This window comes from Lepisma saccharinum, chromosome 8 (assembly GCF_977018435.1).
Source record: "Lepisma saccharinum chromosome 8, izLepSacc3.1, whole genome shotgun sequence".
Lineage (NCBI taxonomy): Eukaryota > Metazoa > Arthropoda > Insecta > Zygentoma > Lepismatidae > Lepisma > Lepisma saccharinum.
Window position 1 is genome coordinate 70148353 of NC_139236.1, and position 143646 is coordinate 70291998.

Genomic DNA, 143646 nt, shown 5'->3' on the forward strand with positions numbered 1-143646 from the left:
CCTCAGGATCGTCGGGGAACAGCCGTCTGCGAAAATCGAAACCTTCGGGAGGAACCACAGGGAAACAAGGATGACCTTCTAAGTTACTTAACAATGGACGATCACACCCAGAACACCACACGGAATTTCTGTCTGCCAACAAAGAAAGCCACTCTTTCACTCTCTTCTTCAAAGCTTCGCCCAACTCTCTCTTCCTGCGACGTAGTTCGCAGATACACTCGTGACTCGGAAATCCTGTTCTCTCGTCACCTCTTCTTTTCCTCTCTTCTATCTCCTTCAAAGTCTCGCAGCGACGGTGAATTCTTTTTCCTGAGCCCTTGACCACGTGACATCCACACCAGGGAGATTCAGGTATCGCTAGATACATAAACGGGAAATAACTCAGCAACCTATCCAGGGTCGTTCGATCGCTGTCCAGATCGCCGCAAGACCGAACAAGTTCCCAGAACTCTTCGTAGCTGATCTCGTAGAAATTCACACCATTATCAGACAAACGTATACCGCTTACATCCATCCTCACATGATACTATTATCCTCTATCCTTTCTATTTATACCCTTTTCCCTCCTACGTCACCATTTCCGTTAAACAGACTTCAAACTACAAGGCTACGCCCAAAACATGTTCGGGCATGTTCACACAGAACCGATACACCACCCAGAAATTGCAAATTCATCCAAACCTACGCCCAAAACATGTTCGGACATGTTCTATTCAGACAGAAAACCGTTACACCCATTTCCAGGAATCTCAGACTCATCAACAGTCTCAAACGGGAAACGCCTTCAAAAATAGCCACCTATCTCATCAACACCGGAAACCCTTATCAAGTCCTCATTAACAACAGGAAACACTTCCCGCAATCTCAAACTTATCAAAGCCCCCAAACCGAAAACGCCCCCTTCAACTCCAGACCGGAAACACTTACCAAGCTCCTCATTAACAACAGAAAGTCCATATAATTATGCCCCGCCCCTTTTTCCCAACAACCAATCAAAACGCTCAAAACCCACACCCTTGCATGCCAACGCTGCTTGGTCATCAATTGATCTTTGATCGATCTTTTCCAATCAATTGATTTATCGGACTCAACGCGGGTGCATAACTACTGTATCGAAGGTGAAATACCCTAAGGTAAGTAAAAATGTAGTACCGTGGCTGACACTAGGAATAAATGGTCCTGAATTAGATCTGAAAGAGATGGTCGGACATTCCGACCGACCTTCAAGTCACGATAATCTTAAACGAAAATATTTGTTTCTTTCCAGCATCGGCAAAATGGGAGAGCAGTTCAGCAACAGAAACCTGCATCGTGAATTCCCGTATATCATAGAGGAGACCGCTACGTTGGAAGCAGAAAACGATACAACTTAAAGATGTGAAAATGAAAAATATTACCTATGCCAGTAGTGGTTTATTTTGAAATCGAGAACAAACACGCCACACTCCTTCCCGTCCTTTTCACTTAACGACCGACAAAATCACAATTCCAAGCAACCAACCGTCGCCGAATTTCCTCCCTCTCCCCACCACAATTTCATCAACGCCTATTTCCATCCTATCTCCCTAATTAAACGCACATTCTTATCTTATTCACCCCTCCCAATTCTCAGCATTTCAAAATCATCAACGCCACACACAACGGGCTCAAACCTAAAACTTCCCAATGTCCGCAGACTCAAAGAGGAAGTTGTGGTTGGATATCTCTGGCATGCTAAATCAGCAAAGAAGTTGCATCCGTTCCGCTAATGACCAAACCCTACACAGAACTGATATGTATGTGTTGTGGCCATCACTGCAGATTTTTTATTCTTGCATAACGTCTTTACTGGTACAGTGTTGTATTGATGAAGGGAGATAATTTTGTACGTATATTACATCTATTTATTTCGATACAATAATGACATTTACTTGTATTTACAAACTGTTTTATTACTTCAACTCATAGTACAGTTTTTAGATATTTATTTACACATTAACCATCTCCTGCCAAAATTTCAGACTTATCAACATCATCTCTCCCCAAACACAGGAAACACATATCACAATTCCAAGAAAGACAACCGCAACCGAATTTACCCCACCTCCTGTCATAATTTCAAACAACGCCCGGAAACACGTACTCCAATTCCGAGAAAACAAACCGTCATCCATACAAAATAAACCAAACCCTTTTTATGACGTCATCACGCAAAAACCCACACTTGCTTGCCCACACACCTACATCATCTATTGATCTTTGATCGATTTTTTCCAATCAATTGATTTATCGACTTCAACGGGGGTACATAACTACTTCGTGGAAGTGTTTTTCCCATCGCTTAATTGATATCGCCGGTAAATCATGTATTTTAGAAGATTAATGTCTCTGCGATGCACGAGAGCTGTTGCCTCTATGTCCTTCTACTACATGTCATGTTATGTCATGCTACACGTGGATTGGCAACTTTCGGGAGCATGCTGTCTGTCTACACAATTCTCCACAATTGCCTGTTTGAAGATGAACCTTGTGCTCGCATTTTAGTTTTCAAATGTAGTTCTGACATTCTATAGTCATTTTACTATTATTTTTATTTGTTCTTATTTTGCTTTGCTTTTATCACTTTTATAATTAATCGAAACTATGAAGATTGATGATAATGAGATTAAATTGATGAAGACACACTTAAAAATGAGATTGCCAGACCAGGACTCGAGGCCGGAACCTAAAGCGGATAGGGTGGGGAAGACCGTCAATAACTCCCGGCCATGAACTGGATTATAAAATTTGTAACTGCTCAGGAGTATTTTTTGTTCTGTTCATGACTAATACCTGCTTTAAATGACACACTTCGTTCGGTAGGGGGGGGGGGACAAGCCACGTATTGTTTGAGAGGAGGGACACATCTCGTTCATATACTAGATACAATCATGGACTATACTGAAATGTGACGTGCTAAACAATACGTTCGGAGATCAGTTGGACATAGCAATTTTGATATACAAGTTGCATTTTCTCTACTTATTCATGATGCCTAATAGATAATCTCGCAACAACGCAAAATGTTTTAATTCACTCGAATTCACAATGACTAATATATACTGAACCTAGCTACATATTTTAAATGCAAAATCTAGGTGACGAAAATATGCCTCAACACGAAATGAAAATGCAATATTCATTCAATACACTAAAAAAGCTAACCAAAGCAGACTTTTAACAACACTACCCACGTAACGTTTCCATCCTCTAAAAGGGTTTGTTTGGAGTAAGATTCACATGGCGTAATAGGATTATCATTCTCTACAAAGCAATAGCTATAAATATTAGATAAACCAGAAATGAGGGGTTAGTGTTTACCATAAGAGAGTTGCAGCAGGTAAAACAAAACACATATGTAAGGAAGAGGTGTGTAAGTGTAAGTTTCTATGTGAAAATTGACTGAGTGGTAGCACTAGAAGATTTTACGTCACGGATCCTAGGTTCGAATACCGGTCTGGGCATTGGTGTTGTTTCTGAATGTTCTTTTTATTTTATCTTCACTCAACCTCGTCGTCGCGATTGCCCAAAAGTGGAAGAAAAGCAACGCTAAATAAAAATATATGTGAAAGTTAGAAGGTTAATTAAGAGCTGATAGGTAAAATATACTCCATGAGCGATGTTCGATAGAAGTTCTGTTAAGATGTCAAACCTGTAAGAAGCAAATAGCGAAGTTGTGTGAAGGATTGAAGATAAGCTTCGATGGTCACCTGGATTGTCTCGAGCTGAACCAGTAAATGGGCGATGTTTAATCCCCAAGGCCATTCTGCAAAACGAATGCAAAAGAGGTTCGTGTGTGGATTTGGTCAGCATGAAATTGTTGGGTGATGTATTTTTTCTGTTTTCGTTGTTTTACGTTGCTTTTCTACCTCTGGATCTTGAATGACGAATAAATTCATTTGGTGAACTGACAAACACAAAAAAGCCAACCCCGTAGCTAATTGGTTAGCGCACGCGCTTCGATGTAAGATGAGGATGTGTCATTGTCTGCATCCCACTTCCATCTATCACATCTTCAACCTTCATCATTGCGATTATCCGAGAGTCGTAGAACAGTGACGTGAAATAACAAAAATATCATCACCCTCGGTGTCGATTTCAAAGTTTGAAGTATTGCTGTTTCTGCATTCAATAGCGACTCTAGATTGTGACAGTGATGTGAAATGCTTTTTATTTAAAAGAAATGGTAAAACAAGAAGAGCGATAGATATTCCTCTATTTTCAATTTTCTCTGAAACTATTTTCCCCGACTGTGGTGATAATGAATTATTCTATGTAGTATGAGAAATATACTTTAAATTAATTTATACTAATTTATGTATATGCAACTGATTAAAGAGAGCCTCCACGATGGCGCAAGGAAATCGTCACCGCATTGTAATCAAGGAGTTCTCGGTTCGATGCCCGGTGGAGGCACATAGTGATTCGGATTCTAGTTTAAACTGTAGATCTCGTCCCGGTTTGCCTATCTGTGCATAAAACTCTGACTCAGAATGATTAAGGATTGTTCGAAATATTCTGTATGTATCGGAATGGTAACATTCTTCAGAACGAAAATGAATTCGTAAAGCAAGAATACGCACAGCACCTCTAATTACCACTGCCATTCAACACGCTACTATTCGTCAATTCAGAATTATTATTTTAGGATTCAAATCCTGGCATCTGAAAGAGGGACACTTGGCCCCAAAAGTTTCAGGTTTTTTAACATTTACTAGTTAAGGATATTTTTGTTAAGTTCCTGGGACCTGAGGAACAAAAATATATGTATTTTAAAATGATTCCTCAAATCAAATGTAGAAATTATGCAGCACACTAGCCCAGGGGCGCTATAGCTTATTCATGGGATGGAAAAATTGTCATTTCCGCCCCCCCCCCTCGCCAAGCTGTATATTCGATTGAGTTAGATTCCGTGTGTTAATATTGGTTATGATTATTGGTAAGGTGATAAGGGGTTACATCATTCATTGAAACTTACGTAACTATGCTTTTGGTTATACAGTATAAACAAGAATAATGACAATTATCGTGCCTAGCACTCTGATTACTCTACTGGGAAGATAATTTACACCTGTAATTTTTCCAAAACAAATGCACATTTCACCTCGTATGACAAGAATCAGCGATGAAATTTCGTAAGTAGAAATTCAGTAGCATTAATTTACCTTAACTTTCGCAACATATGAAAAATTCCGTTTTTGAATTGTTGGATCGTAATGTCGTGACCATTCGTGATATTTTCCTTGCATATCAACGATATTTGTTTTTGAAAATAGGGTTAGCAACCTCCCTCACCCTCCGAGATCGCAGTAGCCCTCACCCTCCACCACCCTCACCCTCCCAAGTCTTCCGGAGGGTGAGGTCTGCCCTCACGAGGGTGAACACCTCTGGTTGAAAGAATCACAACGATGAGGATGAGTCATGATATGATAAAAGCACACACAAAAAACAATAACCAGGCCGGTATTTTTTTTGGAAAAAGGAATATACACCTATTCGGTAGTATCCCCCGTCATTCACACATTTCTTAAACTTTCACACATGTCAATTTTTAATCTAATTGTTTCTGGGATATGAAGGAGATGTGCCTCCCCAAACGCCCCGTCAAACAAAAAGCGGATTTTCCCGGACGAACACATTTTGGATCTAATACCACTCATAAATTGTGTCCAGAAACAGATATTAGGCATACGATAAAATAAATACTCCTTAGCAATTACAAATAATTATAAGCTAACTCGTGGCCGAGAGTTAGAACGACGTGACTAAACTTCCCCGCTCTTGCTTCCGAGTTCGAGGCCCGGTCTCGGCATGGAGTTCTATCTCTGCAGTGTTTCCTTATCAATGTAATGTAATTATCATCCATCCTCATAGTTGCGACAAATTATAAATGTGTCATGGTAAAAACAAAGCAAGATAAGAAAAAATATTGTAACATTACTGCAATGTCAGAACTACGTTTGCAAAAAAAAGTGAACACCAGATCATTTTCAAACAGGCATTTGAAGAGAACTGTGCAGAGGTAGACAGACAACATGCTCCTGAAAGTTGCCAATCGACATGACCTTCGGTACTGAAGTTGTGCGTTTAGAAAACTTTGCTTGAGGCTCCTCAAGCGTCTTATCACAAATGCCTCGGTGTTCGCAGCATTGCCAACTCATTTTTCGTCGACAAAATCTTTTTTCTCCTAATTCATTTGCTGTTGATTGTACAGTTAGCTCGTAACTGGAACTCTGGTGGCGATTATCTTTACTGGTACTTCTTCTTGCAGTTACCAGCCTAACTGGAAGTTACGAAGCAACATCGATGCCTCGTGCAGCTATCGAAGTTCCACACTCGCAACTTCACTGTCAGATTAAACAAGATATGATTCATAAACCTTTTAAATTCGTACAGAAAAAGACTTATTTTGTTTGGCAGAGCTTACCAACGTCCATTCAAATATGGAAATTAAGCAGCGTAGTTGCTAGAATTCGCTTGGCAAGGTTGTGATATCCGGTCTACCAGGCGGGACAATCTCCAAACAGTAAGGTGGTGTAGTGCTTAGCGGCACCACCTTTCGGATCGTGTTGTGTTTTGTAATACGAGTTCGAGTCCTGGTCACGGGTATTTTTTTTTCTTGTCAATTACTTATTAACAGTTGGGCTGAAAAGTTCGTAGGCTAACATAGTAAAAAATATTTTTTTGACAAAATTCGATTTTATTATTCAATATAGTTGCCTTCGAGGGCGATACAACGATTATAGCGGTCATACAATTTTTCGATGCCATTTTTATAGTACGATTTCTCTTTAGCCTCAAAATAGGCCTCACTTTCGGCGATTACCTCTTCATCAGTGCTAAATTTCTTTCCAGCGAGCATTCTTTTAAGGTCTGCAAACAGGAAAAAGTCACTGGGGGCCAGATCTGGAGAATATGGTGGATGGGGAAGCAATTTTATTACGGTTGAATATCGCTAAACATTGCTCCGAATCATCAAAACGTTGTTGCTTTTGATCGATTGTGAGCACGCGCGGCACCCATTTTGCACACAGCTTTCGCATGTTCAAATATTCATGCACAATATGTCCAACACGTTCCTTTGATATTTTTAAAGTCTCAGCTATCTCGATCAACTTCACTTTACGATTATTTAAAATTATTTTGTGGACTTTTTTGATGTTTTCGTCGGTAACAGCCTCTTTGGGGCGTCCACTGCGTGCATCGTCTTCGATGCTCATTTCGCCTCGTTTAAATTTAGCAAACCACTTCTCAACGGTTGATTTTCCTGGTGCAGAGTCCGAATAATGTTTATCAAGCCAAGCCTTGGCTTCAACAGTATTTTTTTCGCCAAAAAGCAATGCTTTATTAACACACGAAATTCTTTTTTTATCCATTTTTTCACAATAACAAAAGCTGCTTCACTCACAATGCTATATCTCACGAACTAATTATCCGGCATCTGTGAAATTTATACACGTATCTTTTGAAGGTTAGTACTAAGTAAAAATCACATGGATTTAATTCTAGTAACGCCATCTATGAGTCAGCCTACGAACTTTTCAGCCCAACTGTTACGTGTGTTGCATTCAATTCACGCTTTATTGTTGAATGATCTTCTCGGATAAATATTACTGTAAATTTTAAAATTATTTTTACTCGTACCTTCATATTTTTAGAAGTTTAGAAAGCTTGCTTACTATTAACATGTTGTTTTTTCGCTCAACAACATTCATAGAGAGGTACAAAGCATGCAGTCAAATGTACAATATTTACATGTTAATAATAATAATAGTGTTTATATCAACAAACAGGTATTATTAATGTCTCGACTTTCGAGTTCTTCACGCTTCTTCTACAAGAAAGTATCTGCACTTGCGCCTCATAACATCATTTCCCCCACGTGGAATTGGCCTTTATTAGAAGAAAACCAAATTTGTAGTGCTGTCTTTCGTTAATTTATTTCGTAAGCATACAAAATGGATACGCAGCCATTGTTCCTATAGTTTCACATGCAATAACGTGCTTTCGAGCGCGGCGTGCTTGTAGTTCTACATTCAAACGCCAGGCTGTGTGCCAGCCGACGCGGTTTGAATCTATACTAACAGATGGCGCGCAGATCGATTTCCTGTAATTTCCGTGCTTCAGAATTGCCAACACATTGTTTCGGAGAACGAACCATGCTTTAGTTAACTGGCAGTTACTTTCATATTGAAAAACCCGGTGTTGGTTAAGGGCCAGTTTTTCAATGTCCTGTTAATTTTTCTGTTAACTAACTGCCAGTTGGAGATAACAGCCAGTCTTAACCAGCACCGGGTTTTTCAATGTGAAAGTAACTACCAGTTAACTAAACCATGGTTCGTTCTCCGAAACAGTGTGTTGGCAATTCTGAAGCACGGAAATTACATCAAATCGATCTGCGCGCCATCTGTTAGTATAGTTTCAAACCGCGTCGACTGGCACACAGCCTGGCGTTTAAATATAGAACTACAAGCGCGCCGCGCTCGAAAGCACGTTATTGCATTTTGAAACGATAGGAACAATGGCTGCGCATCCATTTTGTATGCTTACGAAATAAATTAACGAAATACAGCACTACAAATTTGGTTTTCTTCTAATAAAGGCCAATTCCACGTGGGAGAAATGATGTTATGAGGCGCAAGCGGAGATACTTTCTTGCAGAAGAAGCGTGAAGAACTCGAAAGTCGAGACATTAATAATACCTTTTTGTTGATATAAACACTATTATTATTATTAATATGTAAATATTGTACATTTCACTGCATGCTTTGTACCTCTCTATGCATGTTGTTGAGCGAAAGAACATGTTAATAGTAAGCATGCTTTGTAAACTTCTAAAAATATGAAGGTACGAGTAAAAATAAAATTTAAAATTTACGGTAATATTTATACGAGATCATTCAACAATAAAGCGTGAATTGAATGCATCACACGTAATAAATAATTGACAAGAAAAAAAAATACCCGTGACCAGGACTCGAACTCGTATTACAAAACGCAAAACGCTCCGGAAGGTGGTGCTGTTAACCACTGCACCAAATTACTGTTTCTAGATTGTACCGCCTGGTAGACCAGATATCCTGGCCACAAATTCTCCAACACAACCTTGCCAAGCGAATTCTAGCAACTACGCTGCTTAATTTCCATATTTGCATGGACTTTGGTAAGCTCTGCCAAACAAAATAAGTCTTTTTCTGTACGAATTTAAAAGTTTTATGAATCATATCTTGTTTAATCTGACAGTGAAGTTGCGAGTGTGGAACTTCGATAGCTGCACGAGGCATCCATGTTGCTTCGCAACTCAGTAGCGGCTCGTGCCTAAAATAACAGGTGAAGAAGTATATTTATAGGCAATGAAAACAAATAGTAAGTGCCAGTGCCCCCCCCAATTTAAAACGTCTTTTTTGTCTTCATCCGTCCATCTGGAAAATGGTGTCTGCAACAAATTACACACTAAGTCATTTACTGGGTTCATTGTAGAAACCACAGCTCAACACATGAACACAACACACGATAGGAAACGCGAAACACACACGCGGAACAAGATCTCGCGAGAACGCGAAGATTTTGCCACAAGCACTGGATGCGATGTTTTCTCCGACGAGAGAACTGCTTCATCTAGAAGGCGACACCCGTTCAAGGCCAACGCTAGGTGACGTCACCGTTGCCATGACAACCGGCTAAGTTTTCCGCAACCTAGCGGTGTTTGCTCTTGGGTTGGGACGAACTCAATACGTGCGTAGCGCCGAGCGGCGTGTTATTTGAGTATTATCGTGTGCGTTCTGCTGGGAAATAGTTTAATTTAACAAGCAAATGAAAAATGTCAATATTAATTTGAAAATTAGGTGAAAACATCTGCACTTGTTGCACTTGGCCAGCCGCCACTGTCGCAACTCCCAGTTAGGCTGGTAACTGCAAGAAGAAGTACCAGTAAAGATAATCGCCACCAGAGTTCCAGTTAAGAGCTAACTGTACATTGAAAAACCGAAATTTTCGCTAACTTCCAGTTACGTGCTAACATGAACCTTAACTGAACATTGAAAAACCGGCCCTTAGACTGGCTGTTATCTCCAACTGGCAGTTAGTTAACAGAGAGATTAACAGGACATTGAAAAACTGGCCCTTATTCTAACTCGTTGACAAACTCCATTGCAGGAGCGATGTAGTCTCTGGTACTTATTCTAACTCGTTGGAGCTTGTGCTCGCAGCGCATCACCCATTTCAGTTGTTTTAACCTAACCCCAAATGGGTCTTCCTTGTCGCACAACAACTTTGCTACCTTGTGTTCTTTCTTCTGACGTCAGTCCAGAAATGCGTACGAGGTTAGGTTATGTTCCATTAGCATAAATACAATGGAGAATTATTATTTAGGCTAAGAGAACTAAACGTAGCTAGCCCAACCTGACAATGTAGGCATCTAGCCTTTAATTAAAACCTTTTTCTAGTGACGTCAGAACACAAGTTTGCTAAAGTGTTGTGCGATAAGTGAGATCCGTCCCCAAATCGGCTGCACTGCAATAAACTCCTGAGCTAGGGGACGAGGAACGCCTGAACAAATCTTCAAATCTAACGTCAAACAATTACGGATAACGTTTGTGTCAATACAACGAAAGAGAAAGTCAAAAGGTTGTGCACAATACATGAAAATTAATCAGTGTTCATTCATGGGATTCAAATGTACAACTGTCGTGAACAAGTAAGTTGTATTTTTATGGATAGTGTTGCGTTCTGAATAACTAACAAAACCTAAATATGACTGGACTTGTGAACGTAGTGAAAATGTTTTTGATTAAAATTGCGGAACATTTCTTTAGGTGAAATAATGAATTTCTAACGAAAATAATGTATATTTCTTACATCAACGAGTACTTACTGTTGTCCAAAAATTCACGATAGCCCCACGAACCATCACGGGGACGAGGTATGCCTACTAGGTTAGGTCTGTTAGGTTAGGTTCCATTAGCACTCCTTTCGTTCAATTTAGCATATACGGACAATACCAGAGCGTATTGTGCTCTCATGCAGAAAGCAAATGGAGGCAGCAGCAATAGCGCGTCGGAAATAGATTTTCGTAGAAAACCACATGCATTCACATTAAAATGTACCAAAACTACATTCCCGAACATCAACAACGCTACAGAAAATGATTTGCGTAAGTACTTTCTCCTATAAATTTGAAGAAATCCGTCTCCGGTATAGTAAAGTGTTACCGTTGGAGAGCTAGCTTCTTTTTTTCCTTAGCAAAATAAATTTGAATTGCAAACGCGTTATTGTACATGTTATTTATACTCTAAAAGCGTTGAAAACAATTATCGTGCATTTGTAGGTTTCTCCGGAAATTACAGTTTGTTTTAATTATAAGCTGGCCACAGACCTATCGACACCCTAATCATCAGTAAAAAAATTGTGGTATGACTTCTACAGCTAGTTGCAATGACATTCCCGAACAGACCAAATGTCTGTAAATGTTAATTTAATGACTACAATTCATTGCATTAGCATTAGTGTCAGGATGGTGCAAGGAAATTACGTTCAACCAACTAGACTGAAAGTGGTGTTCAAGTTCACAAGATTCAAAAAAATGCCTGTCTGTTGCTTTAAACGGTCATTCGATTAGTTAGCATACACCACAAGTACACCAGTCTGGAAGGATGTGCAGACAGTGCTGACACCAAATTCACTACTTGACTCCAAATCAACGAACCAGACGACTCTGTGCTGCACCATGCAAACAACTAGACGCTTCGGTGCAAAGCGAGTCAAAAAGTGCAGCGAATTAGATGGGGCTAGTATTATACCATAATGTAATAATGATGGGTAAATATGCGATAACGCCCGGACACCTTTCACTCATTTATTTCCTTAATTTTACCACTGGTACTTACCTATTTTGCCTTGCGGAACATTCTTTAAGGTGAAGTTATGCTTTTTTCCATAAAATATTGTCAACTTTTCATATTACGATTGATTATTTGTCTTACTTGTTCCACTCCTGTAATAGACAATATGGTGTGCACTCGTAATGGATCATGGCACGTCATGATGCGCCAGCTTGTGTTTTGTCGATTTTCAGTGTGCAAGCAGTGTTTCAAACCTTCATGACTGAAAATTACGTACTGTTTCGATTTTTTTTCATGTTTACCTCCACAAACCATGCACATTAGCCCCAAAAACCATCCACGGGTAGCCCCACAAACCATTGACGTTAGCCCCAAAATCCATCCATGGGTAGCCCCACAAAGCATTGACGTTAGCCCCAAAAACCATCCATGGCTAGCCCCATAAACCATTCACACAAGGTTAGGTTAGGTTCCATTAGCACTCATTTTACCCCTAAATTCATCAAAAAAAGAAAGCGCGGCGAAAATAGAAATTTTCGTAAAAAGAAGGCACGTTTGGAAACACTGCAGAGATCGCGTGACTTTCAACGCTCTCGCCATCTGCACACACAATGGAAACAACGGCATAATGTGGCAGGAATGCCAATTTCTTACGTAAAAAGTGATTAATTCTTGTTCGGCAGCATTAAACTACGAAGTTTTTACTTTCTGTGAAAGAAAATACCTCCAAGAACGTCCAGAATGCTAAAGAAACTCATTTCAGTAAGTACTTTCTCCTGTAAATTTGAAGAAATCTGTCCGGGCGATATCGCATATTTACCCAATTGTAGTATGATGACTATTTTTTCTATGAATTTAGGGGTGAAATGAGTGCTAATGGAACCTAACTTAACAGGCCCAACCTAACCTCGTGTGAATGGTTCGTGAGGATACCCGTGGATGGTTTTTGGGGCTAACGTCAATGGTTTGTGAGGCTACCCGTGGATGGTTTGTGGGGCTACCCATGGATGGTTTTCGGGGCTAATGTCAATGGTTTGTGGTGCTACCCGTGGATGGTTTTTGGCGCTAACGAACAATTTTTCATCAAAATGTACAATTTCCAGACGTGACCTCCGGTTTTTCACAACAGATTCGTGATTAGGAGGCCAAAATTAGTTAGTATACCGAAAATTAACGAAATTGGAGACTTTCTCTATATTGTAAATTCTTACCCTTTTTCGTTTCGTCAATTTTTGACATTCGTACTTACGTATCTGCTTCGCGGAACATTCCTGAAGGTGTAGAACATCTAGAAATAGCAAAATAAGCTAAAATAAGGCGTTAGTTTTCGGAATGGAAACTGTCGATTTTCGCAATTTTTTTTGTTTCACAACCAAATAGGCCTATACACTATCTGGCCATTCGTCACCGGACACCTGGAACGAGTAGTTTAATCCGGTTTCAGGCGTCCGTCAGTATCGTGTGGGGCCACCTTTCGCAGCAAGTACAGCCGCAACCCTCTGAGGAAGACTGTCCACCAAATTGCGATAGGTTTCGACGGGAATCCTGCTCCATTCCTCTTGCAAAGCGGCGAACAACTCTTTAGTGTTTTTTGGGCGGTGTGGCCTGGCTCTCAACCGGCACTCCAACTCGTCCCAAAGATGCTCAATCGGGTTGATATCACACTTTGGGTGGGCCAATCAAGTTTTTGCACACCCATATCCTCGAACCACGTGTTGATCACACCTGTCGTATGACATGGGGCATTGTCGTGCTGCAACAGATAAGGACCACTACCGAATTGTGCCCACAATGTCGGTAGCGCAGAATTGTCCAGGATCGTTTGGTATGCATCTGCATTCATGTTTCCACGCACTAACACAAGAGGACCAAGACCATACCAGGAGAAGCACGACCACACCATGATGCCACCTGATGGGGTGTCCGGTGACGAATGGCCAGATAGTGTATATATTCCTGATACTACCACGACACCAAATTTTAACTATGTTTGCCTAACCTAACCACGTGCCAATGGTTCGCAATTATTTCCAATTTCTAGATCCTGATACTAACATGACACCAAATTTTAACTATGTTTGCCTAACCTAACCAAACTAACCTAACCACGTGCCAATGGAGAATTAATTTTCAACGAACAACATGAATTTCAGCTATGAAACATTCCCACATCACACAAAACACCTTCCCGATGTTCGACAATGCTACAGGAACTTATTACGGTAAGTAGTTTCTTCTGTAAAAATAAATAAATGTGTCCGAAGGATAGTAAACTAGTACCAACATGTTTTCCACCTTTATGCAAGATGCCATTTTCTCACATGCAAATCAACGCTATCACTTATTGCACAATACTTGAGCAACGTTGGTAGCAAGATCGTTGTGCGAAAAGGAAGACTTCTTCATATCGTTTCCATGTTAGTGTATGGAGAACCATAGCGGTAATTGACAAGGTTATTTTGCAATTTCTAGACGTGACCACCAAATTTTCACTGCAGATTCGTGATTACGAGGCCAAAATTAGTGAGTATGCCGAATTTGAAAGTAATCAGAGATACTTCCGGTATTGTCAATTTATACCGATCGATATGTCATATGTTTTAAGCAATTTCATTTGAGGAAGTATATTTAAATTTATGGTAAATATGCGATATCGCCCAGATGGATTTCTTCAAATTTACAGGAGAAAGTACTTACTGAAATGAGTTTCTTTAGCATTCTGGACTTTCTTGGAGGTATTTTCTTTCACGGAAAGTAAAAACTTTGTAGTTTAATGCTGCCGAACATGAACTAATCACTTTTTACGTAAGAAATTGGCATTGCCTGCCACATTATGCCGTTGTTTCATTGTGTGCGTGCAGATGGCGAGAGCGCTGAAAGTCATGCGATCTCTGCAGTGTTTCCAAACGTGCTTCTTTTTACGAAAATTTCTATTTTTAACTATGTTCGCGGCGCTTTCTTTTTTCGATGAATTTAGGGGTGAAATGAGTGCTAATGGAACCTAACCTAACAGGCCTAACCTAACCTTGTGTGAATGGTTTGTGGGGCTAGCCATGGATGGTTTTTGGGGCAAACGTCAATGGTTTGTGGGGCTACCCGTGGATGGATTTTGGGGCTAACGTCAATGGTTTGTGGGGTTAACGTGCATGGTTTGTGGAGGTAAACATGAAAAAAAAAAACTCGAAATAGTACGTAATTTGCCGTCATGACGGTTTGAAACACTGCTTGTGTGCTGAAAATCGTCAAAACACAAGCTGGCATGCCATGATCCATTACGCGTGCACGCCATATTGTCTATTATAGAAGCGGAACAAGTAAGACAAATAATCAATCGTAATATGAAAAGTTGACACTATTTTATTGAAAAAGGCATAACTTCACCTTAAAGAAAGTTCCACAAGGCAAAATAGGTAAGTACCATTGGTAAAATTAAGGAAATAAATGAGTGAAAGGTGTCCGGGTATTATCACATATTTACCTAATGATGAATTAACACTAACCATGGTCCAACTTCCAATTGCTGCACACTAATATCGCTATTATGGACAGGACAGGAGTAATCATGGCGGTTTTGTATTTTTGTTGAAGTTTCGGCCTCATTTGATGCCCTGGGTAACACTTCCGGGCAGTAGTGGCCGGCGGCAAGTATGATGGGTAGTGCCAACGTGATCAAGAAATCGAAAAAGAAAACCTCCACAATGCCCCCCGCTCCCTTCTTGAGGTTGCCCCGCTGGCCAAAATGTTTATCCTCGTTTGGTAACGTGGAAAACAGTGTGAGTTTAAGTATTAAAACACTAATACGATTCATCTTCACCCACTAACCTATCTGTATACACTACAGGACACTTCACTAAAAACACAATTACAAGAGCAAGGGAAAACAAATTTTCTCAGCTTCTCCTCCCCCATATACACGTATTCCAACTGGATGTTGAAAATATTCTAGACATTTGATGTAAAAAGAAATTGTCAAAATGCCAAAGAAAACTCGCATCGCCATAGGATTTTTTACTTTTATATTTTTAAAAATCTGGATGGCCCTCTAGGTGCATCTATCTATTATCAAAATGTTCATTTAACTTTGGAAAAATACTAGGTTTGTTTCTCCAAAAGTTGGCAGAAAAGTAGATAGTACCTTTTTCAAGAATTACTTCCCCAACGGGTCTTACAAATCCATCGTATTTAGCGACTTATCTCTGAAGATGGCAACTGTGTCAACACTGCGAAAGTTCCATCGCTGTGCCAAAGCGAAAATGGGCACAGGTGGTGTCTTACGGGCTAACACCACCCCCTGCCACCTTCTTCCTGGCTCATGGTGGAAATGTTACTCGCAGAGACTTCTCACGTGTTTCAACTTGGTTAGGCCAGCTCTTAAGTGGCGCAGAACACTGCCTCGCCGAGGATACGAAACAGCTGGTGATGCAGTGAGGAGGTTGGGGCGGTTCATATCTAGTCTGTGGTTGGGGCGGTCGTCACGTCAGCTTGACCGATTGCAAGATTCGAATTTCCTTGTCTGTAAACTTTCAATGTATTAATTTAACAATACTTGGGCTATGTACGCATTTCTTCTGAGGGTAGTGCCATGGCATAGCGGCTCTCCCCCTTGAGCCACCGCTGCTTCCGGATAAAAGTTCGGTATATCGGAGACACATTTCTTCATTTTTACACAACTACTTACGGAAATGAGTTTATCTAAGGTTTATAACGTTCATCGAGGTAATGCCAATGATTTGTGGGGCTAACATGAATGGTTTATTGGGCTAACATCAATGGTTCGTGGGGCTAACATCGATGGTTTGTGGGGCAAACGAGGTATTAGCATAATTTCAAATCCGGCCACGAAATTAGGTATTTTTCAGTGAAGAAGGTTGGAAACACTGCATACAGGCTCCAAATCGACAAAACACTGCCACAACGTGTGATGAACCAGTACGCTGTCGCCACATTGTGTGTTACAGAACCGGAAAGAGAAAAAAAAATTAAAAATATACATTATTTTCATTAGAAATTCATTATTACACCTAAAGAAATGTTCTGCAATGTAGAATTGTACGTTAGCAAAGTGGCCGCGGTGGCTCAGTCGGTAACGCGTCTGACTACCATGCTCAAGGTCCCGGGTTCGATCCCCGGCCAGTTCAAATCCGGGAACTTTTCTAATGGTGGAAGCGGCCCCGGCGCCCACCCAGCGTCGAATAACATGGGTACCTGGGGGAAACCCTGGGGGGTAAAGGCGGTCAGGGGCGTGATGCTGATCACATCACCCCCACTCACGACCAGATCAAGAAAGTGTGGGGCGTTACCCCCACACCCCCTATACGCCTTCATGGCGTGGTGCTATGCACAGAGGAACACTTTACCTTTTTTACCAATGTAAAAAAGAGTGAAAGAAATGATTTCTAGGTGTTTCCACTATACGAATGTAGTACCATGCCCTGCCTTCTAGTTTTGTTATTTGTGGCCCCTTTTCCCTGTCTTGGTTTGCTTTGTGGATGAACCTGTTGTACATCATATTAATTTGCCAAACTTGTTTAACATGAATTTGCCATTCGTCAATGGTTGCTTAGGTATCAGATTAGTGTTTTTTTTTAATGTTATTTGCCTATGGGAATTTTTAAATAAATAATAGTTTTAAAGAAATGTCTCGGTATCCTGGAAAATGTTCTCGGGACAACCATTTGTCCCGTATTTAGCTAAAGAAATAACTAATTCAAATTTCAAAATCATTTTATACATCATATTTTATATGCTGACTGTTCAGTGGACAGTGGACCAAAGAATGAAATCGGCTGTACTTAACGACAGTGGAAAGCATATTGCAAGTTCTAAAGTGAATGAGAATAAGTCATGTTCTGAATTTTATGGTAATGCATTGGAAAAATATGTCCTTTTAAAAGATGCCAAGAGTTCACTCAAATATTAATATATTTTGCCAAAATGTTAAACATTAGGGATTAACAATGCTTTAAACAGCAATTGATTTTGTAATGTTTAAAAATGTTGTAAAAAATAAATTTAACTATATCCATGTCTATATAATTTGTATATCCCATTTTTTTTTTTTTATTTTAGAAATCTGGCAACCCTATTTACAGGCTAACATTATTTTTCAATGGGCAATGGATGTATTCTGCTATCACTGAAAAAAAAATAGCTACTTTCTTAATTTGATAGTAACTATAAGGATTTGAGCTAACTTTGAGCCCATTTAGAATACCTGTTCTGACCATGTGGTACAAGATGAGGACTTTTGTTTACTATTCATAATATTTAGTGTGCTTGTAAATAGTTTTTGTTGCATGTAACTTAAAAGATTTATTTTTTCTTTCCTTTTTTGGCCCAAGTTCCGTTTGTTTTATTGCGATTTCATCATGCTACGACTGCAATTTTAACATGGTTCGATTTCAATTTACTTCTGTCTACACATACTACAAAGTTTTTGTGATTACTTAAGATTTTGTTCAATATATGCCTTCATAGTTAGGTTAGGCAGGTCAGGTTTGGTTCTCTTAGCATTAAAATAAAGTCCCTAAATGGGTAATTCCATGTCAAATCAACCAAAAAAATAATTTTTTGGAATTTGATGTCATGGATTTGACTAATTTTTTGTATACACGTTTCTTATCATTTGGACTATAGAAAATATTATTTATTTTTCATGTTGCCATCTTTTTAGTTATTGAATTTTGAAAATTGACAAAATTCCCCGAAAACTGCTCACCGCTGAAACTTTAAATACAATTTGCAAGAGCACTGTTTCAACTACAGGGCTGGGAATGGTTTCATTTTAAAGCTTGAGAAGAGTGCTTTCATTTGATATACAACATGCTTGGTTTTTTGTGAGAAACAAATTTTGAAAGGTCTTTCACATTTTTATTTTACAGTTTCCAAAAAATGAAATTTTCAAAAGTTTTACACATATCAGTACCCATTTACTGAAGGTTGTCAAAATTTCTAGGTGGTAGCTATCTCTTTAGTATCATATGAAAAGTGAATTGCAAGACCATGCAATTATTTAAGTTAACATATTTTACATACTAACCACATTATAAATACAGAAGCATACATACCAAGAAACTGCTTGGTGATACAGAAAGTCTTTCTTTGATAAAATGTATGATACTTGTGTCATCTCCTCTTGCTTCAGCTGGTATGTTCTACCGGTGGCTGTTACAGGGTCCACTTTGCAAGGGACTGCATGTCTTGGGATTTTATGAACATCTGGTTACTTTGGATAACTAAATTACTGTGCTGCACCACAAGGATGCAAGAGAGACACCTACACTTCATGTTCTACATCATCTTTCGAAAGTACACATCCCACCCACCAATTGGCATCATACGCACATGCTACAAAACCTGTGATGTGTTCAAAGGGTACATTTTCAACATCTGCGTTAACTTTAACACAGTGTACTAAAGTTTCGTCAGATGCAGAAAACATTTTAGTCTCCACTTTTTCTGTGCTTACTGGTATGAATGCATGAAACCTCTGTGTCCCTGTTACAGCTACAGCTTCACCAAACTGTGTGTGTAAAAGTCTCTCTTCTTCCAAATATTCGTCATTTGTCACATAAAAGAAAGTTATTGATGGAATGTTCTCCTTTCCCCACTCAAATAGCTGGAGTAGTGTCATGATTTGGTTTGAAAGAGCATTCTGGAGACTAGCTTTGGCTGCCAGCCTCTTTACTGTCCCTCCAACACCATCACACACTCCCTTACCATGTGCTGTTGCATAAAAATGCCACTTAGCCGCAATGCCATCGAAATCTCTATGATGGTTGCACAAATTTGCAAAGTATTTGCGGTTCTTGTATTTTGCTGCTGAACCATCAGAGAAGTAATATACTTTCTGTGAGTTTGGCAGACAATCAATTTTCAAGAAATCTAAAAGCTTTCTTTGGAAAACGTGGACAAGAACTATGTTGTGAATCAAGTAGTCTGAAATGAAGACATAACTCTTTATGTTTTAGGATATCTTCATTGTCCTTAAAATATACTACAAATGGATGAATTGTTGCCATTGAGTTGTTCCAGTGGAACCTTTGTACTTCATCCTGCAAAATAAATGAGTAATTCTTAGCAAAATAACATGTCACCACAGCTTCATCATGGACATGGACCAGTAGTCCGGCGTTGAGCACTACACTAATTTCCATTTTAATATATGTACCTACGTACATCTTGTGTAATATTTTGTGCAATAAACATAGGTTTTGCTATTAAAATGCATTTTCGTTAATCTGGCAGTCCACTGGTCTAATATCTGCCGGATACTGTAATTGTCTCAAAAAAAAAACAGCGATCTACTGCTTGCAGGTTATATTTTCAATCGTCTCTTCCTCAAGGCTGCCTTGAAATTGCTGGGACAGGAATCACACTCATCTAGAAAACACTTATGTTGTGGTACACTACAAATTATTTTTGAGAGACAGTCTTGGTATGTTTTTAATAGATTTTCATGACCTGGGAGAGTTATTTTATTTAAGTGAGCTCCAGCTATCATGATTTTAACATTTTGATGAGTGGTACAAACACATACAGTGTGGGTACCGCTGGCTCCTGCTATTATGCAACTTTTTGGTCTTATTTCTACAAATTTGGAAACCCAACCTTAAATGGATCAAAAACTATTTGACGTAGAGAGCTCAAATTGGTGTCATTTTCTTCAGCTTTTAATGAGCTTTAATTTGAACATGACTGTTGTGGCGTGAATATTGCTTCTGTATTTAAGATATGTTAAATTAAATAATCTTGAAAGGAATTCACTTTTCATATGATACCAAAGAGATTCCAACTTGAAATTGTGACTGAACCTCAGTAGATGTGTACCAATATGTGTAAAATTTTGAAAACACTTTCAAATTATTTTTTTCGTAAATAACCAAGCATGTTGTATATCAAATGAAAGCCTTCTTCAAAAGCTTTAAAATGAGACCATGCCCAGCCCTGTAGTTGAAACAGGTTTCTTGTAAATTGTATTTAAAGTTCCAGCAGTGAGCAAATTTTAATAACTCAAAAAGTGGCAACATGAAAAATTAAAAAATAAAAAATGTTTTCTATATTTCAGATGATAAGAAACATGTATACCAAAATTTAGCCAAATCCATTACATCAAAGGTTTATGCACTGGTTGATTTAACTTGGATTTACCCAAATGCATTCTACTAAGGTGCCAGTTTACTTCTATATTAATTCCCACTAGTCTACGATACTTACAGTCGCATGTCAACGGAAAAATACATTGTCCATGGGAAGCATGCATGCTTGTGTAAGGTAATTTTTAAGTTGTTTTTTTTCGACATAAATAACTTTTTTCGAAATCCAAGCAGTCCTCATTACTTTATTTAAGGTTCAAATTTCGTGTGACAATGATTGCCAAAATTCTACGATAATTAGTCTTCCTGCTAGGAGAATTTGAAAAACATAAAACAATCGGAATCCTTTTTTTTAATGTGAAGAATCTCCTGCATTACATTGTTTTGTATTTCTTTCAGAACGTTACTGCATAGTTCTTAAACAATTTTTGAGAAGATTGAAGTAGCAAACCATAGGTTTCATTCCAGGCAGCCCAGATGTTGGATAAAATGAACCACCCTGGTAAGTACAACGTATGTTTTTTCTTTCTTTCAAAGTTTCAAAATAGCATAAGCATCTTATTTTGCTGAGGAATAGATTTACTGGCCCTTCCTTTTGTTTTATTGTGATTTCATCATGCTACAAATGCAATTTTAACATGGTTCGATTTACTTCTGTTAACACAGTGCGGAGTTTTAGCGATTACTTAAGATTTTGTTCAATATATGCTTTTGTAGTTAGGTTAGGCAGGTCAGATTTGGTTCTCTTAGTAATAAAGTCCCTAAATGCATTCTACTAAGGTTCCAATTTACTTCTATATTAATTCCCATTAGTCTGCGATACTTACAGTTTCTTGTCAACGGAACATACATTGTCCATGGGTAGCGTGCATGCTTGAGTAGGTGTTTTTTTTTTCAACATAAATAACTTTCTTTCAAAATCGAAACGTTGCTCATTATTTTAATGAAGGTTCAAATTTCGTGTGACAATGATTGCCAAAATTCTATTATAATTAGTCTCCTAGGAGAATTTGAAAACAATCAGAACTGTTACGGATTTACTTTAGTCAGGGCGGCAGTTATGGGTGTGCGATGCATGGCACTGCACTTCGACAATATTTATGTAATACAGGGTGTCCGGCTTAAAAGTATAATAAAAGAAAAATTAATAACTTGAGAAGTAATTGAGATATTTATTGGCGGTTTGCTTCTACAAGTATGTTAACTCAAAATGTTTTTTTACGTATGCTTGCGGCAGTTGGTACCGCGTGCGCATGCGCGTAACTGCACGTAACTGCTTTGTTCACGTAAACGCGCGCGTCAGTAGCCATGTGGACTCCACAGCAGAAGGTGTTCTGTGTGCTTTCTCTCGCGGAACTAAAGTCTGTTACACTGGTACAACGTCGTTTTCGGCGTGAATATGGACTGCGACCAACCGACGATGTTCCCAGTTCCATTTCAATCAAGAAGTGGGACAAGCAGCTTCGGGAAAGTGGAAGTTTGCTTTCGATGTCGGGCCGCCATGCCAAGCACCCAGTTCCAGAGGCTACTGTTGAATTAATCCGATCGTCCTTCCAGCAGAGCCCTCGTAAGTCAATCCGACAAGCAAGTAGGCAGTTACAGTTACCTCGTTCGACAGTACACAATGTCGTCCATAAAGGTTGCGCCTACGGGCGTACAAAAGGCAGCTTCGTCACAAAATCAAGCCCGAGGACAGGCCACGACGGAAGAACTTCGCGGAGACAATTCTGGCAAAAATTGATGAAAACGAGGCATTCCTCGATTTCATCTGTTTCTCGGACGAGGCTACATTTCACACTTCCGGCAAAGTAAACACGCACAATTGCCGCATATGGGGAAGTGAACCCCCCCCCCCCCCCACGTAGTGATGGAGTGGGAACGTGACTTTCCGAAAGTGACTGTGTGGAGTGGATTGTTGAAGGACAGGGTTATAGGCCCATTCTTCTTCGCGGAGCCTACAGTTAATGCAAGAACATACATCGACATGTTGAAGCTGTATGTTGTGCCACAACTTCCTCGTGAAGTGATCTTTCAACAAGATGGCGCACCATGCCATTTTGCAAACATTGTGAGGGATTTCTTGGATCATGAGTTCCCAGATAGCTGGATTGGGAGAGGTAGTCCATGGATTGCTTGGCCCCCTAGAAGCCCAGACATTACGCCACTTGATTTTTTTTCTGTGGGGGTTTATCAAGAATCAAGTTTACCAGACACCAGTTCGTGATCTACCAGATCTACACCATCGCATTCGTGCAGCTATCGCTAATGTTACGCCTGCAATGCTGCAAAACAGTTGGAGAGAAGTGGAATACAGATTAGATGTCTGTCGCGCCACTAATGGTGCACATATCGAGGTGTATTAGGTATGTAAAAAAACATTTTGAGTTAACATACTTGTAGAAGCAAACCGCCAATAAATATCTTAATTACTAGTCAAGTTATTAATTTTTCTTTTATTATACTTTTAAGCCGGACACCCTGTATTATTGAATCTTTTATTGGAATTGGTACTTTTCACCCTCTGTACCCCCTCTAGAAAATGAAGATCATGTGATTTATGAACTTTTTCAGTTGTTTTTAGCTCATAGAAATGTGTTTCTCAAGTAAAGTATGTCTGTTACCGTAGCATGTAACCTTCCCATGAAGCAGAACAGCCAAAAGGCTTTATGAAAATGAACATAGCACTGAACATGATGTTGCACAACAACAGCTATAAGTTTATGTCCTTAGGTTATGGGCTGATAGCAATTTACAACATGTTCTTTCGCTCTGCGAGTGTGCATTCAAACTTTTTTTTTCACTAATAAAATGCAGCGGAAGTACTCCAAATTGGTAGGTTTTTAGTTATGCGGACCATACTCTGTTATTTATGTTTTCCACATGCTGGAACCAAATTTATATGATATATAAAACACATATCAAATAAAAAAAATTCAACGTAATTCTCACGGGGGTACAGTGGGTGAATGGCCCCTTTGAATTTATTTCTTGGGCAAATGTGTTCATGTTAAAGGTCTTTTCCACTCTTATGGCAGCTGGTCCTAGTTCTGGCAAGGGAAGTGGGGATTATGCCGCAGACCAACCAGACAACAGCAGTGGCGCCGAGAGACATGATGCGGCGAAGAAAAGTACCACGTGAAGCTCATTCTACTGGCTGCTGCGTTTCTAATTGCGCTGGATTGGTTGCTTCCCAGCTCCCCACTTCCCTTGCCAGCTTATAGGGCGCCCGCCTTAACACTGGAAAAGAGCTATAGTATGGATAAAAGAAATTAGAGTAGTGATAGAGCTTGATATATAATAACCTTATGTACTATGGAAAAAGGTAACAGAATTTCCAAACAGGGACTGCAAGGTGTAAGCCTGCTATGTCTGACAGAATGCAGTTTTTGTGACCACAATCTTCAACCAATTTCCTGCTATAAACTATTGTCAAAGAGAGTATGGGCACCGTAAGGTGATTCTTGGTGTTGAAGCTGAGACACTAAATTTGAGGGTGCACATGTTTGGATTCCCGTGCTTGGATTTTACGATGTAACTAAATTGGGAAAAGATGAAAAGATGCAGATAGACCAGGGCAGGGGTAGATATTCCCTTCTGTGTGAAATCGAAAAAATTCTGGAGATACTTTTTATTTTTATTGCTCGAAACTCCTCCTAGAGAAGGCACATTTACAGATTTTACCACTATACATACTATTGGGCCAACAGGTTTCAAGTCAAGTCCTCATTATTGTTTGAAGCAGTAATGCATGCAGCCTCCATCGAAGTATTACATTTGCAGTTCACATTAGAAAATCAGTTAACCCTGCTGATAACAGTAGCGAGTGGTGAAAGGAGTAATGGTTCCGATTGTTTTATGATTTACTCCTGGCAGGAAGACTAATTATCGTAGACTTTTGGCAATCATTGTCACACGAATTGAATTGAATTGAATTTTATTTTCTTCCGTTGACCCTTGATTAAAAGGGCATGGAAAACGTCAAGATACATAATGAAATAATAATTAGTTAAGTACATCATAACAAAAAAGAAGAAACATTGTGTAGTACATTACATCACTACACCAAAGTAAAAATTAAAAAATACACTTCATTACACTACAATAAAAATTAAAACACATTATCATTGTTGCATGATTGAAATAAGAATACAATTATAATACATATTTTTTAGTACATTGGCCTTGTATTGTCTTGTTCCATGAATTCTCTGATACTGTAGAGAGCTCTCTCTGTCAAATATTTTTTTATTGTTTGTATTTGTTTATCTTTTGGAGATATCAGTTTTATGTCATGAGGCAGCTGGTTGTAGAATATTTTTCCGGCATTCGTTGGTGATTGTTTTGAGATATTGAGTCTGTGTTGGTTCTGGTAATAATTATCTTTCCCCCTTGTATTGTGGTTGTGTAATTGGTTATTTTTAGTCATGCTTCCAGTATTTAAAACAAACGTTATAGCCTTATAGATGTATAGGGAGTATATTGTCATTATTTGTTTTTCCCTGAATAACTCTTTGCAAGATTCCCTACAGCCTAGTTTGTACATTATTCTAAGTGCTCTCTTTTGAAGTCTCAGTATTCTGACAGTATTATTATAAAATGATCCACCCCAAGCTATTATGCCATATTCAACATAGGGGTAAATTAGTCCATAATATATGCATTTGTTAATTTCTGTTAAATTATATTCAGCCATTTGTTTTAGCAGGTATAGATTAGATGATAGTTTACTGCAGATGTTGTTAATTTGTTCTTCCCACGTTAATTTTTGATCTAGTGTTATTCCCAAAAACTTTACTGAAGATACAGTTTCTATGAGCACATTGTCTATGCATAGTGTTTGTGACTCAAAATCCATGTTTCGGATTGTATTGAATATCATAAATTTTGTTTTATTGTTGTTTATTATTAATCCATGTGAAGTTAAGTATTGTGCCAGTTGGTTTATGGTGATAAAAGTGTTTATTTCAAGCTTCCTAGGGTCGATACCTCTGGCAAGAACAGTTGTGTCATCTGCATAGGTGACAATTTTTGTGTTTGGGTATTCTGGTACGTTGTTTATGTACAAAATAAAGAGCAGGGGCCCCAGGATTGATCCTTGAGGTACCCCCATTAACACTTTCCTACTTTGTGATTTAAAGTTAGTGACTATACCATGCATGTTGGAGCTTATTTGAGTAATTTGCATTCTGTCCTGTAGATAAGATTGTATAAGTTCATAAGCTATCCCTCTTATACCTATATTGCTTAGTTTGACCATAAGCAGGTCATGTTTTACCCTATCAAATGCCTTGGAAAGATCTAGATATATAGTGTTTGCAGCTTCGTGTTTCTCTAATGTTTCGGTTACATATTCGATTAACTGTGCTAGAGCTGTGTTTATTGATTTCCCTTTCTGGAATCCATGCTGGTTTCTGTTTATTATGTTATATTTGAACCATCCTTAAAGTAATGAGCACTGTTTGTATTTTGAAAAAAGTTATTTGTGTTGAGGAGAAAATAACTTAAAAATTACCTTACGCAAGCATGCACACTTCCCATGGACACTGTATTTTCTATTGACAAGCGAAAATAAGTATCGTAGACTAGTGGGAAATAATGTAGAAGTAAATCATAACCGTAGTAGAATGCATTTAGGGACTTCTAAGAGAACCAAACCTGGCCTGCCTAACCTAACTACGAAAGCATATGTTGAACAAAATCTTAAGTAATCGCTAAAACTTCGCAGTATGTGTTAACAGAAGTAAATCAAAATCAAGTCATGTTAAAATTGCATTCATAGCATAATGAAATCTCAATAAAACAAAAGGAACTTGGGCTGCGAAAGGAGCTTGTTGTTTACAATCAATCAAAAGGTATTTCAGAACCAACATGTTATTAATAATAATAACATTTTTTAAATAAAAAAACAACCACAGTTGTCAAATTATCACGTGGTGTCAAAATTTGACGAAATTGAAGATTTTCGTACACAAAAGGCGAGAGATTGTAAGTATGAAAGGTAAATGGACAGTTTTTCTATTTACTGTATTCTATGTTTTCTACGATACTTATCAAAACCATACAAAATTTTTCTCATTTTATAAAATCAATGTGTGAATACTGGGTAACACACACATACAAAGGGTGTGATTGTGAACCACTGACAAACTTTCACAGCATGTAGAAGACGTAAATATTATTGATAATGACTTGCAATGACGTCTCATTTTGATTTCAGCCTTCAAAAATAGCATATTTTAAATCCTGTTTGCTTGTGGCCCTGATCTCACTCCTTCCGACTTCTATCTCTTCGAGCCAATGAAGGATGCACTGAGCAGTGTGAAATTTGAGGACAAAGAGAGTATGATTCATGCTGCGAAAAGATGGTTGAAGAAACAGCCCGCAAGCTGGTACAGGGATGGCATACAAGCCCTTGTTCCAAGGTGGCGTAAGGCCATAGGAGTGAAGGGAGATTATGTTGAAAAATAACCTGTATAGAGGATACATACAACAATATTCTGTAGCAATATCATTAACGTCAATTAAATATTAGCTGAGAAAAAAAAATGTGGGGCATTACTTTCGAGATCAGAGAACCCAAAATGGCGATTGCCTCGGTGGTTTTCAGGCTTGTGTGTGGTTTTGCATTGTCATGCAAAAGCAACACATCCTTCACATTTCTGTCCTGTAGTGTTTCTTCAGTTGCTCCAATGTTTTGATGTACCTGTCAGAATTTACTGTTTCACCTTGGGCCAAAACATCAACAAGAACGACCCCAAACATGTCCCAGAACACTGTGATCATCACTTTACCGGCATAGGCTGTTGTTTTGAACTTCTTCTTTTTTTGGTGATTGTGTGTGGTGCCACTCCATCGATTGCTTCTTTGTTTCTGGTTCGTAATGTTGTGCCCACACCTCATCACCAGTGAGGATATGAGATAAAATATGACGCTCAGCATGGGGACGATCACACAGTTCAACTTCATCACCTTCTGCGGACTTAATCCTCTTCATCCACCGCCCAACGGTACTCCTGTCCACTGCAGATGTTCCATAGACAGTACACAACCATTTGTGAATATTCACCACACTTTCGTTCTCGGCCACCAAGTACCAAGAGTACCGCTCTCTGTTTGCAACGAGTGTCACACAGACCCGACATCTTTACTCACCGCTACACTGCTACCGCCTATCGATCTAAAGTGAAACTCTGCACACAAACTAAGGAAGCATCACAGTCGGACTGAGGAACAGGACACTTCGATATCTTGAACCTGTAATGAGAAAAAAAAAATTGTGGGGCATTACTTTTTGAGCATCCCTCGTATATTTTTACAAGACATGCTTTGTATGTGTTTTCTTATAATGGATGTAGTTATTTTCTTAACATGCAGAAAACTACAAACTTTATGTGGTTAATAGCTGAACAAACACTGATTGAAAGTTATATGAATGGGAGCATATATTCATGCTTTAAACATTTTACATATTTTTCCATTGAATGCATAACAATGAGTTTTTAAGGTTGCATTTTTTATTTCATGTAGCAAAATTTTCAGGCATAACCAATTACAATAAGGTATTCATATTTCGTATTTATGTATGTATATACATTGTTTTAACCCATTTCTTTTCATTTCTTTTCAGGGCCAAGTGGACCCATGTCACCACCCCTTCGGAGTGATCCTGATTTGGATGTGAAGGTTAAAAAAGGTGAGAATGACTCCCTTTCGTCCCTTATGCTTTAGTGCATGACTTACGTTGTTGAAACCATCCAAATTATGGCATTCTGGATGGCTGGTTTCAATCGAAACCATCTCCAGGCTGCTGCAATTAACACACCGTTGCTTGAAAACTACAGATTGCATTTCACTTCCGTCTTTTTTGTTCATTTATATACCTATGAAGGTATGGCCTACTGGAATGACAAAGCAATATATTCATTGTTAGTATTATTACCCAAAGCAATTTGAAAATGTCAATTTTTTCCACGCGACACTGTGGGGTAGCTCTTATAAATGGGCTATTTACTCTTCAACCACCACTTTTTGCTGATAAATCTTAATTTTACTGTTTTACATGTAATAATGCAAAAAGAAAAACAAGTTCACAACATGCAACAATTAGGGGTCCAGTGTGAAACGTCCAAGTTTCGAAATTTGGGGATGGACATGACTTGTCCTCAAGGAGTTGTCTTTTGTAGTGCTTTCCTGCAAATTTGGGTCTACCAGGGTCCATAGTGTGGACACTAGATGTCATTTTCTGGAAATATTTTTCCGTAAGCTAACAACACTACCAGTCTTCTACATTGTTATTATTTTCTTCCCCTGGAAGTATCTACCTCTTTTCAATGCACATTTGCATGGTTGTACCACTGCTACAGAATACATTTTTTCATTTACTTTGCTCTGATGTGGTGGCTACAGAGGCATGCTGAATACCATTTTTTTAAAAAAAGTTTTGAATTTCTTCTTCCTGTAACTTTCATTCCTGTCATTAAAAAATATATATATTTTTCTCTACGGCAATTAGTTCTCAAGCTACGATTTTTTTTACATTGTTGCAAGTTAAAAAGAAAAATGCTTGGAGAGACTACCTGTTTGCAGGCATCTCTGCACTTGGTGATAACGTAAAAGTTGCAGATTTTCATGAAGTGATATAAATATAAACATTTGCATACATATATCAGAAAAGTGGCGATCCCTAAATACAGACTTTTACATCAGGAGGGGTAGTGTTTTTTGTTTTTTTTTCCAAGGGAGAAGTGAAATTAACCATTATTGGATAGACCCTCATGCAAGGGTCTTCCCATTAAAGCCAGCGCCTTTTCAAGCGTTTGACGCGAAGTACAAAAAAAATCGAAGCTCTGGAACTAATTTTCGTAGAGAGATTAAATTGGTTTTGTTTTCTTTCTTTAAGACAGTGAGGTAAAAATTATACATTCTGCCTCCCAATAATTGGTGTTAAAAAAAATGCCCGTGCTCCCCTAATGGACCGAAGTGAATAAAAAAATGTAGTGTGTAGTGGTGGTACATTCCTCCAACCATGCAAGCTTTCGTTGAAATCAGACTGATACTTCTTGGCTAAAAAAAATAACAACATTGTATAAAGTGACAGTGTTGTCAGCTTGCAGAACAATTTCCAGAATTTCGCTTCTAGCATCTTCCCGATGGACGTTGGATGGACCAAATTTGGGGTGAAGCACATCAAAAGACCACTTTTTTAAAAAAAATGGAAATTTTGCGTAATTACTGAAAATTTCGAAATTTGGGCCTTTGCACTTGGTTTCCCCCTAAACCCTGAACTGTCGTACATTGCTTACAGTGTTTCTTTTTACTTATTCTTACATGTACATTTCATATTTTTCAAAAAGATGTATTGGTTGAGGAGTTAGTCCTTTATCTTTAATTTATCCCATAGTAACAAAAGGGAAACAAAGGACCTACAGTTGTTTTGATCTTTAATAGAAAGCATCTGAACATATTGATGAGTAATTTTGTTAGAACATTTCTTTTCTTTATCGCATCTCATCAGCATTAACCTGGTGCTACTCGCCATTACTCACGGGTGAGAGTGGTGCTCACCCCACGTATTTTTGTATTTGTAATGATTTTGTTTGCTAAATTTGACTCAGATCAGGAAGTATATGCAATATATGTATATTTTCTTCATGAATAATACACATTTTGATGCTTCATTTACTTTATTTAAGATGTAAATAAAATATTTTGTAACAAAAGGCAAAAATACAGTCGTTCGCTGATGATTACTGTGCTTCCTTCTCACGCCTCCAACACAACTAAAACAATGATGGCTCAGAGAACATTATTGATGACTGGTATTTCGGATTTTGATATCATATTGAAGGGGCTACTTGAAAAGGAAGGTAGATGATAGCTTGGCTTTCACACTTGCATGATGCTCGAATTACAAGCATTTGAAAACGAAACTGATAACACCCCATGAGTAACAGCGTGTAAAGCTTTGGTAAACTCGTTGAGGATGAATGGGATGTGTGTATGTATATATCCCAACACCATGTAGCAGCAAGTAATGTGCCGTATTTTGAGAACTACATATGATTTTTTCAGTTCTGTTTTTTGTTCATTAGCATACACATAAAGGTGTAACATACTTGAATTACAAAACAACATATCCATCATTACTATTATTAACAAGCGGATTTTCAAATGACCTTCGCTTCCTTCTGAGTATTATAGGATAGATTTTATAAAAAAAGGCCATAACTCCTCAACTACCACTTCTTTCATATATATATTTCACTTTCACATGTAATAATGAGAACTAAAGAACACTTTAACAACGTACGACAATTAGGGGTCCAGTCGGAACCTAGGGGCAAACACCCAATGTTCGAAATTTACTGAAATTATGGCTTTTGTAAATGTTGCATAGTTCAAAATTGGGGCAAGGGCATTACATATCCTCAAAGAGTGGTCTTTTCTCTTGCTTCCCTCCAAATTTGGTCCATCCAGCATCCGTAGGGCCGACACTAGAAGTGAAATTCTGGAAGCTGTTTTCGGTCTACATGCCGAATGCCATTTTTTATTTAAATTCAATTTTCTTCTTCCTCCTTTAACACTCATTATTGGGAAGCAAAATGTATGAATTTGATCACTGACTTCTTCCTCCTTTAACACTCATTATTGGGAAGCACAATGTATGAATTTGACCACTGCTAAAAGCCATTATTCCGGGGGGGAAAAACTGCAAATTTCATCTCTCTATGACAATTAGTTCTCAAGCTACAATTTTTTTTTTTTTTTTTTTGTACTTTGCGTGAAGTTTGAAAAGTGTGCACTTCAATGGGTCCTGTCCAGAGAGGGTTTACTGGTGCACAAGGGTCCCTCCACTAAAGATTAACCTTTAAATTACGGCTTGTTCCATAGTGGAACAAGGAGCTTCTTCTCGTAGTACGTAACTTTTAGGACATACTGTGACTCTGATAATGGTCAGACACACATGTTTTAAGTGTCATATGAGACTTGACGTATGTCTATATTTGGAGGGAGGAGGGACAATTTCCCACCGAAAAAATCACTGTCTTTAAATTAGATTTTTTTTTTACCTCCAAAAGTATCAGCAACAAGTGCGCAATTCTTGCCACAAGAATGTTACACACATCAGGCAATTTGCTAAATGAAAGGCTTGTACCCTAGACTGTACTGAAGAAAATAAGCTATAATTTGTAACTCTAGCATTCCTAGTTACCTAAATATAAATTTTTATTGAAAACTTTCAGAATTTTAAATTTCTCACTGGAAAAAATCAACAGCTTTTACATTGGAAGATATTTTTTTCCTCTGAAAGTTGGGATGTCTTGACAGAATGGAACACATATTGAGTAAAATGCAGCTATGGTTTTGAACGCTCACGTTCTGGCATTGCCTACGTGGGGCCGATGAAATTAATTTTTTTTAAAAAACAAGATTTTTTAATTTCTTCTTCCTCTTCTTTTATTTGGTAAAGGAAAATTATGGTTTTTGGACTATACAGTTGTAGCCTAATCTTTACTGAACAAAACGAGGTATCATTTGTAACACTAGTGTTCGTAGTTTCAAAGATATAAAATATAATTCAAATTTCAAATTTCCCACATGAAAATGTTAGTCGTGAAGGGCTAAACTGGAAAAATTGCCCTTTGTGTCTAAGGATTAACCCTTAAATGCATGAATTATTTTGTGTCAATATTTTTTTTTTAGTCTAATATCAGTTGTTATGTACTAGTAAGGGAATTTGAATTATTTTTAAAAAAAACATTCTCCCTTTTAGAGTTATTACCCGTTACCATATGGTATAGAGCGACCACAAACAAAAAACCTTCCCCTCGATTCGTTCAGCTCAGGCCATAGGGAAGCATGGTTCACCCTGCCCCTCCCTGCCTCGTGGGAGTATGGTGCACAGGAGTTGTGGGTCTGTGGTTCCATTATAATGCTATGCGTTCACCCCTACAAATTGCTTATTTTTTGAAAACTTGGAATATTTTGAATTAACCTTAATTTTTTTAAAAAAATATGATTATTTATTTTTAAAAATACAAATTGCATAGATTCTTTGTCCATTAATCTCACATTCTCTGAGATAAACATGGTCAGGTAACCATTTAGTACATAATGATTATACTCTATATTTCTGTGGCGTACACAGTGGGGGGGGGGTACTAGGTTTAACCCTCCCCCTTGAGATTTTTGAAAAATGAAAAGTGCTGTGAAAAAAAATGGCCAATTTATCACAGTCACAGATCAGTGACAATACTACTACAGGGTGACTACTCACCTGGAATTATGTGTGAAATATTGTCTCCAGGAATTATGCGTGAATTGTACGTGATTTTTTCTCGGTAGATGTAAAAAATTGCAACTTTTATTAATCCAAATTAACTTATACATTTACAAATGCCCCGAGGCAACTTTTTCACAATTTAGCTTTTTTTTACCGAAGAAGAAAAAAGAAGCTGTGTGGAAAATAAAACAGAATCCGTTGACTTTGTTCGTGTCCTTTGCAGAACGATCTATCTGACAGACAGAAGATTATTGCAAGATAAGATATCTTGAAGTTGATTAGGTAAATTTGAGCTTCAGATTCTTATATAATTAAAAAATTTTCGTAGATTAGTACGTGACTTGTGCTTGTAGATGTATTTCGAGTTTGAGTATGTGAAATGGCAAATGTAAACTCCGAACATTCAATTAAATATTTTAAATATATATATATATATATATATATATATATATATATATAATATTTGTGATACATTGGAATCGCACAGACCCTGTATATTGTTAATATATTTGTGTGGGGGTTGTGAGAAGCGGTAATACGTACGGTTAAAATAGAGAAAATATCTGCTTTTACACTTGAATTTGTGGAAAGTTTGCCTAGAAAACCGGGAATTGTACTTGATTTTTATCATGGTCCTAGAGTGGCCACCCTGTACTACTACTACTACTACTAATAATAATAATAATAATAATAATAATTTTAATTATTATTCCCATGCAGCACGCTGAAAAGCACGGCATTATTTTCCCAAAAATGGTCCTTATTTTACACATTTTTTTTATTCTGTGTTTGTAATGTACCAATTTCGGCAATTAAGGAACAGTAACTAAATTCTATTTTTGGGGTCAAATAAGGTCACAAAACTATTCAAAAAACCTCCATAATTATTAACCCGAGTTAACTTGTACATACATATATGGAAAGTACTACAAATGTTTGAAAATAGCATATAAAATGTCGAAAATAAAATGTCTTTACATTTTAATGCTGTCCAAGTTTACAGACTATCACACATACTGTCTCACATCAAATGTTACCCACAGTGTGATAAACCCGAAAGCATGGGCTAACACAGAGTGCAACATCGCAATCTGGGCAACAGTATCTTGACTCTCAACGAATCTTCTTTCCTCTCGCATCACTGGAAAGGCGACAACTACGTAGTGTCATGGGAATCTGGTAGATGGCAGCAGTACCTCGACAAGCTAGAGTCCCTGGATGTATGACTTGACGTCATATACGAGTACTCGCGATCCATTCTCCTTATGGAGAGCTGAAATTTACCTACAATATGGCGACGTCTACCAACAGCTGATTCTAGCAATGCAAAAGAGAATTCCTGTAAGTTTGTTTTTATTTCAGTGTAAGAATAATAATTATCATCGCAAATTTAAAAGGATTGTTTCCTCCTCAATTATACGTAAATTTATGTGTTTCTGTGTAATACAAAACTCAATTACATGCTAGTGCAAAATATGTTTGTGATAAGCCAGCGTGAATTATGACATTTAAAAATTTGTGAACCTAATTGATTGTTAAGGCTGATTACATGAATGTCGAACTTGTAATTATCAATTTACCTTTATTTAATGCGAAAGAATATTGACTGTGATTTGTGTATCAGTATTATTTTATATACGTTGTGGAAAATTGAATAGTTCGAAGTGTAAAGACACGTATTTACTTTCTAGTCACAGTACAGGACATTCAGTAACTCAATATTATATTATGTTCCAGTTTAAAAGCATTACGTGCACGATGATAAACATGAAGTGAAGTAAATATATTGTCCATCAATAGAATGTTCAACTTCTTTCTATGTTTATGGACTCTTTCACAAATATATTGTGGATAATTTTATACCTTTGCGCTTAGTGTGAACAATGGATGTTATATTCTTTCTTTGTAAACTACGTATTTCTGTCAAAACCACAAGATCTTTATGATCATTGCAATGGAATTGCTGAACTACATAAAAATGTGTACTTGTGTCAAATTTAACGTGTCTGTAAATGTAGAAGAAAATTTAAACAAGTTCATAAAGTGGAAAGTTGCCTACTTAAATACATTGTACCCTTGCACAGTCGGTTAATGTGATTTTCATGTAAGCTATTTGCTTTTTTTCATCTATGGAAGAACAGGAGAGAAAGATATTATTTCAACCTGTTCTAAATGGAACTAGTACAAGGGGAGAATATAATTATTAAAAACTTACATGTCAGTAAACATAAAGTAATTTTTTTAAAGCTTATGTGATATTTTATTTATTCCAGCTACAGAGAGGATCTCTGAAAACATGCACATTGTTGCCAATGAACCATCGTTAGCTTTTTACCGGCTTCAGGAGCATGTGAGAAAAGCTCTCCCTCCAATGGTGGACAAAAGAGTTGAAGTTAACAAATTGCACCAGGAACTGCAAGGGAGGTGTTACGATGTAGAATATGCAATAGGGTAAGGCGCATAATAAACTTTTTTTGGATTTGTATTTAATTTGATGGACCTTGGGTAGTTTGTTGCAGCTCATTCAAATATAAATTTAGGAAGACTTTTGTGAGCTTGCTGCAACCACAGTTTGCTTTATAAACCTGGGTAAGACCAATGCAGTCGTGACCATCCTTGCCAATTTCCTTCCAATGTCTCCCAACAGGGTTCTGCTCTTTCCTTTCCCATTAAGTGTCACCTGGCCCATCCATTAGTCTTGTTAATTTCATTGTTCCAGGCTGCAGTGTGGTGCTGAGCACATCACCTTCATGCTTTGTATGTGCCTCATGGAAAGGTATTGTTTAATTTTTAAAAACAGTAATTGGAGGTATATCATATAGTTTAGTATTATGTAACATTGTATACTTGCCTGTTTTATCATCTTCCTTAGTTCAAAGGCTTTGACTTTCAAACAGTTTGTATTATTATGTCCATCTTTTAACTTTTATATTGTTTTATATTATTTCTATAATACAGGGCTTTCCAAAATTATTGTCAGGGTGTTACAAAGTTATTACTGATTTTTCTTGTATGTATGTATTGCTTGCATTGTAGAATTACGGTTCTTACAATTTTCAATGTGACGTTTCAGGAGAACACACATTCCCTTTATCCTTAGTTTGTGTGTGCTATCCTGAAACGTAAACTAAGAGAAATATGTAGTTATTACTGATACTGTGTTATTCAAAAAAACTATTGTTGGCACTGCATTCTATTGAGAAACTGACCGTGTTTTATGTGCCTCTTGTTCTTAACATGTAGTTGCATCAGTGCCCACCAGGAGGCAGTTTCAATGAACATTGAAGAATTTTGTGCAAACTGCTGCCTCATAGCAGGTTTTGATGCAATTACACATTAAGAACAAGAGGCACACAAAAACTTGGTCAGTTTCCTGATTGCATCAGCAGTGTTAGCTTTTTGAATATACCAATTTCAATAATAACTTTATCAAAACAGACAATCATTTTGTGATGTTTCCTACGAAGAACCCTAGTTAAAAAAAAAAAAAAAAAAAAAAGGAGGCATGCTACACTCAAATGTCAGACTTGCACCTGTAAATGCCTGAAATTAGTCCACTGTTGTGCACTATAAAATACAATGTCAGAAATCACAAACAGGGCTGTACATGGTGTGGAGAGAAAAGTATACAGTGCATGTACACCCGTGAGTGAAAAAAACCACCCACCCTCGAAAATTTCAAAGTCCAAATCTGCATGATGTTACAACAAGGCGGGGCAGTGTAGCAAACCTGACATGCGAGAAAGTAGCATCGCCAGTACGTCGTGATGCTACAAAACATATGTAATTGATGTATTTACTTATTTCTGATGAATAATTACAAATAATTAAACAATTGATAAATTTCACAACATATTCTTTCTTCTTGCTTTATTCGTCAACATTGCTATTGCTGCAGATATCTTCTGAAACTGTGAATATCTGAAAGATGATTGGTATGTTGGTTCCAAAAAATGATAAAATTTTGGGTGGAGAGAGAGAGAGTGAAAGAGAAGACAGAAATCTAGAGTAGTTGGTTAAGGCATCCTACTTATAAACTCATACTGACATTTTGATCCCATGTTCAAGTCTCCACTCGGCCAATACTTTTATTCTTTCCTTTTTTGCAGCGTATGGTAGTTAAATAATGTATGATTATTAAAATTGCCCTATTGTTTTCACTTGTTTCAAACCATTTGATAATTACTTTCGGAAGCACGACAGTGTGCTGCAATATTCGTTATAAATATTTGTTTGCGTTTATCAGAAACATTTCTAGATTGAAGAGCCTAGTATTACAACGCTAATCAAAATATGACTTGTTCCTTACAAATATCGGAATGTCTAGTAGTTCATGTATGTGTTGAAGAAAACTTTAAAGTACTCGAAATTTTCATAAGCTGATAATATTAATAATAAAGATAACATTGTGAAAAACTGTAAGATTTGTAATTACACACGCTTTTTTCCTTTGACTAGATAGTTGCTGTTGGGTGATAGATTTGTTCCTGAGATTTGCCTTCAGGAGGATATGGCAAGAATATGTGGTTCATTCGCAGCATCAGGCAACCTTGAGTATTGCTGTAAAATGATTTCATTCCTATAACACGAACTTCTTGCCATCAGAATTCGTAGTAGGTTTTTCTGTCTTCTCTTTCACTCAACATGCTCTTCCGGTCTCGCTTGGCAGATACCACATGGCACGTTTCGTCCAGCCACTTTGTGCAACTTTACATTTTGCGAGAGACCTGTTGACACATTTCCCCCATATATTACAGTTTGGTTTGTGGCCATGATATTTTTTATGTCCTTATGTATGATTGTTGTAGCCTGTAGGAATGTAATCAGTTCCTACAAGCCAAAAGCTGAGTCGGATTGACTGCCACGATGATCGACAGTGTTACAAACTGTGAAGAACTCGCACCATTTGCAGTTTCATTGTCTACATGGTAGGACACGTAATTATAGTGCAGGAGGCCTTAGAAAGAGCATTTTGCAGGCTAACAGCAGACGTTGCTCGCACACTATTGCCGATACTCTCGCGTCATCTGCTCCTCAGCCGAACAAACAGGCCGAGGTAGCAAGAGGCAGAGTTCACTCACCCTTCCAGAAGAGTGCAGCAAGCTAGCTGTGGCAACCGGGCTCGCTCATTCGCGGCCCTGATTGGTTCTCGCAGACACACCCCCCATATTGTTGTCTGCTGGAAGCCCGCGAAGCGATCTTTTTAAGGCCTCCTGCACTATAAGATCAACACGCGTGTTGTTTATGTGACCAAACACCCAATTACTATTGTGTTCATTTCTTGCTATATATGCGTTTTGTGTGTGCGCATGTTTGTGTATTTTTTTTTCAATATTCATTTTATGCAAAATTCAGCACATAATGTTTATCAAGTTGAAAATATTATATTTTATCATTTTTTGGAACCAACATACCAATCATCTTTCAGATATTCACAGAGTTTCAGAAGATATCTGCAGCAATAGCAATGTTGACGAATGAAGCAAAAGCAAAGAATGTGTTGCGAAATTTATCAATTGTTTAAATATTTGTAATTATTCGTCAGAAATAAGTAAATACATCAATTACATATGTTTTGTAGCATCACCAAGACTTCGACGTACTGGCGATGCTACTTTCTTGCATGTGAGGTTTGCTACACTGCCCCACCTTGTTGTAACATCGTGCAGATTTGGACTTTGAAATTTTCGAGGGTGGGCATTTTTTTTTTCGCTCACGGGTGTACATGTGGATGAATTAGGGATGAATAAGAATGTAGGTTAAAAAAACATGTCAAAGATACTTTGACATAAAAAAACATATGTTGTACTGACATTACAGCTGATGTACAGTACAAGCACATTTTGATGAATTGATGTTGTGTAACTGTAAAACACACACGACTGTGCATACTAAAAACATGTGTTTTACAGGCAGCTAACACCTGTTATTCAGACATGTTATAAATTTGGTCTATCCGAAGAAACTATATCAGATACTTGACATATTAATTCACAATGCACCAAATTCTGGTATTTTATCACTAAAATCTAACTATATTGTTTAGATTTATGTCAATATCAGTCTCCATTAAACTTCAACTTGGCAGTTTAGTTTCATGTTGGTACCCTTCATTATGCCATAAATATTTTCATACGTTTTCACTATGTTCTAAGCACCACTCAAATTTCATTTGTGGAATGAGATCTTCCACAATACTAAAATATGCTATTTATCACAAAAGTAGAGATTTAAGCCCTAAAATATGACTTTTGGGCTAAATATAAGGCCTATAAATAATACAAATTAGTACTTATCCTGATCTTTTTTTCCCAGCAGCTCTGATTAATGTTCAGACACTAACCTAATTGACAGATTAACTTGAATATGTGACCTTCAATTGTTCAATTTATAAAGTGTAAAACTCAGACTTAAGCACAATGTCCTTAACAGCATTGATGTTAATGATCCAAATGTACATATTTAAGCTGATTCATCTTTTTTGTAATAACTTTTTACCTTCACATACGAATCTTTATGCCATCAATCTCAATGGTTTTGTAGGGCCTTCCTGATGGCGTAGTGGTAAAGTCGTCACCTTGTAATCGAAAGGTCCCGGGTTAGTAGTGTAAAAGTATTGTTTCTACGCAGCACTTTGTAGGTATGCATTTGTAGCCTCTTTTTTTTTATCAATTGAATATCACTTTTTGACATATTTTGACAATTTTTTGTCGATGTTTTAGCGTTTAGCGATGTTTTAGTAAAATTTCCCTTTTTTCCCACTCGCACTTGGTAGGTATGCATTTGTAGCCTTTTTTTTATCAATTGAATATCAGTTTTTGACATATTTTGACAATTTTTTGTCGATGTTTTAGCGTTTAGCGATGTTTTAGTAAAATTTCCCTTTTTTTCCCCACTCACACTTGGTAGGTATATCACGATCTTACGTGATATAACTTAACCTATCCTTTTTTTTTATTACGTGCTAAACTACACGAGAGCCTCTACATGCTTTGACCTACTTTAGAGTAGACCTAAAAAGACAGTTCTGCAACCGAAAGTGGTGCTCGGTGGAGCTCGACTTAATGGTTTTCTCTTGTAAGGCATAAGCCCCATTTTCTCGCAGTGTTGCCAACACCTCACTCGATCACGATCTTACGTGATATAACTTAACCTATCTTACGATTTTTTTTACGATCTTCAGTGATATAACTTAACCTATCATTTTTTTTTATTTGCACACCGAACTGTAGTAGACCCAAATGGAGAGAGTTCACCAACCGAAAGTGGGGCTCGGTGGGGCTCGACTTAATGGTTTGCTCTTGTAAGACACAAGCCTTATTTTCTCGCAGTGTTGCCAACATCTTACTCGATCACGATCTTACGTGATATAACTTAACCTATCTTACGATTTTTTTTTTACGATCTTCAGTGACCTATCATTTTTTTTATTTGCACACCGAACTAACTTACATTATATTTTATATAACCTTGTTGATTTTTTTTTTAGTAAGTGGAAATTTTTTTAGGAATATTTTTTAAAACTGCTCCGTGACCCTCTCGTTCTTCACGTCGTGGATGAATGACTTCTCTGCGACCAGGATGACGCTGCATAGAGTATCGGCAGGCAGCGCGTCGTGGAACTCGCAGACGATCTTGATGTTGGTGCGATCGTTGACCACGACCTGCTTCCTTTTCGTGGTATTGATGACGGACATGGGTCTGTGGGTTTTGAATTCGCTGGGCGTGTCACGCGCTTGTAAGCCGTGTAAGCTTCGTAAAGTTTGAGGTAATCGTCTTTGGTCATGTCGAGGTTGTAATTCTCGCGCGGGAACACTTCATTCCTGCCATTCTTGAGATAAACGTTCTTGATCTTGCAGTCGTCGAACTTGCTGGAATCTTTTTCCTGATTCTTGTCCCTCCCGGTCTGAAAGAGCACTACGACGAAATCTGGCATGTCGAACTGTATGTTGTTGAACTGCGTCGTCACGTCGAATTCCATGTGACTTCCCGATGCTAATTTCTGCACGCACTGGTAACCGTGAAAGTGAATCGGCACCTGCGGACTTTTCAAGATCTCCGCTTTGTACTTGAGGGCGTAGTTCGTTTCGTATTCCACCACCGGCATTCTTAACTCCATGCTCCGGATGACGCACTTGGCTGCTTCGGGTAAAGTGTTGGGCAGCGGCGTGCCGTCGGCGTTCAAGTTACTGTATCGCATCAGTGCGTCGTTGTCGTTGGCCGCTCTTCGAAATGTGATCCTCAGTCCTCCCTTCCACATGATCTCCTTGTAGTCCGAGAAGAATCCCGGCAGCAGACGCATGGGAAAGAGCACCGTGTGACTTCTCGTTGATATTTTGGTCCCCGCTTCGAATCCTCCCGCCTGATAGTATGCTGCGTCCGTTTTGGATAATTTCAATGTTCCCACTGCCGTCGACGTGATGCCTGGATAATCGATTCTGTCGATGACGGTGTTCTGTTTCCTCACCTCCACCTGCGAGAACAGGTGAGGCACGAAGTTGTCCACGAGTATCAAATTTGCTGCTGCTGGGGGAAACGCGTCTCCGCTTTCTTTCTTCACCACGTCGAATTGAAGGTAGAGGTCCGCTCTGTGAGGATGAACGAACCTGTCCCCTACGTCCACGTCGTATTCGATCTCCCGGTTCGCTTCGTTCAAATTGGCGAACGTGCGACGGTTGGGAGGGAAAGATTGCAATTCGTAACTTTCGATTTGCTCCATTTTCACTATGTGTGTTATTTATTATACGTTGATCTCCACGACGGCCGTCGTCGTTGCACCTGCGAAATCCACAATGTCGCCTTTCTCGTTCGTCACCACCAACTCTATGTTGTCTATGCGGTTGCGACATATTGGAAAATAGATCGGCGAAGAGGGTGTGTAGATGATCGGTTCCATGAATTCGGAACTGGGTTTGAAAGTGGCTATGATTCCCGTCTGCTTGTGACTTCCCAGCAATCCGTCCGAAGATTTCGTGATCATGCCTTCCGCCACGTTGCAGTGTACGTTCAAAGTTTCGATGGCTAGAAATTTAGGAATGTTCGCACCCGTGTGCTTGATGCCAGCTTCGAGTTTTGTGTTGTTCTCGAAACCTAAAAGTTCTCCTATGGTGCCCAGGTCCACGGTCTCCGACGCCGACACGATTTCGACTCTGTGCGTGACCGAATTTTGAGAAAGGTACGTGCCTTTGGGTAACTGAGCTTGCAAAGTAGAAAGATTGTATTGACCTGACATGACGACGACATGTTCGCTTCCGACGCTAATTTTGTTGTGCTGCTTGACGTTAGGTATGAGGTACATGCTGTAGAATGCACGCAGAGCTACGGATAGAGCTTAGGATAGACGATGTCGTCGTGCAGCGTGAGTTTCAAGATCGAAGATTCGCTCGTTAGATGGAACACGCCCATCGTGATGCTGTTTAAGGTTCCACAATGCTTTCTGGAAATCTTCCACCTGCGGCTTATTTATTTTAGAGAGAAACGCGAGCATGGAGAGACAGAGATGACCGCAGTTCACGTCTCCGAAATTTTGAATGCGTTCGTCGTTGAAGTATATAGGATTGTTCGTTTTCAGATAATGAACTAAATTTGTAGGTGGAACACCTCCGAAATAATCGAAAACGAATGCTTTATCATTTTTGTGGTAACATATCCAATGCGTGCCTGGATTTTCTTGACGGTCCAAGTTGACTACTCCGCATTCTCTTCTTTTAACGGTTGAAGGTAACGAGTCGGACATGAAAACGCCTCTGAAGTGTTTGATTTGTAATGGTTTGATCAGAGATTCAATGTCTCGGTTGGTGAGTGCGGCTGTTTCTTTTTTTTAAACTTCCTCATCACGCCCTTCCCCCCTTTCTTCTCCATGGCCAGATTGTGACGTTTCTGTTCTTCCAATTCCTCCTTGTTCTTCTTCGAGTCGATGACGGTTTTCGCGATGGCGGCACTTCCGCCGGCCAAACTTCCCACGGCCCCCAATGCTGCCAGGATGGCCGGGATGCTGAATATGAAACCTCCGATCTTTTGCTGTTTCCGCGAACGCTGCAACCTTCTCAATTGAGGTGTGCTGAGAAGTAATTTCATTCCGTGTCCTTTCGTCAAGCAAGAACGTTTCTTCTCGCGTTCTTTCTTGGTGAGTAACCCATCGAGGGCACCCAGCATTTTCAGATTCGAATATGGTATCTGGTACACGACACCCTTGGGCTTCATTTTTTTTTGATGCTATATGTTATCTGGGAAAGAGAACAACTTTTTTTTTCCGTTAGGTTTACGATGTGTGTTATTTATATCGTCACACTCAGAATAGGTGGCGATGTGTTATTTATATATATGTATTCTGGGAAAGAAAAAAAGTTTTTGCTTCGCCTAATGCTATCATGTGGTTTACAAGATCGACAGTTTCAATGTTCGACGCGTACCAGTCTTCGGTAAATCTTCTTCTCCCCTGCCTCCACTCGTGCAGCTCGTCTAACCTATCGTCAATTTTTTTGTTTGCGGCTCGAAAGAGAGTCTCTGGGGATCGGAACATTTTTTTCATTCCGCTTATTTCTCGGAGGTGATCCATGAAAATCATTTTCCACGGTGAACGAAATTCTGGCGTTACTTTACACAAGTCTATGAGTTTAGTTACATCCCCGTCGAATGTGAACGTAAATATTTTGTGCAACACTTCAGGAGGAAGTTGAGTTATACAAGTTGTCATTTTTTTCATGGTATGTTATTTTATATATATATTCCGGGGGTGGGTGTCTGTGATTAATCAAATTCTATTACGTGCTTCGTTTTCTTACCAAGAAGTTCCTTTGTCCCCTTGTACACGATTCGAGTTTTGTTCTCGATTAAAATAGATAGCTTCTCGTCGGATAACATGTTAGCGTATCGATCTGGTAAAAATAGACTGTATTGTCCGTTGAGCAACAGACGCACTTTGGGACCATACTGGGTAGAAACAATTGAACCGGAAGTTATCGTGTAAGGTTTGTCGACTTCCAATTCCTGAATTTTTACATATTCGACTGACAAATTTACCATTTGTTTTAACGCTTGAAGATCACTCATTTTTTCAGTCGTCATATCGAAGAGAAATTTCAGGGTGTCTGTGTTACAGAATTTTAATTTTTCACAATGTGTGTTATTTATATATACCGAAGAAATTTTTTTTGATCTCGTAGATTTTTTTTTTCACGATGTGTGTTTTTATATATCGTTTTTTTTACTTGTACATTTTTTGGCACGTACATTTTTTTGACACGTATATTTTTTCTCGTATATTTTTTTTGACTTACATTTTTGGGACACGTACATTTTTTTGCATATTTTTTGACAACTTTTTTTCTCATATTTTTTTTGACACGTACTTTTTTTGACACGTATATTTTTTTATACCTACATTTTTTTCTCAAATTTTTTTTGACAGGTACATTTTTTTGACACGTACTTTTTTTGTTGCACATTTTTTGACAACTTTTTTTTTTGACGAGAACTTTTTTGACGATAAAAAATTTTTACGATAAGGCAACTTTTTTTTCTGACGGTGATAATTTTTCCGTCAACTTTTTTTTGGCGTGACAATTTTTTTTTTGACGATAAAAAATTTTTACGATAAGGCAACTTTTTTTCTGACGGTGATAATTTTTCCACGTCAACCTTTTTTTTGACGAGACAAATTTTTTTTGACGATAAAATTTTTTTACGATAAGGCAACTTTTTTTCTGACGGTGATAATTTTTCCACGTCAACTTTTTTTGGCGTGACAATTTTTTTTTGACGATAAAAAATTTTTACGATAAGGCAACTTTTTTTCTGACGATGATAATTTTTCCACGTCAACTTTTTTTGACATTTTTTTGACGATAAAAAATTTTTACGATAAGGCAACTTTTTTTTCTGACGATGTCCACGTCAACTTTTTTTTGACGAGACAAATTTTTTTTGACGATAAAAATTTTTTCCATGGCAATTTTTTTTTGACGTACATTTTTTTACGCATATTTTTTTGTCTCATATTTTTTTTGACACGTATATTTTTTTGACACGTATATTATTATTTTTTTCACAGTGTGTGTAAGAGGAAGAAAGCTCGTGCTTCGGAAAACGCGATGATGTGCGTTATAATATCTGCCGTCTTCTGTTCAGACTTGCACCAATCATCCGTGTCCATCCTGTCGTTTAATTTTTCCCCTGCGGCCGAAAGAAGTGTGTCGAGATCACCGCACCTCAGGCCGCTGATCTCCCGAAGATGGTCCTTGACAACCATTTCACAAGGGATATGAAATTCCGGTGTTGTGTTTGCTATGATTACAAGTTTCCCTATATCCTCACAATCTCCGTTTACTGCGTGTTTGAATATTTTACATAGTAGCTCGGGCGGCAAATCAGTTATACGAGACATGTTGTTATTATTTTTTTTACTGTATGTTATTTATATACCCCACCCAAATTTTTGTTTCGTGTTCATGGCGATGGTCGTACCCAATGCGGCGACCCGTTCACCCAAAGAAGCGTCTCTGCTGACGAATCTTTCGAAAGCGGCATGCTCCAATTTCTTGTCTGCTTCGTGACGTGCATCCAGATCCGTGCGAGTGTTGTTGTAGGCGATGTCGTCATCTTTGCATGCAGCGTCCAACGGATTCACACCCTTGTCTCCTCTCTCCAATCTTTTCTCGAGTTTGGTACCCGGTCCGCAGTACTGATAGCCAGGTAAATGCATCTCGAAAGGTAACTTGTTGATGATGTCGTTCACGAGTCCCTTTCCTTCGGCCACGTTCCAGAATCTCGGAGGCAGCGTGTTGATAATTTTGATCACGTAACCTATGCCCTTGTCGTCGTTCACGATGAAGTTGGAAAGTTTCGTGCTGATCATGTCCACGATGCCAACCTTCTCGTTGTAGAAATTACGATTGCCTGCATTCTCTTCGCCTGCAATAACCAGCAAACGGTCCACGAGCTTCCTCACGTCGTCCACCCAAACGAATTCTTTGGGTAACGTGTTGTAGCGTTTGACGCCGCTTCCACTCTTCACCTCGTTCCATATCGGTTTGATGAGATTCCTGTACTTTTCACCGCTGCTCGATTTCACCCTATTCTGCGAGGCATCGTTGTTCTGGTACATGGCATCCGTCATGATTAGAATTTCCCTGTAACTCTGGTAATCTTCGTCCGTGTAATCTTTCGGCTGCTTTTTGGCAACGAGTTCCCACAGTCCCACCGTACCCGGATACCTGGTCCAACTGTTCTTCTCGCCTAAATTAACTTTAATGTCGTTGCCTTCGAAGGTGACTTTCGATTTCCCAATCCTCCACACGACACCGCCTTCGTTGGTTTCCATGCTCGGATACAATCCGAACACTTCATCCTTGTCGAACTTCCCCGTGCTCAGGTAGTCTCGTGCCAAAGGTCCCAACTCGATCTTATCCGAAGACGTACTGCTTATGGCTCGACGTCGTGGTACGTCCTTCAGTTCGAACGGCGTCGAAGGAATGCTCGAAGTGGGCGTGGGTACGGTGTAACTTTTAACTGCGAGTGGTACGAGTTCGTTGATCAAATTTTTATTTTGTTCCGTGGCACCTTTCATTTCTTTGCCTAGATCGCTGATGGCATCGATCACAGGTTGATCTTGACGTTTCTTCTCTTCGTAGAATCCGCGATTCTCGGATTTCCAACCTTTGAAGCGTTTCGCGAGGTAATCGCGAAGCTTAAGATTTTCGTCTTCGATTTTTCGTTTCGTCATAACGTTATTTATACACGTCGTTTCTCACAACGTTGCAACGTTTAGAAACTCGTTGATTTTGTTTCTATATTTTCCGTCGTTGGGTTTCCTCGTCGCGAATCCGAAATCGTCACTGTTCCAGCAAGAAGAGCAGCGTTCCGAAAATTGATTGTAGTTCATGTCTCCGCCTACGTAGTCATCGTACGCGTGCTTGAGGTTGGTGTGATCTTGACGAAACAAACATATGAAATTAGCGTTGTCGCGTAGTAACTGTTTTGGAATTTTGGAAAACGTTTGAGCTAGGTAGAAGCAATCCATTCCTTTGTGACGACCTTGCGTGAAAAAGTTGCGAATTTCATTTTGATTTTCCAGGATGACATCGTCGAACACAACGACTGAATTTTCACGACAATCGTCGAGTGGTTTTATTTCCGAAGCGAACGTTGCAATGTCCAGACCATCGTACAGTTTCATCAGTTGCTGGTATTTGGATTGCTCCAAACTTTTCGAGAACACGTACAGGTACCTGTTCTTCCAATCTAACCAATTCGGTGCGAGGAGAAAATTGTCCACGAGCAGTGTCGTTTTCCCACACCCTGAAGGACCTACGATTAGACAACGGATGCTGTCGGAAAGCAACTCGCCGTTCTTTTTTTTTTGTTTGACTTTCCGAATCCGGTAGACGCTTCACCACGTTCCACGTACTCACAAGATCACTTCGTTCGCATCGATCCAACTCTTTTCCGGAAGTCCCAGCCATTTGACAAACAGTTTGTCACCTTTCCTACGCAATACTTTCTCGATGAGGTACGTGTCGGGGTGTTTCGTTTTAGAGAGTTCCTCTTCGTAAAATCTTCCTTTCAAAATCTCGCCGCTACTATCTTTTATTATATACGTGTGTCGGTTTCCGGGTAGAACTCGAACCACCGTAAAAAGTTCCGTGCTCCAATTTTTTGTGAATCCCTTCTCGAAGGTGCGTTTGAATTTGCTGATCCTCACCTGGTCTCCAATTTTGAATTTTGATTTCTTGGTAGTCGGAGTGTACTTTGGACAGTAAACTGTAGAAATTAAACGCTGCTCGTCAGATTTCGTAACGTCAGCTGGCTTCATGCCTATCGTTCTGTGTACCGTATCATTATAGGTGTCGACGAGTTCCGGCAGGATGTCGACCCATTTGTAATTTCCCCGAAGCGTGAATCGTTTCCACATGTGTGTTTTCAAGGTTCGATTAAATCTTTCCACGATGCTGGCTTTGATGTGACTGAAAGTCGAATAATGTCGAATGTCATGTTTTTGAATAAACTTTTGGAATACGGCGTTGTAAAATTCTTTACCGTTGTCTGTTTGCAAAAACCGTGGTCGTCTGTTGCTTTCGCGAAAAATTAATTTGAATGCTTCCGTGACGCATGTTCCCGTTTTCGCCTTCAAAGGCAGAGCCCATGCGAATTTCGAAAATGTGTCTATGACGGTGAGGAGGTACTTGTTGCCCTTGTTCAATTTATGTACATTTTTCAAATTGCCGCTGCTCATCTCCACGAGGTCACTTTGCCAGAGGTCATCGATTCCCTTGGTTACCACCGCCAAACGTTCGTAGTTGCGGCATGCAGGTTTATGCAATTCTTCGACGATGGCTTGCCTAGACATTTTTTTTTTAGAGATTACGTTTCAAGAGAAGCACCAGCGTGATGGGATTCAAAGAGGGTGGCACCTCGCTCGTGTTTTGAATGATCAGCTTATCGCCGGCACTCACGTCGAAAACGGTAAGATCTTCATCTTCGTGTATTTCATATATGTTGCGCGTTTCGTTCCAACGTGCCAGAGGAATGTTTCCTGCTTTCTGGACACCACGATTCGATATCAAGGTCATGGTGGGAACGCTAGCTTTTCTGCCGTGAGACCAGTACGAAAATTCGTTTATCTGAATCGTACCATCGAGGAGAAACTTGTAGTACGGATGATAAGGATGCAACATGTACAGTTTGTTACCTTCGACGAACGTGGAGATTCTCTGTTGATTTGGTACGCTGTTGATTTCGATGGCTTGCAAGGTGAACAATTTGGCGAATTTAGTGTCGACGCCGAGCAGATTACTGTGAACGTGTTAAAGTTTATTTTCGATGGGCAACAAATGCTCGACTATGGTATCCGTTACGGCAGAAAATGACGGTTTGATTTTCACTTCCACGTTCAACTGCTTGTAGTTTTCGTTCAGTTCTTGCAACTTGGCACCGAAAGAGGCCAGCGTCGATTCCTGCGTGGATTCCAGCACTCCAACTTGATCTCTGATATTGACGACAATGTTCTGAAGGTTCTCAACTTGATTCAATTTCGAGCTTTTCTCGGTAAGATCGTTCACGATGCTTCGCATCTCGGTAAACTGCGTGTGAAGATCCGCGACGCTCTGCGATGTAGGCAACGTGGAAACCGTGTCTCGCAGCGAAGTAATTTCATCTCGAATCTGTTCCACGTTTGCCGTTTCCGTTTCTAGTCGTTTCAGCATTCGAGATATGTTCCTTTTCAAAGCGTGTAATTCTTTGGAGGTGGGGAGATTGGCCACCGTACTCTCGAGATCGCTCAATGAACTTTTGATGTCGCTCGATTCGGATAGTGCCGTCACTGCCGTTTTCAATTTTTCTAAATCTTCCTTCGAAGGCACGCTCGTCCGTAACGATTCCAAGTCACCCTGTATGTTGTCCAGTACGTGATGAAAATGAGCAAGGTTCGATTCGACGTTCAAATTTTCTAAATATTCCATCTTCTGCTGAACCGTGCTTAACGTGTCTTGAATGCTCGTCAACGCGCTTGCTTGAACGTGAATATTTTTAATTTCTTTGTTGATCAACTCCAGAGACGCCTGAAGCGTAGCGATGGTGGTTTGAATGTGTTCGAAATCTTGATAAGCCTCCAATTGAATTTTTATGTTCGCGACGCTTTTACCGATGACCTGCAGTTCGTCTGACGATGGTAGGTTCGTCATTGTATCTTCCAGTCTGTAACTTGGATTTAATTTCTTCCAACGTGCTGGTGAATTCTTTTTGTAATTTGGAAACGACGACGTGCAAGCGTTCTACGTCGATATCGTTCACGACGGTTTGAAGTTCAGAGAAATTCTTTTCGATTGCGGAAGTTCGTTTTTCGATTTCGAGTTTCAATTTTTCCAAATCTTCATTTTTCGATTGAAATTGCTGTAACTTGGCCAAATCATTTTGAAGCGAATCCACGCTCAACTGTATATTTTGAACGTTGTCGTAAGAAGGTACGTCAACATAATTTTTTATGAGCGTTTTCAGTTCGGAATCGATTTTCAGAATAGGATCGAGACATTGCGTTTGGAGCGTAGCGATTTCCGACTCTAAACTTTTGTTTAAGGTCTCCTGCAAAGCGATCAAATCGCTCCTCAACTTTTTAATTCGAATATCCAACATGAGAATCTCTTCTGCGTGGTCTACACGCTTGGTGTTGCCGAAAATGTCGTTAGGCATTTTTGTTAACGGTTATTTATAATAGGATAGACGATTCGTAATTCTACGAAGAGAGGAACGAGTTTGTCGTAATCTCCTAGGAGTTCCACGTAAAGATAATCTCCTGCTGAAACATCGTACGTAATGTTAGAAAGCATCTTGTCGTGGTTGATTCGAAAAATGTTCTTGCCGGTAGATATTTTGATTTCGCCTACGTTTTCCGGATTCACGTTGATCCGAAGTTTCCCGTCGATCGGAATTTCGTAGAAATGTAAATTGTTATTGAAGACGTAAAAAATCTTGCCCACGTCCTCATCCAATTTCGTCCAAATGCTGTTGAGGTGAATGATCAACAGACCGTTGAGTTTAGTTAACACGGAAGGTAGAAATTCATGATCTGTCGTGCGGTGTACAGTCTCCATTGTTTGCTTTCGGAAACCAAAGAGATTCATTGTCCTTGCTAGTTATTTATTGTGTATGTGAGACAGTTAAAGTTTATTATTTTTATTTTAGTTATAGTTATTTTTATTTTTTTTCAATTGCATTGCCTACAATTTTTACTAATTTCTAAACGATAGTGCCCCCAAGGCAACGTGTGGATTCCACAAGACAAAATACATCTTTTATCGTCATGCGGATCTAATGCTACTTTCCTAATTTTGTTTGTTGTAATCACATGGTCTACGCTTTGTATCCTTGTCTCCAAACGTAGAATCCTCGACTGTGAATAGAGGCAATTGATGTAATCCTCGAACACAAGCTTGTTTTTCACGGTATTTTTACCAACACCTTTGGCTTTTTTGGTGATGCTGGTTTCTGTTTTCACCACATACATTTTGGAACGTAAGCCTGCGAACTCCAGAATGATTTCTCCGTTGCATTCATCCTTCATTTTACCAAGCACTTTTTTATTGCGTGAAGGGAGATCAAATCTGTTTGGTTGAGGGAAGGAAGATGTGTCAAAATGATCAATCATTTTCGGTTGTTTCAAATTGTTGTAGAGGTCAGATGTCTGTACGGAATAAATAAAACTGTCCGTGTCCGTATACAGAAGTGTTATATTTTCATTATAGAAGGGTTTCATGACATTATAATGAAATTCAAACATATGCAGTTTAGATAAATCCAAAACCGTCGCCCCCACGTAGATTGGTTTGTTGAACTTGATTATTTTTTTATCCATCACAAACGGCCAGGTTTTCATCATATATATTTCGTGATTTGAATGTCGGCGATGCTATCAATTTTCTACATTTATTTGAATCGGGAACTAATCTCACGTCCATGTGCTTCCTGACATTCTCCATTGTTTTTCCGTAAACAGCATTATTCATGAGTTTAAAAAAATCTTTATCTAAATCTGACGTCGCGCGTGTTCTATGATACGTATTTTTTTCAATGTAAGGTTTTAACCACTCGGAATGTTTGAATTTCATTATTCTTCTCACATTTATTACTTGAACTCCCTTCTCAATTAAGAATTGAAGATTTTTGTAATGGAGAACGTATCTCTCTTTCCTATCCAATGTTAACAGAAGCTTACGTTGATTTGAATCAGGCGAACATTTTAGTTCGGGTGCAGGAGGTAGATCTTTGAAGTAATCGTGTAGATGGTCGGGGAATTCGAGGTCCACCTCTATAAACAAGCCAAATTCACAGTCGTTGAAATTATTAATGTTAATGGAAGTGGTATCCACCCATTCGAACCCGCCGTAAGGAAGTTTTTGTATCATAGCATGTCCGTATAAATTATTTGCATCCACATAAAATATGTATTTCGATTGTTCGTTAGGATCGTATTCTTCTGTCATGTGAACGTTATTTGCTTTTGCATGTCTCTGTACGCATTGCACCATTCCACCTCGTATCCCCCTCTCGATAAAATATAACATGTCCACGTCCGGTATCAATTCGAGTTTTATTTTTGTCTGTAATAACATGGGAGACCACGCTAAGCCCGAGAGACCGTAAAAATATGCAGGATCTAATTTGTAAATATTCGCCGACATTTTCCTGAATGCTTGAAAAACATCCGCGAGTATCGTCACGTCCAGTTTTAAGTAGGCATCGTGATAATCGCCGAGTGTCCTACATCCTAATTTGTCCCACATCCGTTGCGCTAATTCGTATTCATCATCCGTGATTCCTTTCTCTCTGAGTCGACTGTAAAATTCTTTTTGAGGTGGAAGAGTGTCGTCGTTAAATTTAGAATTATCACTAACATATTCATATGGATAAATACCTTTACGTCTAATCATTTCTATGTCTACGGTGGGAAAATTAGCTCTCGTTATTCTAAATTGTTCAGCCGAAAGTTTGCTTGCAAGAGCGTCCAAGCTCGCAGATAAAAATCTGTAAGAATCTAAAAATCTCATCTCCACAGTTTTGTTTGTTCCCGGAATCAATACTCGCTTGCTGACACTGATGTACCTTTCTTCATTCTCTGCTAGAATATTTATTTTTTGTCTATCATATCCAAGATTCCGAATTAAGAGATGGAAGTCGTAACCTGCTGCCATTATGAAGGTATATGGGGACAAACGTAGGTTTTTGGATCTTTAGATTACACGTGTTACAGATTCCACCGATGTAGTTTCCGGTGAAGTGATTATGGTGAAATACTTTCCGGTTCTCGTCGGTGAAACGTTGATCGCACACCGGACACGTTTCAATGTTATTGTGAGATTGAAGTTCGTCGCTGGATAATGGAAGCATTGGTTTCGATTCGCGTAAGAGGCTGCCAATGGTCTCAACCTCTTCAACCATCTTTTCAAAAAAATGTTTGATTACGTCTGGTCCTCGGTAAACATACGGTTCATCTATCCTATCCTGTCGCACGACAACATATCCGAAACTCGAGGCTTCGTGCAACTGATACGGTGTTGTGAAAGAAAGTTCGAGGTCTGGTTCACAGTACGACAACGGTTTGAGAAAAGACTCAAAATCAGCAATGATGATTGCGGGATGCTCCAAAAATGCCTTATGCATCCTAAATTCTTCGACCTCTTTTGATTTCGGCATCAACATGCGAGTCGGTCTGTTGTCGCCGCAATAAATTTTATGTTCGGCAAGTTTCTCGATAGCAATCTGACGTCCGGTGTAATTTTGATAATCGGCTCGTTTTTTACCGTTGAATGTGGTTAGACATCTCGGGCAAACTTCGATGTGGTTTGCATATTTGGTAGTTTGACTTCTGACCAAACGTGATAGAGAACGAATTAGCGTGTAGTGATGAACACTGTCGTTTGAAATTAGAAGAAGATTAATCACACGAGTATCATCATCGTCGACATCGCTTATCCTGACGGGATGCACGACATGTTTATCCAATGTATAGGAATACACGTTGATGATTAAGCGTTTTCCTTCTGCATCTCGTGCTCGTGTTTCGAATTTTGATATATCAGAAATGGTCACCGGGTATTCGATGCCAGTCATTGCATTTTCCAGTTCAGGTTCATGCTGCTTGTAATGATAAACCTGTTCTGGATTATTTGGCCAATGAATCGGGTGAAGTTCCGCCAACACACACCAAAGAAAACACTTGTTATCGCTGTTCTGTATATTTAACACAGCCCTCTTGTGTTGAATGTTCGGTGGAAGAGGAACGTAGCTGGAAGTGCGAAGAGGCGAGAATTGGTTCACGTAAACAGTTAACGTGTGAGGACTTCCACATAGAGACCATCCCGACCCTTTAGCCTCGAAATCGTCGTGTTTCTTAACCAGTTCATTTGAAAGATCGGAATAAAATTCGTCCAAATTATCGACGTCCGCCAAATGAAGAGCCTGGTTTTTTGTTCGATGATAAAAGACTCTTGTTGTACCATCGACTTTTTCGTATTCGGAAAATAGATCAACATATACTTTTATGGAATTATTTTCCAATTTATTTTTTAGAATATTTATCACGGATGTTTTCGTTTCACGCAAGAAACTAAGAATGTCGCAGCCTGGTTCCGAAGTAAAAGAGAAATCCTGAAAATGACGGTTGAATGCAGATCTAATCGGTTTGCGTTCATTAGATAATTTAACTTGTTTGGAAGTGGAAGCTTCCGTTTCTGGATCATCGATTTTTCTTTTCAATGTTCCTCGTTCGGTCGATGGTTTGCAAATTTTCAGGTGTTTACTTAAATGTGTAATGCTGATCATCTTTCCGCATCGAGCACAAGGCTTAGAAGGTAACGAACGATTAATTCTCGAACCTGTTTCGCTACATCTTGCCCTGTGTACCGATAAATTGTTCCTTGAGATTAGCTTCCCACAAGTAACACATTCAGTTTTATTATTTTTTAAGATTGAAAAACTGGTGGTGGATGCCATTGCTTTCTCCAAAATCACAGAAATCAAAAAGTATCTAGTATATAATAGCGATACAATTTTCAGGTATGTTATTTTATATAGAATTTCTTGGGTGTGAATACAAAAAAAAACTCAAAAATTCAATCTATACTGTGAATAGAATTTCAAGTATGTTATTTATATAGAATTTCTTGGGTGCGAATACAAAAAAAAACAACTCAAGAATTCAATCTATACTGTGAATACAATTTTCAGGTATGTTATTTTATATACAATTTCTTGGGGGTGATTACAAAACTCAAAAAATTCAATCTATACTGTGAATAGAATTTCAGGTATGTTATTTTATATAGAATTTCTCGGGGGAATACAAAAATCAAAATTCAATCTATACTGTGAATATAATTTCCAGGTATGTTATTTTATATAGAATTTTCTCGGGGTTCATACGTCCCTCTACCTGAGCGTCATGGTCGCCCTTCAACGTGAACTTTTAGAGGCGCGAATTCCACACCGACAAACGTCCGTTCCACCAGGCACGGAAGTGGATGTTTATCGCGGCAGTACGAATCCCCAACCGGCTGCACGGAAACGGATCTCCACGTGTATTTTTTGCCCCACACGCTCAACGCCATGTGCATTCGCAAGATCATGACCTTGCGTAAAAAAATCAAGGAAGTCAAGAATTGCAAGAAGACCTTGCCGCCTGGGGCAAAAATTGCTCGAAATGGACGCTAAACAGAACACGGCGAAGTTGATGATGAACAGCATGTACGGTCAGATGTACGAGCTGAAAGACATTCCCGAAGAAATTCGCGCTCACGTGAACCAACCTGCCGTACGGGAAAACGTTGGGGGCTCGTTCGTTTCGAAGAACCCCGCGCTTGCGCGTCTCTAGTTACTTTTCTGTCGAGAACCATCCTACTGAAATCGCGCGACGTGGTCGAAAATTTCCCCTCGAACCCCAGCGACCGCGCATGATGTACATGGATACGGATTCGCTTTTCATACTCATGGATAAACGCGATCAGGCCAGCTTGATCGATTACCTGCACGAGCAGTTGGTTCCCGAACTGCGTGTGAAGGTTGAATTCGTACTGAAAAACTTTTTCGCGTTGACCAAGAAAAAGTACGTCGTGCAGCAGGCCGACAGCGACAAGGTGCAATTTAAAGGGCTGAGAACCGCCATAGACGTGCGAGAGAGAAATTTTCTGATCACGATCTTGAAGAAAGCGTGGGGCGAATACTTCGACACGGGATATCGTACGACGGATTCGGTCGATCAGATCGTCACGAGCATCGTGTGGCCCACGGCGAAGGCTTATTTGGAGTTTGTGGAAAGGCACGCGACTCAATTCAACAACATACAGTTCGACATGCCAGATTTTGTCATTGTACTCTTTCAGACCGGGCGCGATAAGAATCAGGAAAAAGATTCCAGCAAGTTCGACGACTGCAAGATCAAGAACGTTTATCTCAAGAATGGACGCAACGAAGTGTTCCCACGCGAGAATTACAACCTCGACATGACCAAAGATGATTACCTCAAACTTTACGAAGCTTACACGGCTTACAAGCGCGTGACCGAGGGAAACGTCGACGTGTACTACACGCCCAGCGAATTCAAAACCCACAGACCCATGTCCGTCATCAATACCACGAAAAGGAAGCAGGTCGTGGTCAACGATCGCACCAACATCAAGATCGTCTGCGAGTTCCACGACGCGCTGCCTGCCGATACTCTATGCAGCGTCATCCTGGTCGCAGAGAAGTCCTTCATCCACGACGTGAAGAACGAGAGGGTCACGGAGCAGTTTTAAAAAATATTCCTAAAAAAATTGCCACTTACTAAAAAAAAATCAACAAGGTTATATAAAATATAATGTAAGTTAGTTCGGTGTGCAAATAAAAAAAAATGATAGGTCACTGAAGATCGTAAAAAAAAAAATCGTAAGATAGGTTAAGTTATATCACGTAAGATCGTGATCGAGTAAGATGTTGGCAACACTGCGAGAAAATAAGGCTTGTGTCTTACAAGAGCAAACCATTAAGTCGAGCCCCACCGAGCCCCACTTTCGGTTGGTGAACTCTCTCCATTTGGGTCTACTACAGTTCGGTGTGCAAATAAAAAAAAAAATGATAGGTTAAGTTATATCACTGAAGATTGTAAAAAAAATCGTAAGATAGGTTAAGTTATATCACGTAAGATCGTGATCGAGTGAGGTGTTGGCAACACTGCGAAAAAATGGGGCTTATGCCTTACAAGAGAAAACCATTAAGTCGAGCTCCACCGAGCCCCACTCCAAGCTCCACTTTCGGTTGCAGAACTGTCTTTTTAGGTCTACTCTAAAGTAGGTCAAAGCATGTAGAGGCTCTCGTGTAGTTTAGCACGTAATAAAAAAAGAGGATAGGTTAAGTTATATCACGTAAGATCGTGATATACCTACCAAGTGTGAGTGGGAAAAAAAGGGAAATTTTACTAAAACATCGCTAAACGCTAAAACATCGACAAAAAATTGTCAAAATATGTCAAAAACTGATATTCAATTGATAAAAAAAAGGCTACAAATGCATACCTACCAAGTGCGAGTGGGAAAAAAGGGAAATTTTACTAAAACATCGCTAAACGCTAAAACATCGACAAAAAATTGTCAAAATATGTCAAAAAGTGATATTCAATTGATAAAAAAAAAGAGGCTACAAATGCATATCTACAAAGTGCTGCGTAGAAACAATACTTTTACACTACTCGGGTTTGGATCCCACTTTAGACAACAAACAAATCAATCAATCAATGGTTTTGTTTTGCTTAAAAAAACAAATGGAAATATATTTTTTTTTATAAATTTCAATGGTTTTTGTCTTGCTTCCTAAGAGAACACAAATAATTTTAGAACAGATTGTTTTTGATGTTACCTGTTAAAAATAACAGTTACAGATGATACTTCAAAATCTTGTAGAATAAGATAAATTGCTCTTGTATCCAGTTTTATTATTACAAACATTTCAGTTGCTTTCAGTGCATTTTTCTTTCTTTCTTTCAAAAAATTTCACCAGGGAAATCACTAATATTCTTGCACTCATCAACTCTTGCAGGGCTGTGAAGTCCATGGAAGATGCGGACGATCATCTGCTGAACATGCAAGAACTTCTGAAGAATGCTATGTTCACAAGGCAGCAGCTAAAATATGAAGAAAGCAGACGGTAGGGACTTTTTTTTTTTTCATTATTTGAGTTGTTAGTGAAGTGCACGTTGTGTGCTAATTTTGGTGGTTGATGTTCATAGCAGCATGCCTGTAGTCGTGCATGGTTGATCAGTATGTAAATGGGTGGCATGGGTGTCTTCTTTGAAAGGTGCAAAACGATTGACTCCTTCTAGAAGCATTAAAATTATTGAAGTGGTCTTGTGATACATATATTCTGCCAAACATCTTGAATTTTTGAGTAGAAAAGTGTTAAAAACATAATGTGTTTTCATAGTTATGTTAGACCTGTAGAAAAACAAAATACAAAGAATACAAATGGTAAAATGTCTAAATACAGAGCTTTCCAAAAGTCCCCACACTCAAAGTTTGAGAATTGTTTGCTTCTGATTTCTTGAACTTGTCAACATAACAAATACTTGCATTTGTTAACTAAATCTTGAAATACACAAAAAATAAATGTTAAACTAAATGTGTATAATACTGCAGTCTCTGAGGTCGGTAACACACTGACAAGACTGCAAATCACTTTCTGCACGTTGAAATACGTATGAGTCATTCCATGCGAAATCAAGACAGCCCCCAACCTGACCATCATTGATTTTCATGAAATTTGGGGAGTTGAAACTATGCATGGGACTTAGTAACTATGGGAATTTTGAGTCTCGTTTGTCTTGTAATTGTTAAATTATTCAAGGTCAAAGTTAGCATAAATTGCCCTTTTTGAACCTGCTTAGCTGTACTAAATGTGCCGTAACTCCGCCCCTATTTTGCGTAGGAAGATCAAATAAAGCTTATTGTACAGGAAATTGAACAAGCTGTCCAGTGATATATAACAGTCCTACCTTTGAATAAAATATAATTTTATCACGTGACCTTGACCTTGAATATCTCAAAAAACGTGGCATCACCAAAAATCATGAAAAAAATATATTTGGTCCCTCATGCCATACTCTAAAACATATCAAAATATGATTCTATGACTGCCATGGGATCAGAAGATAAAAAATAATATGTGTAACTATGTGACTGATAAAATCCTCATTACATGAACTATGACGAGTCAGATGTCCCTTAACACCCCCTACAAAATGTAAAGGAGTTATCCTGGGTATAATTGGTCATGAAATAAATAGGTTAAGCACAGGGAGATCCCTAGCCTTGTGTGTCAAGTGCAGGTCCAGCATATTATTGACTGCCATATTGAATTCAACACAAAAATTTCAAAGGAAAGGGGGTGATGTGATATATCAAATCAGGCTAGAATTTCACGAGAAATGAAGCGGCGAAGGTTTTTCCAACATATCTTTAGCCAGCAAAAAGTTATTACTGCATACTTGTAACCATTTTCTCCTTTTCGAGGTGTTAAAAACAAAGCATTAGAATGCTTCTAACGTGTTAGGAACTCATCGAGATCACGCTGACATCTCGGGAGAGAAAGAAGTATACGCACCATTGCATATGATTTTAATCAGCGACATTAACCAAATAGTTGAATAGTGAAGAATATTGGGAAAAGTATTTCAAACAAACACTTCCTTTGGAATGAAAAAATCTTCAGTGACAAGGCTATTTTTTATGTTCACGGTGAAGTTAATAAAAAGAATATGCAATACCTGTGATTTGATAATCTACAGTAGACAGATCCCAGCCGAATGGTTGTTGCTGGTAAGCTAATGATGTGGTATAGTATATGGAGAACGGGAATGGTTGATCCATATTCAACAACGGAACCTTAAAATTGGTGAGGGCTTCTTGGATTTGTTAAGTGAACAAGTTTTTCATCCTTGCTTACGGGATATGGCATTTTTTAAGAGTTTTGAAACAGGACAGACTGTGACCACACTATGTGAACATTTTGGCAATTTCTTCATGGTAATTTTCTAGGTCGATTGATTGGCACACAGGGTTTTATTAAAAGGCCTGCACATTCCCCAGATCTAACATCTTAGGAGGACTTTTACCTTCAAAAACATTTGAAGAGAATGGTGCATGTATTCAAAATCCATGATATTGACCATCTGAAAGAAGGCATAGTTGCTGCCTGCGATGATGTTACACCTGCTACATTGCCAATTGTTCTGTGTTGAGTGTGAGAGACGTAAACGGGTGTGCTCACAGGAACATTGACAACATTATAATAAGCATATATCGTAAGTCAAAGATATGCGTATAACTTTTTGCTGGCTAAAGATACGTTGGAAAAACCTTCGTCACTTCATTTCTCGTGAAATTTTAGCCTGATATGATATATCACATCAACCCCTTTCCTTTGAAATTTTTACGTTGAATTCAATATGGCGGTCAATAATATGCCGAACCTGCACCTAACCTATGTCTTTCATGACCAATTATACCCAGGATAACTCCTTTACATTTTGTAGGGGGTGTTAAGGGACATTTGACTCGTCATAGTTCATGTAATGAGGCTTTTATCAGTTACATAGTTACACATATTATTTTTTATCTTCTGATCCCATTGCAGTCCCAGAATCATATTTTGATATGTTTTAGAGTATGGCATGAGGGACCAAATATATTTTTTTCATGATTTTTGGTGATGACATGTTTTGAGATATTCAAGGTCAAAGGTCAAGGTCACGTGATAAAATTATATTTTTATATATATCGCTGGAAAGCTTGTTCAATTCCCTGTACAATAAGCTTTATTTGATCTTCCTACGCAAAATAGGGGTGGAGTTACAGCACATTTAGTACAGCTAAGCGGGCTCAAAAAGGGCAATTTATGCTAACTTTGACCTTGAATAATTTAACAATTACAAGACAAACGAAACTAAAAATTTTCATAGTTACTAAGTTCCATGCATAGTTTCAACTCCCCAAATTTCATGAAAATCGGTGATGGTCAGGTTGGAAATTGCACATATCTGTGTTGATTTGGCATGGAATGACTCGTATATTGAAACTAAATTTGAAACAATCATCCATTGCAGTTTTACCTGGTGCCGTATCATCTGGAAATAGATTTCTCCATTTCTCCACACATCTTTTATGTGACATACTCAAAATATGCTTCCAACATAGCGATTCGCTCTGTGCACGTAAAGTTTAACAGCCATTGAGGCATGTAGCTACACGGCAACAGAATGCAACTGATGCATTTCCAGCATCTCAGTGGGCGATAACCTGTGCAGACTTCTGGCATGGAAATTCTGTGCTTTGGTTCTCGACGTTTCCCTGTAGTAGGTGTTACACCATTTGATTTCAATAGAAGTTCTGTTGCTGTGTTTCTCCATGTCTCAGTGGGCGATGTGCTTAAAAGGCATTGTTGACAAACTGTGATTGTATGTCTCACACCGAGGACTGTAACAGCGGCACTGCTCTAAATATAACAAACTAATTCTTCAAGGTCATACCAATCCTTCCTAGCAAGCTTCCCAACTCATCCAGCTGAATGCCTTAGTAGCATTTTTTTTAGTATGAGTGCGTGGGGTTTTCAAATGAACTGTATTAGAACCTTAACCTAGGCTACAGTCCAACATGTACCTTGCTTCAGTTTCCTTATGAATTTTCAGGAAATGACATTTTACCATTTTGTGTGTTTTTATAAAAGCGAGTGAAACATAAATTTAGTTGTTTTTTTCCTTTTCCATTGTCAAAGTGTAGTAAGGATAGGACAGGTTAATCGGTACTCTATTGGTATTGGCCAATATAGGCTCAGTAGATTTAATAGGATTTAGTGCAATATTGTCCATTTTGTTATTTTTATGGATATAAACCCAGTCTCCATTCCATACTTCTTTTTTAAAGTAAATATCTAAATTTCCAGCTTCTTTTGCGCTATACAAGCTTGGTTCATCTGGTAACATACAATTATTAAGGAGGTCAATGAGCCATTTACAATTTTATATCAGATTGATAAAATAATGGTTATCGATAAATTTTTCATTTTTTTGACAATTTTATACTTGCCCATCCCTAAAGTGTAGTAATGTGGGTCAGGAAGGAGACAGCTCCTAAGTGCCTTGAGTTTTCGCTATTTATTATATTTTTTTGTTTTCTACTACATTTCAAAAATGTACATAACTTATATTGATATCTGTGAACACACAAATAGCATTTTACCCAATTTGTTTTGGTTATTGTGGGTGTGATGTTGTGAAATTGGTGTTGTAAGAACGTGTATAATTCTGCAGTATTTAGTTGTATTTCATTGCATTTTTTTCTTTTGTTGTCGCATGTTTTATTCTTTTCTGTTCAATTGATTGGCATGTTTCTTCTGTAGGCTTATACCCAGTAAAATAAATGATGATATGTAGTCTGCATTGAGATGCCTTTCTAGCAGTTTGATTTTACAAGGTAATGTACTTTTCTTTGTGTTGAAATCTTGCATGGATTATATTTATTTTTTCTCAGTGAAGATTTTCGAGGCAGTTGCATAAATAACCCGGCCTAATTTGTATTTTTTGCATTATGTCACTTTTCTGCCTCTTTAGGTCAATCGTGTTGTTAATTAGATTAAATTGAAGAGACAAACCTTCAGTGGCAAGGTTATCATCAAACACCTTTTCCAAAGCACTTATTAAAATGTTCAGAAACTCATGATGTTGTGACTGAACCCTGTTACAGCATTTTTTAGTGGACTGACTTGATAAATTTTTACCAAGAAGTGTGGGGTGGATGATATCAGAATCATGATATCAGAATCATCAATAGGTATGGGAGGGGAGGTAAAGGCAACCAGAGCATGGTGCTGATCACACCAACTCCACTGTGGCCAAGAATGTGAGGGTATCTATTTCTACACCCCTCGCGTGCAATACATGGAATAGCTTTGATTTTTAAATTGTCATCCCAGTAACAAACACTTTACCATGAGAAACAATGCACAAATAGTTCTATATTCTTCTCTTACAGCCCAATTTTAAGCAATGTTAATAATATAACAAATATTATTGAACTGTTTTTGAATATGTATTTATGTACCATATTTCTTCGAATGTAAGGTGCATAGATGTACTCTTTAACGAAAAAAAAAACACCATCTCGAAAATTTCAAAGTCCGAGATGTGACAACAAAGCGGGGCAGCATAGCAAACCTCATGTACAAAAAGTAACATCAGTAGGATGTCTAATACTAGTAACTGCTGCTTTAATGTAGAAATACATGTAAACGTTATATTGCTTGATTGGTATTTCTGTTCTTTAGAATATGCATTGACAGTTTTTGTTTAGAGCTAATAGTTTGCACATAATAACAACAACTTCTGTTACTCCGTAGTTTTCAGGTTATACAGTAAATAAAGCCTCTCGAACTCTTACTATAACAACAGGTAGTAATGGTGATTAATAATACACACACTAACTAACTAACTCTCTAGCCTTCTTAAACTCGAAGGTTCATGGCTGCAGCAACACAGGCCTTCCATCTTTCCCTATCTTGAGCAAGATCTATATACTCTTTTCCATCCCTACCGATTTCCCTTAGGTCCATCTCAACGTTGTCCCTCCATCTTCGTCTTTGCCTTCCTATAGGTCTCTTACCATCAGGTTTCCTAACAAAAATCCTGTAAACTCCTCTTTCCTCTTCCATTCGTGCCACATGGCCTGCCCACCTAAGTCTTCTTGATTTAATTATTCTAATAATATCTGGACATGAATACAAATTATGTAGTTCTAAATTATGTAACCTTCTCCACATCCCTTTTAGGTCCAAAGATTTTCCTGAGAATCTTATTTTCAAATACTCTCAATTTATGTTCCTCTTTCAATGTAAGGGACCAAGTTTCACATCCATATAATACTACAGGCAAAATTACGGTTTTGTAAATTTTAACTTTTAGTTTCTTAGATATTAAACGAGAAGACAGAAGTTTATGAAGAGAGAAGTAACATGCATTTCCTGAATTAAGCCTACTTTTTATTTCCTCTTTAATATAATTTTCATTTGTTAATATTACTCCTAAGTATTTGAATTTGGAAACTGGTTCAAACGAGTTGTTATCAATAATTAGATTTTGATTATTACCTAACACTTGGTTTCGGCCTGTAAGCATTTATTTAGTTTTCTCTTTGTTAACTTCCAAACCTATCTCTTTAGCAGTTTTGAAAAATATTTTAGCATTATTCTTAATTGTAATCACATCATCCCCTAGTAAGTCTACATCATCTGCATATGCTAACAACTGAGTCACACCATTTAATTTTAGCCCTTCTTTAGTTTCTTTTACCTTCCTAACAGCATATTCTAAGGCAAAATTAAAGAGCAATGGAGATAATGCATCTCCTTGTTTTAACCCATCATGAATTGTAAATTTGTCAGACATATTGATACCCACACGAATTTTACTTTCTGTTTCACTGGTGCATATTTTTATCATACTAACAAGCTTCTTAGGTATTCCAAACTCTACTAATATATTATATAATTTATCTCTTTTGACCGAATCATATGCTTTTTTGAAATCAATGAATAGCTGATGGACATTTTGATTATATTCCCACTTTTTTTCAAGTGTCTGTCTGATGTGAAAACTTTGATCTGTAGTTGATCGGTTACGTTTAAATCCACATTGATAATCACCTATAATTTCATTAGCATATGGGGTTAGTTTTGTTAAAAGAATGTTAGATAATATTTTATATGTTGTTGAGAGTAGAGAAATTCCACGGTAATTATTGCAGTTCATTTTATCACCTTTTTTAAACACAGGAACAATTATGGATTCTTTCCACTGTTGAGGGATTTCTTCTTTATTCCATATTAAACAAATTAATTTATGAATTTGACATATTAATGAATTTCCACCATATTTAATTAACTCAGCTGGTATTAAATCAATGCCAGGTGCTTTGTTATTCTTTAGCCTTTTAATAGCATCTTTAACTTCAATTAAGTTAGGTTCTGGAACTAAAGATTCTGCTGTGTGTACTTCATTCACTTCTGATCTATCTCCTACATGGACATTTAAAAGGTCATTAAAGTAGTTCTTCCATCTATTTAGAATATCGCTTGGGTCAGCTAGAAAATCACCGTCTTTATCTTTTATCAAGTTTACTTTAGGTTGCCACCCCTTTCTAAACTCATTTACACCTTTATATAAATCTGATATTTTTATTTTTGCTGTTTCAATTTCGTTAATTTTGCTTTTCAAGTAATCTCTTTTTTTTTACACACATATATTTCCAAAAATATATTCTCCTGGGTCACATGAGAGAGTAGGTGAAGTACGTAACTGAAGTGAAAATTTAAAACATTATAGATATTTAAGCTATATTAAGTATTTTTTTAAAAAAAATGCACTTTAATTTTCTGTCCTTTTTCGTGTGGAATTGCCCAATTTAATCTCTAGTGAGTGTTGCAGTTACACATCAGAGCATTACCACCACAATTTTGTGCCAACCCTTATTCATTAAAGCAAGTGTAAGATTACTCCCTAAATATGACACTCTTGTGTTACCATATTGCACTGCATCATAAGAATAAAACTAAACCTGCAGGAGTCCACCCATGACATGAGAGGGTCAGGTTCATTTGCATATTTTAGGGATCGACAGGAATGTATGTTGTCATCTGTTAATCAGTGTTTGTGTTTCTAGATTTATCTTAAACTGCATTGTACATATTTTTTTATATTCTTGTTCCATATTTTCAGTCTGCATTTGAAAAAAGGCAGTTTTTTAAAAAAAATCAAGTTGGCACTACATGTCATAACTTTCAGACTGGCTTCTTACAATTCTGTACAATGGGATGCACAAGTATTGCTTAGTAATTTGGCCATGACAATTTTTATTTGTTTTTCTCTTGCATCGTGTGTGTTTTAAGGGCTGGGTATTTACGTATCCTTGTGCAGAGGTGGTCAGCAGTTTGTTTGACATTTTGATTCAATCATTCAAACTCACAAAGAATAAACATTGTGATGGACAATTTGCTTAGGAATACCTGTACCTGTGAACAGTTTAACACTTAACTATATCAGATAGCTCAGTTCAGGGAGTGAACCATACACATGTCTTCTCACTTTCACCCTACATTTATGTTGTTTCTCCAGGTGGAAGCACAAAGACATGTCTTTCCTTGTTTGTAATGTTCTATCTCTATTTTTCCTTTGTAGTTGATTTTTTTTTCTTGTGATTCTAGCAAACAGAAGAAGGAGCCATCAATGTACAAGCGATTGTCTGCACACATTTCACTGGAGTTACCAGACCTACCGGAGCTTTCAGATGCACTGCGAGAAACAGCACGAGAGACTGCATCTCGTGTGGAGTCGATCATGTCTCAGGCACGTCACTCATCAGCTGAGCTTCAGCGATCGCAAACAATTCATAAATAGTTGGCTTTACAATCCTGTTTGTGCACTTATTACATCAAGAGCTTTACAAGCCTTGGAGAAGTATTCCTACAAATTTGTATTAGGGGTGTAAATAATATATATTCTGTACAATGAAACTGTGTAAATGGCAAATTGACAAACATTCATTTGTTTTTGTGGTGGTTATAATGTGTCTGGTAAATGCATATTTTTCATCAGAGCAAAAGTACACTAGTTGCCCAACATTCAACCTTTTAAACTGAATTTCTCTGTTGTATTTCTCATGAGCATTCGAAAGTTGTGTACACTTAGGTATCTTCTAGGGTATAAGCAGTACACAATTCAATGTTTTTATTGTGATTTTTGTAAATATTTGTAGTACATACAAGGAATAAATTTATTTCCAAAGAATCTATACTCTGTCTCAGGAATCCCTGGAGCGAGCAAATGAAACCAAGTGTCTGTGCAAGTAGTGACTTGAGATGGTTCGACCAATGAACACGACTGCAGCAGCTTGTACTGCTTGGCTGCACCCACTCGCTTCTCTAGTTCTTATCATTATGCGCATCCTTGCTCCAGAGATTCCCTGGACAGAGTATATAAAGTGAGTGAATTATAATATACAAGGAAAATATACTTATGAAAATTACAGGTTCTTGAGATACATTTAGGGTCGGCATTTTTTTAAACAAAAAATGTTCAAAACATAATGCCAATAAGGCTTATTTTCTAAGAATAATTAGTGTTAAGGAATAGACTGTGTTTCTCCTTCCAGTTACAAAGTAAACACTATTACAATACTCTTAAAGAAAAGCTGTTCAAGCAGGCGTGACTAATCCACAATTGCTGGGCCCCACTATATCCCTGCAGTAGCTGCTCTTGTTTTCCAAAATATAATTTTTTTTGTGAATGCAATAACAATAATGTATGGTAAGTGCAGGAGAAAACTTTCATCCAAATACTATTTAATTATAAAAGTGTTTTAAACACTAGTTTGAAAAAAATATAACCATGTGTTTGAAACATGGTCCATAGGTACTTATTAATATACATTTTCATGAACAAACAAAACATGCGAAAGTATCCACGTACCTGTTTATTTTGCTCGATTAGTTTCGGTGACTACTGTCACAAGACTGCAGCAGCTTTTACTGCTTTGCCACCCACTCGCTTCTCTACCATTATGCTTCATAGATTCCCAGGACAGAGTATATAAACTGAGTGAATTATAACATACTTATGAAAATTACAGGTTCTTGATTTAAAATTGTCAAAACAATGCCAGAAAGGCTTATTTTCCAAGAATAATTAGACACTAAAATTAATCTAGAAAATAAACAGGTACGCGGCTACATTTGAATGTTAATGAATATCTAGGTGTGGGTAAAGTTCCATGATGAATAAATATAAGTTTTCGGCCACTGAACAGATGGAATGAAAAGTCAGTTATCAAACCTGCAAATAACTACACTATAAAAATGTTCAAAACATTTGTTAAAGTAAACAAAGTTCTGTTTTTTAAATATGCCAACCCTGGTTATATTCTTTTCCAAAGTTATTAAATAATTGAAAAAAAAATTGTGCCTCAAATATTGATCAAAGCTGGACACATGGCATCTTTCAACTTGCATCATATTTGTTTCAAATTTGTCACTCCAAAATGTGCAACTCTAATGAGGCGAACTTACCCTAAATATTCACATTTGTACGATAAAATGCCCTCCTGCACACGCTACAGCTTCCTCCAATTATGCAGAACCATTTTGGCAGCAAGACGTCCTGGAGCTCCCATAACACCTCCACCAGGATGACTTCCACTTCCACAAAGGTAGAGACCACGGATAGGATTCTGCGTGCCCATTCTGCCTGCTTGTCTACATAAGAACAGCTGATCAAGGGACATAGCTCCATGGAAAATATTCTGATATGAAAACGAAAAAAGTATTTATGCATGTATAATGCAGGTGCATCTAAATGTGTACCCTGATTTTTTAGTGTAAAAAAGTGACAAAAAATTATATTTCGTATATAATGCACAGTACAATTAGTTGTAGGTTGTAAAGCTCTTGCTATGCTGATCTAGAGCAAATTACATCAGACCTATGCTACGTGGCCCAAAATGAGAATATTGTCTTGCACCTACAATGAGTCACCAACCCATGCCAACACCACCCTCCACTTTGCATCCCTTAGCTCCACTTCTGTAACTACCTTGTTTATTCGGCAGTAGATAAGAACGAAATGTGACAGAGGGAGAGTTATACTGCTGTTTTCAAATTGCAATTACTGCTGCTCAAAAATTCGACATGGTGAGGCAAATATAAGAGAATGGCAGAAGCAAGAAAAGTTAAAGGCAGCTCCTTCGAAGAAGTGGAGCAGCAGTTACATAATTGCATTATGGATTTGTAGTGCTCGGGAAGATATTTCCTATTATTTCTCATGCAGCGAATACAGACATTATTCCACCAGATATCTTTTCTCGATATCTCAAAATGCTTCATTACAAAGTGAAAAATCATGGGAAAGTGCCATTTCAATTTTATACATGTTCTCAAGAAAATGTTATTACTAAAGAAACCCAACCTGATAACTTTTATTTGCAGAAGTTGTTATATATGTGTTACATGCAGTGACAGTGAAAACACACACGGCTGCATGTTGGCCATCCAAATTATTCTACGCATAATATGCACCCCAGTTTTTTGGGGCAAAAATTTTGGAAAAATGTGAAAATTATAAAAAAAAGGTAAAGTGTTCCCCTGTGCTTAGCACCACGCCATGAAGGCGTATAGGGGGTGTGGGGGTAACGCCCCACACTTTCTTGATCCGGTCGTGAGTGGGGGTGATGTGATCAGCATCATGCCCCTGACCGCCTTTACCCCCCAGGGTTTCCCCCAGGTACCCATGTTATTCGACGCTGGGTAGGCACCGGGGCCGCTTCCACCGTTAGAAAAGTTCCCGGATTTGAACCGGCCGGGGATCGAACCCGGGACCTTTAGCATGGTAGTCAGATGCGTTAAATGTGAAAATTATACATGAGTAAATATGGTATGCTAATTAGTCCTCCATTTCTTTGTGTTGCTAAACTTCGGTGTAAATTTCTTTACTTTGTTAGGAACTTTGATATGGGATAACGCTGAAAATGTTAATTGTTGCAAGAAAAAAAAGTGTTGATGTAGTACAGTAGCCTGTTCTAAACACATTTTTCATGCATGCCAAATAACATGAATATGATATAAAATGTAAATAGTGACTTTTTAAAAATAATATTTTCCAACACCTTTTTGTGCTTAAAAAAAATACCACAAAAATCCAACATCCTTCTGCTTTAAAATGTTCCATATTTATGCATGTTTTCCAAAATGTTAGCCCCAAAAAACTATGGTGCAACATGCTAATGGATTTTTCACCTTCTATTGGAAAGTTTTGCACCACCAAGCAAAGTGGTGGGAGATCGTGTGCACACCTACCATCACACGGAAGCCTTAACATTGGTATTTGTTGAGCAAGAAATCATGGAGAATAACTTTCTCAAAAATTGTTTGCAACACATGAAGCTGTCATGAACAGGGGTAGACCACGTGACCCACAAATTAAAATACTAATTCAAAAGCACAATGAAGGTGCAATTTTAGGTGTATTTTGCAGAAAAGTGGGCTAAAACTAGAAATGTGAATTTTGGAGAAAGTAACACCAGAAAGTAAAAGAAAGCATCAAAAACTTGAGATCCTTATGCAAGTTTTTAATGCCTCCTCGATGGCATGCAGTGGTTCAGATCCCACTTTAAACTGTAGGTCCAATCCTGAATAGCCTTATTGTGCATAACGTGGACTTAAAACACCAACTCAATCAATCAACCTGATGGTTGTTTATGGTAGGGATGTCCAATATGAAATTTTATTTTATAAAATTTACTGATAACCAATATCTACCGGACTCCTATACATGAACAAATTTAATACTCTGGTAACTACATAAATGTGGTATTAGAAGGGGTACGTTTATTTTGTGTAATAACTAATAAGTGCAGTTTTTAAATCAAATTAAGGATTATATTTACAATTATAAAACCAAAATGTCCTTTTATATCCTGCTTTTGATTTTTCACCGCTATAACACCAAAATTTTAGTTTATTTGCTACTTTTGAGCCTGAAATTGACTGTTTTGGTACAAATTTATTTTTTATTTACCAAAAATATGTGCCTCTACTTATTACTCACCTAATGAAATAAACAAGACATTGTGTTTAAAAAATAAAAATATTATGGGCAAGAAACACCAATAAAATGCAGGAAGTGGTATATGAATTTCAATACTCACCCCACCAGTCAGTCCAAAGATATTTTCCAAGTCAGGTGGGCTTAACACTTCCTTCCCTACAACACTTTCCTTGAAACCAGGAGCATATTCTTCTATGTTGTTGAAAACCTGAAACGAAAGATCCTTGTCAAGAATGGTCAATTAGATATTCAACCTCCACCTAGAGTAAAGAAAATGCAAGGGAGCAAGTGATGGATCTACTTTGTGCATACAGCTACCAAGTTTACACGGGTGCCAGCAGAGGATGTCCCTTGATCCCCCTACACTGGAAAATAGAAAAATTACTTACTTCATCTTTGGCATGTAAGCGTAGTTACGAGACATGGGTTCTTTCAAACCGCACTCCAGTACAGAGTCGTGATTAAGAGATGGGTGAGCAGATGGTCATCCCAGGTGCAGAAGGTAAAAGTAAATCTTCATTTCATGTTGGATGCGGTAAACGTGGTTTAAAATTACTTACGCGAAATTTATAAATTTCGTATTTCCGCGTTGCACAATTTCACGTAAGTAAATGTTTATGGTAAACCATTAAAGTATTGGCCCTCTATTGAATTTATATTATTGTCAATTTGGAAAGAAATAGACCTAAAAATTGTCCTGCTCACTCCGTTTGCAAAGTTGTCATTTCTCCAAGTATTGCATTATCCATTCATTATGAAATAAATGAATAAATTGTTGCTACCTCGCTGTTCATAGGAGAATCCATTATGATTACGGATGGTATGGATGGTAGAATGCATTTCAGTCACAGTTACTTTCCCTGCATGCTTGCACTTTCATTTGTGCACGCAATCCCCCGATTCATAGATTTTACCATGTATAATTAGCCAAAGTTTTCTATTTTATTAACAGAGAAAAATCCAGTATCATTGGTGAGATTATTCTAGTTTTGTTTTCTAACGCATTTAACTGTCCAAAGTAACTGACCCTTCCTTGTCTCTCACATTAACAATATAAACTCCTAATTACCTTCTGTGCATATTGTTCCTTTGCATCGGCATCCCATGTTCTTCCCCCAGGCAGCAGGTATGGAGTGTACTGGGTGAAGAGAAGACACACGTGACATCCTTTGGGTGCTATTGTTGGGTCAAGTGCACTTGGAATTACCATCTCAATCAAAGGCCTGAAAGGCAATCAGTATTTTGGTATTCTAATCCACACATACTAGCTGGAAAACACATGCTGTAATACTACGAGCACCGAAAGATAACCAAGCTATCTTATAGGTACGAGGGGGGGGGGGGAAGTTCATGAAATCACTCTGAAGAAAATACAGCTGGAACAACCATTTTAATACATTATTCAACGTACCCCCCCCCCCCCCCGCCTCCCCGAAGGTCAATACACGTTTCACAACGAAGTTTCAACATTTGTAACCCTTTCAAATAGAAGGTTTTGTTCTGCTCTGCAAACCAGCCCTCCACCTCCTCAACCAGTGCCTCTTCGGATGGAAAATGTGTGCCCTTCAGATGTTTTTTTGAGGTTTGGAAAGAGGTGACAGTCGGATGGGGCCAGATCAGGGAAATAGGGTGGGTCCACCAGCAATTGCATGGTTTGATGGGCCTTGTGCGAGGGCGCATTGTCCTGGAGAAATTACACACCACGGCACATTTTTCCCAGACGTTTTTCCTTCATTCAATTCAATCAAATATTGGGAATAAACAGCAGCATTGATGGTTTCACCCTGTTTAAGATATTTTATGAGGATGATACCGTCCTTATCCAAAAAGACCGATGCCACAACCTTGGCCGCTGACCTTTTGACTTCGGAATTTTTTCGGTCGAGGAGACCCACTGTGGTGCCACTCCATGGATTGCTGTTAAGTCTGTGGGTCATAATGGTGAATCCATGTTTCATCTTCAGTCACCAGACAGTGCAAAAATTCATCAGGGTGTTGAAACTTGCGCACGGTCTCCCGTGACATCTGCACACACGTTCTCTTCTGGTCAGCATTCAGACATTTTGGGATCCATTTCGCACTGAGCTTCCGCATGTCCAGATACTCTGATATTTTGACACCCACATGATCACGCGATATCCCCAGATATGCAGCAATGGTTTTGGTGGATATGCGCCTATCCTCCATGATCATGTCGCACACTTGCATGCCTGTCAGAGCGGGGTTCATCATCAGTCTCACCATATTAGAGTGACCAGACGTCCTCTTTTATCCGGGCATGTCCTCCTTTTTAGGTGTCTGTCTGGTGTCTGGGCAGATTTTTTAGATATCGGTAAATGTCCTCCTTTTTTCGGAAGAGTATAGCATCGACGGTAGCAAATATGCTGCATAGAGAATGCTTCCACACATGAGGATCATCATATCACTTGGGGCGTGTTAAGTATTCAAGCAATGCTCACCTAGCATCTGGGAGCTGAACAAGATCTCTTTCCCGACTGAGTCATCAGTAGGTAGGGGTGTGCGGGACAATTTTTTTTGGTAGGGACGGGATCTGGACTGGGAATTTTTCAAATCCCGACATTCGGGACAGGAGAAACTCAATTTCCCGGAAATTTTCAGGATGGGAAATGTTCGAAATTTCCCGAAGCTCTGGAAATCTCGAACTCTACACGTCGTTTTCATCTTAAGTGATTGTTTTTGCATTTCTGGAATAAAATCTAACATTTTCCGAGAAGTTTCAGACACTTCCAAGGCAGAAAACTTAGAGAATTAACGACTTTTTAAAATGACCATTCGGTATTTTCCCAAGTACTCGGGATCCCGAAAAGTCGGGACTTCCAAATGATCATTTTTGAAAGTGGTTAATTCTTGATGTTTTTGGCTTTGTAAGTGTCTTGACACTTCTCAGAAATTGTTAGCTCTTGTTTAAGAAATTTCAGAAAAAAAGCTTAAGGGAAAATGAAGCGTAAAAAATCATGATTTCCTCAGCATCGGGAAATTTTTGACATTTCCCATCCCGAAAATTTCCCTGGCTTGGTCGGAAAATTGCGAATTTTTCTCATCCCAAAGGTCGGGATTTAAAAAAAAAATTCCCATCCCAACCAAAAAATGTTCTGTCCTGCACACCCCTAGTCATTAGTAGCTACGTATTATTCCAACTCGTTGCTTCGCAATCAGACTTGCATAACACATGTAGTCTGAGAAGTTATTTTCGATTTATTGATATGGTTTATTTTAATTCACTTTCCTGACACTTCACCCATGCCCAGTCTGGGATTCGAACCCGGGGCATCTGGCGGTCTGGCTCGGTGTGCTAACCACTCGGTCACAGATGTCGGCCAGTTCAATTTCGATTCGAGTCATACATAGGCGATAGAGAAACGCGTATTGAGAATTTTGACTATTAAGTTTACTTTTATGAAATAACGAAGCGAAAGTGTAAATTCATCAATGATCTTGCAAGAAAATATCCAGTTTTTAAAGGATGGAAGAAAGGAATATGAGTTAAATTGCAAGAGCACTGTCACTTTCTCCTGCTGTTGAAAGAGTGATAGAAATGTTCATGGCATTAAAATCATATTTCTTGACCCAATCTAAACTGCCTAAACTATAAATTCGGTTTTGGAAGTAAGTTAAAGCGAAGATTACTCTTACATTTGCTTTCACTTATGGGGATATCTAATATCCAAGAATTGGAAAAATATTAAAATTCTGTGCTTCAAAATATAGATATTCTTAGTTATGATTGTCATGTGTTAATTAGTAGATTAGGAGATTGCTTTCGTTGCTTAAAGGTAAGAAGAAATTATTGAAAAAATCATCAGAATTATATGTGAGCAAAGTGTTCATAGTTCTTTTTACATTGATTAAATTATGAGTAATGGCAAAATGAGTTGCCATTTTTTTGGTGTCCTCTTTTTTATGACTTTGTCCTCCTTTTTCACCATACTCTGTCCTCTTTTTTGAATGTATGTCTGGTCACCCTACACCATATCCAGTCTTAAAACGCCACCTCACCCGTTTGACTACTGTTGTATATACTGGGGTATGTTCCAACAAAGTCTCATGCAAAGTTTTATGGATATCCATGGGGGATTTGTCTTGCAACACGAAAAACTTGACGACACTGCGAAGCTCATTCTTCTCAAATTTTTTCGAAAAACAAGAAAGCGAAAATCGAAGAAAGACTTTTTTTCGAAAAGCGAAAAACTAAATTTTTTCAATATTTTTTTAATTTTTTTTTCTTTCGAAAATCGAAAAACATTCTTTTCGAAAAGGCCATCCCTAGTTTAAATCTCTATCTTCAATATAACAACACCATTGACTTTAAGTTCAAGCAATATATTGGACTTACAGATAGCCAAATTTACCCACACACATTTTTGGAGTGTCAGTACATCATTTTCCGATACTGAACTTTTCCATAATTAGTCATTGAACCCCAAATTCAGATTCTTTTTTAGGCTATACAAAATATAACATTTTTTTCACTTTCTTCCTTCCTACTACTTCCCCTAGCGTTGCCAAATCTCTCATTAATTTCTTACAGGCACAGGCTACTAACTTCGAAAAATATATACATATTTGAAATCTAATTGCATACACTGTAAAATATATATTTTTACTATAAAACATTATTTGTACAGTATAAATATACTTTGACACACAATCAAAGGTTTTGAATTATTTTTCATGTTTAAAATGTTAGTTATAATATTTTCAGTTATTGAGGGAAAAAGGTTTTTTTACATTTTTCCCATATATAGATATGGCTACAAGAAATTACCTGATTTAAGAGTAGGATAAAGGATAAAAGATTAGGATTAACTTAGAATATAAGGTGCATTTTATTAATTTATCATTAAATTAAAATCTAAACCTGTTCTTTTCAGTCAAATCTGAATGCTGATCATCAAGAATATTACCTCATAGCTAGAGGCACATATTTTTGGTAAATAAAAAGGCAAAATTTCGGTACAAAAACTGGGTCAATTTTGGGTTCAAAAGCGGTAAATAAAATAAAATATCGGTGTTATAGCGGTGAAGAAATGGATGAAAAGTGGTATATAAAAAGACATATTGGTTTTAAAATTGTGAAAATAATCCTAAATTTAATTTAAAAACTACACTTATTCCACAGAATTAACATTTCACTTCTAATAGCACATTTATGTAATTATCAGAGTATTAAGTTTATTTCTGTGTAAAGGAGTCCATTTTTGCTTCTCCAATATTAACAGCAGAATTAATCAATTTTCCGGGAATTGCATAACTCTCAGGATAATTCAGACCTCGGAAGTTGTCGCGTCGGTGAATAAACCCTGAATTTCGTGTTTAAGAGTTTTTTGCAGTTCGCTTTTTGCAGTTCATTTCGCATTATTTCGTGACAAAATATGGTCACAAAATGCACCTCACACCTTTCAAAAACATGAAAAATTAACACCACAATGTGTTTTTTCAAATTTCGTTTTTTCATCAAAAATGAAATATGCATGCCCCTACTCATAGCATAATTGTCTTGCAAAACTAAATAAATCCTGACTTTTAGATGTTATTATGTATGATTTATTGTGATAGTAAGCATTTTATATTGCTACTGTAAGCACAAATTGATGTACATTGTAGTTTTATATATTTTTAAACTTCAAGGCAGTGCTGCAATTATTTTTTTAAGAAATGACCAAAAGGAAATTTAACAATTTGTGTTTCACTGCTGTTGAACTCTATATATGAAGTGAATTAATTATTTCAATGTTAATTACATTTTTATAATTTAATCAGATTATAATGGTGCATTACTATGTACCGTTATAACGTATTCTTGAACTTGGCCATATAATGTGATCAACATCATGCTCCAGTCATCTCCCCCCTTTTCAGGTATCAGTTGATGAGACAGAATGAGCCTTGGAGCTTTTAATGCAGGATCAGATCATTGGGAAAATTTTTGCCGTAGATTGATTACCACCCTGGAAATGAAACTCAAATTTGCAAATCTACAGAAATATATATTTTGCATTGGCAGTTTTTGAAAAACTGAACCCTCATTTTTGAGATAATTTTGCGAGAATTGTCCATGTGTGAAGTCACTCGGTAATTAATTTTATTTCTTGTATACCTGCTGGAAACACGTCCTTCCTTTCCATCTTTGAATGCTGCATCAATCAGCTCCATTTTCTCGCAGTTTAGATGGATTGTGCATTGGTGGTGAGGCATCGGCTGACCCTCCTCTCTGCATGGGTCAGCTGTGAAGTTTGGGATCCTGGACACTGCAACTGACAAATGTAACACTTTTAAATAACACAATCACGACAAACCAATGAAAAAAAAAAAAACTCTCGTGCTGCCATCTATGCGAAAATGATCAAGCATCCAGAAAACTCAACTAAAATGGGTTGAGACGGTGTATTTGAATTTAGTTCGCAGTGTGTGTTTTGTTTAATTTTAATGTAAATTAGATTACAGGATTTTAAATTTTAATATTTATTTTGTCCGGCTAAATTCGTGCCAGCTGCCGCTCGGCCCATGCAGTTAACAATTAATATAAAAAACAATCATCATTATTGGAAGAATCTTAAAGAGTTAGGATGTTCAGATCTGTCCATCTGTGAGTCAACATGGAACCTCTCTCCCTGTAAGTATCTTGGAATAGGTTGTTTTCAAGCACAACAATTTATAGAAGGAAAATTGATTAACCACAGAGAGCTGTGGTTGTTTTTTTCCTACTCTAGGTATCACACTCTTGTGGAAAGGAAATTTATGATATCCTGTTCCCCCAAAACAGAACTGGACGAAAAAATTTACATGTTACAAAAAAAATCCTAACCAAAGAAACGAAATGGTCCCCACAATGAACTGATGTGAATTCATAAATTCTAAATATAGAATTGCACAGAGTCCTGAAAGATGCCCTATCGACTTGACCATCATGGTTTATAGAAATAAACATAACAAGAAATCTTGATGCATTGTGAAATATTAATAGTTTTTTTCCAGAGCTTTGATAAGTAATTGTAACATTCTTAACCTGTGCAATAAACACTTCATTCTCAAATCATTTAGCTCAGTCACTACTTAAAACTCTTATGCTTCTTTCTGCAGTATTAATTGAACAGTATTTTGGTGTTTCAAAATGATTCTATTTTTTAACAACAGTCAATCATTTTCACAGAAAGTATTTGACAACTGCTTCAACAAATATGAAATATGAGATTTCTTTTATTGCAGGCCTCCATAAGGATTGTTTTCTGATAAGAGAAAAGATACCAGCAAGATAAGCTTTTTTTCAAGTGTGTGTGTATGAAAAACACTTCAAATGGTAAAACCCCTCTCTTAAAAATTGAGTTTACTCGATGATATAGACAGAGAACAAAGTTTGATATATGAGGTTTTTTGTTTGTGTGTGTTCTGGTTAGTTAACGTTCACACTGATAATGCTGCACTAGCTACAATATGTTGAATGGGTGATTGGTGATAAGACAAAATGTGTCTCAAAAATGCATGCAAACTCAATCAACAATAACTCAACAAATTTCATTCACTTCTTACACAAATATAATAATTCTGCATAACTCTGGCAAAGAACCTAACTTATTTAACCCCCAACTCACACATACACGTAGTGATATAGGCATATATTGTTTTTATAATAGATACCTGTATTGTGGACTTCATAGTTTGTGTTGTTAAAAAAATTAATAGTGAATAATAATGACTTTATAAAAATTTGCATGAGGGGTGTTCAAAAAGTTGTGAGAAAATTAGATTTAATATATTTTATTTCTTATGCAACAATGCATAATTGTACATGATACCGTTAAGAGGCAATGAATGACTGGATATTTTCACACTGCTCCAAGTGACTATTAGCTACTCATAAATTTGAAAAATTCTCAGGATATGCTGTTAATAAAGTGTAGGAATCTGTACTAAAATCCATAGCAGGCTTCCTATTCATTTCGGCAAAACAAAGTCCCAGACTATTGTAACATGCAAATAACCAAGTTTGAAATGTTAAACTGAGCTAGCTAATCAAAAGAATAGAGTTGGTTCAAAATAAATTAAAAGAAATAAACTATAAAATTATTTATAAATACAATATCTCCCATAAAGAGAGTTTTATTCACAAATCCTGACCTTTGATTTTTCCAAGTTGAATGTTTTCCAAGAACTCTGTTTATGGACAAGGACAATATTAAAGAGCAGGGGGACACTAGGTGTATGGCAAAAGAAAGAACTACGTGAAGACTATATTGATATTTGTAGATTCACCCTAATCATGTTTTTCTGGCATGCTAATTTATCTTTACTTCGTGAAGTCCCTGTAATACTTTCTAACAAGTCCCTAAAGGAAACAAATGTAATTACAATATCTCAAGGTCAGTAACTGAGGTACAAAAATTACTCCACTTACCATTTATTTTAGTAACTGGTGAAGTGTAATCTATGTTCTTTATGGCAGTCTCAAAGTCTGGAGGTAACGATCTGGCAGGGAGTAGATCCAAATATGTGACTTTAGCTGTTGCATTGGACAAAATCGCTTTTCCTTTGATCTCTTCCCCATCGCTTGTTACAACTCCTGTTGCTCTGCCAGACCCGTTGCATACAATACTCTCCACTGGCTACATATTAAAGAGGGGAAATGCTATTAATGTTTAAGTAATAAATTAGCAAAATAAAAATAACAAATATCAGGGGAAAAAATGAAAAAAATAACCTCACTATGCTGGGTCAGCACCAAAATTTTGGGGTCTCATACCGGGAATCAAACCCGGGACCGATCATGCCAAAGGCACGAGTACCAACCATTTGGCTAAACAGTAGCCCTGGGAATAAGCATTTCCCAGTGTGATTATGTGAAGTTGGTAGTATTTGATAGGTAGGTTGGTGAATAGTTAATTTGGAGAAAGGCCACACAACCATGTATATGCACTTTAAAAGGAAAATAATACGTATAAGGGTTTGAGTTTAATTTCATTTTTAAGTCCACTTTATGCACAGAAAGGGTAATCAGGATTGCACCCACAGTTTAAAGTTGGATTCGAACTACTATGTGCCTCCACTGGGTGTGGAACCCAGATATATTTAATACCATGTGAAGATAATACTGCTAAACCATCAAGGAGGCCCATGTATAAGGATTACTGGGCCGTCTTCTTGCCTTTGAAACAGATCTTATTTTCTTCGTTTAACTGAGATAATGAGGATTGGTAATGGGACAAACACAATGATACGTCCATGCCTTATCAGAGTTCAAACTTGGGACCTCTGGCTTTGTAACACATTATGCTGACTACTACAACAAACACAATAGTAGCAATCAAATTGCACATAAAGAACCAAAAACTGTCAGAGAAAATTGGCCTCCAAGTAAGAAAGTTATTGTTAAATTTTGGACAAGAGAAGAAAGGCAATGGTGTTGCATAACAGTTAACTGAACAATAAATTATATAAATCTCTGATAAAAACACAAACTCTTTATGATTTCCAATGCAATATACATGCATCACTAGATAACAATGCTACGATTACTGCAAACAGATAACGTTGTCAACCAATCCAAAGGAGCAAATTTATGATAAATTTTGTGAAGAGTTGTCCTTGAATGTCAATGTCTTATTACAAACGGTTGGGAGAATAAATGGGGTTGATTTGCATGTGACAGTTGGGGAATTTTATTTTACTATGATTAAATTTAAGTTATGTTTATTTGGTATTAATACATCCCAGTTCCATACAGCCATGCTGTAATTACTTTTTTAGATTATTGTGAGAGAGTTAAAATTTACGAGGGGTCGCAGGTTCGATACCGGTGGAGGCACACTGTGGTTTGGATCCCACTTTAAACTGTAGGTCCAGTCCCCATTAGCCTATTTGTGCATAAAGCAGCCTTAAAACTAAGACTCAAATTTACCGGTTCATCAGCTCTTGCTACTTGCATCTGTCACACTGTTCAGAGCAAGCACCTTAAATAAAGCCCATGCATAATGTTCAAAAGGAAAGAGGGTGTATAAGGGCTCAAAGAAGTTAAAACTGCATAATGCAAAAGGATCTTCATGGAACGATCACACAATACATTAAAAAGGTGTGGAAATACTTAAAATATATCCTCCAAGAAAGTGTATTTTTTTTATGAAGATGAAACACCTGTGCTCTAGTTGGGAGTATAAAATAAAAAAAAAAATAGAAATTGTTGGATTAGAAAGAAAAAATGCAGGCTGACCAAAATTGAGAACCTCTGCTCTTTTCGCATCATTACTGTACAGTCGAACAGAACCCAAGTTTTGAAAAATAAAAATGCAATTCATAACCAACAAATGTTCCACGACTTAAACCTGGAACCCCTGGATCACAAGACAACCATGTTCTTTTTAAAGATAAATAAAAGAAATATGACTGATATCCTATTTGAGATAATATGATTTATTGACTATTTTCAACAGCTCATCCAAATAATTACATTGCCTGCCTCTTGTGCCATTACCAAAAATATACATCACTAACAATTGCATTTACAACAAGAACATGACAAACAATTTAGCACAGCAAAACAACGTATAACTTGCAACATTTTTTAACATGTGTAACAAAACAGAATTTATAATTAATGGTGCAATAAAGTGCATTTGTTTATAACCATGCAATTATACAGCAGACAAGATTTAGCACTTAAAATGTACTTAGATACACATGAGATAGGATGCTCCAAAGATAACGGATATAGCTTCTCATTCGTATTATCTATGAAGGTCACGCTAATCTGTTATCTAAATTTATAGATAACCATGCATGTTTATCACGTAACCTGGCAACTATCGACTAGCTAATATCCTCACAGACAAAAAACTTGTATTGTGAAATGAACTGCTGTCTGGTTGCTTTAGTGCAGTCTGTGTGTGGAAATGTGAAAGTCATTGCATCAGCATGTTAGTCGTATGAGACTTCCATATTGTTTTCTGCATCAGTCAGTTAATCTTTGAAGAAGAATATCAAATAAGTAATAATTTATATTTCACAATGGCAAAGCAGAAGTCCATATTGAAGATGTTTAGACAGAAAAAGTACTCCATGGCACAGGCGGAGGCCGAATTCGATGACGGGGATCAAAATATGTCAGTAAAGAGGAACTTGACGATATCGCAATCGGGAAGGTATAAAGAACGGAACAGGAGGAGATCCTCCTTATTTGATGCTATAGATACTACAGCCTTAAAAGTTACTGCGGGAATAAGTATTGACGATGAGCAAATTCGTAGTGAGGACAGCAGTAATGTTAAGGACAGTGACAAGTTGAATACTGAAGCAAATCAGGACTCTAAAGGAAGTTGTGAAAAAGATGAAAATATTAATCAGGGGAAGCCAAAGACTGAAAAACTGGAAACTGCATTCTAACGTAAGTAGTAATAGTTATGTAAAATTGTTCTAATGTGTGGTGTGTTTGGAAAGAATGAGGAACAAGGAAGTATAATCGCCCGCATGAATTTGAATGCAGAGTGGTGCAAAGGCATAATATGGTAAAGGTGTTGAAGGTTAATGATCCAAGTTTAAGAAGGAAGCTAAACATGAGTCTGGATAGGAGAAAGTGAATATCACAGAGAGACAAGAAGGTAAATTGCTAACCAACCTAACACCTTCTTAGGGTTTAATTCAGATTAACGTTATTATTCTAACAAGGCTCAAAAACCAGAAAAGAACAGTGATGGAACTCGATGTGCTGACCATGTGTCACCCAATGTAAAAGTCACTCTGACAGGCACTAGCACTTACAGGACTGTTGCATCCTGGAGTTTTAATATATCTTATTATTATTATTCTAATAAAGAGGTCTTCTTTATAAATAGTTCCACTTTATGTAAATACATTGGTGCTCAACCCATTTCTCTAGAATGAATAAAAGCAGCATACATCCCCAACACAGGAGCTTAATTGCAGCCCTTCCTAATTCAACACTTTGTAGAGATTCGTGGCCGTGAAGCCTTCCTAGAAATCCACCACTCACGGTGACATTAACAGTATCTTGTTCCTATTCTTTCCGAACACACCACAAATAAGTTTCTGAAGCATTCTGTCAAATAGAATCTTATTACATGCTTCGGAACCATGGCAAGGGACTTCATCAAGACCGCACAATTTGATTTGGCACATGAATATTCTGCACTTTCGGTGTAAACTTTTCAAACACACATAAAATGACGGATTTGGATGTTTTGCAAAGCTAGAAACCCTAGCTGTTACCAAAGTGTTATCATAATACAGTGCACAATATCACTACTATCACAAACAACAATAACTGGACAGATAAATAAAAATCTCTCTTACATGCACAGATTCGATTCGACCAACAAGTACAAATACATTCAGAGCCATGTTCATATAGTACTGTGAGACAGGTGTACAAAGATTCTATCTTTCATATTTGAACTGGAAATATGAATGCACACATATAGGGTTATCTGTGATAAAGTGACTGTTCCCTAGTGTTACGAGGGCCGTTCAAGGAAAAAGCTTCCGTATGTTGCAAAAAATGTATTTCTTAAGTTACAGACAAAAATCAAGTTGCAACAAATAGCATGGTCCATTCTCACTTTTCAACATAATTTCCAAGGCGGCACAAGCATTTGTCCCATCGTTGCACAAGTTTTTGAAAGCCATCTGCTAAAAATTCGGGGTCCAGGGAAAGAAGAACACTTTTCAAGGCTGTCTGAACCTCCAAATCAGTGTGAAAACATTGACCTGTGGCAGGAAACAAGTGAAAGTCACTTGGGGCCAAGTCAGGGCTGTAAGGGTGTGTGGTAACCTTTCCCATTTCATTTCTCGAAGTTTATCCTGTGTTAGTGCTGCCGAATGGGAACGAGCATTGTCATCCAAAAGAATGACACCAGCAGAAAGGAGTTCAGGACGTTTGCGGTGAATTGCTTTTTTCACTTTCTAAAGTGTTTGGCAATAACATGCAGCATTCACTGTTTCCCACTTCTTTAAAAACTCTGTGAGCAACACTCCACACCGCCAAAACACGTTGTTCCGCCATGACTCGCTACTCCTTATGGCCAGGGCACATTTCTCACTGCATGACTAACGCTAATCACGTGCCGCGCATGCGCAGTAGCCCGCATGAACATTGCATTGTGTGTAAATGTAGAGGAAAGATGATAGAACCCATTGCTAGTTTCATTTCATTTATCGGGTTCGTACTTTCTCCAAAAAAAAGGGAAACTTTTTCCTTGAACGACCCTCATACATTTCACAATCAGGAACACACAGCATATTGACTAAACTTTTGACTCCCCTTCTCCAGCATGCATCTCATCTTGAACAGAGAACAGAGTGGATAAACACACAGAGAACATTTGGCTGGAGAAATAAATTTCACAGCTTTCACACATTCTAAGAAATACATTACAAACCTACCTTATTAGTATAGATATGTGCTCCATAAGATTCAGCAGAACGAGCCATAGCTTGTGTCACGGCTCCCATACCACCTTCTGGGTATCCCCAAGCTCCCTTCTTGCCTTCAAGTTCGCCCATTACATGGTGCAGCAAAACGTATCTGAAAGGGAAGACAGGGTAAATATACTAAGTGCAGAACATGTGGAGTTCAGTTTTAAAAATTTCGCTGAAATAATTTAGTAACTCACTCACATCTTCTAAAAAAAAAATGTTCATTAGTGTTATACGACGCACGCTTTTAGAAGCGATATCGGGCGGGGCCACGCAGAGGGTGTGCGTGGCGATCAGCCAATGGCAGGAGTGCAACGTTGTATGGTTAGGAGACTGCGGCGCGGAAGTTAAAAGTCGTGTTCTGTATTTTTCTTGCGCGCAAGAAGTTTTCATAAAACTCACCACTTTAAGGTTCATCATAAGATGGGGAAAGACATTTTGAACCTGACTGTCCAAGTCCCATGAATTTCCGTCACCTACAGCCGGAGTAATCGTTCCTTGAAGAAACAAGGGAAACATCACCTTTCATTTTCTTCCGCCTGTTTTTTTTTCGTTGCCACCGTGTTGACGCAGCTGAGTTGTTGTGTTTAGGGAGAACCGTGGGTGTTGAATTCGCCTCGATATAAACAATGACCCTTCATTGATCTGGGTGTTCTCGAACATTGAAAGTCTGGGTCACTTTGTGTTCAGCATTTTCGTAGCAAGCCCTGTGTAAAATTACTCGCTTATTGTTCACTCGTGCGCCACAAAGAACAGTTTGTGAAAATATTAAATACAACCCTTTCGTGCAATAGTGTGTGTTCCGTCTGTTTTTTTTTTTTAATTTTATTTTAAATAATGTCACTCTCGAAACCTGGCACCAGGAGTACAGGCACTAAGGGTACAATAATACATTCACAAGGAAGAATTATTATTTTTAAAGTGAATTCGTACTTCAAGGAATTGGCATCGGAAGAAGTGCGTGCTGAAACAGTGTTTTCACATAGTAGAGAACTTGCGGCTAAAGCGTGTGGTGTAAGTTTTCATACTGTGTCGCGTATTGTAAAACAGGGTAAAACATCTACCACAGAAATTGGTGAATCCCTATTTACATCTCCTGGGAAGCATGCCAGAAAACAGAAAAGTGTTACTAGCTTAGATGACTTCGGAAAAGATGTACTCCGTCATACAATATTTGAAATGTATGACAACGGCGAATATCCTTCTATCAAGAAACTTGTGTGTGCATCATGAGGGAAAGAATTAATTACACTGGTTCCTCTACTTCTATGGGATTAATACTAAAACACTTAGGCTTCAAATATAAAATAAACAACGATGGATGTAAATTTCTGTTAGAAAGGGGTGATATAGTTGCCGCGAGAATTAAATTTTTGAGAACAATGCACAACATGAGAGCATCTGGTGATAATCTTCGCACGTCGAAAAGCATCAGGAAGAGGATTTTCACAATGAAGTGGCCCGAGACAGCATAGTGCAAAATCTAATCATTAACTTCCAAGAGAGTGACTCAGAAATGAGTGAAATCAGTGACATGGAGACCGATGTAGACGACGAGAGCGGTGATGAATAAATACCTTCAAGCTTCTTTCAGGTATGGGTTTCTCGTATATGCTACAGTGATATGATATTATAATCCTGTGTAGAAATATTCACTATATTATTTCACTGTACTCATAGTCATATATATTGTGCATGCATTATCAAAATAATGGACACATCGCGAATTTTCTGTCCTACCCTTGCGCTAGCAGTTAGTTTGGCAACAGTGCAGTAGCACTGGCTGGGTATTGGCCGAACTCATGTTCCTTCTAAAAGCATACGCCGTATAGTCACACAAGTACTATATACCTGATACATGAAATATTCTTTAAGTACACTACGTTCTTAGTTCATTTTAGTACGAATGAACAAATCTGGGTCTTTCAAGATTAAGCTATCAGATCCTAATAGATTTCGATACTGGATCCACTGGATATCTGATCCAGGATTTGAAATTTATTAGATCCGGATAATTTAGATTTGAATGCTCATATTTATATGAAGTACAACGGATGATACAGTAAACAATATTTGCCACATTTCTTTCTATGCATGGATCATGTCAACAGAGTAATTAATAGAAAAGATTAAAAAAAATCATATTTATCAATTTTAGGTTTCTCCTTCATTTCAATTTCTGAAATGACTAAAGAGCTGTCAAACTGGGTTGTTCTTAGTCAAAAATAATTTAAGAATTTAAACTAATTTTACAAAATGATGGCATACTCTGAACTGTTCTATTCCTAACTTCACTTCATGTCCTCAAATCACTTTCATTTCTCACAATCAGAACAGTGACAACCATATTAGAAAGGTCACCTGGCCTAGCAAACATCACAAACATAGTGAACACAGCATAGCTTAGCCGGGGAAAATGTACAACGTTCTCAAAATGCACAATTATGTAGTGGAACTTAAATACTCTTTCAATTAGTGCCAAGAGCTGAATATTGCAGAGATTTATAAATTCCAATTCTAGACTTTTCACACTAAAATATTTCTATTCATCTACAAGGTAATAACAGTATGTATTACTCAAATTGTAATTGTGTCTATCCACCCTCAATATTACACATAGCATAAATTGTAGGATACACATAATATTCAATCTATAGATCGACCACAAGGAAAAAAACCTTGGGACGAGAAGTCCCCGCACAGCTTTCCCTTCTTCCCTCCACCTCGAGCCATAAGGAAGCATTGTCCACTCTCCCCTCCCCTACTCGCGGGGGTACGGTGCACAGGAGCCGCGGGTCTGCACAAGTTGTTTTGCTCGTGGTTCCACTATTGTTGGAAGTAGTTGGAAAAAGTCCCTCCCCCTCCACTTTTTTTTGACTGGGCTTTGTTCCCCCACATGTTTCAATTCAATGAAAATATAATCCTTGGCAATATTGTTATTGTTCCACGGCTTTTATTTATCCCTCAAGTGTACAAAAACACTCATTACTAAATTTAAAATGCAACTTTCGACATGGGACTCACAGCTAAACATAAGCAGTAGTTGCAAAAAAAAAAAAAGCTGGCTTTTCGTTTTGAATGGACAATTATTTCCGAGTGTTAGCAGTGAATTACAGTTGTCATGTTACTAACAATAAAATCTTAACTCACCCACTTCCTGGGGTGTAGGGTCCAGAGAGGGAACCAATAACAGCGTCTGTAGCTAAAGTTGCCTTCAAGGGCTCGGACTCAAACCATTTGGACATTATCTTTGCTATGGGAGCTGTCATGAGCTCATAGAAGGCTGGAATGTCTTTACCAAGGGACAGCAGTGAAAAAGCTGTAAAGCAAGAATGTAAACAATAATTCTTGTTTACTTACTGAAACATGCATTTAAATTAACAAAATGTAGGTTCATATGATACGTTAGGAATGTGTCAATATGAACTTTATACTGACAATTGTATTGACACCAACAATCAACAGTACACCACTATGATATGGCAAACATTTCATGACAAACCTTGATGATTCATTCATCTATTGCTAGAGACTGAAGTTTTAGTTTTATTTTCTCCCAAATTTTGGTGTTATTTTTTACTGCATTCAGGTTTATTTTTTTGCACTTTAAGGTAAAATTTAGTGTTATTTTTACATTAGTTTTCTGTTTCTTTTATGCATAATTTTTTCACATTGCTTTACTTACGGAAAATTGAGGCAAGTTTTAGTTTCAATGACAAAACAAAATAAATTTAAGGCTTACCTTTGTTAGAAATCACCAAATTTATTGAATTTGAAAAACTATTTCATCTCATCGGCCACTAAATATGAAATATGAAATCATATTTCCAAGTTTTCACTCTCGCAGAATAAAATTTTCAAAAATTGTCTTACATTCATTTTTCAGTTTACAATAACATTGATGGTGCATATTAAATGTTCATAGTATTCATTCACAACTCTTCTATACATATCGCACTTCTAAATAGAAAGGTAGCAGTTGTTTTTTTACCCCCATTCATTACAATGGAATGATTGCTTTAAGGAAGGCTTCCACAGTTCAAAGTGTGATGTACACCTTCTCCTCTTCCCTTCTTTTAGGCTTCTCAAAGCCTTCGACGACAAAAGTTGCAGTTTTTCTTTCACTCGCTTTACTTTTCTTCTCAGGCCTAGCCAATGGGGCAGTGGTAAAGTCACAATCTTGTGATGAAATGATCCTGGGTTCAATACCCAGTGGAGGCACACAGTGGTTCAGATCCCACTTTAAACTGTAGGTCTAGTCCCGATTAGCCTTTATGTGCATAAAGTGGACATAAAACAACAATTCAAACAAACAAACCTTTCTTCTCTTTGTTCCTCTCACTTCCATTGCGCTTAATCAAGGAACCCTTCCACTCCCATGTAATTTTGCAATTCAGTGATTACAAAATAATGTAGTTCTATCTGAAGTAAAAGTCTTTCAGAAGCAAATTAATGCATTCACTGCTGGATTTGGAATGCTGTGAACTACACCATAGAAGGAAATGCAAGATGATGCACATGCCATGCAGCCTCAGCGATTCTTACTGACCGAAATTTCCCTAACAATACCAAAATATCCCTCTCCAACTTTAAAATACCATTTTGTGTACACACATACACCCACACTCCTAAACCCCTCCCCACACAACACAGCAGGCATTTTGCACTGAAAATTTTCCCGTTCCTACAAAACTCGCCTTCTGAGAAGATTCCCGCAGCGAATTCTATTTCAGGACGAGGTCAAAGCATTGTCAGTCATTTCTGCACCAAACTGCAATAAATGAAGCATGACAATCTCTTTCGAACTTTCATTAGCTAGACATAAAGTACTGGTACCCAATATTTTGCCAGCAACAAGCATGTGTCTGTGATATAAATGTGATAGCCCTGCAATGGACTAGCTACAAAGTTAAGTAAAATAAGTTAAATTCAAGTCAAAAATGTAATAAATGTCATGGTTTGCTTATATGTCCTAAAAATAAACTGTTTAATACCACTCTGTAATTGGGTAAAGACTAGCAAAGATATGCTGATAGCCAAATGCATTGATGAAGCACATAGGCATACCAGGGCTACTAAAGGTTCGCAAGTTTATATTGGTTGATACACTGTGGGAGCTTTCGGACTGAGGTCACATGACAAATAGTATGTTGCTTCTAGCTTGGACTAGGCTGTTTTCTCAATGACATGCATCGTGTTGCCGCAGTCTGTTGCTCCCACATGCATGGTGAATGCTTCTTATAGACTGAAGGGCCCCTTGTCGCTCGTTACTTCGGCGTGAATCTCCCTGTTTGACGTTGCTTGTCACCTGTCATGTGTCACTCTTGCATGAAAGCTTCCTACATGCTTTCAGTGTCAACTTGATATCGGTACTTTTTTACTACAGGTTACTATCCGATTGTTAGTAACAAGGGTAAGCATTCTCAATCAAGCAATGTCCATTGTATTTTTATTATACCTGGCCATTCTAAAAGTACATTTTGAGAGGGCACCAATATTCTTGTCCCCAAGTCAACTTCTTTTAAGATGATGGGAATCAAACCTAAATGTGACATTAGTGGTTAGCACACTAGATCAGTGATAATTCATAGACCCTCCATTGATTTGATCCCCACCTTTGGAAAGACAAAAAAATAATAATACTAATAATAATAGTTCACCTAGAGATGACATATGAAGATACTCTCTCAAAACATAAAGTAAGAATAGGTAAGGAAGAAAACTATAGACATGGATAATATCCAATTAAGATTACATACTTACAATGACAATGCTAAAAGAGAGCCAGGGTGGGCCAATACCCCTCCCTTTTAGAAAAACTATTTTGACTATTAATATACATTATATATTAATTACATTATTGCTACTATATCCATATTTTGTACTAACGTCTGGGAAAAATTGCAAATTGAAGTTCAAGCTTGCAATAGGGGTGCTAATGAAAATTAGTTTCCATGTTGCATTTATCTGTTCCTCTAATAATTTTAATATGTAAATTTATCAATTTAAAGACTAATATTGCTATAAATCAGGAGCTTGCAATCTGGTATTGTTCGGGGTAAGTTAGAGAGGAGATCTGTTATGGAAATATTAATTTTGTTTTCACTCTAGCAAAGATGATTACGTCTCTAAATAATGAGATCTTTATGTGCAACCCTGCCATCTGCCACCCTGGCCCCTCATTCTATTATTATTATTATTATTGGTGTTGCTCCTCTACCTTTGGCAGACTGGCATTGTAAATACAGCACCTGAAATGTTCACGTATCAGCATTTGTAGAATGTAGTATCAACCACTTCAAACATACAAAGAATATTTGTAATTTAATATAATCACATGACATGCTATTAGCCTCACAATCTAAAAGAGGACCTGCATGCAGTTAAATCAAAAGTTTACTAAGGTTAGTATGCGTGCCCTTTACGCATGACAACTGACAACCTGTCTTTGTATTTCAGGCACAGCAGACGAGCACTCGATCAAAATCCCTCAACATACCTGAATCAGTCATGGCAGGGAATTGGCGAAGTACTTTCAACTTGTTCCAAAGATTGGCATTTAGGAATTGCTCTACACCTTCAGGTGACAGATTTAAGAGAGGTTCAATGGCATCGACAAACCTTCCAAGTTGTTTCTCGTAACTTTCATATGCCTGTCAAGAGTAGTGTGTTCTTATAAGGATACAGTTGAAAGTAAAGAAAAATATATTTGCTACAGTGAAATTATTGACATACCAATGACAGATCTTGGTATTTTTGCGCAAAATACTAAATATTCTCCAAGGTCACAATATGAACACTTTCTTTAGTATTGTAAAATCTGTTGCATTGTTTTTTCCTGTTAAAAAAAATAATTAAATGTGTTGTGTAAATTTACTAAAAACTTGTTCTCTTTTCTGTGTATACTGTTGACAGTTGATTGACATTTTGCATAATAATATTAACTTTATGACTCACTGAAATGATTTAAGAATTGAGCATCTCTATTTTGTATCTAGGAACAGAAATAAGAACACAGATCTATGGGGGTGCATTCAAACTTGGAAAATAAAAACCAGATAAAATTATCTCTTGTGCATTGCACCATGTCATTAAGGTGCACAGGGAATGTGGAGTGAGAGATGCACACATTCTTGACACAAACAAGAGGTTGGGTGAGAACCAAACCGGCTTATGCAGGGACACAAGCAGAAAGCATTCCTGAAATCACCTACCCTGGTATTCAAATCTCTACACTATGGAATTAAATAATACTTACTTCCGCATCTTTCTTTGAGAACTTGCTGAGGTTTCTAAAATTAAAATCCTTTTCATCTCCCAAGGTAAGAGACTTGGCATCATTAGAATGAAAATATTCTTCCCTCAGTGGAGTATAGGAACTAGGATTTCGGAAATGTATTTTCAAGCCATGCCTCTATTACAGAAAGAAAAAGGAATGCGTTATTTTCAATAAGTTTTAAATAAACAGCTACTATTTTAGCAAACTTTCAAAAATTGTACTTAAAAAGGGGGAAACAAGCTCTATAGCATACAGATATGGATTCAATGAGCAAAGCTAATGGATGTTACAGGAAAATTTAGATTTAAAGCAGTGGCACAAAATATGGTCTTAAGAAGCAGGCAAACAATATTTTAATACAATACACATAGTACACTAGCAACCAACCTTTTTTGTACATGGTTGTCACCCAGTAGCTGAAGTTCTGAGAGGCTACGGATTTTGAATGTGCATATACACTTCTCAAAGTGAGGAAGGGGTTGCTATCCACGAGCTAGGAAAATTTCCATAAAGCCTCCCCTTCGGTTTCATTGTTATCAACATACAACAAGGTTTAACCAGATATCATCCACCACCAAGTAGGTTCATTAAAGCGGGATCTGAACCACTATGCAACATACCTCTACTGGGATCAATCTTTGGACCCTTTGACTGCAAGATGAAAATGTTGGCCACAGAAGGCATGAGCATATTGTACACATTATACTCATGGACAATCACATTACCAGCAAATATATCCAACTAATATCTGCAGTACAGTAATAATTGAAATCAACGGTTACAAAAGACAATGTGCTTTAAACCCACCTTGAGTTCCAGATCTTTGTAAATCTCGGATCGAAGCAAACTTAGAACGTAAGAAGCTCTTGAAAACTTGAAACCAGGAATAATTTCTTCCGTAACTGCAGCCCCTCCAACTACTGGCCTCCGCTCCAAAACACATACTTGGAGGCCAGATTTCTGTAAATATGCTGCAGCAACAAGTCCATTATGGCCTGTAATATACCAAAGGTAAATATGGAGTTGATTCACTGATTGATTTATTTTACTTTGCTATTCTGCCACTTTTAGATAATCCTAAATGAATGATGACAAGATGAAAGGACAATTACAAACATACTTGGACAACACAACACGAGCCCCAGGGAAGATTACAGTGGCCATGAGTCCAGATGCCACAGCCTCACTAGCTTTGAGTTACTGAACCTATTAAAACAACAATTCGTATGTGAAACGTATCTTTTACAATAGCCTCAACAAATCACACCAATCATTCTCAGAAATCATGTATTTATGATCCTTGTGTTATCACTGAAGTGAGTACATACAGTTATTTCTGTTCTGAAAAAAGCAAAAATATTTAGTAGGTACTTGTTATGATGAAAAATTGGTGAATGCCCATTCCAGATTGTCATGTATGTTACATTCCACTCTTCTCTGGGTAATAAATGTTAAATGGCACTTGGCTGGTTTAAGCTAATTAATTAAATTAAAGGCTCAACATGTCACTTTTCCTTTACCATATTTTTTTTCTTTTTGCTTCATAACAATATTAATATTTGCAGAAATCCAACAAAGGTGGTGTCAGTATTATGCAAGTACACGTTCATTGCTAATTTTCCCATGTACAACAGATATTCTCACTTTTTCCAGTTTCCAAACCAGATAAACTTGTCAAGAATTTTGGTATTGATGTGGCATCATTTGGGAATTTGTCTCTCCCGTCTTCTTCTAAAGTAAAAATCAGACAAGTAGAAGAAACAATTCCCTCCTTTTCTAACAGATGATACATTAGAAGTAACCAGTGCTTCCTTTTTTTTCTCCACAGTACACACTTCCGGCACCTTTTCGTAGGTGAGAAAAATCAATTAACATTTTATCCTAACGAAAGACATATGTGTGTAACAACATAGATGCAAGATCTTTTATGAACATGTAGCAAATATTTTGAGTAATTTTTGTAATGAGCAGAGTGAAAATAAAAACAAAAATGAAGAGTTCTGGAATCTTTCTTCCCAGAAAAAAAGCACTGCAAATACAAAGTTGTATTTAGTTGCTAGCAAATAATTTATACTCTTGTGTAGCTAAGATTTTAGAATTACACACACACACACACATACATATATATAAACATACATATATCATATCTTTAACACATCATAAAATGAGGCTGCCAATTTTTGCAATTTTTCCTTTACCCTGCAAAGTTACAAAATTTCAAGATGCCATTGAAACTACAAATACTTTTTGTTCCCTCAAAACCAATTGGATTTGCGAAATGTGTTGTTTTAACGTCAGTGGCAAATGCTGGGCTAACTCTCATATGATTCCAAGAAATCCTCCCATTGAAGTTATTGAAGTGTAGCAGAAAGATCTTCACCACTTTAAAGAATTATTTTTACTCAATTTGAACTAAGAACAAACAACCGAGGTCAATCCCTTCCTATATCCCCAAATTTCACTCTGGTGTAATACTCTACAAAACCATTTTCAACCCTGCAGATCATGAACATGGAATGGAAGCAAAGTGATGGATGATTCTCAAAACTACAACTAAATTCACTCTGTGCCCAAAATGTAGAACACTTACAGTCACTGATACACTTCATACACCAAACAGTTCTTCATTCTACCCAGTGACAGTGACTGTGTCTGTAGAATCAACAATTGTCTGACAATGAACCCAGTGCCTATGTGATAAATTATTTGTATGAATTTAATAAATATCACTGCAGCAACAAAAGTGTTTGCATTAAGTATGCTAAATAATACATTTGTAATAATTTTAAGTTACTTTTCATTGCAACAAACAGAAATATGTACAAGTATGAATATTAAGATTATATTTAACATTACTGTATCTACAGTTTGAAGCAAAATTTTCCATGCAGCAGTACTATATATAATACATATAAATATAATAATAATAATATAGTACTATATAACAATGTGTCTGCATCACATATCCAACATCATGCATATTTTTGTAAATAAAGGGCTAATGTAACTATCTCACTGATAAGCAATAAGATAAACGAAGAGTACAGTACAGTACTAGGGTAACAGTTTGTTATATCGGATATTTTGTGTTTCACATGGTTCGTACTTACCAATTGTGTTTTGTGAAACATAGTTCAAGGTGCCATTATGCTTTTTACATGAAAACAAACACAATTTTTCACATAGGCTACAGAGTGATTTTTTATATTCCTTTCTTTGCTTCCGGAACACACAATATGGCGGACACATCTTGACTCATGTTGTGGGTATGCAGTGTTTCAACCTTCTACACCAAAAAATACCTACTATCGAGTTCGTCACAGGTGGAAACTATACATTATGCACGGGTAGCTGACGGATAGCCCCACGAACCATTCACAGATAGCCCCACAAACTATTCATGGATAGCTTCACGAACCATTATGCACGGTAGCTGACTGATAGCCCCACGAACCTTTCCCATAAGGTTAGATTAGGTTTGGTTGGGTTAGGCAAGCATAGTAAAAAAAAAAAGTTTGAAACACTGACAGTGGGTTACATCATCAAACGTGCGGAGCATGCAGTTCACGTACGGGAAGCATGGCAATTGTGCATCGGTGGGATATTTCTCTTGAAAAATATATGATTTCCTGGTCAAATAGATTCCACGATGAAAGAAAATACCTCCACGAAAGAATGGAAAGCTTGGAGAAACTCATTTCCGTAAGTAGTTTCTTCTGTAAAAATGAAGAAATGTGTCTCCGATATAACAAACTGTTACCCAATACTAGAAGTCTATGGGCCAAGTGGCCAAAATCAAGAATTCGGTATAATTTGGGGGTACTAATTTTCCTTTTTACCACAGTTACATGGTTATGAATGGATGCCAAGAAACCATGATTGCCATCTCAAAGTGGTATCTAATACAAATGGCGGCCAATCGAAGATGGCGGATGTTGACATTCGTAAAAATGACTATACCTCTGAAACAAACAGCCCGATCTCAACAAACTTTGTTTTTCAATCAAAGCTTAATATATGTTCTATATTTAATGTTATCTTTAGTTTCTCGATAGGAGCAACCGTTAAGTAGTTAATCACGGATTAGTAAAAAAGAATCATATTTTTTACTATTAATTTATTAATAATCTAGGCATCTGAGAAGAAAATGTTCCAAACAAACATTGTAGCGTAAACGCTTATCTTTAATTTGACATATTACACTTGTTTTCACCTTAGAATTCATATAAAACAAATTAATTATGTAGTGTATGCATCGAATTCTTCTAGCAGCATGTGTCCTTTGTCCTATTTAATTACACATATTGTAACTGGTATTGACTATTGAATAATATATTATTGTTATATACAATACATACAATCATATTTAATAATAATCATAATAATTGATATTAGTTTCGTTATTTTTATTATTAATAATAATAATAATAATAATTGTTGTTTTGCAGTTGTAGTATTGACTAGCCATTAATTTTGTTTAATTGTTACCAATGTTCATGATTGATTGAAATTAAAATTTTGTATGCGTCAGCACTTAGGCCATTTTCACCCATCATATTATATATATTTGTTACGGTAGAACACGAGCAGTCAGTCGAGCAGTGGACATGGCGACAGTAAGTAAAGTTATTTTCCCGGATTTGTGAAACCTTTTAGAGGCAAGTTTTAGGTTATTAACATAGTCTACCTATCTTGTAGGTATCTTAATGTAGATCAGGGAATTTATAAAGGGACATACATAGAAGGTATTGGCGGTTTTCAATCAAATGTAAACTAATAGTTTCGTAACGTAAACTACTCAAATTCAAGATGGCCAATGTGAGGGTAACGTGGAAACATGCATATGTGGCTATTGTGGAAACGTTTCCACAATACGCACATCGGATGCATTGTTTCTAATGCGCTATGTGATTGTGTTTCAGATGCCACGGAAGAACTGGACTGATACTCTAATGAAAGGAGCACCACCTGGAGCAATCGGAAAATGCCATCGTTCTGGTTGGATACAAACGGAGCTCTTCACCGAGTGGTTTGAACATTTCATTACTAAGGCACATCCCATGAAGGACTCTCCTGTGTTGTTAGTTGTAGACGGGCACAACAGTCACGCCAGAAATCATGAAGTTATAGAACGTGCAAGGAAAAACCATGTTACAATCGTGAGCATCCCGATTCACACCTACCATAAAACACAGCCTCTTGATAAGACTTTTATGGGCACTCTGAACACTTATTACAGTGAGTACGTTTGCCAATAGCTGCGGCACAGCCATTGCTCTATTGTTGCCAAAGGATTTGCGAAGACCAGAATTTTCCAATGTGACCAGACTGTTTTCAGATAAAGTGATTTTATCGCTGCCACACCTTCCCTCCCTGCTCAATCTACAGCAACACCTCTGCCATCAGATGAGGACAGAAGTCCGAGAGCAAGTGGACGAAACTCGGGACCAGACGGGACTCCAGTCTTGCCCAATGGAAATCGGATTACAACAACTGCTGCGACTGAACAACATTTGCCATCAAAACCTGCTAAGAAAATGCAAAGCGAAAAAGAGGTTCAGAGTTCCCTTAGACCTAACTTAACAAGCGGTCAAAGTGAAATTGAACCACGAGAAGCTGGTTGTTCTAAATCATTACCTAATGCCTCTTCAAACAAATACGCATCTCCACAAGATATCATGCCAGTCCCCCTTCTGAAGATGAAGTCATCCAACAGAAGTCGTAAGCCAGGCTTATCAGCTGTTTTCACATCATCGCCTTATAAAACACACCGACAAATCTTTATCTCAGGGTAAACAGAGGCAGAAGCTGCCTTTGGCCACAACCAAAACCAGGAAAAAACATAAAAGCTGTTCATACTAAAACATGCAAAAAAAACGTCTTCAGTTAAATGAGGAATCGGATGAAGAATCGAGTGCATTAGCCATTTCTTCAGGGGAGTCGAATTTGGATCTTCCAGTTGGTGAAGAAAAACCTGCCAAAAGAAGATGCCATTGTATTTTTTGCGGAAACGCATTTTCCACCGATGCTAGGGGAGAATTGTGGATTAAGTGTCTAACGTGTGAGGAGTGGAGTCACTCTTTGTGTGCCGGATGTGAGAGCGACACTTGCAAGCGAATATGGTTTATGAGCCCCTACTTACCATTTTCATTTTATAAAATAATGTTCTTATGTAATAGAAACCTAATGTAACATAAAATAATTTTTCATAATTTTAAGGTGTTTCCACATTACCCGCTCTTTTTGAAGTTTTCAAAAAGTGTAGTACAAGCACAAACTATTTTTTTTATTTATTACATACATACTCTTTGCATTTATTAGTATTAGTTTCATATTCAACACATTATAAAGTAACTTTAGGTAATTTTTCAAGCTAAAACAACAATAAACAAGTTTTTTATATGCCAAAAACAAAGTGGGCTTCCACATTTGCACCCCCTCCTCTACTTAAATAGAAAATCTCAAATCAAACAACACTACAAAGGATTGTGCTGGCTGCAGTGGCGAAGCGTGCTGTCTCCGAAAGGGTAGGCACAGGACGGAGCAGGGTTTGGGGGGAGGGGAAGATGTGATTTTTTTTAACAGTAGTATGTTAAAATATAGCCTCTAGAAAATAAAAGATAACATATTGCCTGAATCTCGTCTACTTAAGTCGGGATAGTGATTGTAAAGGATAATGTAGTGATTAATGCTCTCGCCTTATAATCAAGAAGTAGAAGGTTCGATCCCTCCTGGAGGCATTGGTTCAGATTCTACGTACTTTAATCTAGTCTCAATTAGATATCTGAGAATAAAGGTGCTTCTGTCTCGAAGGTCAAAGAAAAGTGACAATGAGACTCGATGTTCTGACCAACGTCAGGCCCTAGCCATCTTACATTTGTTAGATTAAAGCTGCTCGTAAAATTTATTTGCTACTTCAATAACAGTATTGTAAATGTTTCTCGCATTACAGAAATGGTTGGTTCACTTGATCATCACTTAGCGTTTATTTCTTTTTAATGCTGACCTCCGCGGCAGATTGGTTATAACAGCGTGCTACGACAAGGGCCTCAGGTTCGAATTCCCACCTGGGCATAGATGTTCTTCGTGAGTGTCCCTTCGTCAATGTCATCATATTATCACTCATTCTCATCTTCCCAATTAGCCAAAAATGGCAGAAAGCCAAGTAAAATAAACTAAATCTATCAATCAATTATTTCTTTTTAACTTCTTTATGCATATAATTCTTCTTCAACAGGCGACATTTTTAAAAAAATTATAATATGATTTAGAAAATGATGAAATGCTAAATGAGAACACGGACAGAGAAACACACAGTCATAAAATTTCAGTAACATGGATTTTCTCTATACGTTTGCATTGTACGTACTTTGCCCCATTTTAAAAGTAGCACGTTTTCAGTTATGTCACTAATCATGAAAGGAAATTTTGTCTCAATAACCCTTTCCTCAAAGAAATAAAATAATTTCCCTCTCTGAATCGAGATTGGTGTGGGGCACATCCAGCAGCTAACACTTTGCGAAAAGCGGTTCCTCAAAAGAGCTGAAAGCACCAAACTTAACACTGGTAACCAACTTGCATGCATTATTTGCAGTTAGAATTCTAATTATGCCTACTTTGATAGGTTAGGAGGCCAGGCTTCGAGGTGTTAGCAACACATTTTCGCTACATTTTAGCAGCTGGGTGTGCTCCGCTCCCGGCACAGCTCTGAATCTTCCACGGAAACACTGCTTCAACAAGCTCTGTACGTCCACTGCCTGCTTCGTCACGTGCTCGTACACGATCGGCACTCTTCGAAAGTCAGGGAGAGAGGGTGAGAGAGAGAAAAGAGACCGGCCTCTCAGGTTACATTACAGGCGAACGCACCCCTGAAATTATGCTTTCCCGCACGAATCGCATAGGTTGTTATGGGACCAGCTGAGGCACTCTCGGGCGGGCCTCGCTGAATGCTCAGATACGGTTCCAGGCAGGGTTGCAAACTTGCGGTAATTGTCGGAAGACCAAGAATTTCAGTTTTCTTTTATTAAGCGTCGTTTAATGAAATTTATAAGTAATAAAATAATCCTTTATAGACAAATATATTAGGGTAGGCCCGGCCTCCGGGCCTCATAGGATGCTTCGCCACTGGCTGGCTGTAGGTTCAGATGCCAGAGCCTCGTTGGTCTCCAAGACTGCAGTTGCTGAGGTGAAGTACGTGGGAATAAGGTTTACATTTGGGAGTGTTCAGAAGAACATCATAACATACGTGTATACGCGTTATTAGTTATTACAGCCGAAATGTCTGCTTTCAAGAAAGCAAAAATCTGTAAAAAAAGAAGACGGACCAGAGAAGTTATATTATATGTGGGGGAAATGCATTCACCAAAAGACAGACAGTTTTGAACAGTGCTGCCATGAGCAGAAATTTTGATTGAGAATAAAGATGCATGATTTATTGGCTGAAAAATTTCCTCGCATGTGTCGAGCCAATTTGACTAATATCAAGACTAGAAGCAGATGCTTCATCCTCCCATTTATTTTCTGAAAGTCGTCCATGCTCATCAAAGCATGCCAAGAAACACTTGAAACGGGGCATTTAGCCATCCACCCGCACTGCCAAGGTCTGTGATCCCTTTTCGCCACCACTGAGCAGAAAGATAAAAAACTTTGATTTCTTTCTCCAACATCAGGGGTTTTCTGCAACTGATGTCCATTCTGCCACTCAATGGTTTAGGATTAATTAATATTATGTAAATAGGAAAACCCACTTCACAGCAGAATCGTTGCTAGATTTTTGGGGCAAAAAATTGCCTGAAGTACTTTTAACATGTATTGTTATTTGTCCAAAACACTAAAGAAATTAAGTACATTATTATTTACGAAATTCTGTCAATCGGAATTTGTTTTACTGCAACTTTTCTTATTTTCTACTTGTAATTGTCTTGAACATAAATACACAGTGGTGTGACCGTACAGCAAACAACTTTCACAGTGTGCAGAGGACTTGAAAGCCAAAAAATTCAATCCTACGAGCCTTTGAAAATGGCATTTTCTATCCCACATGTATGCAACCCCATTCAATAGCTTCTTGGTTGCCACTGGCATTTATTTTTACTGTCGAATAAGATTCTCAAAGTGAAAATACACCATAGAAACAATATTATGCCAGCACACACACTGCGAGGGTGAAGTCACTTAGCCGTTCCCTTCAGATAATTTATTTACAGAGTTTGCACCAACTCCAAAGTCCTAGACAAGTGGAGGAGTCAGGAAAACAAGGCTAGGACTGAGGTCATTGGAAAGATATATTCTTTAAAAAAAAGCTTTCAAAACCTGGAAAAGTCAGGGGAATGAAATGATTTTTGTTTGGCAGAATTTGTAACCGGAAACACGTTTCGTTTTATCTTCCCTACAATCTTTCTTTTTGGGTAATATTGCTTATAAAAAGGTTCTTGCATTCATTTTCAAAAATGTTCAACAAACGTGATTCATTTGATTAATTTACAAAGTTGAATTGTAACTCTTATTTTTTAGCATGTTAAATCATTACATAGTTGTAAAATACCTGGAAAGTCAGGGACTTTGCAAAATGGGTGTGAACCCTCATATATCAACCCCACACACATATGTTGCTTTTCGTAGGCTATTTACATTATGCATACATGAAATCTACCCGTATCATACAATTTTTATTTTCCCTCTCTGACAGAAACAAATGTCAGGGTCAACTGCAAATATTTGCCACGTGGTTGTATACATCCTAGGTTAGAAAATGCTGTTCTTCAACATTTTGTAGCAAATGAGCAAAATTTCGCTAACCACCCTCTCCCCCACCTCACACACACACGTATATACAGGGTGACCTGTAATTAGATGTATTCCCTGAAAGGGGTTAAAGTAGAGGAAATTTGCAATAAATTTGACCATATGATACCCCGTCCGAAAATTAGTAGTTGTCGAGATAATCGAATTTCTATTGTTTTTTAAAAAATGACAATTTTCCACATAAAAAGATGAATTGAGAAAAAACTGCTCATTGTATGGAACTTATTTCAGCGTTTTCTGATAGCTAACAAATAAGTGGTTCGTTGAAAACAACGTTTTTCCCAAATAACAATCACATGTAAGTAACGGGTGGGTCTAAACTTACAAGTGATGATAAAAATATGCACTTTTAGTTTACTTGGCAACGTATTAATAACAAAAATGGTATGACATGAAGCGTACAAACTACTTAAATTACTTCCTTGTGTCATCTGCTATCCAACAAGGTACAAATGTTGCTAACATTCACATTTGTGTACAAGAAATAATACTTCATTCATCTACATGTGAATGGAATCAATGAACAATACAATTAAAGAACATTACACGTCTTGCTCAAAGTGGGCACCTCCGTTACTAAGGCAGGCACGCAGGTTTTTACAGACATTTGGTCTCGTAACTCGTGATGTGAGGGTGTCCTTGACATGTTGACCAGCTGTTAAGATCCTCTCCCTGAGCTCTTCTTGCAAGTTTACCGGTGTCTTGTAAACTAAGTCTTTTAATTGGCTCCAAATGTAAAAGTCGCAAGGCGTCAAATTGATCGGGGGATCGAGCTGGGCAGCCATCATGCTGGTAAATCATGTCACGTCTTCTAGCTAGATGCACATCCTCCAACAACATTGCCATCCCGTTCTTCAGAAAATGTTCATAAGTGATGCCATTAAACATTTGGGGCAGGAAAAATGGCTCAATCAAATTATTGTTGATGACACCCATCCATAATTCTGCCTGGGTGTGCGACAGTGGCTGCATGAAAATTACCCAAAGAAATGGATTGGCCAAGGTGGCCCGATTCTCCTCCCATTGCAGTCCCAGAATGATTTTTTGATATGTTTTATAGTATGGCATGAGGAACCAAATATATTTTTTTCACGATTTTTGGTGGACATGTTTTGAGATATTCAAGGTCAAAGGTCAAGGTCACGTGACAAAATTATATTTTTATCCAAAGGTAATCTTGTTATATATCACTGAAACACTTGTTTAATTCCCTGTACAATAAGCTTTATTTGATCTTCCTAGGTGAAATAGTGGCGGAGTTACAGCACATTTAGTATAGTTAAGCGGGCTCAAAAGGGGAAATTTTTGTGAACTTTGACCTTGAATAATTTAACAATTACAAGACAAACAAAACTAAAAATTTTCATAGTTACTAAGCTCCATGCATAGTTTCAACTCCCCAAATTTCATGAAAATCAGAGATGGTCAGGTTGGGGGCTGTGTTGATTTCGCATGGAATGACTCTATTGCGAATTTCTCGAAAAATCAAGTTTTGAACCTAAAAACTTTGATAAAACTACATTTAAATACAATATTATTATAGACTTTCAAAGCATGCACAAGTTTGGAATATTGTGTGAAAAATTTATTTTCAAAATAAAATTCTTGACAATTTGATCATTATTTTATTTAAAAATGATTTTTTTTGCGTGGAAGGTAAATTATTTGTGATGATTTTCAGAAAAATGTTGTAGGCTATTATTATGCTTTTCAAGTTCACTTTACACTGTTATTTTATATATTAATTTCTAGGTAGAAAATAATCAAATTGTATAAATATGGAAAAATTAGGGAAAATGAAAAGGAAAAAGCACACAAATTTGTATAATTTATATATTGTAATAATTTTTGAAGAATGTCAGTGGGCCCCAATTAGCCTTACCGCATAAAAAATTAAAAATTAATAAAAAAAATAGCAAATATTGAGATATTTGACAACGTGATCCCAAATCAATTTAAAAAAAAAAAAATTTTTATGCCTATCCGGCATTTTGAATCTTCTTCATTATTTGATTTTTGTTATTTATCGAGTGCACATCGACATGGTGACAGTGCATTTTATCGATGAAAAATTCCCATATTTAATATTTGTTTATATAAAAAACTTTTTTAAAAAAATCTTTTTCGCTTTTTGTACAAAAATTACCCCAATTTTTTTTAATATTTCGCATCTATATTTATTTCAATCATGCAATTTTTGTTGGGAATTAAATTGAAATTTCTGATGCCCTAACACACTCCCTCCCCATCACATTACCTCCCTCATGCACAACACCCTACCATTCACAATTTTCGACTATCTATTGGGTTGGTGCGAATGAAATGTCCGGCCCAGGTGCGTCATTGCCAAAGGCCAAAATAATCAAAACTATAATACCTGGTTAATCAAAATAGTCCCCGTCTGCAGCCACACATTTTTCTCATCGCTCAGCCAACAATTGGATTCCATGGCAAAAGAAGTCTGGAGTCTGCGACGCAAAGATCTCCTCAACGGCATGTTGCACCGCCCGATCATCAGCGAAGGTCTTCCCTGTTAGGAAGTGATTGAGATGCCGGAAGTGATGGTAGTCAATGGGAGAGAGGTCGGGAGAATATGCTGGATGAGGAAGGGTTTCATATTGCAACTCATGGAGAGCCTGCACCGTCCTTTGTGCGACATGTTGGCGAGCATTGTCGTGCAACACCAGGACACCATGTCTGTGGACCATTGCTGGATGCTTGTGGAGAAGTTTGTGGTGCATTTCATGGAGTTCAGCACTGTAACAATTTGCATTGATGGTTTCACCTCGCCTGAGAAAGACATGATGGATCACACCCACCATAGACCACCATACCAGCAACAACACATTCCGTGGGTGGAGAGGTGGTTTCGGAAACTGCCCTGGACGTGGATCACGATCCAACCATTGTCCTGATCATTTATGATTGTCATAGGAGATCCATTTTTCATCTGAAGTGACAATCCGATGCAGGAAACCATCCCAGTTATTCCTTACACTCAGAGAACTGCACACATCCAGACGGCGAGTCTTGTTGAGCGGTGTCAAATCATGTGGTACCCATGAGTCCAACTTTTTCACTTTACTGATCACACGGAGCCGCCAGACGACAGTGGTATGGTGTATGCCTAACTCGTCTGCAATGGCACGAACACTTTTCCGAGGGTCCGCTTCCACAGGATTCCTGAGGAGCTCATCCGAACATGATGTTGGTCGATGGCCACTGGGTTCATTTTGCAATGCTGTGTCACCGGAACGAAATTTGACAAACCAGCGGCGAATGGTGCGTTCGTTTACCATTCCTGGCCCAAATGCACTGTTTTTGGCGGTTTGCTGAGCAAAATGTCCCAGTTTGAATTCGTAAAGACAAATCACTCGCAATTGTGTGTTCTCCATGGCGCACTTTCAGACGACCCTGTTCAGCAACAAACTGCATCCTGACTGTCTGGGTGCTCCAGCCTGTTTGCTGGACGTATACAGAGTTTATGACGTTAGACCTGTGACCTAAGTCAATCCCTGTGTTGTGTTGTTGAGGTAAGTTTCCCACCTCACGTCAAAGCGGACATTTCATTCGCACCAACCCAATACATTTTCTTCCTTCTTTTTCTCTCTACATTTTCTTGCTTCTTTCTACATTTTTGTTGCTATTTTTATCTTCCAAACTGGCCCACCTATCTGTTTTTTCAAGCAAAATCCACATTGTGATGTTAATTTTTCATTGTATTATTATGCTTTTCAGAGCAGTAAATAGTTATGACTGAATTCTTGTACCAAAACGTTTGTTGTTATACTTAATTTAAACAATTTGGAAACTTAAAAATTGTTGGGATATATATACACACACACACAATGTATAATATGAGAGAAAATTCGCCTATGGGTCTGCCCCCCCCCCTCAAAAAAATCCTGGCTAGGGGCCTGTACGTAAATTAATGTAAACATACCTTGTAACTAACATTAGCAAAAACAATGAGAACTCCAAGAATCCTTAATCAAATCAATTATAACCATTGTTTTTAAATGTTACCTATAATATCTTCACACACATATGTGCTTGTACATATTTCAAAATAATTATTGGTACTAATCTAATATTCCCCGGACAGATTTCTTATTTTTTACAGAAGAAAGTACTTACGGTAATAAGTTCCTGTAACATTGTCTAACATCTGGAAGGTGTTTTGTGTGATGTGGGAATGTTCCATAGCGGAAATTCAACCATTGACGCATAGCCCCACGAACAATTTCCAGTAAGGTTAGGTTAGCTAGGGTCACGTATAGGTTACAATAATTGGTAAAAATCTAATATTCCCCAGACACCTATAACTTCTTCGTTTTGTCAATTTTTGACTTTTGTACTTACCTACCTGCTTTGCGGAACATTCTGTAACGTGTATTCACGTTTTTTTGATCAAAGTAATTGCATTTTTTTTTTAAAAAAAAAAAGTGTTTTTGTAACTGAAGAACGTATGTTTCCACAAATGGTTTGTGGGGCTATGCAAGAATGGTGTGTGGGGCTACGCATATTTTTTTCGAAACCAATTTTTAACTATTGGGTAACAGTATAGTATAGGGCTGACGGATTTCATCAAATTTCCAGGAGAAAGTACTTACGGAACTCATTTTCTGTAGCGTTGTGGAAGTTCGTGAATGTAGTTTTGATCCATTTTAATGCGAATATATGTTGTTTTCTGCGAAAATCTCTGTCAGTCACGCTGTTTCTGCTGCCGCCATTTGCTTTCTGCATGAGAGTACAATGTTTCCGTGTGTTAAGATGATGCAACCCCATAGTCAGTGTTTCAGCCTCGCCATATTTTCACTAGAACATGACGTGTCGAGTATTATTTTTTTTTAACTATGCTTGCCTAACCTAACTTAACCTAACCTTACGGAAAATGGTTTTTGGGCCTAACGTCAATGGTTTGCAACGTATTAGCATAATTTCAAATCCGGGCACGAAAGTAGGTATTTTCTGGTGAACGAGGTTGCAGCACTGCATAAATCGACAAAACACTCGCACAACGCACCCTGAACCAGTACGCTATCGACCGCGGTAAAAATTTACTATCCTTCGGACACCTCTAATTTTTTCGTTTCGTCAATTTTTGACACTCGTACTTACGTATCTGTTTCGCGGAACATTCCTGAAGGTGTATCAACGTTTTTTTGATGAAATTAATTGCAATTTTTCACATTACCAGTACGTCTTTCTGGTAGGCCTTTTCGGAATTATTTCCAATTTCTAGATCCTGATACCAACACAACACCAAATTTTAACTATGTTTCCTAATCTAACCGAACTAACGTAACCACGTGCCAATGGTTCGTGGGGCTAACGCCAATGGTTCGCAATTATTTCCAATTTCTAGATCCTGATACTAACACGACACCAAATTTTAACTATGTTTCCTAACCGAACTAACCTAACCACGCGCCAATGGTTCGCAATTAAAATCCACTGGATCCTCCACACCCGGTACAAACTTCACCACGCATCCAGGACACGTCATCCTTCCAACTCTCGTTGCAAATGCAGACAGTTCAAAACACTGGATACCCAATGAACATGAAAAAAACACAATCACGATGCATGATGGTGTACGAAGGTGTACGCGCCAAATGCTATTTTCCGTCGAAGAATTAATTTTCAACGAACAACATGAATTTCAGCTATGAAACATTCCCACATCACACAAAACACCTTCCCGTAATATGAAAAGTTGACACTATTTTATGGAAAAATGCATAACTTAACCTTAAAGAATGTTCCGCAATGCAGAAAAGGTAAGTACCAGTGGTAAAATTAAGGAAATAAATGAGTTAAAGGTGTCCGGGCGTTATCGCATATTTACCCAAAATAGTACGTTAGCAATATAAAAAAGTGCGAAATATATGATTTATAGTTGTCACCCCCATACTATAATCGTACCAAAATGGGTTTCGAAAAAAATATGCGTAGCCCCACACACCATTCTCGCATAGCCCCACGAACCATTGACACTTGGCCCCACAAACCATTTGCGGAAACGTACGTTTTTCAGTTACAAAAACACATTTTTTTAAAAAAAAATTGCAATTACTTTGATCAAAAAATACACGTTAAAGAATGTTCCGCGAAGCAGATTTTTACCTTATTATTAACCGTAATCTAATGTACTGACATGTTTCATACCATGTCTGGAAAACAACCACTGTACAGTACGAAGGTCAACGGAATGAAATAAATCATCATATCTATCTAGTCACTGAATATTTTATTAGACCTTTGTCTGTACTTACCAGCTCCGATAATAACTACATCATAATTATTTTTTGATTCTGTATGTGCATTTCTCCTGCATTGAAACAAATTACGTACATAATTAAGTTTTCTTGTGATCATTTGCTCACATATGATGCTGACACTTGAAACATTGCCACCATTTACCTTTGAACCCCCGCCCCGCGCGGCCTATTCTATTCAATGACAAACTGAACACGCAGACTTGCCAACTGTTCCAGAAAGTGAAATTTCATTTGAGGGTAAAAAAAAAAAAGGCAATGTCTGCTGCCACCTCAAAACAGATGCGCGTGGCAGCAGACTCGGTCTTTGTTTTATCGCGATTTCATCATTCAATTACATCTGTAACACACACTGTGAACAGGGACGGCGCCAAGGGTGGGCACGGGTGGGCAAGCGCCCACCCAAAAATTCCGTTGCCCACCCGATTGCCCACCCAAAAATTTCAGAAATTAAGATTTTTGAAAATGATTTAAAAACATGTAGGGTAATCTGAACAACTTAATTTCGCGTTGCTTTTAGCCCCAATATTATTCATGTATACAATACAATCTTTAAAAAACGATAATTCAGAATGCTTTCCCAATCTTCGTTTCCAGTACAAACTTAAAGGAGCAAGGCCGAGAAAAACGTTTCCTTCCTCTCTCTTGCGCTTTGCTATATTTATGTTTATAAAACCCGCGGTGCTTTTGTTCCACAAAGGAAAGAGTGCACAACAATAATACATAATACCCCTCAACAATCACCAGGTTGTGTTGAGCAATGGTTATGAGTAGAGCTCGGAAGTTTGGCAAAATGCCTCTTTTTATCTACTGCATATATTTATAAACATTTTCCGGATATACGTTTCTTATGTTGTTTCGAATGTTTTGGAAGCCTTTTCATTTTGCCTATTTTGCCTATTTGGGACCCCACTGCCTATTTTTAATTATAATGCCTTTTTTTGCCTTTTTCAATGAAATTTGACATTTTTTTTTAAAAAAAAATGTGTATATAAATTATTTTTCTCCCAAAAAACGTTGTTTTTCTTCCGTTTATTATGTGAATAATTTTCGCCTTATTTAAGTAATATTGAACTCACGCATGTTTCAACATTGCTGAAGGAGAAAAGTGTGAGAAAAAAGTATTTCATGCTGAGTAAGGATAACGCCTTTCGGTTAACATTTCTTGTGCATGGTTGACTGCTGAAGTGGACAGGTTGATTTCGAACACAAAGAAAATATTTCTGAAATCTCCCTCTCGAACCCGAAAATTTCAGGAAGTTGCGATTGAGCTTAGTTTACCTCAGCAACCAGTCTTGACGAGATAGGGAACCTGGATATCAGCAGCTATATATTATGCTAACAACCTTCAAAAAATCAGTGAGGTGATCGATGCTCTTCCAGAAAATGAAGCGGCTTCAATTCGTGAAGTGAAAAAACTCCTGTGCTATTCAAGTTTACTTTTGCACATTATGGTGCATTGCCAGAGACAATTACAATTATAGCATCCATGAAAATCTTCGAGGAATCTATGCAGCAGATGATGGAAGTGCCAGGAGAAAAGGGGTCAGCTGTTGCGGAAAAGTGCTAACGGGTAGTGAGTGCAAATGAGGACTTGAAACAATTGAAAACAATTTGTGATATTCTAAAAGGTGAAAATGCTGTTACCAAAATGAGTCCAGCTACATTAGCTTGTTATATGTACAGTATGCTCCAATAACTTCTGTCGAAGTAGAAAGATCATTTTCTATTATAAAAAACATTCTCTCTGACAGACTATCAATGAATGTTGAGAACTTAAAAAGCACCTTGTAGTTATGTGCAATCAAGACGGAGAAAATTGAAATGCTCTTCCCAATTTAGATTTTAACATTTTGCCAGAAATTATAGATAAAAGTAAGCGACTTCTAAATGTGCCTTTTTTCGGTTTATTTTGCCTTTTTTTCATTTTTAGTGCTTATTTACCACATTATAAATGCCTTTTTGCCTGCCTATTTTAACGAAAATAAATGCCTGAACTTCCGGGCTCTAGTTATGAGGCATGTTAGTAAACATAAGCGACTTGAATTTACTGAAATGTCTGTCTGTTGCTTTGCTCATTTCTTCTTTGTCAGTAAGGACGGAAAAGAGCTACGGTAATGGCTAATAAGCTTATCAGTGACTTTTTCGCATCGGCTTCATCGAGTAGGAAAAGAGATCATTGTTCTACAGATGATGATGACGATGAAAAAAATATTGGCAGTTCTGCGCCGATATCTGCAAAAAAGACCAGAGGTGAACAAACGCAAGAAAGTAGTACGGCCGAAATAGAAGATTTTGAATATGAAGATACCGAGGATTACAGTGCATCGGATAATGAGGATAGTGATAACGGAAACAGTGAAGTTTGCATGGATGAGAGGCTTCGTAGAAATCCACACAAGAGCAGTGAAAATTCAGCCAAAAACCAAAGTGTAAACGTACAGGATTGTTTCAGTGATTTGGCACAATCACCAGCTGAGTCCCCTCGCCAACCAAATCTACGGAATTTTCCACAAACAAAATATGGTAAGAATAATAGAGGTTTCAATAGTGAGTGGTACAAGGATTTTCCATGGATTGAATATAGTGTGAATAATGACGCTGTGTTTTGTTTTTCGTGTAGACAGTTTTCTACTTTTGTTGGGAGAAGAGAGAACCAAGTATTCATAAGTGAAGGTTACAAAAATTGGAAAAGAGCTTTGGAGAAAGAATCTGGATTTCGGAAACACGAAAACAGTGAACATCACAAGTCGCTTTGGTTTCTTTCAAAGATGATGAAATCGAAAGGCAGTGAAACGTCTGTGGCCACTGTAGTGAGTTCAGTATATTCAGCTCAAGTTCAGGAAAACAGGGAATACCTTTCCAGGCTTGCAGATATACTACGCTATACAGCTCTGCAAGGGATTGCTCAAAGAGGAGCCGATGAGGGGGAAAGCAGCGAAAATAGAGGAAACTTTTTGGAACTTGTTTCACTTGTTGCAAAAACTGATAGTGTTTTGAAGAAGAAGATAGATAATGGTCCTAAGAATTCGAAATATTTGCACCATTCCATACAAAATTAATTACTTGGTGTGTTCAGTACTTTGAAAACAATCAAAAGTGAAATTGACAAATCCGTGTACTACAGTTTAATGATTTATGAGTCCAAGGACATTAGCAAAACAGAGCAATTAATTATTGTTGTTCGATATTATTTGAAAGGAACTGTGTACGAAAGCTTCCTTGGATTCCATCCAGCAGAAGCGTTGGACTCAAGATCTTTGTTTCTTTACATGAAAGAGACTCTCAACAATTGTGATATTCCTTTGGCAAACTGTGTGTGTCAAACATATGATGGAGCTAATGTCTTAAGCGGGCAATCTCAAGGCGTTCAAGCGCTCTTCAGGCAAGAAGTGCCTCAGGCGATATACTACATCCACTACATGAACCACAGATTGAATCTTGTCATTGTAGAAGTTTGTAAAGGAGTAAGCCACTGTAGAACTTCTTTGACCTCTTGGAATCTCTATACGTTTTCCTTAGTGGATCTGTTGTTCATCCGAGGTTCATCAAGATGCAAGAGAAGATGGGTGGGCGTGTTGTTGAACTACAGAAGATAAGTGAAACTAGATGGGCATGTCAGGTAAGGATTTTTACATAATATTTTATAACACTCGTGTACTTATTTGTTACTTATATTATTTTTATCTAGCTTACCGCCTGTTTTGGGTTGCGTTTTCAGAAATATTCGCTAGCAATAATTGTTAATTTGAAATATGGAGTGATATGAAATGTTCCTAAATCAAATGGGATAATATTAATGAGATTTAACGAAGTTGTAAATTACTTTTCCGTAACATAAAACAAATCTCTCTGATGCTGCATACTCCACTAAAGAATCTATTAGGTTTGAGCCGATACAGGTGCCAATATATTGGTATCGGCCGATATTGGTGGTATCGGTTTTGGAAAGCATCGATCAGATTTTATATACCGATAATTTTCCAGCATATTGGTATTCCGCGGGGTCCACAAAATGCCATGCGACACTTTCGCGGAGTCTAATTAAAATGGAAATTATGCAAAATTCGAAGTTTTCACTTATTTTGCACTAATATTGTGTGAAGACCGTGTTCTGTGATTACATATAAGGTATTTTTAACATTCTGATGTAATCTGTGAATATTTGAAACAATGCTCTGGTAAATTGATACTTATAACGAGTGAAATACTCACCCACTAATATTAGGGTCATATTATCTTTATTTTTCAACTTTTAATTGTTACAATTTTCAAGCACCGATATTGGTATCAATGAGAATCTGTAAGAGTATCAGCATCGGTTGAAAGTGGTATCGGCTCAGTCCTAGAATTTATATTGGCTGGTTTAATATCACCTACACCGTTCTTTTATTTGTCTTTACTTAATAATTCCTACCCACTTACTACTTTTGCATATTATCTTCCTACGTATATGATACAATCTCTGACTATTAAACGTTTCATGATTTAATTATTCAAATAATAGTGATTTAATATGATATATGAAGACCAGTATGAAATAATGTTTAAGAAATTTGGTTTCTTCAGCCTACAGTTCTTTGAAATGCATCTCCGTTCAAACCAAAAGCCTGCAATGTAGATACAGTAAAATCATGCACGGTCCCTTACTTCCGATGTTTTTTTCCGCTAATGTTTTAGTGTTATAGTAAAACTACACACATAATAAGACATGCACTGATCCCGACACAAGAGATAGATGCAGATGGTGCGACGGGAAGGGAGGGAGAGGAAGAAAGTGGGAAAGAAAATTCAGCTATAAGCGATGCATCCATTCCTTGAAACAGACAATACTTGAAATGCCAAACCGTTTTGTCTTTCGATATTTATTCATTCTTTTTGGAAACTGAATCCACTCTGGCCGTTATACACACGCACACATATAACATCTCGTTTTGCTGGTTGTAACGATTTTCCATTTAATTTCGAAACCAGGATATTTTCCTGAAGTTTGTGAACAAATTAATATGCATTTTACGTGCGATCATATATGCCGTCGCCGGGCTCCGTAGCGGAGTGGTCAGAGTCAGGTGCTAGAAGCCAGAGATTTCAAGTTTGAACTTCGATCATGCTATGATTGTGTTTGATCTATCATCCATTTCACATGCCCATCCTTCATTCTATTTGTCCCAATTAACGTAATAGGTAGAGAAGCGACGTAATATAATCAAATTGAAATATAGATCAATTTGATATTGTAGGTGTGTTTTAATGTAACTGCCCTCTACCAAAATATTCTTAATCTCTCTCTCTCCTTGTGCTCCACTCATTTTTCTCCAACATAGATACTGTGCATACATATTTTGTTGCAATTAAAGATTTTCCAATGTAATGGTGGAAATGCTCTTATTGTACTTGATATTTTCTGCTAAAAAGTAGAAGGAAAACAAGTAAACCACCATATTGCGTGATTGGATTAGTAAAGAGCAAACATGTGTCTGAGAATCTCTTTGAAATGAAAGAATACTGTATGCTCTTCCTTGCACTTGTTTTTATAATACATTCTGCCTTACATTCCATACTATTACTTTCAAAAACTAACAATCATGTATCAACAACAACAATGAATTACACGCACGACACATACGCGTGGTTAGACTTTTTTACAACTCTTTTTTTCTCCAGTGTAACACAGCTGTTTCCCCCATTTAAAATATTGAAATTTAAATAAACAAACATTTTGAGCAATTTGTAATTTATTATTAAAACTATTTAGTTTATTTTTCTCTGAGAAAACTGTTGGCTAATTAGTCAAGAACAATATAATAGAACCTCCTATTATTTCCATACAGGTTGCGGCTTGTGCATCTTTGAAGAGAACATTGAGAGCCGTCATTTTAACTCTTGCTGTATACGGCTGTGAAAATCGTACCAGATCAGCTGATGCTAAAAACCAGTTAAATGCAATGAATTTTCAGTTTCTCTTCCAACTCCACATGTTCAGTTTTGTTTTGGGAAAGCTGAAGAATTTGTCAGATTATTTACAGCATAAAAATTGCGACATGGCTAATGCTTCCATGATCATCAATGGTTTATTAGAAGAATTTCGGAACATAAGAGGTTCAGAAGAGGATTTCGATAAAATTTGGACCGAATCTGTAAATGCAGCAAAAGATTGCAATATTCCTATCACATGCCCTCTATCCAGAAACAAATCGTTGCCCCGTCACCTCTCTCAGTTCATTGTTTCAGAACACATGCCCATAGAGAAGGATATGCTGGAATCCAAGAATGATTTCAGGATGAAAATATTTCTTCCTGTCGTAGACAGAATCACGTCAGAGATGGATCGACGTTTCACAGTAAATAGTGATATTCTTAGCGGAGTTAGTAGCCTTTACACTAAAAATGAAAATTTCTTGTCAGTTGAGAAGATAAAGCCTCTTGCACTTCATTATGGACGTGATATGGATAGCGTTGATGTTGAATTAAAATTACAACCAAAAGTTTTGAAGCGGTATCAACAAGAGAAGAATTGCCGGGTAGAAACAATGATAGATTTTGCTGATAGTTCCAAATTGCTTTCCACGAAACACATAAATTATTTTTTATATCAATTACTATGCCTGTTTCGAGTGCACCATGTGAGCGTTCGTTCTCCTGTATGAGGCGAATATAGACCTATTTGAGGAATCGAATGGCAAATGTTAAGTTGAATAACCTGTGTCTGCTTGCTGTAGAACGAAGAATTGTGAAATGTATTGACCTGGAAGAAGTAGTGAATGTATTTGATGGTATGCATAAAAACAGACGTATAGCTCTGCATTAATGTAAACTGTCAGTTCAGGCCAATAAGGTGTGAAACCATAAAAAAAGAGAAAAGGCTGGAAACGAGTAAACATTAAGTACAAATTTTCTTGCTCTCTTCGATCGGAATGCAACCATTTCTATAAGTCAAACCATGCTTATAAATACTTAGCACATAAAACAGATATTACATATGATTTGTTAAAGATGATGTGATACACAATTTACCGAGTAGTGGCTGATAACATGTACAGATACAGTGTAGTGTGTCTTCGAAAATGTGTTAACGGTCTAATTCATATTTGGTGTTCTTGATTAAATATTTAGTGTTAATTATAATTTGAATTATAAAATGGCATCTATTATGTATTTAAGCTATGGCTTAATACAGGGAAACGCATGCAGTTTTGTAATAATCATTGAACTTTAATTTAATAATTTTACTATAAATTTATTTGTAATTAATGATTTTGTACTGTATTGTTCAACGGAGTGCCTTATTGATAAAAATTGCAACCGAACTTTTGGCAGTTCCAGTGTTGTCCTGAGAAAAAATAAGATTTGGCTTAGTGTCTTGGAATTTGGAAAATGTGTGTGCCGATAGTGAATTTTAAAAAAAATAGTGAATTTAATAAAAATAGTGAATTTAATAAAAATTATCAATGCAATAAAATACTATGTACCATGTGCAGGTAGTATAGTGGCGGTGAAAGTAAATTGTAGACAGGAGTAATTTTAGTGAAAACAGATGAACTCTATATGTATACCTTCCCACCCTAATTTGTCAAGATATCCGTTCTGCCCACCCGATCAAAAATTTCTGGCGCCGCCCCTGACTGTGAATAATAAACCTAAATGCTCTCGTAGTTAGGTTAGGTTCTGTTAGCATTAAAATAATATCGCTAATGATTTCTAAAGAAAAAAGTTCTAAATTACCTGTACAGTGGGATCCATGAGTTTTACCCTGCAAATTGTCCATCACCATGTTCGTGCACTTTATTTGACCCAATAAGAGCTTCAAGAATTAAAAGAAAACTCTAAACAAGCTGTTGACAACTTCTGCACCAGCATACACAAAAACACATAACTTAAAAACAGACAGGATGTAAGAGAAAAATTAATGAAAATAGTCATGGACAATTTGCAAGGTAACACTCATGGATCCCACTGTACATTCATTCCCACTAATCACGAATTTGCATTTTTATCGTCTTCATCTGTTCTTAAGACTTGTAACATCCTCTTAGCAGAGAATTACGTGGCAGGAGCAAATTTGACGCTCATTCTTACTGCTGACACGTGCGTAGCAGCAGACTTGGCCAAAAAAAATGTTTCCCTTCAACTCCCATTTCTGTGCGTAGCCACTAGCCAAGGCAAAGACCAACGTAATGAAGAACGTGGATCATCGGGAAATGGCTGAATTATAGATTATTTAAGTCCCTTGGGAAAAGATTGGGGCTACATCCAAGTTAAAAGCGTGATTAAGATAGACCTGGCCATGAGTTGTAGCGTGATGTTTGATTCCAGCATCATTATCGAGAAGTGGCTGAACTACAGGCCATTTACCTCCCTTGGGGAAACATTCGATAATATAATGGCCGAGTCTACTGCCACGCGCATGTCAGCAGCAGTGATGTGCGTCTACGCGTAAACAACGATAGTTTACATTCTACACGTAGACAATTTTATACACGTAAATGACGTAATCTACGTAAACAACATGGCGAAAGGTGATAACTTAGCAAAGGGCGCAGTGGAATTAAAAGAAAATTATACTGCGTATCAGTTGCTGATGTGTGAGGAGAACTTTTCACACTCTTTCTTCCAAATTCAAACAATTTCTCACCTAGGAAAAAACCTAAGATAGGAAATATTCTTGTGTTTTATTGGAAAAATACTAATTTTGCCTCACGACTGCCATCTGTTGTTTCTTTTGCATACTATTTATCTTCTTCTATAGTTGATGAGAGAAGAGAATAGAAATTTAGTTGTAAATAGGATTTTTTTCCAGTTCGTTAGGAACCAATATAGTTGAAAATGTCACTTTCTTTTCATGAAAGCCTTGAAAATTAATTTTAATGCACTTTAGATTGTCTACGTAGTCTATGTAAACTACAACCCAATGTAAGCTACGCGTAGATTACGTGTAGACAACGCATGTAGACGTAAACTTATAGTCTACGGCACATCACTGGTCAGCAGTAAGAATAAACGTCAAATTTGTTCCTGCCACGAAATTTGCATTTCTGGTACAAAAACTAACAATTTCCGATAAGTTCCAGACATTTACAATGCAAAAAACGTCGAGAATTAACGACTTTTTAAAGACCATTCGGTATTTCCCGACTTTTCGGGATCCCACACACCCCTAGTTAATACCAAGGTCCGTAGACCGCTAGTTTCCCCCGCTCTTGAAGGTCTGGTCATAACTCGCCCTTTTTCCAGCTCCGGCAGTGTCTCTGTGACGTAATCAGGATGAGACTTCTCGGAGTGTCTGCTATTTCCAACACTGTAAAGCATTCAACGCTCTTGTTTTTAAGAGAAGAAAACACACATTGAAGAGCATCGCAACACAACATACACAGAATACATGAATGTGATGGTACATAGAAAAAAATATAAGTAAGCAAAATCACAAATTTACCCAGTGCTGGAAAGAACTGGGGAAAAGGAGCAGCACTGGATCCATTGCTTTTGCTTGATGGTATTTGCCCTTTTAATTTTTGGATCCTGCGGTTCAAATATTGAATTCGGAAAAACAATGTTCTTCTTTGACAAAACACCAAGTACTTTCTGTTGTTTTGTATTTACGATTTTTTTTTTTTTCGTTTTGTATTGAACAGACAAATAAGACCACAGTGATAAGACATCTAGATTTTTCTTCTCGATCTGACAGACACACTTACTCAGAACATTTTTCCAATCAATCTTGCCTTCACACTAAGGATAGCCAAAACATATCCGGAATCCGAAAAATTTTAAATCTCGACTCGAAAATTTTACTATCCGAATTTCGGGGATAGAGGTTTATGACCACTTTCTATTTTTCAGGTCAAATTTATTAACAAAGCTCTCAATGTGCTGTACTTTAAGTATCGTCCTCATTTCACAATCATTACTCCGTAAGTAAAAGTAAAGTGCTCCCATGTGCTTTACACAGCACCATGAAGGCGTATAGGGGGTGTGAAGTTAGGACTCCACACTATCTTGATCACGGCCGAAGGTGGGGCTGATGTGATCGGCACCACGCCCCTGGCCGCTTTTATCCGCCAGAGTTTCCTCCAGGTACCCACTATATACGATGCTGGATGGGCGCCAGAGCCGCTTGAACATGTGCAAAAAATCCCGGTTCTCCCCCACCGGGGATCGAGCCCGAGTCTCCCGCATGGGAGTCAGATCATATACTTCGTAAAAAATAAAAAAATAACAAAGGAATTGGGAATCCCAACTTCACACGTCTTGCAAGAACACTGTTATCGTCACTAAGCTAGTGTAACCAGTGGCGAAGCGTCATAAAGCGTCAACGTGATTTTTTTTCTCTTGCGATATGATTCATTGGTTTGTATAACTGAATGAAGCGCAGGCGCTTACTTTTGGTAACACAATTTTGTACTTTGGATAGATAAATTGATCTGGAGAATCTATTAAGACACTGCAGGTTGTTTTCTCCTATATAAACTGTTCAGGCAGCAGGAAATATTTCACCGTGATTTTTTCAGGACGAGGATATTAATTCTATAATATTTAGTTTCTTGAAATTTAGATGAATATGAATCCTAACCTACTTCAGCAGTGGCGGAAAAAGGGGGCTATCACCCCCTACTTTTGTCCCTGCAGTAGAGGTGTGCGGGATCCCGTAAAGTCGGTACCGGGATCGGGGGGGGGGGGGGGAATCCCGTCCCGATCAGGACTTTTCGAGGTCCAAAGCAGTAGGGAAATACAGAATGGTCATTTTAAAAAGTCGTCAATTCTCGACATTTTCTTCTGTAAATGTATGTCTGGAACGTATCGGAAATTGTTAGTTTTTGTACCAGAAGTGCAAAATTGAAAATTACGTGTAGAATTCGAGATTTTAAGAGCTTCGGGAAATTGAGAATTTTTCCCGTCTCGAATGTCGGGATTTAAAGAATTTCCCGTCCCGACCCAAAACATTCTGTCCCGCACACCCCTTCCCTGAAGTATGGTAAACATTATCTCCAAAGGGATATAAACTGTTCTTGCAGCCACTGTACTTCAGTAATATAATTTCATAAAAATGAGTATTTTTTCTAGGGGGTGTGCGAGACAGAATTTTTTTGGTCGGGACGGGAATTTTTTTAAATCCCGACATTCGGAACGGGAAATGATCGAAATTTCCCGAAGCTCTGAAAATCTCGAATTCTACACGTAATTTTCATCTTAAGTGCTTGTTTTTGCATTTCTGGTACAAAAACTAACTGCTCGGGAACCCGAAAAATCGGGAATTTTTTTTCCAGATCCCGGTCCCGACTCTTCGGGATCCCGCAGACGCCTATTTTTTTCTTTAACGACTTTAACTATAATTTACTGGGAAAAGGTTGACTTTCTTTTGTTTAAAACACGTTTAAAACATGTTTTTTTAACTTATGTATAAAACTATGTTTAAAACAAAAAAACATGTTTTAAACAAAAAAAAACAGTTTGTTTTGTTCTTTTTTTTAAAAAAAGCACAAATTTTGCCAACCCTGCTTCCGAGGGAACAGCTCGCATCCACCTGTTCCACCAGCCCCAAGACGCACGCAGCGGCAGGACAAAGCGAATGTTGCGAGTGTTGTATGATCGACCGGCTGAAGACGAAAGCTTTTAGTTCATTGAACTTTACAGAAAAGACAGCAAACCAACACCTATCCTAACCGAAATAAAAACTAAAACTAAATCGTACACAAGACATTTTCAAACCAGTTACTACAACTCTGTAACTCTGTAAACTGGCAAATTATTGTTGTCCTTGTTTGTTCCCGAGAAGGGAGTTTGGAACAGTTCAGGTTTTGTCACAATTTCTACAAATGTAGTGGACGCATGGACGTCCGCAGGATTTTTTCCAGGGAAAGCAAAGGAAGGCATTTTTTTCCAGGGGGGACAAGCAAGGTACCTTTTCCCCAATAATAGTGTTGTACCCTCAAAAAAACATTGCTTAAATTTGAATTTATCATATTCATGCAATAATTAACACATATTATTGTGGCTGAAATGAAATTATATGTGACAAATATATAATTTTTGGTTGACTTTCATTTTCCGGGGGGGCGGACAAGGCCCCCCTTCTGGACCCCCATGAGTGGACGTCATAAAAAACTCGGCCATCTGATTGCCATTATTGCATTGAGGACGTTTGAATTACAATGCTCAACTATAAAAAAAAATGTCAACTTAATCTACAAATAGAGAGATGAAACCGGTTTTGACAAAACATTTTTTCTCTGATCACTCATAAATTGCTTTTATTAATGTTTCCTATGTTGCGCATCAACAATTTTGTTTTTAATGTTTTCTTTACATTATATCATATTTGCTTTAACATTGGTATTTTCATAATTTTAACGTGCTTCATGTATGTGACTTCTGAAATTTTTTAGCATATGTTTCGTATGTTTATTTGGTTCATTTGAACAAGGGTTGAATTTTACTTGGTCTACTGTATTATATTACGATAGGTATGGGAGGGGAGGGGGCAAGTGCATGTCACCTGTTCCCCTGCCTGATTTAGCACCGCACGCCACTGATTGTATGTGATTCATGCGGGAAAGCATAATTTCAGGGGCGCGTTCGCCCGAAATGGACACAGTGAGTCCGGCCTCACGCAATAGAATTTGAAACTCATTGGCACCTAGCACCCTGTGTTTTGAATAATGGTAAAATATAGCATCATCTATAAACATGCGCCCCTGGGAGACAGATAAATTGAATTCAGAGAAATATATTTTGAAAAAATAAATTTAATCTGAGCTACACGTGCAGCTTGTCGTGTCGCTTCGGTTCGAAAAATTTCATTGATCACTGAGGATTCACTTTTAAGTGGCACGGACATTACACACCGAAGCGACAAGCAACAACCCCTTTACTCTAAACGAAACAATTCACCGTGCATACGAGTACAACAGACCAACGCGACACGATGCATGGTACTGAAAAACCACAGTCCAGTCCAAACGACATGTGCATTTTCTCGTCGTGAATTGGTTCGAAAGGAAGCTTTCAGACTGCAGCGATCAGTGTTGACATGTTTAAAACACTTTGTTTTAAACATTTAAAACACACGGCTTTGTTTATTTACAAATGTTTTAATCGTTTAAAACAATGTGTTTTAAACATGTTTTTTTAGAAGTGTTTAAAACACATTTTGGTACTTGATATTTTATAGTCTGTGATAATTTTTTTGTTTGACAACCCCATCTTTTCATTAATGAGCAACGTTATGTACTGACGTCATGGGAGAAAGCTTTTTAATTTTAGGTTAAATGCCGCCTACCTTGTTTGGTTAGGTAGGCTAGCTATGTATGCACAAAGTAGCAAAACTGTTGTGCGACAAGAAAGACTCGTGCTTTACTGTAGAAATCGAAACTTCTCAGTCCTTTGTTTCCTACCTTCCTGTAAGTTTGAGACTGGTGGAAGCTGGAAGCTAATATCTGAATACACAATGCGTGATTTTGATCATGACGTGATTTTTTTTCTCTTTCGATACGATTCATTTGTTTGTATAACTGGATGAAGCGCAGATGCTTACTTTTGGTAACATAATTTCTTAGCCGAGTCTGCTGCCACCAGGGTTGGCAAAATTTGTGTTTTTTTTTTAAAAAGAACAAAACAAACTGTTTTTTTTTTGTTTAAAACATGTTTTTTTTGTTTTAAACATAGTTTTAAACATGAGTTAAAAAAAACATGTTTTAAACATGTTTTAAACAAAACAAATTCAACCTTTTCCCAGTAAATTATAGTTAAAGTCGTTAAAGGGAAAAAATACTCATTTTTATGAGTACAATGGCGACAAGGACAGTTTATTATCCTTTGGAGATAAGGTTTACCATACTGCAGGGTAGGGGTGTGCGGTACAGAATTTTTTGGGTCGGGACGGGAAATTCTTTAAATCCCGACATTCGGGACGGGGAAAATTCTCAATTTCCCGAAAAAGTCGGAAAATTTTCGGGACGGGATGTGTTCGAAATTTCACAAAGCTCTTGAAATCTCGAATTCTACCCGTAATTTCCATCTTAAGTGCTTGTTTTTGCACTTCTGGTACAAAACCACAATGCAGAGAACGTCTAGAATTGACGACGATTTAAAATGACCATTCGGAATTTCCAGACTGCTTGGGATCCCAAAAAGTCTGGAAGTCATTTCCGGAAGTCGGGATCGGGACGGAAATTTTCTTTCCCGATCCCGGTCCCGACTTTTCGGGATCCTGCACACCTCTACTACAGGCATAGGCGCCGACTCCATGGGGCTTGGGGGGGCTCGAGCCCCCCAATATTAACAATGTGGGGGCAGAGCCCCCCAAATAATTTTGCTTAAGAGGATCTAATGTATTATTTTGCTTCTCTTGTAAAGTTTACTCTGAATTGTGCCACATGAACTTAACTTTTAATACACATTTAAAATTTTCTAGACCATCAACTTTGGGGGACTGAAACCGCTAAACCATCAACTTTGGGGAGGCTATTACCAGAGACAGCAAAACGCATGATTTATTACTAGTATATACTAAGTATGTAATTATGAGTATTGTTAAAATTTTTACTAAAAAAGAGTTTCAAAAGACGATGTGCATGAACTAGGGTAGTGAATGGGACGTTCGGGCTACAATTGGCTCTCGCATGACATTCAGAACGAGATCATTGATATATTAGGGAGATCTATTTTGCACTCCGTGGTAGCAGATAATAAAAGTCAGGAATATTTTGCTATTATGGTTGACGAAACTTGTGACTTATCCATCCGTGGACAATTAATATTCTGCATTGGAACTGTGAATAAAAAAATGGTATTTTTGAGGAATTCATTGGCTTCTATTAGGGGTGTGCGGGACTGGATCGGGACGGGAAAAATTTTCAATTTCCCTACTGAGTCGGGAAATGTTCAAAATTTCCCGAAGCTCTGAAAATCTCGAATTATACACGTCATTTTTACTTTAAGTGATTTCTGGATTAAAAACTAACAATTTACGGTAAGTTCCAGAAATTGACAATGCAGAAAACGTCGAGAAATAACGACATTTTCAAATGAGCATTCGGTATTTCCCGACTGCACGGGATCCCGAAAATTCGGGAAATCATTTCCCGAAGTCCGAATCGGAACGGGAAATTTTTTTTCCGATCCCGGTCCTGACTTTTCGGGATCCCCCACACTCCTAGCTTTTATGAGATTCCGAAAACTGAGGCCAAAACTTAAAAAGGGAGAGAGTGAGTCATTCATTAATTTATTTCAGTGATCAGAGCTCCCCCAATAATTTTGACAAGTCGGCGCCCGTGACTGCAGGGACAAAAGTTGTGGGTAATAGCCCCCCTTTTTCCGCCACTACTGAAGTAGGTTAGGATTTATATTCATCTAAATTTCAAGAAACTAAATATTATAGAATTAATATCCTCGTCCTGAAAAAATCACGGTGAAATATTTCCTGCTGCCTGAACAGTTTATATAGCAGAAAACAACCTGCTGTGTCATAATAGATTCTCCAGATGAATTTATCTTTCAAAGTACAAAATTATGTTACCAAAAGTTAGCATCTGCGCTTCATTCAGTTATACAGACCAATGAATCGTATCGCAAAAGAAAAAAAAATCACGTCACGATCAAAATCACGCAGGACGATACGAAACAAGGAACTGAGATGTTTCGATTTCTACAGTAAAGCATGGGTCTTTCTTGTCGCACAACAATTTTGCTATAGATCCACCAACTTATTTGAAACCCTGGCCAGAAACAAGTGGCGCTAGTGTCGAATGTTTAGGAGGGGAGCTCGGGAACTCTGGGGCAAGGGAAGGGATGGCAGAAACACGTGTTTTCCTCCCTGTGTTGCCAAATCTAGAAGTGGGCGTGTGCCGTGAAAGGATTGCAAGTAAACAAATATGCAGGCCAAATATTAAGTTTCGTTTCTAGACGTGGTAATTCAAATAACATAGCATAAGAGAGAGGAGGGAGGGGGACACTAAAGTTCAAAACGCCAGCTGTCTCGGAGAAGGATATCAACAATTTAAACACATAAGATTAATATTCTAAATTATGTAAAAAAAAAAGAAAAAAGCATGAATCCAAGTTTCATCAATGTAAACAACAGGCCTCCCTTCGTTGCGGAATCTGTTGATCGCACGAAGATATCTTGCTCTCCAAACCACAATGTTGCTTCGTTCAACCAGAGCTAAGCGAGAGTTTCTACATTTTTTAAATTTAAAGCCTATTTGTTTCATAATTTTCCGTAATGTTTCTCGCCCCCCCCCCCCCCTGATAATTAATTTCTTCCTTAGCAATAGCTAAAGGTTTCAATATTGTAGGAACTTCTCTTTACACTACGTACATTTCATGGACAATTTGTGGTCAGGGGTTTGTAAATCTTTTTTCTCTCTTTTCAGTTTTTTTAAGCAATGACTCCGACCGTCCCGTTAGATATACTGCTCTCTTTAGGGGTTGATCGCGAGGATAATTCCACCCGTCTCTTTTCTCTTCTTCATACTTCTCGATGATTCGTAGTAGCAAATTTCGCTCACTGCTGTGCACAACTTTCGACACTTTACACTTACTCAAAAACACGTCTACGCACATCAACAACACTCCTCGAATTCTTGAAGAGAGTAAAATTAGCAACACTGTGTCAGCGGAAGTGGGAAGGTCCTTGCCTGACCAGCGCCAGAGGAAACACCGGGGGTGAAAGAAGCGGGTGGGGGAGGCCGGTTAGTTCGCATATTTTCCGAGGTTTCAGAAAGCTTGGTGGATCTATACCTTGTGCATACATAGCTAGCCTGCCTAACCTAACAACATAGGTCTTTAGCCTAAAATTAAAAAGCTTTCTCCCGTGACGTCAGAACAAAAGGTTGCTCAAGTGTTGTGTGATAAGTGAGACCTGTAAAGCACGGATTAATTGACACAGATTCAATGAAAAACAGGGTTGCCAAACAAAGAAATTATCACAGACTATAAAATATCTAACACCAAAATGTGTTTTAAACACTTGTAAAAAAAACATGTTTAAAACACATTGTTTTAAACGTTTAAAACATTTGTAAAAAAAACAAAGCCGTGTGTTTTAAACGTTTAAAACAAAGTGTTTTAAACACTTTTGTTTTAAACATGCCAACCCTGGCTGCCACGCACGTGTCAGCAGTAAGAATAAGCTTCAAATTTGCTCCTGCCACGTAATTCGTCTGCTAAGAGGATGTTACAAATCTTAAGAACAGATTGAGACGAGAGACATGCAAGTTTATGATTAGTGGGAATTAATGTACAGGTAATTTAGAACCTTTTTCTTTAGAAAGCATTTAGCGATATTATTTTAATGCTAACAGAACCTAACTAACTACGAAAGCATTTAAGAATGCTAAGGGACATAATCTTAAAACATTTTTGTGAAAGTAATCGCTACAACTTCACAGTATGCGTTACAGACGTAATATCCTACATAGCATGATGAAATCACGATAAGACAAAGACCGAGTCTGCTGCCACGCGCATCTTTTTTGCGGTTCCAGCACAAAAGAACGTGGCAGCAGACACTACCTAATTTTTTACTTGGAACGATAAATTGATCTGGAGAATCTATTATGACACTGCAGGTTGTTTTCTGCTTTATAAACTGTTCAGGCAGCAGGAAATATTTCACCCTGATTTTTCCAGGACGAGGATAGTAATTCAACAATATTTAGTTTCTTGAAATTTAGATGAATATGAATCCTAACCTACTTCAGCAGTGGGGGGAAAAAGGGGGCTATTACCCTCAACTTTTGTGCCTGCAGTAGAGGTGTGCGGAATCCCAAAAAGTCGGAACCGGGATCGGGAGGGGGGGGGGGGAATTCCCGATCCCGACTTCGGAAAATGACTCCTCGACTTCTTGGGATCCCAAGCAGTCAGGAAATACCGAATGGTCATTTTAAAAAGTCGTCAATTCTCGACGTTTTCTGCATTGTAAATGTCTGAAACTTATCGGAAATTGTTAGTTTTTGTACCAGAAGTGCAAAAACTGGCACTTAAGATGGAAATTACGTGTAGAATTCGAGATTTCAAGAGCTTTGGGAAATTTCGAACATAACCCGTCCCGAAAATTTCTCGACTTTTTCGGGAAATTGAGAATTTTCCCAGTCCCGAATATCGGGATTTAAAGAATTTCCCGTCCCGACCCAAAAAATTCTGTCACGCACACCGCTACCCTGCAGTATGATAAACCTTATCTCCAAAGGTAAATAAACTGTCCTTGCCGTCACTGTACTCATAAAAATGAGTATTTTTTTCTATAACGACTTTAACTATAATTTACTGCGAAAAGGTTGACTTTTTTTTGTTTAAAACATATTTAAAACATGTTTTTTTAAAACTCATGTTTAAAACTATGTAAAAAAATGTTTTAAACAAAAAAAAAGTTTGTTTTGTTCTTTTTTAAAAAACATAAATTTTGCCAACCCTGTCAGCGATACGTCTCTCTTGGTAACCAACATTCAAAAATAAACAACACCTTCCGAATGAAAGAGACACGACAAATTGCAGGTGTCGCTTGTCGCTCGGAATGGCCGTTATATCAATACTGTGCATTGTGTTGCCCGGCCTGTTATTTGCGGAAGAGTGACTAGTGAATGGTTTGCTTTAGATCGAATGCTGTGCGAAATCCCGATATCTCTTGTCGCTTCAGTCTGAAAACTCCCTTGTTGTTTGAAGTAAATTCGTGCAAGTGAAAGTGGCATGCCTGCCATATCATAGGTTTTCCCTAAATCCCTCAGGCGGAAAGGCGACGTTGAAAAAGCACATATATTTACTAGCAATTGATATGTGTCATTTCATTACTTCTGCAGATTTGTTGGCAAAGATTCACTTAAGCATACTTCATAATATAATAATATCACTAGTTTTATAGAATTATCTTTCCCTCACTTTTCCATTTACAAAATAATTGAATATATCTAAACTTTCGAACGTTGTTTTGAGTTCGTCGTGCGTGTACATGAGATACTTGTCCCGACTTTAACTATACCTATAATCCATGCGGTCTTAGAAAGAGCGTTTCGCGGGCTAACAGCAGCCGTTGCTCGCACACTGTTGCCGATACTCTCGTGTCGTCTGCTTCTCAGCCGAACAAACAGGCCGAGGCTTTACACGCTCTGGCATCACCAAACTTACTGAAATAAATGGTTCGTTTCTTCTGCACGCATCAAATTCTGACTGAAAAAAATTATACACATTCACCACCAATTCCCTCGCATCTGACCGTATACTTCTTCCACTACGTAAACCTCCTACAACCAATACAAACACTAACACCACAACAAACACAGGTATCAACATTTCCATCTCGAACACGTATTATATTTTGAGCACAAGCGCGCTCACTTACAAAAGGCAGAGGTCACTCACCCTTCCAGAAGGGTGCAGCGAGCTAGCTGTGGCGACCGGGCTCGCTCATTCGCGGACCTGATTGGTTCTCGCTGACACACCCCCATATTGTCGTCTGCTGCAAGCCCGCGAAACGATCTTTCTAAGACTGCATGGATTATAATTTACTGGGAAAAGGTTGACTTTCTTCTGTTTAAAACATGTTTTTTTAACGCATGTTTAAAATAAAAAACAGTTTGTTTTGTTATTTTTTTAAAAAAACACAAATTTTGCCAACCCTGTTCCTGAGTAAACAAAAAATAATCGATCAGACAATTCGATTATTGATTGCGGGGAAAGAACTTCCGGTTTGGCGAATTTTCCCATGTAAACGAGTGGAATACAGATCGTCACAGAGATCATCTTCTTATAAAATATCGGAAACAGAAGCAGATATAAGGAACAATACTAATATTTTTCAAGGCAATGTTGATCTATCATCAGCTTCGCTTTTGAAAAGACTTCTCCAGGTTGAAATGAAACTTACATTAATTATAAACATTGAAATCAGGCCCATAGCTAGAATTGATCTCCGGGGGGGGGGAGGGGGGCTCACGGGTTATCAGGGGGGATTTGTATACCAAGTCCATTATATATATACCACTCGGCCATTTTTTTAAAAAAATATTAAATGAAGGTAAATTATGTGTGTGGGGGGGGCGCTCATTCATTTATAAATATCATATACTACAGAAATACTATATTTTTCTACATCTTTTAAAACATCTCTTGAAGTTTTAATTGACTGATACTGAAATTATCCCTTACACACCCCATACTTTTTTAGATGATACAGATATGTATATCACACACAAAAAACGCACAATATTTAATCACAGTGCCTACAGTATATTCCACCCCCGGCCGAAGCAATTAAACTCCCCTTCCTTCCCAAAACTTGGGCGCTGTCGTTGACCTTTGACGCAGATGTGGAGGAAACTTGCATGATGACATCAAAGTCACAGATTTCTGTCTAAACGGGAGGTTGCAACGGGGACAGTAAAGGTACAGATAAAGAAGCTCCGCTATGAAAGAACTTTCTGAAGTCTAGAGAATATTCTAAATACTTGCAGCTACTTCTGCTCATAAACAAAATGAGCGAATGTAATAGATACTGTTCATATTCTGTGGATTTATCCTTAAAGTTGTGATTTGTCTACATTTTCACTCTTCACTGCAAACAAATTATGCAAAATAGTTTACCTAATGTAAAGGGGGGCTGACAGTAGTTCCAATGGAGCTGAGCCCCTCTTGGCCCCTGCCTGGCTACGGGCCTGATTGAAATACTTCGATAACAGCAGTAAAAGAAATAATAATATATTTATTCGAATTTAATTATTATTATTGTTTATTATTATCATGCTATTCGATGCACAAGCCGTGTGAATATCTAACACAGCTATTTTCCATTAATACTTTTACATTTCATTGTATTTTGTTATTAACTTTTGCAAGTGTCGTTCACGGAAGGACTTTAGAAGTTAGAAAAAAAATACTCACAAAGTTTATATTGTGTGACCTCGTCTAAAATTATAATTTCTTGAATTCTGAAAACTGTGAAACCATTTATTCTTTGAATTAAATGGTAGAATATAAAAAAATATATCTCGGCTCCTGTATTTTTCACTCATTTTTCGATCTAATGCATATTTTACATCGATTACTCTGTTCGAATACTAACCAAGTTAAATTTATTTCTGTTAACAATAATAAAAATAAGAAACTTCCTGCTTTTTTGCAACTTGAAATGAAGGATGCCAATTTCCAGAGGGGGGAGAGTAGGACCTACCGATGCTAATGGAGAGCGCGCTTATCAACACCCAAAAGGCAAATGCGTTATAATATGATTATAAATAGTTCCAACTTTTAAATGTAGTCAACACATGTCCGTTAGACAATTATAATTTTCGAAACATGTAAAATATTTTCATTTGCTTTGATGAAGTACCGACTGCAGAGCCTACTTCCTCGTGTTTGTGTCCAATATTTTCGCTTTACTGCCTACATCCACTGATCTTTCAATATCGGGTCTGTCTGAAAACGATGCGTAGATACCTGAGAACAATTGTTTGTTCCCTATCTCATGTTGAAACCAAAATCCACACAAATAATGTCGCCTTTTCAGAAGACACTGCCTTTACACCATTGAATTCAATGTTATTCTTTTCAAAACAGGAATTGTAGTCCCCGACAGCACCAAGTAAGCACAGAAATGTAAACATCCAATGTTTCCCCAAGGGAGGTAAATAATCTGCAGTTCAGCCACTTCCTGATAATGTCGCTGGAATCAAATACAATAAAATCACGCTTTAACTTGTTTGTAGGTAAGGTAACCAAGCTTTTTTCCTAACGGGACTTAAATCTGTAATTCAGCCCCGATGATGGGGTTGGACTCGAATATATTAAAATTACGATTTTAACATGGAGGTATCCAATATTTTCCCAAGCGAGGTAAATAATCTGAGGTTCAGCCATTTCCCGATGATGGCGCTGGAATCGAATGTTTTAAAATCACGCTTTTAATATGGAGACAGGCCCAGACCCAGGGGAGTGTCTATGGGCTTCCTCAAACAATGACATTTTTAGATGTGAACCTATAAAAAGCTACGAAAATAACATCGGCGATTTTTCAAAATTATAAATTTGAATTTTGTCCTTGCATAACTGAAGTAAACTACGATCAGGGCTAAATAATCTTTCACGGATCTCTCTTCATCCATTTCCTCGAAATCTAGGCACTAAAATTATTGCATTTAAGCTGTCAGGCGTGAAATTTGGAAGCCCATTAGCAGGAGTAGACTCCACAGTAATGACAACGGATGTGCAGGAACAAAAAAAAGTGTGGACCTGAAAAAAAATCCCATTCCGATCCAGACTTAGGAAAAATGATAGAGTTTAAAAGTAGATTATTCCCTATATATATATATATATATGTGTGTGTGTGGGTTTTTTTTTTATTTGTATTAAATGTCCAAAATTTATTGAAATTAGCAGTTTTTATTCCAGAAATGCAAAATAAATCATTACCCGAGGATGAAATTGTGTGTATAATTAACTTTTTTTAGTATCTGGTAATGTTGAATATTTTCCGCTCCTATAATCTTCCATTCTGGTTTTTTGGACTTTTAACCACTGTTATTTTTAAAAAAGATATTTACCTACGTTTCGGAGGCTGAATCTGCCTCTGTCTTCAGGGTAGCGTGTAGTAGTTATGTCACATATGCCTAGGCTCCACCGCGTCTGTCGGTCACAAGGACCTCTATATACATAAAATTGCCAGGTAACATTATGGGTGGCCCAGGCTCCACTTCGTCAGATGACATCAAGGTCACGATCAAGGTTTTGTGTGGCACCGTTAGGTTTCCACCTTGATCCTCTACTTTGTCCTGATATATCTTATTCTCCTCGTCGTCAAGTGCTTTTATATGATCCATTTCATACAGTATATAAAACGAGAAGAAATGCCACAAGTACGCACTTGAATTACCGGAAGTAGTTGTGCTACAGTTCCACAATCGATTGCGCCGTTCGATATGTTTTTGTTTACTCGTGGATAGCCCCTATAACCATTGATGTAAGGCTACCAGCAGTGGCGGCGATTGGACAGGCATGGGGGGGGGGGCGGTTGCCTCCCTCCCCAATATTTCCACTTTTTCTCCTACACTATGGCCTCTTAATGCTAAAGCCCCTATCACACGGAACTGGATTTCTAGTAGGAATGCCCTAGTTGGCGCTGAACTAACTTTTTAGGTAGCAATCATGGCCGCCTGGCTGACTGCTTGACTGGTTTGGAGGAATAGGACATGTTCTAATTGCTACTAATTCTTCGACTAGATTCTGTGGAACAGCCAATCAGAGCAAAGTTTCGCCATGTGAAGATAATCTGTGAGTTTGCAAAGTAGCGTTTTTTGTCTGTGGTTTCCGAGTGCATACTAGTGATGGGAAAAGTCGTTCCTTTTGCGGATTCGATTCCTTTCGTTCCGCTCACCTAAAGGAATCGATTCCTCCAACTCGTTCCTTCGTTCCTTTCGTTCCACTGCAAGTCGGTCCGACTCCGGCTGTCTCGTTCCAGCCACCATGATTTCGTTCACTCGTTCCTTTTCGGAATCATGATTCCTGGAATCATTTCCTCTCGTTCCGAGGAACGAGGCTCATATTTCGTTCCTCCTTGCCAGGAGAGGAGGTGGGGGAAATTGAAAATAATGTAGGATGGAGTTTTGTGGACCTGGTAATATGTGTGTGTGTGTTAATTACACGCGGCTAAAGGGTGTTATTTTGCAGCGTTTTACACTTCGCGGGTGCACTGCTAAACAATGTGAAATTACAAGTACTTTACTTTGAAAGGAGAAAATTATCATCATTCATTTTTTCCCCATTTATTACTGATATTAGCTATAACAAATTGTAATCACACTAAAAGCGATGGAAATAAAGCTAAGAAAAATATGCCATGTGGTAAAACAAAATCTCTCAAAAAGGCCGATTGCGCGTAATTGATTCGACGTAAATATATCAATACCGGGTTTTTAGAAATATAAAATTATTTTATGTCGACAACAGGAATGGTTCATAACTGATATTTTCTTTTTACCTTGTATATATTCTTAATAAAGGTTGTGTAATGGGAGGGAAAGGGGGAGAAAAATGAACCGTCGAATGTAATTAATAAATTAAATTGTCATGGATGCCAAATGATTACTGCGCTCTTCTCTCAATGTAAATGTATTTTTATTATCTTCAAATACATAGTTACGTCCCTTTCTTTTTAGAATTCGATGTTCTTATGATTCAGATTTCAGCGAACATTTGATTTTACGAAGTGCAGGTGTATCTCAAACACACCCGCACCCTTGCCTCTCTCCAGGCTGTTTGGTCGGACAGTGTTGCCACAATCTGTAAGCACAATTTCCCTTTCCAAGGGGTAAAATTTCCCTTTTTCGCCCATTTTTTCCCTTCATCTAAAGAATTATTATTATTAATAATAATAATAATTAAATATTATCGTTGACCCATGTACGTACGAGGGGCGATCAGGTTGCTCTGACCCTAACATAGAAAGAGCGGCAATAGAGATTCAATTTTATTTTTATTTTTCAACATACCCCCTGCAACTCCAATGCACTTCTCCCATCGGTGCTCCAACGCGTGGATACCTTGCAAAAAAATCTTCCGACTGGTCCTCCAACCATGAGACCACAGCCCTTATCACCTCAGAATCATCAGAAAATTTTTGCCCACGAATGTCATTCTTCAAATGTTTGAACAAATGGAAATCACTGGGGGCCAAATCTGGGGAATAGGGTGGGTGGGGAAGCAATTCGAACGATGCATCTGCGATAGCGGCCCTCGCAATGCGTGAGGTGTGGACAGGTGCATTTTCCTGGTGAAGGAGCACACCACGGGTCAACATCCCACGCCTCTTTTTCTTGATGGAATCACGTAATTTCTTGATTAGGTCACTGTAGTATGTGCCAGTGATGGTTTGGCCTCTTTGTAGATAGTCCACAAGAAGGACACCCTTGCAGTCCCAGAAAATTGAGGCCATCACCTTCTTGGCTGACGTTTGTACCTTGAACTTCTTCGTTGGTGGAGAATGTGGGTGTTTCCACTCCATGCTTTGTGATTTTGTTTCTGGGTCGAAGTGATGGACCCATGTTTCATCCATAGTTACAAATCGGGCAAGAAAATCGTCTATATCAGCACGAAACTTGGCAAGAAGTTCTTGACTGATGAGCACTCGGGTGCGCTTCTGATCTGGGGTGAGGTTTCGAGGGACCCATCTTGCAGCAATTTTTTTCATTTGCAATTCCTGGGTAATTATGTTTTGCACAGTGCCATATGACAGGCCACACATATCAGCAACATGACGGATAGTGACTCGACGATCCTTCAGCACGATATCGTGGACTTTGTTAATGTTTTCGGTCGTCATGACAGTTTTTGGTGCTCCACCTGCATGTTCATCCTCACACGACTCTCTCCCACAATTAAACTCACGACGCCATCTCTTCACCATACTGTATGAAGGAGCAGTGTCCCCTAGTGTATCCACCAAGTCCTCATGAATTTTGGATACCGTCCACTTCTTCTTCACAAAATATTTAATCACAGCTCTCACCTCAGTTTTCTCCATTCTGGCACATTGACACAACTTCACTCAGTTAAACCCCTGTAAAAAGAAAGCTGTACGTTACTTAGACTTGCAATTCAGATTGAAAGCATATAAAGGATCACTAAACAATAACAAAATAAAAAATCAATCGTGACGTCATTCCTTCTATGTTAGGGTCGGAGCAACCTGATCGCCCCTCGTATGTATGTATAAAATGTTAATCAATTTAACTTATAAATGCTACGACGCCAGGGGTACCGGGTTCGAATCCTGGCCTGGGCATGGCTGTTTGTGAGTGTCCATTCATAAATTTCATCATATCATTACTCATCCCCATCTTTGTAATTAGCCAAAAGTGGCAGGAAAGCGAAGTAAGATAAACCAAATCAATAAACAATAAAATCAATAACCAAGCTAATTTTTTTGTTTTGAGATGAAAGCTAAAACTATATTATAGTTGGCAACTGAAGATTTTCATCAGTAAAAAGCAAAAAACACACAAACAGAGATTGGATTTAGGGAGGCCAATGTCCCTTGTCTACATCACACCATCAGAAGAAAATTAAAAATATTCTACACAAATATTAAGGCGCACATATGAAGAGTTTGTGTGGAAAATCACATTTTTGTGATCCCCAAACGGTAGCCAGATGTGGGTCAACCCAAATTCCACCCTTCCTCTCAGAACAAAGTATACGACAAAATAAAAAAAATAATAAGTTCTCATTTTCAAAACTGGAATCTGTTATAATGTTTAATATATTTAATGTTTAGTCTGCCTTAAAATTTCCCTGAAAATTCGCTATTTTTCATCGAATTTCCCTTTTCCCTTTTCACTTAAAATTAGCTCCAAATTTCCCTTCAAAAAGGGAAATTTCCCTTTATGTGGCAACACTGTGGTCGGAACGAAACCTCGGAACGATTCGTTCCGACTCCAAATTCTCGTTCCGATTCCAAAAACTCGTACCAAGGCTCACTGACTAGTCCTTCAAACGTACAGTCCGCCTATTGGGGAGCTTGGAGCGAGTTAAAAACTGTAGTAACGCCCTCCATTATATTTGGCTTCTTGGTTGGTTCCTTCTGACCTCAATAGCGGGTGAAGGAGGGAGAGGAGTTTAACCGCGATGGTCCCAGCAGGAAACTTTCCCAGAAAAGGGAAACTTTGGAGCGAAGGAAGGGAAAAGGGTGAAACGTCTAAAATGTGCAAGAAACGGTGGAATTAGATGTCTTGCATTAAATAATACTTATCTTTTATAAACACCTGAAATGTATTTTCTTTCAGTTCGAACTCAGTTGATCGCAGTTAATCGTGATTGAGTTAAAAAGTGTAACAACATTCAAGTAAAGCCGGAGCCTGTGGCTGAGTGGTTAGCACATCGCGCTGCGACGCCTAGGGTCCCGGGTTCGAATCCCGCTCGGACTTGGTTGTTTGTGAATGTTCATTCATCAATTTCATCACTCATCCCCATCTTCGCAAATTAGCCAGGAGGCACAAAACGCAAAGTAAAATAAACTAAATCAATCAATCAACATTCAAGTAAAAATATTAATTAACAATAACGACTCAAATAAAACAGATTTTGTCCAACATGAAGAAAATAAATTAAGTACATACTCAATGATTTATCCACCTCTACATATCACGGCTATATTTTTTTCGCAACAGACCCCCTTTAAATTTATTCACAATCATCTAATTTGGTAGCCGACTCCCGTGGCGGAGGGGTTAGCACTTCGCGCTAACACTAGGGGGTCCCGGGTTCGAATCCATGGATGTTTGTGAGTGTTCGTTCATCACTCATCTCCATCTTCGCAAATTAGCCAAAAGTTGCACAAAAAGCGAAGTAAAATAAAGCAAATCAATCAGTCTGATTTGGTGTTAAATTTGCCTTTACATCATTTACACCCTCCTAGATTAGAAGTTCTGGATAAATCGTGAAAGTATGGATAATTTATTTTCTATTTTATTGTTGTATTTCTTGGTTGTGGAAGACCAGGAATTTTCAAGTCGAAAGGAAAATTTTTTGCCACACGGGAGGGAAATTTTTCTCCGAGCCAGGGAAGAATTTTGCAGAATTCACAATGTCCCTGCTGTTTAGCCCAGACCACTCGGAATGGACAAAATACAACTTTCCTCCTATTCCCCCCCCCCCTCTTCCCTCTCCTCGGAGTGCTTTTTCAATGCTGAGGCAGATGGCGGGAAAGTAAGGGAACAAAAGGACAAGAGAAGCCGCTTGTAGAAGTTTCTCGCATGTGTTGACAACGACGCAGGCGCAGTAGCTAAAAACAAAACCGGATTCGATTCCAGCAGACTTCCGGAATCGGAACGATTCGTTCACTTGCTGGTTTCGTTCCTTTGGAACGATTCGTTCCGGAACGACCCATCACTAGTGCATACAGCACGAAAGGCATGTCGAGTACCATCTATGGTGACTGAGTGCACGGTGTTTACAATTGAAAAAGCTAAAATATTCTTCCATACGTGTATAGTGAACGTTGTAAAGTATGTATTTTATCAGCGCCATTCTTCTCTACCTAAAACTATTTAATACGACGCGATATTCCTCTCGGTTGAATAGTTATCGTATTTTAAAAGTGTGAAGTGATACGTTGTTTACATCTCGCGCAGTCGCCATTATGGGAACGAAAGACTATCGACAAGTACGGTGTAACAAGTACCGTGTGAGGCGAAAACTAGCAAATGGGTAGTCAGTCCAGCGTCAACTAGAGCATTCCTACTAGAAATCTAGTTCCGTGTGATAGGGGCTTAAGTCTTGTCTATCCCACTTTAAACTGTAGGTCCAGTCCCAATTAGTCTCTTTTTTTTTTCTTTTTTGTGGTTAACCATAGCCCGCTACGATCCTTCATAGCAGGCTATGGGTTAACTCACATTAAGAATCCTTTATTGTAATAATTCCTAATGCGTATAATTTATAAATATATTATTTTCTAAACAGAATTACCGTGGCTGTTCAATGGTTCTGGTATAATAAAATAAAGGAAATTTGCGAAACTCACAACTATCCGAATACTCCTAACCAGTATCGGCGATTGGGTGCCAAAACTGGGGAAGGGAGGGGGATCAAGGACAGTTATTTGCTCTTGGTAGACAAGCGTTAAGAGGCCATAGTATGGGGGCAAAGTAGCAAAAGGGTCGGGGGCAACTGCCCAGGTCCCCCCAAATATCCGTCACTGTACACACACACACACACACACATATATATATATATAATGGATAAAAGCAAGGAGGGCCAAAAGGGCTAAGTAAAAATCAAATAAGGTAAAAGGAAACACTCACCGGACAGTAGGAAAATTCAAAATTTTCGCTAATTTATAGCATCATCGGTGTGAGAAGAAACAGAAGACGGAACCGGAAGTTGGGGTCCTGCAGAGTTTCCAGGTCCCCATTGAAGAAGAAGCGGTGCGTAGAACGAAAAAAACACTGTTTCGTCACCAGGCTCGTCGTAAACTGTGTGTGTGTAGGATGAGGAGGGAGGGTGGGTGAGGGTTGGGCATTACTGGGTGGCCTTGTTCAGGCCAGGTGGAGTGGTTGCACTCATGGCCGATATATAGGCCCTCTCCCATCTTTTGCGAACAGAGGTGTTGGCTGGTTGGGGTAGGAGGTGGATGATCGCTACCCGGAAGCAGTCGTTGAAACTGATGTTGTGGTGGTTGGTGTGGACGGCGACAGTGAAGTCCAGGTTGTGGGTGGAGGAGCGGTGGTTATTGATGCGGAGGTTGAGGGCCGTTGATGTTTCCCCCAGGTAAAAATCACCACAGATGTTGCAGGTGAGGATGTAGATAAGGTTTGAGGCATGGCAGGTCCCTTTGGGATGGAGGGTAAATTTGCCAGTGGCCGTGTGCACCTGGAGGGTGTGAGAAGTGATGAGGATGGGACAGGTCTTGCACCTGGGTCGGTTGCATTTATGGGCAGGGGGGTGTTGGATGTGTGGTGAAGGAGTGTTGTGGACCAGGATGTTTTGGAGGTTAGGGGGGCCGTTTGAAAACCACCCTGGGTTTGTCGGGAAATATGTTTTTGGTTTCGGGATCACTGTGGAGGATTGGGAGAAGAGAGTGCAGTGTGTGCCTGATTTTGTTGAGGTGGGGATGATATTGGGTGATGAGTGCAGGTGGGTTGGTGGCAGCAGGTTTCTTGGTGGTAGTAGTATGTGAGGCAGCTCGTGATATTTGCTTGGTGACCAGGATGGAGGGATATCCACGGTTAACCAGGGCCTGGTGTAGGCGGAGGTTATAATTCTGGCGGGAGGTGGGTGAAGTGTTCAGGTGCTGTCCCCTGAGGGCCAGAGAGAATGGAATTGCTTTTTTGGTGTGGAACGGGTGGGAGCTGGAGAAGTGTAGGTATTGCATGTGGTTGGTGGGTTTTATGTGGATGGAGGTAGTCAGGTGTCCTCCCTCGATGTGCACGTCCACATCCAGGAACGTGATCTGGTTGGGGGAGTGTGTCCAGGTGAATTTTAGGGAACGGAAGTGGTTAAGTTGGTCCAGGAAGGCTGACAAGGATGATTCTCCATGTGTCCAGAGCATGAAGATGTCGTCGATGAAGCGGAGCCAGAGGAGGGGTTGGGTAGCCAAAAACTCTTGCTCAAGTTGGCCCATGAAGAGGTTTGCATAGGATGGGGCCATTCTGGTACCCATGGCTGTACCTCGGATCTGTAGGAAATTTTGGTTTTCAAAGGTGAAGTTGTTACAAGTGAGGACAAGGTGGGCTAGGTGGGTCAGGAAGTTGGTGCTGGGGTTGTGAGGTTTGGGTCTGCTATTGAGATAGAATTCTATGGAGCGGAGGCCATGGGAGTGAGGTATGTTGGTGTAGAGGGAAGTGACATCAATGGTGGCAAGGATGGTATTTGGGGGCAATGGTGGGAGGGTGCTGATTTTCTGGAGGAAGTGGTTGGTGTCACGGAGGTAGGAGGGCAGAGCTTTCACAAGAGGCTGGAGATGGGAGTCAACAAAGGCTGAGATTCGTTCTGTAGGTGAGTTATAGCTGGACACAATGGGTCTGCCAGGGTTGCCAGGTTTGTGGATTTTGGGCAATAGATAGAAGGTGGGGGTGCGGGGATTGTCGGGTATTAACATGGCGGTGGTACGAGCTGTTACGCCTTCAGGTGGGCCGCGGGTGTGGATGAAGTCCCGGATTTTGGTGAGGTGTTCGGCGGATAGGTCAACTGTGGTGGGTTTGTAGGTGGAGGGGTCAGCCAGCTGGCGGTTGGCTTCTGCCAGGTAGTCTTGAGAGTTCAAGACCACCGTGGTGGACCCCTTGTCAGCTGGGAGGATTTTGATGTTGTGGTTGTTGCGGAGGTCTCTGAGAGCTTTCTGTTGGGGGGGATTGAGGTTAGGTTGGTTGTGAAAGTTATTTAAGAATGAGCTGTCAGAGGTGGTGGAAATGACGGCAGTGATGTATCTTTCCAAGGGGTGGTTGGTGGGCAGGGGGGGTGGATCTTGGGAGGAGGGGGGCTAAATTGAAGGAGGCTCGGGTGGGTTTCACTGGTAGTAGTTTGGAGTGAGGGATTTTTGGCCCAGAAATGTTGCCATCGGAGGCTGCGAGCAAATGTGTGTATGTCAAAAAGTAGGCGGAATTGGTTGGGGGGAGTTGTGGGGGAGAAGGTGAGGCCTTTGGATAAAACAGCTATTTCATCAGTGCTCAGTTTATGGCTGGATAAATTGAGTACAGTCTGGTTGTTTTTGAGTGGGTTAGGGTCATTGGTGGTCATGGATCTGGTAGGGGTGGGTTTGTCCGTGGACTGGTTGTTTCCCAAGGTGCGATGTATGGGAGTGCAGTTTTGGTTTTCAGGGGGGGTGGGCAATGGTAGAGGGGGGGTCGGGTAATAGCGGGCATGTTGGTGTGGGACTGAAATTGGGCGGCAGTGGAAGGGGAAGGGTGCAGCCAGTCTGAAAAGCTTGACGGCAGAGATTGGAGAGTTTTTGGAGGTGTTTAGTGTTAAGATCACTAGCGAAAATTTTGAATTTTCCTACTGTCCGGTGAGTGTTTCCTTTTACCTTATTTGATTTTTACTTAGCCCTTTTGGCCCTCCTTGCTTTTATCCATTATTATCCACTTTTGGTATGAATCCTTTCACGTATAACTCCTATCAACTGAACCGCCTGCGATCTCTTATTGTTTCCTACACCAAAGCTACGTCCCATGCACGCTTCCTGCAGTCATGTTTGATATTAGGCCTAACACCCAAAAGCCTCACACCCAAACTGCCGTTTTCCGCCATGCCCCCAAGCATAAAACCCACGATTTTCCCACTAGCGAGAAATTTCGCTATTGAACTGACCCACGCCATGTACCGATCCCAGCTAAATCGTGCCCGAGAACTGTCCATTTCTATTCAATCCCTTACCAAAATCCTGTTGCTGACCCCAGGTAACCACCATCACAAAATAGACTCCTTCTGGCACACCGCCCATTCCATTGCCAGTGATCTTAACACTAAACACCTCCAAAAACTCTCCAATCTCTGCCGTCAAGCTTTTCAGACTGGCTGCACCCTTCCCCTTCCACTGCCGCCCAATTTCAGTCCCACACCAACATGCCCGCTATTACCCGACCCCCCTCTACCATTGCCCACCCCCCCTGAAAACCAAAACTGCACTCCCATACATCGCACCTTGGGAAACAACCAGTCCACGGACAAACCCACCCCTACCAGATCCATGACCACCAATGACCCTAACCCACTCAAAAACAACCAGACTGTACTCAATTTATCCAGCCATAAACTGAGCACTGATGAAATAGCTGTTTTATCCAAAGGCCTCACCTTCTCCCCCACAACTCCCCCCAACCAATTCCGCCTACTTTTTGACATACACACATTTGCTCGCAGCCTCCGATGGCAACATTTCTGGGCCAAAAATCCCTCACTCCAAACTACTACCAGTGAAACCCACCCGAGCCTCCTTCAATTTAGCCCCCCTCCTCCCAAGATCCACCCCCCCTGCCCACCAACCACCCCTTGGAAAGATACATCACTGCCGTCATTTCCACCACCTCTGACAGCTCATTCTTAAATAACTTTCACAACCAACCTAACCTCAATCCCCCCCAACAGAAAGCTCTCAGAGACCTCCGCAACAACCACAACATCAAAATCCTCCCAGCTGACAAGGGGTCCACCACGGTGGTCTTGAACTCTCAAGACTACCTGGCAGAAGCCAACCGCCAGCTGGCTGACCCCTCCACCTACAAACCCACCACAGTTGACCTATCCGCCGAACACCTCACCAAAATCCGGGACTTCATCCACACCCGCGGCCCACCTGAAGGCGTAACAGCTCGTACCACCGCCATGTTAATACCCGACAATCCCCGCACCCCCACCTTCTATCTATTGCCCAAAATCCACAAACCTGGCAACCCTGGCAGACCCATTGTGTCCAGCTATAACTCACCTACAGAACGAATCTCAGCCTTTGTTGACTCCCATCTCCAGCCTCTTGTGAAAGCTCTGCCCTCCTACCTCCGTGACACCAACCACTTCCTCCAGAAAATCAGCACCCTCCCACCATTGCCCCCAAATACCATCCTTGCCACCATTGATGTCACTTCCCTCTACACCAACATACCTCACTCCCATGGCCTCCGCTCCATAGAATTCTATCTCAATAGCAGACCCAAACCTCACAACCCCAGCACCAACTTCCTGACCCACCTAGCCCACCTTGTCCTCACTTGTAACAACTTCACCTTTGAAAACCAAAATTTCCTACAGATCCGAGGTACAGCCATGGGTACCAGAATGGCCCCATCCTATGCAAACCTCTTCATGGGCCAACTTGAGCAAGAGTTTTTGGCTACCCAACCCCTCCTCTGGCTCCGCTTCATCGACGACATCTTCATGCTCTGGACACATGGAGAATCATCCTTGTCAGCCTTCCTGGACCAACTTAACCACTTCCGTTCCCTAAAATTCACCTGGACACACTCCCCCAACCAGATCACGTTCCTGGATGTGGACGTGCACATCGAGGGAGGACACCTGACTACCTCCATCCACATAAAACCCACCAACCACATGCAATACCTACACTTCTCCAGCTCCCACCCGTTCCACACCAAAAAAGCAATTCCATTCTCTCTGGCCCTCAGGGGACAGCGCCTGAACACATCACCCACCTCCCGCCAGAATTATAACCTCCGCCTACACCAGGCCCTGGTTAACCGTGGATATCCCTCCATCCTGGTCACCAAGCAAATATCACGAGCTGCCTCACATACTACTACCACCAAGAAACCTGCTGCCACCAACCCACCTGCACTCATCACCCAATATCATCCCCACCTCAACAAAATCAGGCACACACTGCACTCTCTTCTCCCAATCCTCCACAGTGATCCCGAAACCAAAAACATATTTCCCGACAAACCCAGGGTGGTTTTCAAACGGCCCCCCTAACCTCCAAAACATCCTGGTCCACAACACTCCTTCACCACACATCCAACACCCCCCTGCCCATAAATGCAACCGACCCAGGTGCAAGACCTGTCCCATCCTCATCACTTCTCACACCCTCCAGGTGCACACGGCCACTGGCAAATTTACCCTCCATCCCAAAGGGACCTGCCATGCCTCAAACCTTATCTACATCCTCACCTGCAACATCTGTGGTGATTTTTACCTGGGGGAAACATCAACGGCCCTCAACCTCCGCATCAATAACCACCGCTCCTCCACCCACAACCTGGACTTCACTGTCGCCGTCCACACCAACCACCACAACATCAGTTTCAACGACTGCTTCCGGGTAGCGATCATCCACCTCCTACCCCAACCAGCCAACACCTCTGTTCGCAAAAGATGGGAGAGGGCCTATATATCGGCCATGAGTGCAACCACTCCACCTGGCCTGAACAAGGCCACCCAGTAATGCCCAACCCTCATCCACCCTCCCGCCTCATCCTACACACTCACAGTTTACGACGAGCCTGGTGACGAAACAGTGTTTTTTTCGTTCTACGCACCGCTTCTTCTTCAATGGGGACCTGGCAACTCTGCAGGACCCCAACTTCCGGTTCCGTCTTCTGTTTCTTCTCACGCCGATGATGCTATAAATTAGCGAAAATTTTGAATTTTCCTACTGTCCGGTGAGTGTTTCCTTTTACCTTATTTGATTTATATATATATAAAAACACGATATGGCCCCTCCCTCAAAAAAATACTGGGTACGGATGGGAAACTTAAAATATTTCCAAAAGGAACGTAAATAATAGTCCCATTCGGCGAGCCAGACAACTTCCAGTCGTCTTGAAGATCTCACATGTTTAGCCAGTCTGTGGTCAAATAATCTATAGTTCAACCATTTCCCCATGATGGCACTAGAAACACATTCATGTTTTTTAACATTGAGATATTCACTATCAGTCTTTCCCTAAATGAGGCAATCGATAATATCCGATGTGCATGATATATACTACATGTTTGTTATTGATTGTTTATTTTCTGCCACATTAGGCTTATTGTGACATATGGGGTGAATGTTGATAGGATGAAGGGACATTCACAAGCACATAATAAAAACACAAGTTAAGGGTTAGGTGGTAGAGCAGCCTACATCTGAACCTTGCCTGCTAAATACAGGAATTATTATTATAAGCCCACAGAGTATTATACTGACCTAGAATCCAGGTGCCAGAACCTCGTTGGACTGTAACATTGCAGTTAACAGGGTGTGCTACTTGGAAGCGAGGTTGACTTTAGTGAAGGCTATCCCTTACAGCTAAGGCTGCCTCCAAGTTTTTCTCAGACAAATAAATACTTTGTAACACCAGGAAATAAGTGCAAAAGGAAATATATATTTTTTACATTCGCGAAAGCTGGAAATTGCAAGCTCAAATTCACTTTGATTTCTTTGCGTTGTATAGTATTGCATGAAATTTACATATTGTAAAAGTCCTGATATATACTATATGTGCATAGTGAAGTAGAAACAGCACTATTTTACTTTTCTTATGACATTGGTTTTGTTTGTAACCATTGGAAATAATTAACATTAAGTTTTCTTGCTGCTTCCAAAAATGTTGAGTGAAGAGTCTGAATGTATCTTGCTGCTGCAACCACCTGTGACGGAATGGGTTGAAATAAATCAAATGCATATTGGAAACTTACAGAAACTCAAAAATCCTTCTACAGGGGCGGCTCAAGATAAAATTTTCATTTGGGTGAGGTGGACATTTGGCACCCTCAATTTCTACCCTGCCACCCCACTAACTGTCCACCTTGGCCCCCCTACTTTCAATTGTATGTATATATTTATTTAATACCTACATAATATTAAAATTAAATCACTTAAACTTCTATAGTTATGTTATGGAGCAGTAACTGCAATTAATTTCTTTCTACACAAATCTAACTCTCTAAAACTAATAGTCACGCTTATATAATAAAAAAACAATATTTTGGTGCTACTCAATGGGGACGCCCACTTTTGGCTTTTAATTATTTAAATACATTACTTAATCAATTCATCCGCCTCGTAACCATCAAAGAGCAAAAATGATCTAAAGTCACTCTCTCTCTCAAATGCGTGTGCTCCTTTTCCTCAAAACAATTGTTCTTGCATTGAAGACAAAACTGTTTAGCAGCAACAGTCTGAAGTACATATGTAGTTAATCTTACTTCTCGCTCTGGTAATTAACAATGCATTACAGAAAAGAATCAAATTGCAAGCGAAGCAAATAACAAAATTTTTACAAACTAAACAATATTGATTTAATAGGGTGCAAATAATTTCATGGGGCACCATGGCATTCTCTTCTACAATTTTTTTCATTTAGATTGTTCGGCTCCCAGGGCAGACACCCTCTGTCCCCTAGCTACAACTCTGAACTTGACGAGACTGAGAAAATTACAAATTGCGAGCGAAGTGAACAAGAAAATTTTGCGAAATTAATCTTTTTGTATAAAACTTGAAATCGGGGGGTAATTGCCCCTGCAGGGGACCTT

At 38.5% G+C, this 143646-nt stretch overlaps 3 protein-coding genes across 6 annotated transcripts; 2 read left to right on the forward strand and 1 right to left on the reverse strand.

Moving 5' to 3' along the window:
- The first annotated feature begins 10512 nt into the window (after positions 1-10512).
- Positions 10513-66571, forward strand: LOC145991105 (BLOC-1-related complex subunit 8 homolog). Its single transcript, XM_083126847.1, has 6 exons — positions 10513-10714; positions 21353-21455; positions 28581-28646; positions 35510-35687; positions 57795-57902; positions 66003-66571. Exons 2-6 carry the CDS (start codon positions 21431-21433, stop codon positions 66193-66195), a joined length of 570 nt encoding a protein of 189 aa, XP_082982973.1. The 5' UTR covers positions 10513-10714; positions 21353-21430; the 3' UTR covers positions 66196-66571.
- LOC145991103 (pyridine nucleotide-disulfide oxidoreductase domain-containing protein 2-like) lies at positions 28146-107333 on the reverse strand. Of its 4 annotated transcripts, none has more exons than XR_014442007.1 (12): positions 107197-107333; positions 91922-92109; positions 91094-91249; positions 90335-90488; positions 86986-87154; positions 83803-83944; positions 78809-79016; positions 76514-76670; positions 71465-71618; positions 70496-70603; positions 67863-68048; positions 28146-28207 (listed from the first exon to the last, which is right to left on the reverse strand). XR_014442007.1 is itself a non-coding variant. In XM_083126845.1 (12 exons), exons 1-11 carry the CDS (start codon positions 107297-107299, stop codon positions 67907-67909), a joined length of 1728 nt encoding a protein of 575 aa, XP_082982971.1. In that variant the 5' UTR covers positions 107300-107333; the 3' UTR covers positions 28146-28207; positions 67863-67906. The 4 variants fall into 4 exon arrangements, 3 of the variants coding, with proteins under 3 accessions (XP_082982971.1, XP_082982972.1, XP_082982970.1); XM_083126845.1 differs by having other exon boundaries at positions 67863-68095; XM_083126846.1 differs by lacking the exon at positions 28146-28207 and having other exon boundaries at positions 66609-68048.
- Positions 81257-92933, forward strand: LOC145991106 (uncharacterized). The gene is made up of 2 exons (XM_083126848.1): positions 81257-81787; positions 90295-92933. The coding sequence occupies exon 1, from the start codon at positions 81412-81414 to the stop codon at positions 81784-81786; it is 375 nt and encodes a 124-aa protein (XP_082982974.1). The 5' UTR covers positions 81257-81411; the 3' UTR covers position 81787; positions 90295-92933.
- Positions 107334-143646: the final 36313 nt, after the last annotated feature.

What these genes read in the sequence shown, in the direction of transcription:
- LOC145991105 (XM_083126847.1), top strand. Translation starts at nt 21,431, where the DNA reads ATGTTGGATAAAATGAACCACCCTG. An exon ending in GGATAAAATGAACCACCCTG is followed by an intron (nt 21,456 to 28,580) that starts GTAAGTACAACG and finishes ATTTCTTTTCAG; the next exon opens with GGCCAAGTGGACCCATGTCA. An exon ending in GATGTAGAATATGCAATAGG is followed by an intron (nt 35,688 to 57,794) that starts GTAAGGCGCATA and finishes CAACTCTTGCAG; the next exon opens with GGCTGTGAAGTCCATGGAAG.
- LOC145991106 (XM_083126848.1), top strand. Translation starts at nt 81,412, where the DNA reads ATGGCAAAGCAGAAGTCCATATTGAAGATGTTTAGACAGAAAAAGTAC.
- LOC145991103 (XM_083126845.1), bottom strand. Translation starts at nt 107,299, where the DNA reads ATGATCACAAGAAAACTTAATTATGTACGTAATTTGTTTCAATGCAGG. An exon ending in CCCTGCCATGACTGATTCAG is followed by an intron (nt 87,155 to 90,334) that starts GTATGTTGAGGG and finishes CTTGCTTTACAG; the next exon opens with CTTTTTCACTGCTGTCCCTT. An exon ending in GAAGGACGTGTTTCCAGCAG is followed by an intron (nt 71,619 to 76,513) that starts GTATACAAGAAA and finishes ATTGCCTTTCAG; the next exon opens with GCCTTTGATTGAGATGGTAA.